At 40.4% G+C, this 121,896-nt stretch overlaps 1 protein-coding gene across 2 annotated transcripts; it reads left to right on the forward strand.

Annotated features, from left to right (window-relative positions):
* Positions 1–65,716: 65,716 nt before the first annotated feature.
* Positions 65,717–121,321, forward strand: ARHGAP28 (Rho GTPase activating protein 28). Of its 2 annotated transcripts, none has more exons than XM_081873864.1 (15): positions 65,717–66,096; positions 101,053–101,255; positions 103,106–103,323; positions 104,180–104,267; positions 105,477–105,634; positions 107,561–107,726; positions 110,409–110,500; positions 111,216–111,293; positions 112,845–113,007; positions 114,089–114,171; positions 115,866–116,063; positions 117,872–118,015; positions 118,894–119,018; positions 119,475–119,533; positions 120,531–121,321. In XM_081873864.1, exons 1-15 carry the CDS (start codon positions 65,732–65,734, stop codon positions 120,620–120,622), a joined length of 2,232 nt encoding a protein of 743 aa, XP_081729990.1. In that variant the 5' UTR covers positions 65,717–65,731; the 3' UTR covers positions 120,623–121,321. The 2 variants fall into 2 exon arrangements, with proteins under 2 accessions (XP_081729990.1, XP_081729991.1); XM_081873865.1 differs by lacking the exon at positions 65,717–66,096 and adding an exon at positions 89,964–90,163.
* Positions 121,322–121,896: the final 575 nt, after the last annotated feature.

The raw sequence follows: 121,896 nt of genomic DNA on the forward strand, positions 1-121,896 counted from the left end.
GGAAGGGGCTGGGAGGCTCTCAACAGAGATGAAAAACAGGCTTGACCACAGTAAAAAGCTGTGGATAAAGTTAAGGCATGCTTCCTTAAATCTGCATCACAATTTACATTGCTTGGAGATCCCTATTACTTCACAGAAGCTCATCTACAAAACAAGCAAAAGCATCTGTCTGCAAGCTGTTCTTCAACTCCCTGGGAAACCTTATTATCTTCAGAAAGCCAGAAAGGGTAGGCAAGCACTTATTTACTCCATCTTATAAAAAATATTTAAGGCATATGGTCCTCCACATTTTGGTAAAGGAAAATAATAAAATTAGCTGAAGCCTGATTTACAGATTCTAAAAGAGAAGTGTTTTCCCCATCTAAGAAAGAGTGCAAGGCTATATATGTTGACTCAAAGGGAAGTCCCAAGGAAAGTGTGTAGTGGATTGCAGCCTACCTTGACATACAAAATGTAAGATTACCGAAATTCATGTTCTAAATATATCGTCTGATACTTCATACTTTTCAAATGTCTGTCTCCTCGCCCACCTACATGGGGTGACCTATATAAAATCTGCAGTTGGTTTGAGGTAGGCACTCAAAACAAAGGTTATTAGTGGCATCATCTGCAGTTTCTTGATTATGAAGGAGTGAGGCTCAGGCTTTGTCACAATACAAAGGAACTCAGCCTTCTGGTGTGCTACAGTGGGAACACCAGAACATGGAAATACTGATCAGAGCACATGTCCGGTCACTTGCGTGTAGCTATTCCTCCCCTTTAACAGGACTAAGCACTAATACCACTAATATCTACTTTGATGTGTTCCACAGTATTTCAGCCATTCACAGAGTATTCTATAATAATAATAATAATAATAATAATAATAATAATAATAATAATAATAATAATAATTTATTCATACCCCACCCATCTGGCTGGGTTTCCTCAGCCACTCTGGGTGGCTCCCAACAGAACATTAAAAACACAATAAAAGATAAAACATTAAAAACATCCCTAAACAGGGCTGCTTTCAGATGTCTTCTAAAAGTCAGATAGTTGTTTATTTCCTTAACATCTGATGGGAGGGCGTTCCACAGGGCAGGCGCCACTACTGAGAAGGCCCTCTGCCTGGTTCCCTGTAACCTCACTTTTCGCAGTGAGGGAACTGTCAGAAGGCCCTCAGAGCTGGACCTCTGTCCCCCCCCACCACCACCTTAATAAAAGAGTGAAAATCTGTTCACAAGGAGCTGGGTTATCAAGGGAGAGGGGGAGTATCCTTATTGCCAAGATGACTTGACTGTGTTTTTAGTATATCCAACTAAAAATGCATTGCAAGGGAATAACTTCTGCATGCAGATATGCAGTGGGACATTCGTCTTCTGCTGCTGGTTCAGGGAACATAAGCTGCCACAGCAGAATGATGGGCTATCGAGAGCCCTCCATTAGCCATCCTCGCTTCTAGCAAAGAGAACCAGTAGACACATGGCTAACTGTAAATTCCCTGCAGTGGGGAGAGCAACCAAACCTCCTTTTTGCTGCTGCTGTTATTTGCCTAAAGTTTTCAAGGTACTGTTCAAAAATTAACAAACTATCCCTGACCCAGGGTAACAAATAGAGACAATTCTGTGGGACTTACTCAAAGTTCAGTGAGGTTAGGACTGCAGTCTAATGCATCATAGTTATAGAAACTTGACAAGGTGCATTTTGTATTGATTTCATGATTCTTTCGTAAAACTTGGATTTTGTTAGCTGTTTGGCACATACAAATAAGATTAGATGGATGGCTAGGTAGTCTCAGCAATAGGAATGACTTCCCACCCACTCTCAGAGAAAGAATGGCTGTGAACAGACAAGTAATATAATATCTATCTAATCTATCATCTATCTCATGGCGTCACCTTAATAAAGTATGCATAAAATCCATATATTAGTGAAAATGACATAAAAATACATATCATAAGGGAAAACTGCTTTGCAAAAATGGGTCTAAAGGTAAAGGACCCCTGACAGTTAAGTCCAGTCGTGAACATCTATGGGGTTACAGCGCTCATCTCGCTTTACTGGCCGAGAGAGCTGGCGTACAGCTTCCAGGTCATGTGGCCAGCATGACTAAGCCATTTCTGGCGAAACCAGAGCAGCGCACAGAAATTTGTATAATTAGGAGAGATTGATAGAAAAACAAGAACTGTTTTTAAAGATCAGATACTCATGCGGAAATGTGGAGAATGAACTTTAAGAGAGGAAAAATGAGAAACTGAGAAAAAATGAAATGGACAAATTTCCCTGAATTAAGTGTCTGAATTAGATTGCATCATTTATATGAATTATTGTTGCTGTTTTCCCAAAAACACAACTGTAAAAAAACTGCCTTTGATAAAATTCCTTCTCCACTGCAATCTGAACCCTAAGCATGCAAGAAAGCTTTAAATTGTTGTGTGCTGAAGCTCCATTTTAGCTTTACTAGAAGAAAAGCTTGTCTAAAGATTTGTAGGTCACATTTAACAAGGTAAGTTGTATTAAGGCTATTTTAGGCATTGATTGAACTACTGCTGGACTGTGGAAAAGGTGATATCCCAGTCTGCTCTCCCATTGTGCTTGCATTGCTCCCTGACCAAGGGTTTCGTAAAGCGTGATCAAATGAGCATTCAGAATTGGCCACATGCGCACCAGTCCAGCCAGCTGTGCCCTCCAAAGCTCATTTCTGTAAGCAGCTTACTTGACAATTTGGAACTTTTTGAAGCATCTGACATAATCACTATTTACACTAGCAATGAAGACCCCCCCCAAAAGGGGGGGGGAGGAAGAGGCCTCATAATACCAAAATTGCAGTTCCCTCCAACCAAACCTTATAAATGGGGCCAAGCTCTAACAGTTTCCAGGCCAAATGTTTTAAAGCTCACCTGACACCTTCGCCCTTCTACTGCAACTACAACTGGTCTTGCCTCTGATGGCTACAACAGGGAGTCCTGCTAGTCTCCTCTGGGTGACATCTCACCTCCTCACTGATGCCCAGAATGCTGTAACAGCCCCACATGCCAAGAAGCCTAAGAAATATAGTTATCCAGTTTACACCATGGATGCCAGATGCCATGTTAAAGCTGCATGTTACACTTTGCTGCTCAAAGTGGGCAAGATGCAGAAGCTGACAGAACTGGCTGTTTAATCTTACTTCAACATTGGTGACAAGAAAATGTCCTCTACTGCACCCGAACCAGCTGGCTAGTTTAGAGGGGCCATGGCAAGCTACATAATATCCAGCAGGATGGCCAGCAGGATTAGGAAGGACTGATAGGGGGCTGTTGCTGCTGCTCCCCATCATCTGTTCCCTGAGGCAGTCACCTCACTTTGCTTAATGTACGAGGAGCACCCAGACCACAATAGTGTGAGATCTCTCTTGGGAGAGTAAGAGACCAAAATGATGGTTGGCATGCATATTCCAGCCATCCATTTTCAACGGGGCCAAGAAATACATGGAAATTAAAGTGCATAGAAAGCAATATCCCTGTTGAGCATGGAGTTAATGGGATTAAATTTGGTGTGAATATTTTTCACAAAATTCTCTGTCTAAAGTTTGGCTCTGCTTGACTGCCGTTTTCAAGGAGAATAAAGAAAGATGCAAAATAGATTATATTCCAATACCTGAAGCAAACCCTCTGGAGAACCATGTGGCAAAGAGGGCTGAAAGAGTTTCAGGAAATCCCTGAAAATCAGTCAGAGGCATTCCATGACCAGAGCTCCTACTCTTGGAATGTGCTTTCCCCCAGTTTGGAGGGATCTCCCCTTCCCTCTCAGTACTTCACCCATGCTATTCAGCAAGGTCCCCTGACCCATAAGAAAGGCTGGGTGGGCTAGCAGCCCCCTCCATTTGGCCTTTGTCCAGAACCATCCCTACACATTTTGTGTATGCTATTTTAAATCGTGTTCCAATGCCCTTCTCACAAGTACAGAATTTGCCTGGCTTTTCTCAGTAAATCAATACATTTGTTCTCTCCTCAAGGCCTTCCATTATTTTAGAATCCTATTTACTTTTTTGTTTGGATAAAAAAACGTAATTTCATGTCTATTCCATGAGAAGACTAACTTAGAGATGTCCCAATACAGCAAGCCAATTCTGTCCATGGGCATAGCTAATAGAATGTAAATTTTAATGTGCAGGCACATAACATTGCACATCCAAGCTCCATTGGTGTGTCTGGATGTGTCTTTGAAGTAGGCAGAGTCTGTTTTCCCAGGTCTGAAACCATCAACCATCAACTGAAGATATTCTGCTTCCTTGCTATCTTCTACTCAAGAAACTCCCTGCCAGAATATGTATATGGTACCACCTCTCTCCCTTCCTTCAAATCCCTCCTCAAGAGCCACTTGTTCCATGTAGCTACTGAAATATGCTTTTAAATCTCACTCCCCATGATGTAATGTAGTGGCATTTGCCCATATTCTCTTTTCCCAAGCCTTGTTTGTCCCGTCCCCCTCCCTCCATTTCCCTATGATCTACCGTACTTTGGATTGTAAGTTCTTTGTGAGCAGGAACCTGTCTACATTGCCTATGAAACTTTGTAAGGTGCAACTATATATGGAATAAGGAGAAGAAAGAGGGAGGAAGGGGGATAAGGAAGATGGGAGGAGTAGTGGTAGCATGGCATTCCAAAAGAGAACAAAAGAGAGCATGTCTGCTAACAATACAGTGTGTCTTCTTCAATATCCTTTTACCACATTTGTAAAATATGATACACTATGGTTTGGGACGTGCTTAGAAGATAATGGTGAGCTTACACTTTTTAAAATTAAAACAATATACCTATGACTATTTGACGTGTTGCATACCATATGAATTGGTAGTAAAAATATATGCTCTTTTCACAGTTTGAATTTAATAATCTAATCGATCATCCATAATTCATGGGCTGCTTAATAAACAAACATACAAAACTATAACTTTTGCAAATTCAACAGAAGAAAAATAGTCAACTTTTTATTAATTTATTTACGCTAAGACTGCTATTTATGAAGCATATGCCAGTGCTTAATAAAAAATGATCTCAATAAATTCAGTAAGAAGACAAACTATTCATTCTTTTAGCATATGAAGAAAATGAATGGGAAAATAGGCTTCCTGTGCAAACGAGCTATTTGAAATCTCTGCCCATGACATGCAATTACCAACTCTGGACTATGTATCACCAACATTGTCTTGATTTCTGTCTTGCATTTAATTACTGGTAATGCTTCACAACTTGCTGTAGTAGAACATACCTTTTTCCATTCATATTTTATATCTTCCTCTCCCTCAGTTCTTAAGGACATGCTCAGAAATATCTGGAAACCCCAGGGGGTTTAATTTAAAGTAGGAAATAAATCCACACAACCCACAGTGTTGTGTTTTGGTTTTTTCAGAAAAAGTACAGTACAGCACTTTGACTGATGAAGCTAGAAAAGGACATTAATCACCACTGCAAGGTAGTTCCTTTAGGCTTTACTGTGAAGCAAGAGCTTATCTTCTAACTAGTTCAATGGTTCTCTAGTAGGAAAAGATAGCATCAGTCAATTAGAAACAAGAAAACCTATAATTATCAACTTGTAGTCTTCCACAGTCATCAGGGAGAAACATCTTCTGCCTGGCACTCCACTATCTACAACAAAAGAGTTTTGATTTATAGTATTTTCTGCTGGCTTCTATTATACCAAGGCTCAAAACTACACAGGGTGTTCAGTTATGCCATTTTCCCCCTCACAAGTCATTTGTTTAAATTTTTAAAAACCTTGAAGGTTGTGATTAAGAGTGGGGAAATGACAGGCAGGGTCTTTGGTTGATATTGCCTGCAGCAAGATAAATTTAATAAAAAATAATTATGTCTATACTAAATGGCAGCTGTTCTTCAGAGTTTCAAATGGGACATTCCCAGCCCTATGTGGAGATGCTCTACCTCTGAGGCACAACTCTTCTCTGGAGAAAGGCCCATATATTTTCTTCAATGACTGGGAAACCAGCTTGAAAGTGGGGACACTTCTAGGAAGGCAAATGTGAGGAAGGCTATGGGTTAAGGAGTCCTGTCTCTCACCACTCTTTTAGCTCTCAGTTGCAGGGTCTGAGTTAAAAAAATCAAGCTGTCAAAGAGAAAGAATCGTGCAACTGCTATTGTTTAATATATGACAGAATCAGAGGGTGGCCTTGTTAAGGGCCTTCCCTTTTCCCACAGGAGTGAAGGACCCTCCTTTAAAAATATATACTGTTATGGGTCTGTGGCCAGTGGCGGAGCTTCATGCTCCAGCACCGGGGGCGGAGAGCAGGCAGGGGCAGGGCTGGTGTGCGTCCAGGGGCAGGGCGCCCAGCGTGGGTGGGGGGCAGCCTTGATGGCACCCTGGAGATCGCGCTGCCGGGGGCGGTGCGCTCCCCCTGCACTCCTCTTCCTCCGCCAGTGTCTGTGGCCTCCCCATGTGGGATCACTGTGTCTTCACAAAACAGCAACGTGAACAGTAAACTCCTTCAAACCTACCACCCACAAACCTACCACATTTATATGTTGCTGCTCAAGACTGAAAGCAAAAAACCCCCCAAATTGCTGTGCATCCCTATTACTCCACTGAACTTTTGTGATCCGAGGCTCAAAGATGCTTGTCAAGATGCTCTTGCGGTGCATTTTAGAAGGAGTGGGATTTCAAACAAATGCATTGCAGGGAGGGACCCAACTGAGTAAATGACTTCTTGTGCTCCTTTAAGAAGCATATAGAAGAAAACCTGTATTCTAGGGGGAAATGATTTGGCTTAATCACATAACACTACCTGCTGATGCTTTCAGGAAGAAAAGATTCTGGCATACCTCTTAATTTGCTGGCATTTGATACTATGAGAACAAGTGCATCTTTTTTTGGCGTCTGTGATCTCTTCCACAAATATGTGCAAAGAGGCTGTTTGATCATGATCCAGTTTCCTTTTTCCTCCCCCCCCTTTTTTTGCTTAGTAATGAACTGTGCTTCTTTTTTGCTTCTTTTTTATTAAGTATTTTCTTGTTTTACAAAGTACACGCCTTGTCTCTTTTTAGAAGTTGTATAGCTTTTCTACAAATCAGTTACATTTGTTATGAGACATTAGTGTTGAGTACAGTATAAGGTCACGAAGAAGAAGGGGAGAGAGGAGGAGTGGTAGTGAAATATATATATTTTGCAGTGTATGTGTGGAGAGAACTAGATAGGTTCTATTTCTATTCGCTTGTTACATTTCCATGGTACTAAGAGGTTGGGGGCCCAGGGTACAGTCAGTTGTCTGTGGTTGTCTTTGTGAGGGAAGGAGGGCTTGTTGTGTCAACAACTTCTTCCAAAGGACCTAGTTGGAGAATTTTTTGAGTTCCCAAGAGCACTGATCAATTTTTGCATCTGAATAAGACATGTTCTTGTTTTCTTTTCTACCCTACTGCAAAGGCTTGAGTAAATAATTTCAGGAATTCTACATGAAACCCATATAACATCATATCTTATCTTTTAGCAACTGGTTATTTAGCATTTCCTTTGGGCACAGTGTACAGAGCTGTGGTCCACATAAGCACATTTACTGAAACTGACAAGGCATACTCCTGAGAAATGTGCTTATGACTGAAGAAGCAGACTTTATTATATCAGTTTAAACACTAATATTCTCATTCCCTCTATGGAGAGACAAACAATTCTTTTGCCAAACTCCCCTGATAGAAAACACTGAGATAGTTAATAATGGTAAATGACAGAACATGAATGTTGATAACTAACCCCAAATATTGCGTATTTCTTCTACTTCTACTTCTACTTCTTCTACTTCTTCTAACTATCATCCCTCCTACATATATTAACCTATGGTTATATTCCCAAATTTTGCTGACCCTTCATTGTTTACAAAGAAATTACTTCCATAATTTATTAGAATATTAAATAACCAAATCTTACTTCATCTTCCTGACTCATACACTAGGGGACCTAGAAGTACCTCGGCCGCCTACTGTTCTTTACAAATTACTTTTCCTTGATACTGGATAAAATGCAGCAAGGCTCTTTTATTTAGCTTTTTTCCCCCTTTCAGATTCAAAGTGAGACCTAGCAAATATGCTGCCACCTTATGGGAGAGAAAGACATGCTTCTTTTATTTTATTTTTAACTTACAATGCGTAATGGTTGATTCTGCATCTTTGAATTCAAGGGAAGCTCGTTGCTGACTTCAAGGAAGCCAAACTACAGAAGACAGCTTGCCATGTTGTGTACATCTGTTTGTTTAATGATGAGCATTTGGTAGTATAAATAGTGTCTTTGTAATACTTCTAGAAATATCAGTAGCATCTCAGCTCTCTGCATGCAAGGATGTCTCAACAATGGCTGTGGGAATAAAAGTTATTAAAGAAAAAACAATGGAATTAACACTATGTATACAGAGGAGGCAAAGGAGAGTGACATGAAGAAGGCTGTTAAAGAAAGCTTCTAAAAGTCATGCATAAGAATAATACTGGAAAACAAAAGGAAACCTTGAGAAGAGCTCAATTTGTTTCTGAAAGCTTGGCATATGGTTCTGCTAATTCATGTTGATGATGTAAAAACAACAATAAGTTTTTAAAAACCATTTTAAAAAATCACACTTAAAAAGCAAATTTATTGTCTGATACATGAGCATCAGTGTTTGCCATTTCTAAAATAACACTGAATGAAAGCTCCCGCACCACAGTGGTTCAGAATTTTGGGAAATAAGAATGGAAAAAGCAAGCATATGAGTGTGATGGAAGTACATGTAAGTATGCCAAGATAAGAATAGATATGTCTCAAATAAGGGAAAGACTTTTTAACGTGGGGGGAAGTGAGTAGGGGGAGAAGACATAAAGATGCACAGTGTGGAGAAGGTAGATAGGGATACATTTTTCTCCCTCTGCTGTAACACTAGAACCCAAGGCCACCCAATGGATTTGAATGGTGGGGGATTCAGATCAGGCAAAGGGACATAGTTAGACTCAAACCCTCCAACATTCCACTGAAGAAAATTGGAACACTCCTCTTTCAGTCAGCTGAAGTCAGCTGACTTGCATGACAGTGTGGCACCACTGCAAGCACTAGTGCTGGCTGCAACCTCCCCCCCCCCCCCAGGACTTGGTGGCAGTGGTGCTGAAGGGGAGAAATGGGACATTCCAGGATCCAATCAAAAACCAGGATGGTTTCCATAATTCTGGGATGTCCCAGGAATATCGGGACAGTAATGATGGCATTTTCCATTTCTCAAGGTCAGAATGGATGTAGCTTGAATGAGAGCTGTTGCTTCAGCCGTGAAATGGGCCAGACCAAAAGGTTATATAGGATTTGGAGGCTCCATCCTTTCCTGGCTCTCAGCCAGGCCCTTAGCCAAGCAGGTGCATCCTTCCAAGTAGCCTAACACTGCTGCTAGCTGAGTACTTTGGAGCTGGCAAGCTTGAGGTCTGAACCCTGACAGGAATTCACAATATGTCAGTGGTGCCATTGGGGCAGAAATACGCCATGGAGGGCACTCAACGAAATGAACAGGAGGGGCCCCAAGCACAGCAGGGCTGCCTTGTCATATTTTGAAGTAAATGAAATTCTACGCATCATCAGCTAAGACTAGTAAGCCCAGAGTCTAAAAATCAAAACAAAAAACCTTAACTTCTTGATATAGAGATGGCCACCAACTTTAATGGCTTTTCAGTGAGATCGGACAAATTAATAGAGGGTATCAATGATTACTGGTCCTGCGGTCTATATGACTTCTTTCACAGAGGCAACATCTTGCTGGTTTACTATTTGCCGGGGCGCATGGTCAGGAGAGTGTGCCTGTACTCAAGTCCTGCTTGTCCACGCAAATCCCCAAGTTACACGTGGGGTGGCAATCTTTATAGTGCAGGCCTTGAAACTCAGGGCTACTCTGACGGGGTAGTGTGTCCTAGACCTGGACCTGTCTTAATTCTTTTATTACCTTTTTAACCTAATGTCCCGAGCCTATTTTGGGGCCATTATATGCTTTATATACATTCGCATTCTAGATTCCCGGCGCTGGCAACTAAATCTTTACATTATTGTCTTAGGGTAATTTAAATGTCATAACCCCAGCAATATCGCTTTGAATTTTGTGTGGTTGTTTGTCTCTAGCATTTTTTGTTTTATCCTGCTATGGCTGTATGCTAATGCAATAAAGGTTTGATTGATTGAAGTCCTGCTTGTAGGTTTTCCATAGACATATGTTGTAGTCCTGTGCTGACCAGCCATGGCAGAGCTCAGCGGTGGGAGAGGCCAGCCAGCCAGCCAAGTATCAGGGGGGTACTTGCCTGGAGGCCAAGTCCCTATGAAAGGTTCAGTCTAGTCCTAAGGTCAGGAGTATCTCAGTTCATGTAGTCACACCGTCCAGGGGTCAAGAAAGCTGAGAGTCCAAGGTCATGAGTGTCGGAAATCAAGCCTTTATCAGGAGAAACTGGCAACTCTCCCAGGCACCCGGCATGATTCCCTGTTGACCTCCCTGGCTGCATTCCCCAGCAAGATCCAGGCTAGGTCTCGATAGGCGATTCTTCTCAAACGTGATAAGAACACCCCCCCCCCTTTCCTGCCCCCTGGCAGGGGAAAGAGATAGACAGAAAAGTATTTTCATGCCTTTATTTCTGTCTTTGCAGCATTACAAAAAAACATGACTGCTCTGTTCAAACTCCAGCAGTCTAGTGACCAACACTTCCTGCACTTCCTGGACAGGAACAAATGGAGGAGCTCATATTACACTCTGAGCTAATTCCGGTGCTTCACACTGTGAATTGACTGTCCCTCTGTTTCCCACAGACAGTCCCAACATTGCCCTTATGTTTTGCTTTCAAGCTAGTAGTTTGCAGCTGCATTGCTTCTATATCGTAACAATGAGAAGCAAGAAACAGCAAGGTCTGGCCAGGAACTGACTGAGGCTGGAAACCCTGCTGAAAAAAGCTAAAGCTAGCTGGTTCACATCAGGAACAAGAAGGCTGACCAGCAGCTGGTGGAGTCACTTCGCCTTCTTCTCAAACGTGATAAGAACACCCCCCCCCTTTCCTGCCCCCTGGCAGGGGAAAGAGATAGACAGAAAAGTATTTTCAGGCTGCTGCTCAGCAGGTAAAGCCAATTCCTAGCCCATGACAACAAATGCTTGGACACTCGGGGAACAGAATGCTGACCTAGATAGTCCCTTGATCTGATGCAGCAGGGTTCCTTGTATATAAATGTATTAGTCACTTAATGTTTTGTTGGGCATTGTTATTTATGTAGGTTAACTTTCATTACCATCAGAAATTTTGCAACCATATGAGTCAATTCTTTCTTCCCTACATTTTCTGTGCATCCTGTCCTGCTGCATCATAGCTTTAGTGGGAATGGTTTATCATCACATGCTTACAATTAGAAGCTATGAGATTATGTCACTTCTACTTTGTTCTGCCATCATCTCTTGCGGTTCTCGGGGAAATTTCCAGTCTACAAAATCTAAATAAAACCCAAGCGTAGCAACATTACTGCAAAGCACCAAAAAGCTCCTTGGCAGATAATATATCACTTTACTTGTTATGACTCACAGGTTGCTGCAAGATTATAAATGTAGACTGTTTTTCTGTAATTATGCAGCTAGCTATATGCAAAACAACTGCAAAGCTGTGTTGGCAAATGGAGGGGGAAATGTGTTTTGGCCAGGTTTCACAAAAGCAACAAAAAAACCCAAAACCAACGTTCAGGCGGCAGAGACTAGTTTAACTGGGAGGATGCCAGTGGCTCCTAATCAAAACAGAAATGCTTTACTTAAGGCAAACATACCAAAGTATGTGGAAGTGAAGCCATCACTTTGGCATTTGGCTAATGACAAAGATGCTGTCTCATTATTAAAATGGTAAATAATTGACTGTGTTGGGAAACATTTTGAAATAAATGTTTTCACACAGTTCTGACTATAGCTGTATACCCTGTTCAGTGCATCAAAGGCAGCTTAGAAAGTAGATCCAGCAGTTGTTTATCCTAGTATACCAGGGAATTGCTGGTGCAGGGCATCTTCATCCTGGGTAGTTTCTCAGTAAACTTCATAGGCTTGCAATATATGTCGTGCACAGAGACAGAAAATTGGCACTGCTTCTGCAAAAGATTGGTCTACTTGCCATAGCTGTGTAATATATCAGCAAGCAGTTCACACAGGGCATTTTTCTTCCACGAGCTATAAAAATCAAAAGTGTAAAGGGAATGAGCAACTATGTGTTGGTTGCTCACTTTTTACACTGCTCGCCTGGATGGACTGTTCAGGTGAAGAGCTACCTATAATGGAAACAACTGTGGTCATTTTTTTAATCACCAGAACAAAGAGATTACCAAGGATAACACATCAGGCATCTGAGGAAGTAGACTCTGCCCCCTGCCAACTCTTATGCCATCTTGGAACCAGTGTGGTGTGTTGTAGTGGTTGACCCTGGGAGAGAAGGGTTCAAATCTCCCTTCGGACTTGAAGCTCACTTGGGCAACCTTGAGCTTCACCTACATTGCAGGGTTGTTGTGGGAATTCACTAATTGTATGACACCTTGAGCTCCTTGGAGGAAATGGTAGAATAGAAATGTATGAAATGAAATAAATTAATTCCATATAAAATAAATAAATTATTAGTCTTTAAGTTACTGAAAAAAGGACTTGTGTTTTTCCCAGAGATATAATATATTACCCAGCAGTGCCTTCCTTATATAGTCATTTTCGCTCTCTGCCCCTCTCCAGGCATTTTGCCGGTTAGCGTACATGGCCGGTTCCATAGCTTCTGTTGACTGGTCGCACTACGCTTCTGGTCATTTCTACTTCTGTCATTCATGAGGTCACCAGTATCAATGATGAAGGCAAATTTGGTCACCACTTGAATGGCACCCCCTAGTTCTTCATTTTTCATTATGACTGCCATCCATTTCTTTGGGAGGAAGGAACTGAACGGTTGTTGCAAATTGCTGTAAATTCAGTTGGGTGGATCACTCCAAATGAACAGCCAGGGCCTTTGACAAATGAAAAATAGTGAATGTTCCTTTCCTGGATGTTTGTAGTTTACCCCCAAGGGCAATTCTGTTGCGGGGGGCTCAGAGTTGTGGTCTGTGTGGGCAGTGTTTGTGAGAAAGGAGTTTTGGACTTTGAACTGAAAAGGAGAGCTGAAAGTTAAACTGGAGTTAGCTAAACTGGGGTGCAACTCTGGAGCTGCCAGCTACACCTATCTGTGAGAATCTGGCCCAGGATTAGCCAGTGTGCTGTCTGCTTCTGAAAGTGTAGTTGTCCCCACTATGCTCTACTTTGAAATCTGTAAACAAAGCCCTAGAACTTCTCATGAGTCAAAAGTAGAGAGCTCTTAATGTTATACAGTGACAGTTGTTTGATGTTTTATTGGACTCTGCCATGTGCTTAAATAGCTAACATGTTTTGCTTCAAGGAAAAGAAGAAAATGTATGTGTTTCTCAGCCACCTATGCTACCAAGTCCACTGACTAATTAATGAGAATTGACAATCTGATCATGTCCCATTTGTTTTATTAACTTTTAGCATTTCTCATTTCTCCTGGAAATTGTTTCAAGGCAGAGTTTTATTTGAAAGGATTGATCTCTCTCAAGTGCATTCCATGAGATGGAGAAGTCTCCTTTCTGAGCAACTTTCTGAAGATAGAATCTATTGATGCTCACAGTGCTCCAGCGACTTCATGGAGACCACATTTCTCTCAGCTTGCCATTTAAGAATAAATTGTATCTCTGATTATGTAAATAAATCAGTAACACTGAGGAAGCCACACAACCTTAGATCAGCCGTATTTGTTGTCTTTGTTTTTATTTTTATGGGGAACACCTGAGAACAGTATATGTGTTTGAAAGTCAAAGAGCTGTTATGTCAGCTGCTGCAGTGGCAGTGAAGAGAAGACAACATTTCAAAAATATATTCATTTGTGTTGCTTTTTTCTGCAGCCCTTTACAAAACATTCATTTATTTATTTCATAAAATTTATATACCGCTTGATTGGATAAGGAAAACAACAACAACCTCAAAGTAGTTTGCAAAAGATAAAACAGTAAAATAAAGGGGGGAAATCACAATCATACTTTCAAAACATACAAAAGTTAAAATACTAGAACAGATTAAAATAACCTCAACATTATCAGCATCTGGGTAGGTTTGTCTAAACAATAATGTTTTAAGCAGATGCCGAAAAGAGCACAGTGAAGGCTCCTGGTTTATCTGAATAGGCAGGCCACATTTCAGAATTATTCTATATAAAACATAGAATCATAGAATTATAGAATGGGAAGGGACACCAAGGGTCATCTAGTCCAACCCCCTGCAATGCAGGAATCTCAACTAAAGCATCTATGACAGGTGGCCATCCAGCCTCTGCTTAAAAACCTCCAAAGAAGGCGAGTCCACGACCTCCTGAGGGAGACCATTCCACTGCTGAACAGCTTTTACTGTCAGAAAGTTCTTTCTGATGTTTAGTCAGAATCCCTTTTCCTGTAACTCGAATCCATTGGTTCGTGTCCTCTAGAGCAGGAGAAAACAAGCTTGACCATCTTCCATGTGACAACCCTTGAGATATTTGAAGATGACTATAATATCTCCTCTCAGTCTCATCTTTTCTGGGCTTAACATACCCAGCTCTCTCGACCTCATAAGCCTTGATTTCCAGACCCTTGATCATATTGGTTGCCCTCTTCTGCACACATTCCAGCTTGTCAGCATCCTTCTTAAATTGTAGTACCCAGATTGGACACGGTATTCCAAGTGTGGTCTGACTAAGGCAGAATAGAGTGGTACTACAGTGGAACCTCGTGTTACGTACCGTCCCCCTTTACGAATGCTTCAGGTAACCTGCTCCACTAACCCGGAAGTAGGTCTGCTAGTTGTGACTTTTCCCCGGGATGTGAGCAGAAGTCACGTGCTGGCCGCACGGCAGCAGTGGGAGGCTCCATTAGCGAAAGGCACCTCATGTTAAGAATGGTTTCGGCTTAAGAACGGACCTCCGGAAAAAATTAAGTTTGTAACCAGAGGTACTACTGTATTACATCCCTTGATCTGGACACCCACAAAATTGTTAAGTTTTTGGGGGGAACAAACCTAAATTGTTGAGATTTTGGGAAAACCTAACCCAGAAAGAGTGATTTTAAGCTTTTTGAGCTGTTTCTGTTGCTTTTTCTATCACGTTGCCATACATCTGGGTTTCTCCTGACATTCTGCTGATTCGGCAAAATTCCCTCCAACATCATTTTTGCACCAGGAAACCAGGACATGCCAGGAATTTTCCTGATGTATGGTAAGCCTATCGAAACAATACCATGACCTTATGTTTAGTTTTGCCTTCAACTACCAAAATTTTATTCATATAGGGACCTTATAAAAGTGGCTAATCCATATGCAAATTTCTGTATGTTATTTATCTTCCAATATCATCTAGCAAGCCATAACACTTGTGCAGATGTTTTGAAGGATGCAGCTCCTATCAAACTACTACAGTATTTCTTCTTTTTTCTTTACTGTCTGCAGGTTTTTTTTCATTCTCTCAAAAATCAAGCAGAATGTGATTGCAGATAGATTACATCTGGCAAACAGCTGCTAAGTGCTGAAAAGGAAGAGCTAAAAGAATAATATACAAATTTCCTATTGCTAAATCCCCTTGATGAAAAATTAAACTGACAATTCAACACTTCAGAGAAAACCATCCATCCAGATACTGTGCACACATCTGCTATGTTACAAACATTTCTAGTAAATGTATCTTCAGGGTGTTTATTATAAATTGGCTATAGAAAACACCGATAAAAACAGGTATTGCCTTTGAAGAAAAGTACTGAATAATCTGCAAACTGAAAAAGTAGATGATAAGGTAGTTTTCAAGGCAAATTCTTCACTCCATTACACTTTGTGCAGTAAGGAATTAGACCAGAAAACAACCTACACCTTCCCCACTTAGAAAAATATCTTGTTTCTAATCTGGATCGCACAATGTATAGAAATTACAAGCAATCAGGACAGTCAATGTTACATTTTACAAAGCAGGCTTTGGGTGCATTTGAGATATCGTACAGTGATTTCTGTAGATTATGTAACATGCTGTGCAATCCCAAGAATGTTTAGTCAGAGAAGAAAATACCACGTAGTTCAATGGGACTTGCTTTCTAGCAAGGCTAGTTACAACTGTGGAAGTAGGGTGCAGCATTGCCTGTCATCATTGCTTGGCTTGCTGGAAGATGTGAGACCTGGAAGAAAGGGAGCAGCACAAACTGAGCCTACCCTGTTGGGGACTATACTGCCTGTTTTGTATACATTGCCATTAGATGACCATGTATTCATGGGAGGCCTGTAGCTATGTAGCACAATGCATAATTTAAACACACAGGATTCTGGGTTCTGTTCATGCCATTTGCAGGAAGAGCTGGGAAAGATCCTTGCCTGAAACCCTGGAAAGCTACTGCCAGTTAGGTAGACAAAATACTGAACTAAATTCACTGCATCGAAGAGTGGATCAGCTGGTAAGTGTAAATCAGGGTGGGGCACCTGTGGCCCATTGTAGGTATAGCTCCCAGCACCCCTGACCATTGGCCATTTGGAATAGACAGAAGTGGACTAGATCAGGGGTCAGCATGGCTTACCGGCCATGGGCCAGATCACTCCCGTGGAGATCATCCGTGGGCCGGACCAGCACAGCATGATGCCGGAAATCGTGTCTGCGCATGTCTGCGGCGCCGGAAATCGCTTCTGCGCATGCCCAGATGCCGAAAATCGTGCCTGCACAGAAGCAATTTTCAGCTGCTGGGCATGCGTAGAGGCAATTTCTGGTATCTGCGCATGCGCAGACGTGATTTCTGGCGCTGCTTGGCAAGTTCCTGTGTCGCGCTGCACCAGTTTAGCGCAGCGTGCAGGGGACTCACCGAGTGGGCAGCTCAGTTTGGGGGTGGCTCAGGGGCTGGTAAAACGGTCTTCATGGGCCGCACGTTGCCGACCCCTAGACTAGATTAACCAAACTATCTAACTTAACGAAAAGAAACATCACTTGTTCTCAGATGCAATACTTTGCAATTGCGTCCGTTCACACATTCAGCTACTACAAGCAGATATGCATACATGTATGAACTGGCAGGTCAAATATTTTTCATAATTTTCTGGGAATGAAAAATAAGTCATCCGTGTTAAAGCAACCCACATTTGTTCACTCATCCTTAAAGTTTATCTAAAATGTGTTCCGTTTTCTGTGATTGGCCTCCTGTCATACAATCTGTCAATCTGTCGAGCCAGGTTGCAAGGCAATTTGAACGGGTGCCACACTCACTTTCTCCTTCTTCTTTATTTGCAAAGTTTCTGAGTATAAGAGCATAAGGAGCTCCTTCTGGATCAGACCAAAGGCCCGTTTATTCCAGCATCCTGTTCTCACAGTGGCCAATCAGATGCCCGCAAATATCTTTATACAACATAAAAAATAATATACATTGAAGAGCTGAAAATGCGAAACCTGTTCAGCTACACACAGAGCAGCTATATTAATTGACCCAAATATTTTGTCAAAATGTGGCTAAATACATACGCCTTTCATATCAAAAAATATGATTTGCTGCTTATGTGAAGGGCAAAATATAATGACTCATTCAACCTATTGGCTAATGAAGATTAAAAGATTGTTAATGAAGAGGCAAAAGCTATAAGTTGGTTTAGCTATGTATGTGAAACTCAATAAAAAATTAGATTTGTTTTGTATCATATTTGATAAAATTTCACTTATCTTCCACACAGAAGTGTGTGTAGAGGAAATGAAATACCACATGACTGCCCTAAACTACTTCACTTTGTCACCTGCTGTGAGCAAAATTGACTGGCTTTTTTTTATATATCTCATAAAGAACGCCACAGGAGAAAGAACTGCAGGGAGAAGAAGTGCACTCTGTGATGCCTTGTATTTTGACACACAATGTAACAGATGACAATTCAAAAAGGGGGAAAGACTGCAATCCTACACACACTTCCCCAGGACTAAGTCCCATTGAATTCAATAGAACTTACTTCATAGTAGATATACACAAGATTTCGCTGTTAAACACTGGAATTGCAGCATCTTGGATGTGTAAAGTAAAATACATCATTATTTGTTTATAAAAATCAAATAGTACAAATAAGATCAATATAGTGATGGGAAGAAAGTGTAACACCTGACAGTGTGTTATGAGTTGCCTTAAAGAGATCTTTTTTAAGCAGGATAAAAAGAAAAACTGGTTCCAAACGAGGGACATTCCAAGCCATTCTAAGTGCAATGTGTTATGTACTGAAGTTCTCACCCTGGGCCAGCAGGGGGATACTGTAGATATTTATGCAAATGAAGGATCGAAAGTGACATTCAGTGATTGGATAGTTTTAGAATGTTGCTACAGTTACATTGTTCTGGAGCTCTATATAAACAGGCTGACTGAGCTATTCAGTTTAGTTCTGTTCTGGCCTTTGAATAAACAAGAGCTATTTGAAGAATCGCTGTGTCGCCTGATATGTTCGCCCACAACTTAACACAATGCAATTCAGAATGCTGAACTCAGGTAACCAAATATGAAAAACAATTATGGTTATTTCATTAGAACTCATGATTAGTGAAGCCTTTGCAATGAATTTTGCTGAGCAGTTAGTTCATATCTCTGCCTGATATTTTTGAATGATATAAACTAGAATCCTAAACAAGCCAGGTTATGGATGTTATTACCCTTTTATAATGTCAACACATTTGTATAGGGAAGTTGTTTTACTGTTCAGTGTTTTATTATGTTGTTATATATGTTGGAAGCCACCCAGAGTAGCTGGGGCAACGCAAGTCAAATCAGCGGGGTACAAACAATAAAATTATTTTTATTTTATTTTATTTTGGTGAATATTGTTAACACAACTCTAAAATAAAATGAAACCAAATTCATTGGTAAAATATTGGAGAAACTGGTTTTTCTAAACACCCTCAAAACTATTAAAAAGGTGCAAAATTCAGATTTCAAACAGATTCAATGCCACTGACTAGAGGCAAGTTTGCAGTGGATTGTTTGGCACCAAGGATGAATATATTTATAGCTTCTCCTGTGTCATATTGATGTGATGTGACAAATTAAGAAAAACTTGGAAGCAATTCTCACTTCAAAACAACAGCTTGCGGGAAATCCTTAGAGAGAGAAAATACCAGTAAACCCAAAATGAGCCCTAACGAGTCACAGGTATTTTGATATAATATTACAAAAGTTCTCTCCTAATGGACCCACACAATTGCAAACAATCTAATCCATCATTTCCCAATGAATTTCTTTTTCTGTGCGTGTGCTTAATCTATTTGGCTACCCTGTTAAAGACATTACCTTAGTTTTAAAAAGGAACAGAGGTCACCAGCACGGGATACTCCTAGATCCAACACTGTCCCTTGAGGCTCAGGAGGCCTCAGTGGCAAAGAGTGACTATTTCCAACTGTGATAAAGTCACCAGATGCAGTTCTTTTTGGACAGAGAAGACTTTGCCATTGCACTTCATGCTCCGTTAACTTCCAGACTGGATGGTTGCAGAGCACTGCGTGGGGCTGCCAATGAAGACAACCCAGAAACTTCAATTGGTTCAAAATACAGATGCCCAGTTACTGGTCGGCCCTTGCCACCGATGCTACTGGAGGAATGCCACCCCCACCAGAGTGAAGCCGAGCCGCGCTGAGCCACCTGCCCACCTGGGCAGGGGGGAGCCTGGGCAACCAATGTGGCCTTTGGCAAGCGAAGAGGAGCACCTGGTGAGGCTATGCTGGGGTTGCCTGGTTCACACCCACTCAAAAATTGTGTGCCTGGGGCCACGGCACCCCCCACCCCACCCCACGCTATGCCCCTAAGTGGGTTAGATTACTTCCTCAAGTGGATTGTGATATTATATTGTGCACAGTTGCAGCATAACCTCACATATCCCCAAACGACTCCCCCACCCCCAATTTCCCACTGGTTCTATAAGTTGCGTATTTGGGCTAAAAAGAAAATGAGTCAACAGGTTTCTTTTTCATGCTGCAAATTTTGTCCAGTTGATTTCCCTGTAACAGAATAAATTACAGTAAATGAAGAAGAGAGATTCGTCAGCTCTTTTAGGCAAGCAGTTCCTCCAGTCTGATGTGCTAGAAACATGATAATTTATGTTGCATTTATGTTGAGCCGATTCAAATTAATAACCTCTCTAGCAATACTAAAGACTGCTGTAAATTATAGAATGAATATAATCTGCATCAAGGCTGTCCCTAAGAAAAAGCAGTCAAGTTGTGCATAGCAACCTTAACTAATCATTTTATTAGCTATTGTTAGATGGCCAAATAAACTCTGGGAGGAGATAATGTCCCTAGGCACAAATGAACAAACTCAACTATAATGTATCTATTGACATGTATTATGAAATTACTTGGATTAAGATAATAAGCCCATACAGCCATTGGTTCTCTTGTGCATTCTACCACAAATTAGCAGTTAAATGAGTGGCAAAAAATTGCTTACCTCTTGGTAGTTGGATATAGATGAACAAACTGTCCTGGAACAAAATAACTCATCACAGGTTAGTTTAGACATTTGTATTGCTGCATAGTTCCATCTTCCAGAGTCAAACTTTTTCAATGAAATTCTAGGACAAGCATTATGTAAACCACTTTGAGGTTTTTTATACAATCAAGTCATCATGTGGATCTAGTTAAAGGGTTAAGCAATAAAATGGTGATATGAAGTGGTATGTGGTCCTGATAATGAAGTTTATAATAGGGTTACGTGCCACCCCAATCTCTGCCGAGTGATGTGAAATTCCAAGGGTCTTAGGACTTAACCAGAGTTTATGTTTCCTTTGGGGAAAATGAGGCACAGCAGAGACTATAGTGTCTTTAAGTTCTGTGGTTTTATTTACACACACATATATACACCTTAGTCTTGATGGAAGGAGTATATTACAACCCAAGAGTGTCTCTGGTTGCTTCTCCCATACCTTTGGCAAGCTTGGGTCCAGAGCGGAAGCCAGCCATGCTTCCCAGTCTCTGGGTACAGCCTCTCCCTGCCAATCTGCACGGAGTTCTGCCCACTTCCTGCTTCTTCCTTCCATAAACTCTTGCCAAAATGTGACTTCCCCTCCCGCTTACATCATCACCAGAGGTGCCAGCTTCTCAGGAGGATAGATGGCGCCCGATGTCAAATGTGTGACATTGCAAGGAGCCTGGGGAGGAGCTGAACATCCTCAGTATATTGAGGAAGCACGGCCCGCTCAAAAAACAATTGGGTGGCCCAAAGGGCCTCAGCCCCCAGGAGCTGGCATCTATGATCCTCACCCACTGTAACCCTGGCAGCTTCCTCCTCTGTGCCTGACCGTGTCTTCTTTTGGTTAATGAATTGCATTAATGGGTTAATGACTGCCCATTTCAGCCTTTGTTTCTTAATGGCTTATACCTGGTTAACTGCGTCAAGCTGGCATGGCCTATTATCTTAAACTTACTCAAGCAGTGTTTGGCACAGTTTTACTCAAATTTTTATTAATTCTCACTTTACTAATTTTGGGAATTATGGGTGACTTGTACCCATAGCTCTGGTACCCAACTGTGGTCCTGATAATGTAGTCACATGGTTTCATCCTAAATTCCTCAGTTCCTCTGGTCAGTGTTATAAAATTGTTAAGATGAAAGGTGATACATAATATCATTACTCCAGAGGCCTTGCTCATGTTCGTGATGCTATGGTCTTAATCTACAGTGAGGTGGGTGGCATATCTTTATTTAGTTAAAGGTAAAGCAGAGCAGATTTGTATCCTAAGGAACTAGTTGCCCTAGTCTTGTAGTCAGAAACAGTTTCCATAGTTGTAGAAACTTTGAGAGAATGCTCTTGGTAGTAATAATTTTTCATCTATAATCAATGAGTTATGTCTTTCGAGATACATGCGGGTATTCCAGTTCTTTTCAGAAAATGGCCTTTCTTTAATCTACTTAATGCAAAAGGTTACAACACCCCATCTGATTGCTGCATTTGAAAATAGGCTTTCCTTTTAAAAAAGGAAAGAGTGCCACCTATCTGCAGATTTAAAAACTCAAATTTTGCTAAGGTGCACTTTAAATTATTATTATTATTATTATTATTATTATTATTATTATTATTAAAATTGTACTTGGATACTGCTGCAGGATTTTCTTTTAATATTTAATCATACTACCACTGGTCAATTTTTAGAAAACATTCTGGTTCAAGTCAAATTGAGACTCACAGTATCATTTCACTGTGCCAAATAAATAAATAGCTGGTGCAGTCCAGATATTTGTGGGACTCCAATTTCCATTAACCTCAGCCATTACAGTCAATGTTCAAGGATGATGGGAGTTGTAGTCCAGAAGTTGGGAAGGCATCAGGCTGGTGATGGATGGAGTAGGGTTATATCCCACAGTGGTCTTCCTCTGGAACTGCTGACTGAGAATAATGATTTGTGCACCTAGCCAAGTCAGTTCTAGAACAAGAAAGTTAAAGTCACAATAAAATTGTTTTTAAGGTGCCACTTGGTTATTTAGGGGCATAACAGAAGGTGAATTTGACTTGAAGGGGAAAAGGAACTGCTCTTCTTGAGGATCACAGGTGCTTTGAAGGCAGCATGACTGATGGTCATGTACCAAGGAGAACAGAGGAGCTAATGTTTGCAGGCAGAACATCTTTGTTAAGGATTTCTGTGTATTATACATTATGGCCAATGAATCCTTCTTTAATTACCTAAATACTTTTCAGAAGAACTCTCATTTAGTAGGTGGATACACTTTTAACAATAGGATCTTTTTTCCCCTTTAAAAAAGGAGCAACTGCAAATACCTTTTTATGTGACTGGAAAATTACCCTGGTCATTGAAATGGGGATGCTTAATTTAGCACAGTGGCTAAATGCCAAATCGGTTAACTAAATTCTGCCTGTGTACAGTCTTCTCATAGCTTTTGTTGTAATCTGCTGCAGTTTCAGCCTTCAATTATTTGTGGGTTCGCCGCAAAACACTGCCAAAAGGTACCATCGTTTGAATGCTGCATAAAACATGACCAAGAAGATGGTCTCATATGATGGCATTAGTTACAATATCCACGCCCCTATCTGAAGGTTGACTATGTTGAATGACTTCCTAGATGGGGAAGGATGCAATGCCGGATTTATGTACAGGCTAAGTAGGCTGAAGCCTAGGGCCTCTAAATCTAGGGGGCCTTGCCAGCCCACCCACTCCTCAGCGGGTCGTCTCTCCTCTCCCAAAATTGCAAACCCAAGAATTCATACAAGGGCAGGGCAACTCAGGCTCAGCAACTATGAAACTCAGGGCTAGCCAGTGGGGCCCATTTTGAAGCAGTGGGGCGCAACTTGATTTTTTTTTTTTTTTTTTTTGTAGGGATCCAGTTCACAGCCAAAGCCTGCAAAATCTTATAGATATAAATAAAATCCATCTAGACTGCCCTGATGCGGGGGGGCCCTTAGGAGCAGTACACGGGGTCCAATTTGGCCAAATTACTCCAATTGCCCTAATGGTCAGCCCTGATGAGACTGTGCAGGGGTTGGACTGACAAGCCCTGCACCTCCTAGGTCCCTGGTGTCACTATTCAGAGTACAGACTCAAGGACTTGTTGTGAAAATAAGGGGGGCACATATTGGAAATCAGTTTTGGCACCTCTCCCCTCCCCCAAACCCCGAGACAATGAGCCCAGCCACCTTTTATTCACAGTCCCATAAGCACTACACTACAGCATGGCCATAAACCTGTACGTTCAACCGCTGAAATATACACCCAATATGTAGCAATGGAGATTTATGTTTCTGCTTTATGAACACTGTGTTTTATGAATGGACTCAGTGTTTTGTGAATTACCTAAGAGTCACCAATAGGGAGCTCTAGAATCTGACAGCTAACCAATTGGGTACTACCAAACAGCAACCCCTATTGCTGAAAGCAGGGAATGCTTCAGCTCAGCCTTTGCGCTGTTTACTGAACACCCTCTGCTGTGCAGATAATGGAGAAAGCTCGTAAAATGTATCCTTTCTGGCATCCTGGCCAACTCTATTACACTGGTATAAACCCTAGTGCACCAGAAGCCCAGAATAGCAGCAAATAAAATCCGCTCATACGTCAGCGACTGATAAGACTTGTCAACCAGTTCTTCCAAAGTCTTCCTAAATTATAAAGCTCCAAAATACAGGCCAAAAGAGAGCAGGTCTGGGAAGATTGAGGCATACAATGGGCACCACCAGTGAAAAGGCCCTGCTCTGTGTAGCTCCTGCCCTGTCATTTGATAGTTTACTTGCTCAAATTAACAAGTAAGAAAGTTTTAAGAATCTAAATCCTAGATTAAAATTGATTACTTAATTAAGAAGGGGATTGTAACAAAAACACTGGGGCCTAATTTGAATTGTAGAGTGCCTGGTATCTGGTGGGCAGACCAAAGCACTTGTCAGGAGAGCTATGAGATTCAGGTGAGGGTCAGATGCCTTGTCAATCCCAGCAGGTATATAACAGGAAGACCAAGGTCAATTCCTTACCAAGAAGAACTTTTGTAAATCCTGACAGCAGAGGTTTCCAAAAGTTTTGGGCCAATGGGCACATTTGCAAACCAGAGAAACTGTCATTGGCACTATGCACACACCATAGCACCCTAACCCACCCACCCCACACACACTGCAATCATACACACACATCACGAACACATGCACACATGCATGCTGCCCCCATAGCATTTTTTGGCAGGGGATTTACTAGCTGGGAAGGTGAGACTTAACCCTTCCCTTCCCAACTGCAACCCTCACTGCTGAATCTGCCCCACCATAATTAGCATTGAATGAAGCTTTGTTTTGGGTACAATAGAGAGCTTCTTTGAAGCCTAACTGCAGTGGGTGAAGGAGAAATGAGGCCCTGCAGACACCAGGGAAGACCTCTGCAGAGACATGTGGGCTGTGGTCACCAGGCTGGTGACCTATGTCTATAGTGTTTGCGGTTGTAACATTTTTTTACATCAAGTATACTGTTGTGGTGGATTTACTGACACATGCTCTATTGCTAATTCATGCAACTAGCCCAGGAACTACTTGTGAAAGACCATTTAAAAACTGAATTGCTTGCATCTTCTATATGAAACCCTATTAAAATGAACAGTGACAGGGAGATTTCTTTAGAAGAAGAATTTTCCCCATAAATGAGGCTTTTCTTTTTTCCTATCGGGTTACAGCGATAACCATCATCTCCCAACAGTATATTTCTCAGGTTTATTGTAATTCAGTGACGCAGAAGCTGTTCTTTTTAGAAGTGAATTGAGAAAAAATATCAGATAAAATCTGATCTCTCAAAATGAATTTCGTTTTTATCATATTAAGAAGCTGCATTTTTTTGTTTCAGCTTGTAACGGGGTGGGAAAGCAGCTGGATTAAAAGAACCTGTTCTGATAAATGCTTAATAGCATACTTTTTCTCTTCTGTGCTCATAAATCGGTCTATAATGTTCCTTGAAATTCATTAATTATAAGAAAGGCCACGGTTTGTATGGTAATCAGTACATTACATGTGTCCCAACGGGAGAACCAAGATAAAATCTCCTCACATATTCTTTAGCCTGAAAAGCAAACCCAAATTTGGATTGATGGTATGATACTTGAGGGCCGAGTTAACCCTCGACCCCTGTACCATTTCTTTACCTGAAAAACCACCTTTCTCCTACCAGTATTCATTTCAGTGTGAGAAGTACCACATGGATAACCATCAGTTCCTCTCTTCTGTAGTTTGCAGAAGCTGCTGAGTAGGATTTGTTTTGGGGGGAAATTTCAATGGGGGAATTCCCACTTAATCACATCCTATAATGGAACTCCAGTGTAAGTGGTTCCCACAAGGGAGCTGCAGAAAGAAGGTGGTTGGTCAAGGGCACCATGGATTCAAAAAGGTTGAAAACCACTAGTGTAGGGTTTCCTCCTGAGCTTTTTCTTCTCCCAAAGATGTTCCACATGACAGTGGGTAAAGGACATTAAGCTCCATTGATTCCATCGAAGAGATACTGTATTTTTCCATGTATAAGACTATATCCCCCCCCCCCCAATTTTTTAAAGTTTAAAATTGGGGGTTGTCTTATACACGGAATGTTGCAATTATTTATTTCTTAATTTGGGGCTCAAAAAATAAGGGTCATCTTATACATGGGGGCATCTTATACACAGAAAAATACAGTATTTTAATGTGCTTAACACTGCTTCTAAAATAGATGAGACTTTAAAAGTATTCAAGTCAGATATATCATGCCCTTATGATTTATTTTTTTTTAGAAACTAGTGTATCTCTCTATAAGATGCTGTGTGGAGCTCAGTCAGCCTTAATTTTATTATCCTGTGGGGAAATAATGCAATATCATCTGAATTAAGCCAGTTTCTCACTGCACCAGAATATTTTAAGACGTTCGTAATGCAAATTTGAAAGATTGAGACCCAAAGAGGCAACTTCTACTTTTCATAAGACAGCTGATGTGAATAATAAAGATATTCATACTCAGCAGTATTTCAGAGAAATATGCTCACTGGCTTCCTTGTGTAGTCTGGTGAGAAAAGTAATTGTATCGCTGCGGCTCAAAAATGCGGAAAACACATTCATATGAGCAGTAAAAAAGATTTGAGGGCAGTAAAAAAGATTTGATTTCTCTCATCCTGTATCACGAATGGATGAAATCAATCTGGTGCTATAGAGCTGCTGCTGCTGTTCCACTCTTATTTTGAATTGCAGCATGAGAGTGGATATAATTGTGTGGTTTAAAAGACTTCAGAGCCCATTGGAGAATTTTTTACAGACCCTTTCCTCCTATGTGCCATAACCACTCGAACATGTGCTGTTTATCTCAAATAAAGGCCTTCTATGTAAGTAGAAAATAGTTGAACACAATTACTTCTGTGGTATATTTAAGTTCTTATGTTATTTATCCGCACAACAATCCTGTGAGGTAAACTAGTCTAGCTGAGGCCCACTTACACTGAAAAGTAACCCTCCTTGACTGGACCCATTCCATGATGAATTCAGCTCTGCATTTTAACCACTTACCACCCCCCAGGTACCACCTTCCTTTCTCCACAGCTTACCTGCTGGCAGAAGCAAAACAATGAGGCCTCTCTTGAGACTTCAATTCCCTTCAGGTCTGGAAGGCTGAGACAGGAGCATCCCATGTACCAGAGACCCTGGGAAATCTGGGGCACCTGCTGTGGAGCTCAGGATGGCCTTGGGAAACTGTTGCTTCAACTTTCCAGGTACAAACGAATGACAAGAAATGAACCAATCATGCCTTCCCATCATTGTCCTTACTCCTACTAGATCAGGTTTGGGCAGTAGAAAGGGATGGTGAGGTAGGACCTAGGGCAGCATTCCCCAATCTGGTCCTTTCAAATGTTTTGGACTACAACTCCCATCAGCCCTGACAACATGGCCAGTGGCGATGGATAATGGGAGCTGTAGTCCAACACATTGGAAGATTATGGTGACACCAGGTAAAGAAAGACTGACCTTGAGACTTGTAAAGCAAATGTAGCTGAGAACATTGTCAGTGTTGCCTTGCCTTCTATCTTTCATTTGTGTAGATGAAAATTTCTGTCAGAGAGAAAACGTCTGTCAGAGAAGCTCATATAACACATTTCTCTAGGCATTTTTGCTTTGCTCATCATCCAGAGATCTTTGCCCCAGGTGAGCCAGCTACTATCATGTGAGGCAACCCACCAGACAAACGGCAAGTGCTGTTGGCTTTCCCACATAATAGTTGACCTCCCACCCCAGGGCCAGTTTCAGGGCCAGGGCTCCAGAACCCACTCTAAGGCAGCTACAAGCTGTTATTTCTTATGATGTTCCAGAATTAGACAACTTCCTGTGCTCTGGGGCATTGTGGAAACTGAAAATCATGTTTTGTGACAGCCCTCTACTGTTGCCAGGGAGGCCCATGGCTGGGGATATCGTCATCACAGAAGAAAGCTTGTGGGAGACACTTTGCTGAGGGCTCCCTCCAAGCTGGAGCTGCTCATGGTTTCTACTGCTGGACTGGTGTGATTATGGTAGAAGGGCAAGCTGCTTCTTCTTTTTAAAAACTTTTTTTTAATGGAAATTTTATTTACAACATAACACAACCCCCCCACCCCAACACAGAAATCCACCCCCATCAGACACAAACATAACAAACAACAAGCATAATATACAACAATACAAACAACCAAATAAAAGACTTCCTTTATCCTGTGAAGTATTCTCTGCTTTTTGAAATTCTTGTCTAGTATGGTCTCTAATTGCCTCTGTTAATCTAGCCAGTTCAATATACTCTAACAGTTTGTCTTGCCATTCCATTTTTGTTGGCACAATTTATTTTTTCCAGTTTTTAGCAATTAGGATTCTTGCCGCTCATGTAGCATAGAGGAATACTGGTAGAAGGGCAAGCTTCATGTGGAAATAGGCTCCCATACATAGCTCCCTTTCATGCAAAAAGTTGCCGCACATGTAATATCCCAACCTCCAGCACTCAGAGTCAGTGTATGATGAAAGTCCTTGTTGGTACAAGGCTAGTCTGAAGGAACACCTGCTGAAGAGATGGTTGGGCTGTTAAACTTTGACAGCAGTGGGAGGGGTTCATTTCAGCCAGTTATGTTTCTTTCCCCTCTCTTATTTGCTTCTCCGTTATATTTACTTTGTGCAGTCTGTGGCATTTCTTGTAAAACCAAAAACAAAATGTAGACTTCATTCACTCCCCTGCTTGTTCACTAGAACAGTGATGAAGAAACGATGTCAAAAAAGGTAACTATTGCACTAAAGTTCAACATGTACTACAGCCACTAGATGGCATCAATTCAGCATCTAAATTCAAGATATGGACTCTACAGCAAGCATATATGTGGTGCATATACCTTGGTTGTAGGGAAGGAAGGAATAGTAGCTTGACCAATCAAATTGAACAGACAGCATTTGGGGATGGGTGGGGATGGTAAGATGCTGGAAACTTCCAGATGCCTCCTAAGGGCTTATGAGCCTCAGATTGCCTTCACTGAGGTCAGTGGCGTAGCGTGGGTTGTCAGCACCCGGGGCAAGGCAAGTAATTTGCGCCCCCTAACCCGTGGATTTGCGCCCCCTAACCCGTGGATTTGCGCCCCCTAACCCGTGGATTTGCCCTAACCCCAGATGTTGCGCCCGGTGCGGCCGGCCCCCCCTGCACCCCCCACGCTACGCCACTGACTGAGGTTGCCTCAGTGTGTTCCAGGAAGGATTCAAGTTCATACCAGAGATTAAGTTTTTCACAATTAATGGAGATTACAGTAAGTAGAGCCAGAGGTGATGGCAGGCAGAGTGAGCTAATCCTAGTTTTATCTTCCTCCCTTCTGAAAGCTACAAGGGAAAAGAGGACCACGGACTGATCTTAAGCAAGGGAACTGGCAGGTGGTGGCTGACAGAGGAGAGGTGGAGGTTGGTGGGGCAGTGCCCTATTTACCCTACTGTGTACAACTTCTGGAAAAGGCAACATTCCTTCTCAGAGACCCTATGCACACAATTTAACAAATTCTATGTCTGTGAAATCTGATGCAACCTGAAATGAAGTGCTTCTGATCTGCACTAAAATTGGACCCAGATTTTGCACTTCCCTAAATTTTGTGATACAGTGTTGTAGCCAATGAAGTTTTACTTAGAGTAGATCCATTGAAACAAATGAATTAAATTAGTCGTGCACATTAATTTCAATGGGACTACTCTGAGCATGACTAACACTGGATGCAATATACAGTTTTCAGGTCTAAACAACAACCCCCCCAAAAATTTTAAAATGTTAATGTTAAGACAAACATGTGTGCATTGTACAATAAACTTGTAAAATATACAATATACTGTTATCAACAGTACAAAATGTACCGCAGGTGCTGCAGTAAAGGAAATGGCAGGTTCTGTACTACCTGGTGGCCACTAGTACAATCCTATATATATCTACTCAGAATTAAATCACATTAAGTACAATGGGACACCTAGCTGAATGGGTATTGGATTGCAGTGCTTGTGTTCATATGCATCCATTTACATACATATGTACTGAAAACAAGATGCATCTATCCCTGTCCAGCTATTTTATCTATGTGACAGCCCCAACCAGTATTGCCAAAGGTCAGGGATGATGGGAGTTATAGCCCAAAATATCTGAAGGCTGAGGAAGGCTGGTCTAGGAACTCAGGAAAGCAAGCTGAACCACCAACAACAACTAGTTTAACTAGGTAAAAATAGGGACAGTGGTTTACAAGGGACAGATACCAGAAAACTGAAATTCTCCCTAGTAAATGGAGGTCCCCCAATTGTTGGAGGAAAGGGAGTGGCATTTCTGTCTTGGTTTGTGTCAGAGTCACCCGTGGTCCCAGCTCACAAGAGACCAAAGTCCACTCCAGCTTATGTACAAAAGCTTTTATTGAAGAACATTATTAGCTTCACATCCGAGCTCCGTGACTCTACGTCTGTTACCCTTAGACCGCTGAAGTCCCCTCTGAGTCGGTCCCCCCTCTACACCAGTTTAAGAGGCTTGTACTGGTCCACCTCTTTCTCTCTTTCCTTTTCCGCAGGGTCTTTCTGCCCCCCTGTGTTCTCTCCCTTCGGGACTCTCCAGAGGCTGAATCCTCTGCCGCCTCCTCCCCCCTCCTTCGGGCTTTGGGACCAGGCTCCTCCCCAGGACTCTCTTCATCTCCGCGCGCCTCCCATTTTGAACTTGGCGCGCGTACGTTGCTCCTGACCTTCCCTTTGACAGTTACACTGCCCTCAATACTACTTTCCTCCCCTTCCGGCAGGACGTTTTGCCCTGATCTCCTTCCCCTCTCTGCTTCCTGTTCTGCTCCTTCTGACACACTGGTCACTCCTCCCCCCTCACTCCGTTCCAGCGGAGCAGCCGGTCTCGCTCTCCAACTCCCACTGGGGGTTCCCCCTTCGTTTCCCTGCTCCTGACTGCTTCCCCCTCTAGCTCCCCTTGGCTTGACCAGAGGGGCTCCCTTTTGGGAGTCCTCCGATTCACTGGACGGACTCATGGACAATCTTGGGTCATTGTCATCCTCTTCCTCGTCACTCTGGAATCCTTCCCCCTCACTCTCTGTCTCCTCCCTCATCTGCGCCTCTCTCCCTGAACCCCTGACAGTTTGTTTTTTAAATAATCTGAAACACTTTTGTTTGTGGTATATTGCTCGTGATAGCATTGTGCATGTTTACTATTGCTTATTTACTATTTTTAAATTCCCAAATACTTCAAACATGACTTAAAGGCAAGGAGGAGCCAGGGTCCTGGCAGAATGATTCATTATTCCGAACAAAAGTGGTGAAGTTGACTTATGGTTAATGGAACGAAAACAACCCAGCGGGGGCCTCCGTGATTTTGTTATGCCAAAAGGAAAGGGTGAGATTGATTGCACTCCTGAGCCAGGAATAATAGAAAAGCTCCCTTCTACATCGCATCACTTCTACAAACAGCTACAGTATTTGTTTTGATTATTCACTAATTTGGCCTTTAGTAGAAAGCCATTGTGTAAGTAAAACACTGGTCATAAGGAAAGGGATCAGCTTTGTGATTACTGTAGTATGTAACCAGAAAGTACAGTAGTACATTCAAAGCAGGAATGTCACCATGGCCTATCATAAAGACCTGGTTTTGTTAATGAAGTGCTGACTTAATTTCTTCATTATGACATGGGTGAAAACTGCCACATCTGGAGTAAATAATAATTATTAAGGAGTAGAGAAGCAAAGCCCTTCCTTTCATGTAAGAAATGTCCATATGATTTTGGAGAATGAAATGCTTTGATCAAATGCATGATTCTATCCAGATTCTTTCAGTGTGCTGTGTTATCAATGCTCACATGCACTTATGTGCATTAATCAAGTGTTGGGTAGAGGGAGAGAAAATTTAATCTGATTTTGCATGCAGTTATATGAAGAATCTTTTGTATTACCACTTTCAAGTGCATCAGCCAAAAGCTGCACACACAAAAAAGAATCTGGACAGAAATATATATATTCCAAGATCTGGGGGGAGGCAGTTTTATAGATATTTGCATATATATAGGTGATGTGGGGAAGGGAGTGGATGCAAATGAAATGGAGGTAAAGGCAGCTGCAGCCAACTCTGCATGCTCCAGTTTCTATTGCTCTATTCTATTCTATTTTTATACATTCTCCTAGTTGATTAGGATGGATGGTGCAGAGAAAACAAGTTTCCTCCTTAGCTTTAAAGGAGCAGTGGGCAGTCTACAACTTTTTGCCTTTTTCTCTTCTGAAGTGGGCTGGACTTACATATTTGAAGCAGACGAAAGGCAGAGATTGCACATGTGAGAGTAGAGATTGAAAGCTCATGGAAAGGAAATTTATTTGTATATGCAGAAAGGAAAAGATTGATGCTCTGGATGTTATAGGGGAAGCAGCAATGGAATATCTGTTGGAGAAAGCAAATACATTTCCTTCTCCTGAACTTCTAGTGGATGCATGTGTTACAAGAGGGCACCATTTGTCTAGCAATCTGGGCAACACTTGCTTGTAGTCTTTGCTTCATCTAAGTTAACTCCACCCCTAAAATCTGAGCCATTTTTGTTTGTTCTCTCCAGATGAGATGTCTCCTACTTTCTCTCATCTCCACTCATCCTGTAAATAGTTCTTGCATGAATAAAGCCTTTGAACTCCATAAACTGTAAGTGATTACTATAATCTCATTCATTCAAGCTGTATGGTCTTATAACAATATCAGTTAAGGCACCCTTCCTTAGCTAGAGGCCCACCTGTTTTGGACTGCAGCTCTCACTTCACCCAGGCAGCATGGCCATGCCAGAATTTGTAAACCAAAACAGCTGGAGAACACCAGGTTAGGGGTGGTTGAGCTAAACAAAGTCTGAATCAGTCCAACTCCATTGCCATTGGCCCTCAGATTATACGAAGCCTTGAAACTGCTTGCAAGAAAAAGTCGTGTGCCTTAGTTTGCTCACCCTAACCAAGATAAATGTTCAGTATCTAGGCCCAAACTACATAGAGGGCTTTACACAATCAAGATATGTATTAGTGAATGTGTGAGATGGAGTGGGATCATGCACACCAGCCATGCCTCCCACTTGCCAAGTACTCAGTTTCATCCATGTGACAGGAAGCCCTGTGTGCACTTCTTTCCCACTGATATCAGGCACATGGCACAGGAGGGGCAGGTGATAGGTGTGCACTAGCATGCAAGTGACATGTCTGGCAGGCCTGATCATCCTCCTCCATCAGGTTACATGCAAATGTAATGTATAATAACAAGGGAAAGACCACATTCAGTTAAAGCCTTCAGTAATTGAGATGGGAAGGTTGAAGTTCATGGTTTTGTTTTGTTTTTTAAAGCCTTCTGGTGACCATTATATGCATTTGTGTGTAACTTGTAGTTTGAGGTGTAGTTTCCTGAAGAAGGAAAAGCTTTGGTTTTTCATTTTGTCTTAACAAAACACTTCAATCAAAAAACATTGCAAGTCATTTTCTAGGCTAATAAAATGTTTTTGTTTCCGCCGTCCAGCAGTTCACGAGAGTGAGCTAGCTAGCATTAAAACTCCAAAATATATATTTTTATTGCCAAACATGTAATGCAACAGAATTTGATGTAGTGTAGTAAAATAAAGGCTGCTCTCTCGTAAATCTGTGACTGTGGGTTTACCAGGCGACTTGATTTCATGGGTTCAGTGATGTCGAGACCCACTTCCGAAGTCCAGTCAGGAAGGAAGTCTGCAGGGACACCCTTTCTGAGAGCGCAAGACTTTTTCATGTTATGTCTATTCTTTGGGAACAAGGGTCAGGATGTTTAGGGAACTGCTTTGAAAAGAAATATTATTTCAGATTGAGATTATTAGGGGAAAGAGAGGAAGAACTTCAACACTGTGTGCCAAGTTCAGTGGACCCTTTTGCCATGTAAATGTGCTTACATTTGTGATGTAAGGATGAAGACAGATGTCACATTTAAGACCTGTGCGAAGTGGAAGTGTCATCATCAAACCACATTTGCTGCATTTCAGTATAGCTGTTTCCAGAATGGTGTGTTCAAACAACTTTCCCGTATTTAGAATTTTATGTCTGGCTTCACTCTAATGCAGACAAACCTAAATAGAAACCTTGAAGAAGACCACACAAGGAGTATGTATTAGAAAATTCAAATCGTAGACCTGAAACATTGAATCTGAAACATTGTTTCCTGAAAATGGTAGTCATTAACGCCCCAGCACTAGACACAATGTGCAATGCATGCTTGGAGAAACATCTGTTTGCTAGCCTCTTTTCGGGGGGGAGGGGATTCAAAACAAGGGCAGTAATATCACTGTCCATATGGCAGCTTCACCTCCCAACATATCCTTTCCATTTGTTGCTGCTACATTATTGTAACTTATTCTTCAATATTTAATGAACAGCATCTTGGCTTTTAAAAGATGAATAATTCAAAGGTATGGAGAGATGCTAAGAGCTTTGTTGGCCCTCTGAAAATCGCATATCCCTAATCACGTTATATTTGCTTTGTTTCATTGATATTTTTTAACGTGTTGATAGGTGGGGAAATGTATAGAAAAGTGGAGCATAAGAGGAAGATCACTAGTTTTCTGTTGCTTTCCTGTTGACTTTTACATAGTTCCCAGATACCTGGAGAGTGAAGACTTAGTTTAGTTTAGAAGCCTCATAACTGCCTGAAGTTTTGTATTAAGGCTGCAGCCTGATTTCCCCCTTAAGGCAGGGGTGGGGAGCTAAAGGGCCAAAGGCCCTCAGGATGTTTTTGGACTACAAATCCCATAATCCCTGACCATTGAGGGTAAAGGAGCTGTACCCAACAACATCAAAGGGGGGAAACAAGCTGGAGTCTTATCCCCGGTTTCATTGAAGTAAGCAGCATTGAACTCAATTGAACTTATTTCTTTTTATTATTATTCACATTTATTAATTTGATTTATATCCCATGCTTTCTCCTGAAGGAGTCCATGTACAGGATTGTGTTCTTAATGCGTTCATGCATTTAGCTTCACGTCTGGCCCTTAGCCATATAAATTTTTAGCTTCTGAAAAGGTAACTACCTTTATAGTTTGTCCAGGGAAAGGTTTTTGTTAACCTTTTTCTATAGTTCTTGAAAAATTCCACTTTCTGTCATTCATAGTGATATATCAACAGGCATCCCACTGAATATTAATATATCCCTTTCTCCCTCAATATTTGTGTCTCACTTTCCCCTTTGCATCCCCCCATTTCAGGCATTTCCATGCTTTCCTGAACGGATATGCCTGTGAAACATAAACTCTGCTTATGTTGATTGTGTATCTTATCTAGCACATGTTCCTCATGGCTGTAGTTGTAATGTTATAGAAACAGAATGCATTTGTTTTGAGAAAACGTATTGCCTGCAGTAAGTGAGCCTGCATTTATACTTAGTAATTTATTTAATTACTGTTACTAAAACTGGCGACATGTTTACTACTCATTTTATCATTTGCTCTTTTTATCATTACTACTTGTTACATAATGGAGAACTTATTTGCATCAGAAAAATCTGTGCAACAGCAAGGATACATTTAAGAGGTTGGGGTAGTTCTTTGTGTTTGTTTTTTTTGGAGGCACCGCTGGGATGGTTGGGGTAGTTCTAATCTTTAATAACAATTTTAAAAGTTAAGACTCCAATCCTATGCATGCTTCCCTGGGAGAAAGTAAATGGGGCTTAATTATGAGTAAAAATGTATTGCACATGATTCTAATATGTATTTATGCATGTTATTGTTGTCGTACATTTATGAAATACATTTGTTAGCATCAGGGTTCTGTTGACTCAAATCTGTTCACCAAAAATACATGTATTCTGGTCTCCCTAGGGCAACAGGACCCCCAAATTCATTTCTTAAGAAATATGGGTAATCTGGTTTCCAGATCGGTACCGTCTGGAGACTCAGAGATTTTCTTACATGGTATATCAGGAAAACAGAAGAGATAACTTTCAGAAAATTAAGAAGGTGTTCCATCATTCAGAAGCCTAGGTAAGGGGAATTCCACAACGGAAGTGCAATAGCACACACAATTGCAAGCAATTTTGCAGTTATGTATGCAAGAATATGTGAATAGAACAACTGGAACCATTTTATGATAGCCAGTGATACAATGCATATGTTAAAATATTTCCATGAATAAAAAGGGGATTGACCCACACTGTAGTTCTGTTAAAGGGGGGGGGGCGGATGCAGATAAGAGGCAGCTAGGACATTAAGCAAATGGTTTTTAAAAAATGAAACAAGTATTCAATGGCTACTACCTCAGCTCACTTTTGATTGTGGATGGTAATGCTAAACAGAATTCTTGGAGTGGGTCTCTGGAATTTCCCTTGTTAAACTTCATAATTTCTCCCATCCACTTGAAAAAACCATTAATATTTCCTAGCTGAAACAGGGAGCAAAAATGGTGCACTACCCATTAAAAGTAATCCAACCCTCAGAGAGAAGAGATCTCGGTGGCTCCATCTGTATAGCCTGAAAACAAAGCAGCACATCTAATGCATAGACCACCAAGATAATTCATTGCTCATATGGGAACCACTATACCCATGCATTAAAAGGTAATTTCCTCCAACATGATGGAAATGTTTTTATAAGAATTGAGCAGATGTACACAGATCAGGCAATTTTAATGTAAATGTAAAGCTGGGTTTGTTTGTTTGATTTGGTGGTGGTTGCTTTTTTTTTTTAAAGAATTATTTATTATTTCATTTGGGTCACTTTATTAATACAAAATACCACAGGCGCTCTGAAACAGCAAATGGAAAAAAATGATACCTTTTGCCCCCCAAGAATGAGGGGGATATGGCACTTATTGAAGTTAGAAGGAAGTGGCAATTTGATTCTCAATCTCAGAGTCAGATATATACAACAAAAAGTGTGTGTTTTACTTAGGGCCTTCCAGGACATATCCTTTATACTGTGTGCCTTACTATTTTGGGTGTGTGTGCTGCCTATCCTGTCCCTCATTGCCAGGCAAAGAGCTTAAATGCCCAGCTCTGTTTCTGCCCAAGGTGTTAATGCATAGATCTAATTGGTACATAGAGAAGGCACAAGTTACAGAATATGGAAAATGCATAATAGGTATAGACACATGGCTATGCACAAGCAAGATGTTCCCCGAACCTTCCTTTTGAAGGGCAAGTGAACTAGGCAAGCAAAAGGCTTGCTGTCTGGGACTTTTCCTCCTGTTTACTCCAAAGGCTTAAAAAAGTTGGCCAGGTCTGGTAATGTGGGCTTGAGTGAGCACATCTTTGTTTGGGACTCTGTCATGCCATGTGATACCTAAAGTCTTCCTGATGCAGCACATGTGGAAGGCGTTGAGGCATCGCTTCCATAAAGCAGATTGCTGAACAGGCAAGCCTTGGTAGACCTTCATTGTTCCATACCCTTTCAGAGAGGCAAGCTACTGCTGTAGCTGCCTTGCTAATAATGCCTGTCTAGATCAGCATCAATGGAGAGGTTGCTGGTTATGGTGGAACCTAGGCCGACAAAATAGTCTATCACCTCAAGCGTGCGGTCACCAATGCTGATGCACTGAGTGCTGGTGGCGTCCTGACCCAGGATGATGGCCTTCATCATGCTGATGGTAACTCCCTGCAGGCTTGGGCAAAACAGCTGATGAGTCTCTGTAGATTTGGACTGCACTGTCAAGGCTGTGTCATCTACAAACAACATCTGTCAGATAAGAACCCACCACAGTTTTGTCTTGGTGTGGGGACATGCCAAGTTGAACAGACGCCTGTCATTCCTCAAATGGAAGTACGGTGGTACCTCGAGTTACAAATGCCTCAGGTTACAAACGCTTCAGGTTACAAACTACGCTAACCTGGAAGAGTTACCTTGAGTTGAGAACTTTGCCCCAGGATGAGAACAGAAATCGTGTGCCGGTGGCACGGCAGCAGCAAGAGGCCCCATTAGCATTTCTCCTGCAGCTGGCACAGTGAGAAAATCATGTTGACGGTTGACTTCTAAAGCTGCATTATGGCTCTGGATAAACCCTGTCAGTGAGTACTCGGCCGGGGAATTGCATGGTAGTTGTTACAGTCATGGTGGTCACCTTTGTTCTTGCAGAGGGTCACAATGCTGGAGTCGAGCATGTCTTTTGGCATGGATCCTTTTTCCCAACACTGCAAGAGGAGGCCATGGAGGTGTCTTACAAAGATGAGACATGACGGCTGGCAACATCAACCCCGCCATATGGGAATCCCTTGCAGACAACCACAGTGCCTGGAGACAGAAGGTCAGGTCGTGCATCCATAGCAGTGACCAAAGGAGGAATGCTTCCTAGGAGGACTGCAGACAGAATAAATGCCATGGTGCTTCTGCAGCAACACAGCTGGATGCCTTCATCAGCCCCAGCTGCAAAACAGTGACAAAACATGTCTCTCCTTTTTGGACTCTACATCCACAGCAGGCACTGTAACCTTCCAACAGTTGGACTTCACCCACAAAGTATGCCACAAAGGCACACTTCTCTATTGTCTCCCAAGGTAGACAGATGCCAACAACAGCTGAGTTGGTTCATAAGAAAGATCAAATTGCTATTGAAGACACAGCATCAGGTTGGTCAGTTAACAACCCTTGCAGCTATTTTGCAGAATAGCCTATAAATAGCTTTGTAGTTGTTCTGCATGATAAAGCCTCTGATCGGTCCCAAAATATGTAATGATACCGATAGTATTATGTGTGTTGACTAACACAATACACATCTTTGGTTTTACTGAATGTATTTATTTATGCTCTATACAGGGAAGATTTCATTAAGATCAGTTTGTTCCTCAGTAGGCATTTGAGGACAGTCACTGGCACCCTGACAACAAAAGCCTGTCATATGATTCAGAATTTCTTCATTCCACAAGAGGTCAGATAAACAGAGCCTCCCCAGCTCTCCCAAGGGAACATCTAAAGCATCTCCAAGTCACAACAAACTATGGGTGTTCCTGTACACAATCAAGAGATGTGCAAATAACATTGAGGTCAGCTCATGTTTTAAAAAATCATTCTTAGAGATGCACAATGGAGAAATGCTTTATTAATCTGCGGCTGTATTATTTTCCAGCCATGGAAAATATCAAAATCTATCAAAATTGTACAAATGTTAACACAGTGACATATTCCTTAACTATAGCCTGATAAGGTCCTGAATGTGTTATAATGTTTCTGCTGAAACCTGAGTCATGATCTTTTGGGGGGTTTGGGGTTTTTTTCCTCAGCAATTTGCATGGTAGAAAATGGAAGATGGAGAATTTGTCAGGATCGAGTGCACATTAGGCATTATGGGATTCTTTCTTCAGCTGGTGCTTAAAAAAAAAAAAAAATGAAGCCGCTTGAGGGAGATGGAAAACAGGGAGAGACTGCTAAGTCCCCTCCCTTTCTATTTTGCAAGCAAAAACCCAGCCTCCTCAAGCTGATGTTTCTCCCACAATAAAAGGGAACTTACAGGAAATGTGTGCAGATAAAAGCAACACTCTGTTCTTTGGTTAGGCTTTCTTCTCTTCGCTGAATTCCAGCTCACTGTTTGCAAGTTTTGCAAGTTTGTATTCATTAGAAATTATCTGTTTAATAGGAACGTAATGGTTACTCATTCTGACTTTTGATCCACAGCAGCACATACTGCCCTCCCAAAGTTTTGGACCAAAGCTTCCATAACTCCTAAACAGGTGGCCTTGGTAGCTGGGGTTGATGGAAGTTGTGGTCCAAAACATCTGAAGGGCACCAAGTTGGGGAAGGTTGTTCTAGAGAAACTGGCTATGAATTTACTTTCTGTACACTGTAGTCCCTCTGAACTCTATAAAGTTCAGTAGTGTTAACAGATACCCTTTTAAGGTTATAACCCAACAATTTTCTGCCCCTGTAAAATTTGCTGTTAGAATTGCACGTGCTCATCCCCTGGTATGGCCTGAATATATAATGAAGACTTACTGTAGATGTCTCTTCAGACTCTGTGACTACTTGTGTTGTGGCTTCTCTGAAATAAGATTTTCTTCTTCTGTGAGATCCAGTTCAGAGCATATGGTTCCGCAATTAATGTTTAGCAACAAACACCAATCTGAACTGACCTGCTTCACAGATTTTTATCTTCAAATTTGGATCACTCAGTACCTTCAAAGCTCTTCCAACATATGGGCAGTCTTGATTTTAGCTTAGATGCTGTTTTGCTTTGGGAAGTTTTCAGTCGATTTGAAAAGCCACCAGACAATCTCATGTCTTATGTTCAGAAATAATTTAGTACCTGGAGTATTTTGCATGTCAAAAAACTTTTACTTATTCATCGAATTTTATTTCTGCATTTTCTAATTTTCTGTATTTAACTATGTGTGTTTAAGGCTATTTTGAAACTATTTTGTGTTTTTAAACTATGACAGCCTTGGAGATTTGTTCTCTACTGTACAAGCTTGTGTGGAACAAGTTCTGCCTTACTGGCACTGCTAATTTAATTCAGATAATGTAATTGCTTAATATTTAATAGCTTGCTTCCCTGAAATTCTCTGTCATGATATACATTTGCTTGTCCTTTATTAAAAGAATTCAGAGGTTTATTTATGGTTTAGAATTTTCTTTGCATATCCTCCAAAATATTTCTCAAAAGCTCCTGTAGCATTTGGTCATCTTATATGAAATGCAGTATTAAAAGGATAGTATTATATCCATGTAACAGTGTGTTTTAGATTAATTTTAAACAAATGTAATTTAGATATAAGTCCAATATTACCTGTATATGAGATCTCATAGTGATGTTCTGCAGATGTGCTGCAGACATCTGCTACATTCCATGTGCAATGGCAGTTAGACTTCAACACACAAAGCTCAGTAGCTTCAGTGTACATGCTGGAACTATTGAATGTTTTCAGTGGCTTTTGGAGTCGGGGAGAGAAGACTCCAAAGTTGTTTTAAGAAAGAAAGAAAGAAAGAAAGAAAGAAAGAAATCGTGGTGCAGCTGAGCTAACCAGCAAGGGGAATTAATTATACAGTGGTACCTCAGGTTAAGAACTTAATTCATTCTGGAGGTCTGTTCTTAACCTGAAACTGTTCTTAACCTTTAGCTAATGGGGCCTCCCACTGCCGCCGCGCAATTTCTGTTCTCATCCTGAAGCAAAGTTCTTAACCCGAGGTACTATTTCTGGGTTAGCGGAGTCTGTAACCTGAATCATCTGTAACCTGAAGCATCTGTAACCCGAGGTATCACTGTACAATGAAGCTTTCCACCCAACATGATATGATTCCAGTTTGTTATCTGGACATGGATAATAGATGGCAAGTGGGTGCGTGGGTGGGTATGTGTATTCTTGGACAGTGAGACTGCAGACTCTGTACTTCTTAATCACTTCCTTCTTTTTAAAAAGTTGTAAAATTTAAAGTTTAATGTTCCTGGAAAATTCTAATAATAGAAATTACCGTAACATGCAGTACCTTCACTTAATGTGCTGATTTTCTAAGCAATGCCATTTTTGGTCCTATTCCATTAAGTTGCTTCCTTTACTTATAACTGATTTAAGACAACAGTTCTCCGCTTTGCAAGATCACCTGCAACATGGTTGGTCACCATTCATTTCGTCTCTCATCCTTTCTCTTTCCTTGCCCCTCTCTTTCCCTTTTATTGTCTCAAAAAATGCCAAATGGTAGAAAAATGAAACCCTACCAAGGCTTGGTTTCCTTTGGAAGGATACTTGCTCACATTTTTTAATACTTATGTTTATTATAAATATACAGGTTGACTTTAGAGAGGGGTTCAGCATTAAACACCCCAGCAACTTCCCCAGTTCACTGCAGCCGCAGGGAGAACTGCTAACATCTTCAGAGCCCCAACAATCCCACCTCAGTCTGCGAGTCTATTCTTTTCATTTTCTGCTTCCACAGAGACCTGGGTTACCACATTCCTTAGCTGGGAGGGGGCAGAAGAGACATACAGTGGTACCTCAGTTTAAGAGCAGCCCTGTTTATGAACTATTCAGTTTACGAACTCCGCAAAACCGAAAGTAGTGTCCCGGTTTGCGAACTTTACCTCAGTCTAAGAACGGAAGCTGAACGGTGGAAGGGCACCGGCGATGGGAAAGTGCGCCTCAAGAACGGACTTTCAGAACTAAGTTTGTAAAGGTACCACTGTATCTCTTTCCGGAACAGTCTCTTTGCTCATTCCCTAGACATTGTGAACCAGCTATTGAAAACCATTGGCCACCAGCAAGTCCAAAGCTTTGCCCAAGTATGCCTTAGGCAACTGATAGAAAACCCATTCTCGGAAAGAGAAGAAACCCAAGGGAGCAATTCACACCATTCCACCTCAGTTTGCAGGATTATAGACAGAATGCTCAAGAGTTTCGAAGTCCTATAAATGTGGCGGACATCATTGTTGTCCAACAGAGAACCTTTAGCAGTGGAAGCTGACCCATTAGGGCAAATAAGTCCCTGTCCCACCAACATCAGTCTTCCCTCAGCCAGGCCCCACCTACCTGCCTTTTTACTTATGGCTCCAAGAGGTGACACAGCCTGTCAGCTTCCTTCCCCTTGGTCTCCTTGTTTAAAAAACTCTCCAGACTAATCATGAAAGTCTAAACAGGAGCCGACACACCTGGGATGATGGGGGTTGTGGTTCTGTGTGCACTCTGTCAACAACCTTGGTTTTAGCATTGGTATGTTAATGTTATTGCCTGAAAACACCTTAGAGCCACAGGCTAAAGGAGAGGCGCAGGTAATGCAAGCTTCTGTGTTATCATCCTCCTAGCCTTGGGCATCGAGTTCTTCAGGGCGGCTGATTTTGCCTGCTATAAAACTCCCCACCGGTAGGCAGTCATGCTGATGGGTAGCAGGCTATGGGTAGAGATGGGGGGGTTAATTCAGTAGGCAAATCTACCTACGGTAATTTGTGCTTTCCTAAACAATCTGAGAACCAAAACACAGGCATCCTTCAAAATTCACACCTCTCATTTTTTTCAGTGCACTTTTCCAGTCAGGTAATGTTTAAGGAAATGCATATGTCACGGTAAACATGCATACAAATAAATGTATTGGTGAAAATAATATACAAAAATGTGTTCTATTAGGAGAAAATACTTTGCAAAAGGTGCGTAGATTGGGCAAAATTGCATATAAACATATGTATATTAGGAGAAACCTATGTGTATTAGGACAGAAGCAACATTTGGGTTCATCGGGCATTCATTTAAAACTCTTGCCTTAATTTTTATCCTGAAAGAGAAGCCCTTCTGTATAAAATATGAAAGTATGTATAGCAATTATTATTATTTATTATTCTGTCAGTGCATCAAAACATAATCCTTTGAAAATGTAATAACTCTTTATCCAGCACTTGGCCATTACTGAGCAACTCCCAAAGAGGCCTTTCCTTCTCCAGGCTGAAGTTCCCCCAGCTTGTCCTTAATATTATCTGAGGCTTTAATGGAAGCAAAGAAATCGTAAAAAGTCATCATGTACCTTGGCAATTAATATTTAATGTGCTTAGTAAAATACATTTCCTGGCAAATGCCTCCTGCAGAGATGGTTTCCCAAACCCTGGGGAATTAGTTCTGCTTTCCTTGTAGTCCGTGGTTAAATCTCTTTTCCAGAATGAGCCACTAGCACAAAGAAAAAAAGTTTAAACATGTACTACAAAATTAAATCAAGAGAAAGAAAGAAAAATATATATCAGAAGAAACATGAATAACATTGGTTAAGAAGGAGAAACCTTACTGTGTTTCAAGCAAGAAAAGAAACGATGGATAGGAAAGGTGCCCTTACTGACAATTTTAAGAAAATTATCAATAGAGCGACCAAACTTGGAACACTGTGTACAGTAGGAGTGGACAGAAGAGAGATTGGGGTCTATTAGAGGATCTTTGGGGGATTTACAGTAGATCGGCAAGGGGGTTCTGACACCCGGTTGCTTAATAATAGTCAAGAACATGACTTTTCCCACTTAATAAATTAAGTTGGTGAAGCAAAGAAAGCTCACCAAGAATGGACTTCCATGCAATCAGATAGTGAGTTAGGTCCAACTCTTGCACTGAAAATGAATTCCTAGGCTCAGAATGTGCTCAGAGGTACCCTGATCTTTTTATTCATTTGCTACTGAGTCACCTTTATTTGATATTTATAATGTTTAACCCGGATAGACTATAATCAGTGCCTTTTTCTGGGGGTACGCAAGGGTATGCAGTATCAGGACCTTTTTTCCAAATGTTAAAAATGTGGCACTTAGTGTAACAACTTCATGTGAGTATTGGCCCCTTTTTTCTATTAAAAAAAGAGCACCGACTATAATTAATTATTGTCTGCCCCCTGTTGCTTGGTTTTTGTCAGGGAACTGCCATCGGAGCCAGAGGGAGAGAGAGGGCTCCAGAGGGATTCCGGAGAGCATCCCGGGATGGGGAGAAGCAGCCTATCCGCTGGGGAAGGAAATCAGCGTAGCACCAGTGGAGAAGGGGGGCAGATGGGGGAATCGACGAGGCGGTCCCATGACTCCTCGCCAGGGACCAGCGGGGAGAGCACGGGTCCTCCGCTGCCCACACCCTCCTTGCGCAAAAGGCTTCCGCGCAGGGAGAGTAGGCGGAGACTAGGCGTCAAAGAGCTTCTTTGCTGGAAGAAGTTCAAGAAACGCCCACTGACGGATTCTGCCAGCGATTGAGACAGCCACGGGTGAGTGGCTGTTTGGACGGAAAAGGTTCACTCAGGCAACCCAACCAGGTGTGGCGCCAGTTTACGCACAAGCAACCCCTAGAACCATTACAGTTTTGCACATTTTTTTTAGTCTTGGCTTGGAGTTTTCCTTTATTCCTTGGCTGCTGTGTAATACTGAGCAGTTTGTTCCTTGCTTACTGAGCACAGAGGCTGAAAAATAGGCATAGCAGAGCTAGTATTGCCATAAGAAGAAGTCATTGCTTGTGGAAAGAGAAAATCCTGCACATCTACCCACATGCGCTTCAAGTTTACCCCCCACCCACCCACACATCATAGAAGAGCCAGATTCTGCTCGCAGGCTGCCAGCTGCCTATCTTTGGTTGGTTTGAAACCAAGAATTATGGGTGGAAAATAGTCAAATTGCCATCAAAATGCCCTCAGGAAACCAACTGCATGGACCAAATATTCATGCTTTTCAGACCTCAACCAAACATGCATTTTGTGCCAGATAGGGAATCTAGGAAGGAAGCAAAGGCAGCCTTTTGCATCCAGCTGGCAGAAAAGGCAGTGCCAGTTGAAAGTGTATACTTGCAGGATTTAGCATTGAAATAACCACAGGCAAGCTGTTATGACAAACATTTTATATCAAAATGTGGCACCAAAAGAAAGCAAATGTATAAAAGAGCTACAGTAAAATCCTATACATGTCTAATTGGAAACCCCACTGAATTTAGTCAGACTTACTATCAAAGTGTGTCTAGAACAGTATAATTTATTCAGTAGTATGTTGGAGTAGCTGTTTGCAGCATGGATTCTGAAGGACAGTTGCAGAGCACATGCTTGGCTTCTAGAAGGTTTCAGCCATAATCTTCAATGTCTCTATTTTAAGCAGGGCTGGGGAACCTATGACTCTCCAATTATTGATGGACTACAGTTCCCATAACCCCTGGCCATTTGCAAGGTTGATTGGGCTTAATGGGAGTTGTAGTCCAACAGCATTTTGGAGGTCCACGTATAGGAACGCCTCCGCCTCCCTGAAAAGTTGCCATCAGAGCATGGTTCACAATAACGCAGCTTCATCTGTTCAATGTAAGATGCAATACAACAGTAGTAGTAGCAAAACTTCACTGCTTGAGTTACAACTTTCAGCCTCTTGAACACTGATAGCTCTGATATTTTCATATCACATTGTGAGCAAGTATGTACTCTTTGCCCATGGTAATGCTCAACAACAAAATATTTGAATTAAAGATTTGAATGCTGCTTCAGATCTAGCAGGGGATCTACTAGAAAAAAGGCAGAAAGTATTCTTGCTGCTACTTCCTTCTCTCTGTAGCCCTCTGAAAAGCTTCTTTTGAGGGTTGGAGACCTTTTAAAACAGTAAAGGATCTGATGTGAGATGCTGCAGGCAAATGGGGGAATCCTTTAAAATCACCTCCTTTCCTTTCTCCAGCAGGAACCTCCACTGGATCTCAGTTCCTTCTGCAACAGGGGGGCATAGTCTGAAACCAGCCCCTAGTGTTTGAATTTGTAGTTGCCTGGCAAGCAGTAAATATCAATGCTGTAGTCCCAAGTCTGTCACAGATATTTTCCCCATATGACATTAGTCAGCCTCGCCCAAATTACTGTGGGCTTGAAATTCCTTGAGAGTGCACAAAGGTCATGGCTACTTACTCCAGTTCCTCCGTTTCTTGTCCCAGCTTCCTTACTTTGCAGCTGTTAAGGCCTTCTCAAGTTTTCTCCCAACTTCACAGATGCCAGTTCTTGACATATATTAATAGATGCAGTGAGTGGGAGGAAAATAAGGACAACACCAACATACTTTGCATTGGTTTCTGCTTCTTTATTGCCCCACCCCATAGCTGCCTTCCATATGTTGATTTAGCTCTGGTGGTTACGTTTCCACTGTATTTTTTCACTCAGCTTACCAGTGTCTTGGCAAACTGTTCATGTTCTTAACCCATTTGCCCAGGTGAAGCTCTCCAATATGCACATGGAACCAGTGAAAACAGAGGCAAACTCAGAGTCTTTAATGTCAGAGAAAAGTTGCTCCTCGTGTTCACATTCAACAAAGCTAGCCATCATACAAAAAAATCGAGGGCTAAGAATACTTCTGTGGTTGTGTTACGACACAAAAATGAATGCAAGAATCTAGACAAAAGTACTCACAGAGAATTATTTTTGTGTAAAATGAACAACATAACCTTCAGAGCCTTCCAATAATTTTCATGCATCTAGGAGTCACTTTTAGCCACAATTTCTAGAGGGATAGCCATGCTAGTTTGTTGTGCCCAAACAACCTGTGCTTGTTTTTCATACATTTCAGCTTGACCACAATTGTCAGAGACCACTTTTTGTTTTGCATTTCCATCTGACCTCATCATTTCTTTTCTCTCTCTTTCCACCCAAATATATATGTATGTGCGCCTAAGTAAACAGTATATTTGTGTGTATGTGTGTGCACACGCTCATCTGTATCTATCAACTGAAGATAATGCATCTGATGAAGTGGACTGTAGTTCCCAAAGCTCCTTTTATGAATTGCTTAGCGATCGTTTACATGCATAAGCTGTATAAATAAATAAAAGCTTATGCCATAATAAATTTGTCAGTCCTGAAGGTACCACAGGACTCTTTGTTATTCTCAGCTGCTTATCTCATAGCCCAGTTAGCTGCATGGAGCATGCCATTCTACATCTGGAAATACATTTATCTTTTGGAGATAGTCTGTTAACACCCTTTAAAGTTCTCCTAGGATCTTCCTAGGAACTCTTCCAACTTTTGTGTCATAAACTTTCTGTCTCTATGGACTCTGACTCAGTAATCAAGTTTTGAATATATACGTTTCATGGTGGAAATTTCTATTTTGCAATGGAAAAATACTAATGATTATAATGGGGTCATTCTGAATGTTATGGGTGTTCACATAAAGAGCAGAAAGGGGTAAAGAGGAAAAGAAAGGAAAGGAGAGAGAGAGAGAGAGAGAGAGAGAGAGAGGTGTTATTTCAACACTTCCTGTATTTATTTTATTTTACAAAATTATATGTGGGTCACATATGCTAGCAAATATTATTTGACAGCTCTTGAGTCCTTTAGAAGTATCTGTGGGCTTAGCTTTTAGAATTTTTTTTAACTGAAAGAGAAAACAAAAGTGGGTATCACAAATAAAGCCTCTTTCAGCCAGAGTTGCAAATACAGTGCAATTTCACTTATCTAGATATCCTGAAGGAAATCTATAGTATCCAGTTGCCCAGATGTATGACTTAACAAAAGCTGTAAGTACAAAGTACAAAGTATTATATGGAGACGTGGGGTGTCAGGGCTTCTTCTTTGGTCCCTGCCCTGCACTCAGCTCGCACCTGTGGCTCGTAGAAGCTGTCAGCAGGCGACAGTTGCCACACTCCAGGAACGGCTTTGACTGGCCAGTTAAAGCAGGTGAAGGTAGCCAATGGGTCTCAAACCCTCAGTGAGTTAGGGACTTCCCTGCTTGTGAAGACAGGCTCCAGCAGATTGAGCAGACAAGACCAATGGTGGGTTAAGAAGGCAGTTTCTGCACGTGCTGTAGAGGGAAGTGAGGGGCAGATAGGGCTTGTCGACCTGGGAAGGTAGCCCATCTAGGAAAAGGAAAACTCTGATCCTAACCTCTGCTAACTTGCAGGATATCTTTAGGAGAAAAATGGTTAAGGAGTAAACCCTACACAAATCCAGAGTAGATTCCCTAAGACGGTTGTACTCTTACTTCTGGCAACTCCTGAAGCCAAGCTGGTGCCAATCATACTGCTCTGCTTTCCTTTGGACTACATCAGTGAGGCCCAGAGGGGGGTGTTGCCATGGACCTCCATACACACTGCTCAGGCTTGTTCCCCAAGGAGGTCACTTTGGTGCTGCTAATGTAGCAGTTTCACTTCACCCCTGGAGGTGCACTCCATTGTCTCTCGAGACAGATGGGTGCCAACAATATGGAGATGTAATTATTATGTTATGGGTATGGGGAGCCAAGTTTTAGATCAGTGGCAGCTAGTGCTCATTGGAGTTGATAAGGCAAAAAGCAGAGAAGCCAAATGAAGGTAGGGCCAGAATCAATGAGAGGCAGAACTAACTAATTTTAGTTTTGTCCCCATCCTCCTCCCTCCTGAGTTCTACAACAGCAAAACTGAGGCTAAGGAGGAGGAAGCTGGTAACCATGGACTGACTGCAAGCAAGAAGGCAGGCCAATGAGGGCAGACTAAGGTTAGTGAGGCAGTGCCCCTAATATACCAGCCTCAGCTGCTCCAACTCCCTGTTTTTTACTTCCTCAGAGCATTGATTTAATGCAGTGAGATACATCTCATATTTGGGATCACTGAAACAGAAGAATTGTCCCTCAGTTCATAAGAGATCCAGACTAGGCACTCTTGCTTTGTAAATGTAAAACACATTGGTGGGCCTCGGGGATTCTAGTTTGTTTGTTTTTAAGCAGACCATGGAAGACTATAGGCAGCCCACCCTTGAAGTATATGGTGTGGCAGACATGGCAGCAGCTGTTCCCAGGCAGATGCCTGCCACAGCAAGTATTTCAACTCTGACAGGCAAGGCTACGGGGATTCGGGTGGGGAGATGCTGCACATCTGTTTTGTTGACTCAGGCAAAAGTCTGCTGACATTAAAGCTATTAGCAATCCTTTCTAACAGGACCAGGACTTGGGTCTGGGCCACCTCTGATATGTCATCCTCCAGTTCTGAATCTGCACTACATTTTCCACACTGAGAATTAGATTACTGGAGCTGGAATTAGAATCAGGTTGTGCCATCTGCATTGAATTCCTTCATTTCACCAAAGACTACTTCCTTTAACAATTTGTTCTGTAAGGAGGAAGGGAAACTGGAGCCACGCCACTGATTATGTTCTTCCCCAAATACACAGCTTGTAATTAGATCATCTGTTGTGGAAGAGGTGCCAAAAACAAATTCCAGTCTTATCTCTCTTTCTTCCCTCCTGCTTTTAAGAACGATAAATCTGATGGTTACCTACTCAAGTGTGCCCCATTTGCCCTGATTCAGCAAGGGCTTCAACATATCTATTCTCTGCAGATTTAATATACAAAACTGTGTTGTAAATCTGGTTCCTGGGGCGGGCTTCTGGCATCTAGCACACTCAAGACCATGTGCACATTTCCTGATACTGAATTGGCAGCCATGGGTGACGCCAGGCAGATGCCAGGCATGGTCAGCTTTGATGGCACTAATCCAGGCCTCCCTCCCTCTTTCCTCCCTCTCCTCGTGAGTACTTCCTACACTTCCAAATGCAAGATTGGCCTTGTGGGGGAGCTGAATATGGAGTTATATTTTACATGCTGTGTAAGTTGTCTTACAGGAACTCTGTTTCTTAAGAATTCACTTCTTCCCACAAAGTTTTATTCTCCTCCTAGGGCCATTCGATTGACCAACCTGAGAGTGGGGAAGTTGTCCCAACTTAAATCCACTTTGCAATCCTCTGCGCTTCTAACACTGCCACCATCTCCTCAAGGGATGGGACATGCCAGAGAGTGTGTCACTCCAAATATGTAACACTTGAAGTAACACTTGAGGCCTAAGAAACTTGGTCCTATATTCATCTTTGTGACCTGAGCCAACTAAGAAATGGCAAGATAGAAAAGATTTGTTGAACTAGGACCACATTTTTATTATTACAAACTGTTGCAGGAGGGAAATGAGCAATGTGGGAAGCTATTCAAGTAAAATGACATAGTAAAACTGTCCATGGTAAGGTCATGACCTCTTTACCTGGGCAAGATTGTTTAGGTGAGTAGGAAAGCTGTCCTGACCTCACTCCAACCCACAGCACTACAACTCCAGGCAGAAAAGCAGCTTCGTCTCAAAGATGCTCCATATCCTAGCTAAGGGTCCCACAGCCCTGAACAGCTGGCCTTTAGAAACTCTCATCACTCTCAGTTATTGTTATCCCTTCCAGTTAATTTCTCCTGCTTTCCTGCCACAGGGCAGGAAAAAAGCTCTGTTTAATCGCACTAGCCTTATCTGCCAATGATAAAATCACACAGGCCCCACCTGTAAGCCCTTCAGGAAGTGTCATAACTCAGATCTGACAAATTAATGTCATCGACACAATATAATTCAGCCCTGGCCATCTTAATTTCAGAGTTTGGCACCACAGCTCTCCCTGACCTGGCCAATGTTGGCTCTAGCTCCCTATCAACTTTTTTACAAGCCCTGTTTAAGTCCCTTGTACTCTCTCCAAACTCTATAGTATAACAACCCTAGGCCATCTCTGCCTGTTCACCCTAACAGCCATGCGTTTCTGCAAAATTTGGGTCTTGTCCTTCAACAACCCAAAATTGTTCCTTCCCAAATGCAACAACAAAACTTGCAGAGCCTGTTGAACTCAGCCAGACTGGAACAAGGCAGTCTTGAGCTGATCCTATGCACTGGCAGACGAAGGTGGGGGTGGGGGGAGCGGTATGCCCCGGGTGCCATCCCGGGGGGGGGGTGCCATCGCGAGCTGCTTGCTACGTCCCCAGGAATGTGCAACGTGCAATGCGCACACCCTGCCCCCGCCTGTTCACTGCTCCAGGTGCCGGAGCATGTCACTCTGCCACTGATCCTATGTCATGCCCTTGGCCCAGCCACTGGATGGTTGCTCACTGGCTGGATCCCAGTTGTCTTTAGTCAGCTTTTATAGTGGTACCTCGGGTTACATATGCTTCAGGTTACATACGCTTCAGGTTACAGACGCTTCAGGTTGCAGACTCCGCTAACCCAGAAATAGTACCTCGGGTTAAGAACTTTGCTTCAGGATGAGAACAGAAATCGTGTTCTTGCAGCGTGGCAGCAGCGGGAGGCCCCATTAGCTAAAGTGGTGCTTCAGGTTAAGAACAGTTTCAGGTTAAGAACAGACCTCCGGAACGAATTAAGTATTTAACCTGAGGTACCACTGTATTCCCCACAAGAGAGTTATTATTATAATTATTTGTTTCCCTGTATTATCTTCTACCAACAGCATTTACCGGTATTTAAAATACAAGGAAATCAAGAATAAGTTTATACAGGGACAATTCATCACCATTCCCTCAACTATGATGAACATGAAGAAATAAAAAGACAGAACCTATGAACAGAAGCTTTAAATTAAAAACACAGTGACCTTTAAAAGCAACACTAGGCTGATGGGTGCTGTGAGGCAGAGCCTCAACACTAACTTCCTAGCCATGGGGCTACCAGCCACTGCCACATACTGGCAGGAGGTGATGAGAAATGATGGGGAGGTTGCACCAATAGAACCAATACAGTATAGCTGCATGGCATCAACCTCCCTGCCATCTTGCACTTTCCCTCTTTCTCCTGCTAAATGGCAGCAACCCCACTGCTGTGAAGCGAATGTTGCAGATCCACCCCAGAAGTTGAGCTGCTTCTGCATTCTTCTCTGTAAAAAGTAAACAAACAAGAGGTGACAATTCTGAAGACTAGAGTTATGGTGGAAGCAACCTCCTGCTTGGGTTCTGAACCACATCACTAACTGAACACATATTTATTGAGAGATCTATTTTTTTCTTCTTATTTTAGGTTAAAGCCTGCTTTGTTTTACTAGGAAATCCTTTTTGGCTGATTTACAAGTATGCGTCAGATAAATGTCTTGCTACGAAACCTGTTTGCTGTAATCACAAGACTAACAAAACAAGCGGTTATAATTTAACAATTCTTTTTGTTCTATCAGTAACCTAGTCCTGTGCTTATCACTTAAGATGCAATTCAAGCTGAAACTGTGAACTAACCTGCCAGAGCATATCTCTAATTCTACTGCTTTGAGGGGTTCGTAATTTAGCATGACAATGCATTTTTCACAGCAGATTACTTCTTTTTGGAATGAAGAAAGAATTCATGAAACTTTGCAAGCTGACTTTTCCAGGCATTTTGCATCAGATATGCAAGTACGTCTTAGTTTTGAAAAGATCCAGTATAAATTCAGATCATGGGCTTGCAAGCGTGCTGCAAATTGAATTATTATGTAATGGTCCATTTGAAAAAAAATAACATGTTAGAATGAAAGGTCATGTAAGCCCACATAACATAAAAGAAAAACAAGTTTAATATAGTGAAGATTGGAGAATGGAGGGTGACCATCTGTATAAGATGAAGGGTTGATCATTCCTGTTGCTAGTCTTACTTCAGCCATGAACTGCATATGCAATCCTAGATGAGCCACTAATTATTTCAGCACTGGTGGAGGAAGAGGAGTGCGGGGGGGGAGCGCATCGCCCCTGGCAGCACAATCCCGGCAGGGTGCTATCATGGCTGCCCCACCCCTGCAGGCGGCACGCCCCACCTCCAGGGCACATGCCACACCCCTGCAGGCGGTGTGCCACGCGCCCAGGACACACACCAGCCCCACCCCCACCTGCTCTTTGCCCCCCGGTGCTGGAGCATGAAGCTCTGCCACTGTATTTCAGCCCCATCTTCTGTTAGCAATAGATGGATTCTAATACTGGTCTGCATTACAAGGCTGTTGTGAACAAGTTTATTGAATTAGTATATTGTCATTTCAGATGCTTTCAATTCCTGGCTTGGAGACAAATTACAGTTAATGCTTTGTCACTGGTTCAGTTCAGACATCATACCAGGTCATGATTAAGGAAGCTTAACTATGGTTTGGTATTATCTGAATTGACAAACCATTATTTGTGGTAGTCCAATGAACCACAACAAGAAACCATCGTTTGAAGTGGGCTTGCAAATCATGGTTTGCACCAACTTTAGTTTGACATGAATGTCTTGAGAAATCATTACAGACCATAGTTATGAGTGGCTATTGCAGCTACAGACTGGAGTGTTGAGCAGTGGGGGGAAACATGAAAGCATACAAATATTGCTTACCTCCATGGCTGCATACACAGCATTCATCTAAAACACATTTAAAGCATGATTCACCCTCCACAAAGGGGGGGGGGAATCTTAGGAACTGTAGTTTGTTGAAGGTGCTGGGAACCACAGCTTTGTGAGGGGTAACCTATGGTTCCTAGGTTTCTTTGCAGGGGTGCTTAAAATGCCTGGTTTGCACAGAGCCTGTTTGAGAAGTCAAACTATGGTTCAAGTTCTGAATTATGACCATGGTTTGGCATGACAGCTAAACTGATGATAAACTTGGAAGTGATTATAGAAGGCATCAAAGAGCAAGTGAAGAGTCAAAATGAGCTCTGTGCGCCAGACAGAGGCAACATTGACACACAAAGGCATTTCAGCTTAGTAATATGCTGAGTAGGCTAAATGTTTGACCAGAGAATGAGAAGATGGGGGAGAAGGGAGGGTAAGTAACAGAAATGGAAACCAGCTGTGTAGGCTGGGTGGTATGTTTATGGCTTCCCTGCTATTGACTCAAAGAAAAGTTGGGAAGGAGCGATGCTGACAGTGATGTGAAGATTTTAATAAGCAACTGATACAATACTAAAAAAAAAAAATAGTGAAAGTTGAAAATGAGAAGTAAACTGCAGTGCATTTATCCAGTAAATGTAAACATTGCCTAAAATCTTCATAGTTCCATTTCCTTCAGGACAGCTATGACATATATAAGGTACCCACTTTTTATTTGATTTTGTTTCAGCACAGATCGACCAATGAGGTCTAGAACTACAACAAAGGGCCACAGAAAATGATTGGGATTTAGATTAAACCTTTAAAACTCTACTTCTAGAAACTGTTGTCCCTGTTCACTAAACTCCACCCCACCTTCCCGCTCCCCCACATGCATACACGTCCACACCACACCAGGCAGCTTTTGAGGTGCTTTCCAAAGGAAGAGCAAATCCTGCTCTGACTGCCAGTTTTTGATATTGTAGCCCATCAGCACTAAAAGATAAATGCTTCTGATTTTCCGCTTTTGAAGCAAAGCAGACTAGAATGTATTTCTGCAACACAAACATACTGGCAAGAAAAAATCATCTGGAGGTCACAGGTCAGCCTGAGCATGAAAGAGTCTTGCCATGGTGTTTAAGCTCTTGCTTACTATATAAAGTTAAACAACAGATAGAAAAGAAGAGGAAGAGGGAGGGGAAGCATCTATGGTTATGTATCTAGATTGTAAGGAAGTATCTGCACCCATGACACATAGCTCTCTGTGTGAGAAAAGGGCACAAAGTGCCTGAAGAACGGAGATTCGTGAATTATACAGAAAGTGCAAATCACAAGGCAGAAATAGCCAGTGACTAGAGTGAGGAATCATAAGGAACAAAGTAAATGAGCGAGGAACAGGAATGATCAGCCATGTCAAGTGAAGTGGCATTCTCAAGGAAGAGGAGGTTAGAACAAGTTTAAAGTGTGGCATGTTGAAGACATTAGCAGAGGCAGATTCCACAACAGACTGTCTGGTTCCAAAGAAAAAGTTGAGATAAGGTAAATAATTGGCATGTTTAACTAAATCTGGAGAAAATGAAAAATGAGATAGAATAGCAGAGGGATAGAAATGAAGTAAGTGAGAGAAAGGGGTTCTTCTAGAACTAAAATATTGGAGCACTCACCTAAATATTGGAACACTTTGTCCATTATCTAAAAAGGAAGCAAGGAAGGAAGGAGTGGACTTGAAATGGGAAATAAATTTTGGCTGTTTTTTTCTAGATTAGTTTTAACTGCTTTAAAAATGGTAATTGGCTACTGAGGATTACTTTCAGACATATGTTGAGGTAACATTTGTTGCAGCATTATGTAATTTCAGTCAGTCAGTGTGATTTCAAACAGAGGAAGCATCATGACTGTCTGATGGACTAGACTTCTCTGATGGTATTTTTTTGTCTGGAAAAAAGAGAAACTGGATTAAAATTAATGCTAACTTCAAAACAGATTTTTGCTTTGTCTTATTTAAATTCAAAAATCAACATGTGTTTGTTTTTTCTGTATTAAATTCACAGAAGCACCTGCTGGACTCTTCACCCCCAGCACTAAAGAAGTGCCACAGCAGGGCTGCAGTGCCCCCTTGTTTTAAGACCTTGGAAGAGATAAACAAGTTAGCATAAAAATGTAGATTCCAATGTGGCCCTTTTTATGTCACTTTAATTGTCTCTTCACCCACAGTATATTTCCTTAGCACACCCATTCCTCTGCACCTAAGGGGAAAATAGCCCAGATTATTTTAAGCAGTGGGTCATAGCTATTTCTAGCACACACACAAAAATCTGCCTGAGGACATTTCTATACAGATAGAAGACAATGTTCTGAGGGGGTGGGGAACCTCAAAAGCAAGTTCCTTTGGTGAATGGCTCCGCCGGGGTTCATTTTAAGAATCATAAAAAAATATAATTTTCATAGCTTGACCTCAACGCAGTTTACCGAGCTCCAAAAAATTAAATTACTGGTTCCTCTCTTCTTCTTTTTTTAATGATAGCAACAAAGTATCTTTGTCACAGCTGAGTTTTCACAACTAGGTCACATTTTTAAAAAACGTAATAACAGATGTATGGGGGGGCAGAAGTAAAGGAAGGGTTGGAAGAAGAGGTCCTAATGCATAGTCAGAGGCAGGTGCAGGCAACCTACAGTCATCTGCAAATTTTCAAAAGCCCTCTGCGAGAGATCTATTCAGACATCTGGCAAGTGTTGCCTCCCTCTTCTGATATCTTTGGTTCTGCCTATTGCTGGCATGCAGTCCTGGACAGACTGCCCCAAATGAATGTGACCAAAAAAAGGTTTTTCCCTGCCCTAAGGGGTCTATAATCTCCTTGAGATCTTTTATTTATTTTAAAGGTCATTAGGAATGCAACACACGGGAGGGGAGGCTTAAGCCTTCCCTCTCCAACCACAATCCTGGTGAAAATTGGGTGCCCTGGGGAAATTGTTAAGAGGTAGGGGCAAAGGCTCACATTGCTACCAGTGAACCATGGCTGTAAGAGAGACATCTTTCCAGGAATGTTGTGGCCCTGGTGAAGATCAGACCCTTAAATAAATTTAAAATGTAGTTCTTAATGACACATTGAGCAACACATGTAGTTTGGCCCATACGCCTGCCTTTGCCATCAGGGGAGGTGGCTAACATGCTTTTTGTTGAAAGGGTCTGCATTTATTTGGGTAGGTTCCTAGAACTATTCTTTGCTCAGTTCAAAATGCAGCCACACAGAGCTCAACATTTCCCTCCGTGTTCCTGATCCTATCAGTGTTGTGTGATGATCCATCTGTGTTTTGGCAGTCATACATATTCTGGGGTGAATAATAATTCTATAAAATTTGTTTCGCCAATGTTAGAGAGAAAACTATCAGAATCTGATTCCATGTGTTGCTCAGTAACTGTGTTGAGCTCTATCCATGAACTTTTGTCAATACTTCCATCGGTGAAATTGTTGGTTTCAGATGAAAAGTCAGTTAGCTTTCTTCCTGCAGAGCAAGCTTATAGTAGTTACTAGCATTCATGCTAGTAAACTTAAACAAGGGGAAGAAATTATTTAAAAAAATAAAACCATAACAACAACAATAATAGAAGAAGAAAGGTACAGAAGGTGAACAATGACGAAGGAAAGTAGGCTTAATATTACTAAAACCAAAAACCAAAAAGAAACACCCAATCCAGCCGGCATGTTGTCTAGAAAGGCCTTTCCTGTCTTTAGTCTTAACATTTCTGTCTGTTCTCTAATCACATATTTCAAAGGAGCATACTTAGCTCTGTTTTTATTTCCATGAGTATGATAACCAATTTCCTGAAGTGTTGATGATTTCTGAAGTAAAGAACTAGAATTCGTTTACCCTTCTGAACCTGAATGTTTCAGATATTAAATTCCTGTACATCAGGGGTAGGGAACCTGTCACCCCCGCCCACAATGTTGTTGAGCTTAGATTCTCAGCATGGCCGAAAGTCAGGCATGATGGGAATTGTAATCCAACAGCAACCAGAGGGGCACAAATCCCCATTCCTGCTCTTCACAAACCTCCTGCTCTCCGACAACCTCAGCAGCCCAAATAAGGTTTTTTTTTTAAATGAAAAATATATGCTTCATTTGCCTCTCTTACATTGAAAATATTAAATACAGTCACACAATTCTGATATGAAGGCCTTCCCATTGTAAGGTTTTCATACAACAACAAAATAGGGTTTTATTGCCTTTTATGTGAACAGGAAGACGGAAGTGTGCTTACTCTTTATATTTTCAGGGAAAAGTGAGTAGAAGAAACTGACTCCTTGCTGGCCCTAGACTTTTTCATGAGTGACTTATTAGTAACAGGAATCTTAATTGTAGTAAAATCAAGGCATTCCTTGGTAATTGTTAAATAACTTTAGAACATGTTCTGTGCTATATTAAGTTTTCCTGTAATACACAACAACTCGTGTAATACTGTATAATGAAAAAATCTCACTACCACTGCTCATAAGAAGAAAGCAATGCTATCACAAGGACAAAATTACCAACATAATGATGAACTGAGCTTTTAGCAAATAAGGTAATCACTGTTTTCAAACAGAAACTCTTGTTCAGTAAAGTACTTTGCTCAATGCTGAATTGCCTAATCAAGTTATTGTTATATATTCCTGTACCAATTCATAGATCATTTTCTATGCACTTACGACTTGGTCCATTTTAGTATATGTTTAGCAGCACAGATTGCCTCAGGACAACTAAGCATTTGTTCCATGTCTGAATAATTGTTTTTGTCATAACTGTTTTCTGGAAATTTTCTATCCAAGTAGCAAGCTGTCACATAAATCAGTACTGACCAGTACTGACCACAGCTCTTAACCCTTAGGAGCTTGTTCCAAGTGCATCAGCATCAACAAGAAATAACTTACCTATGACACTGTCCGCTTATCGTTCTACTTAGACTACATAGGTTGTGATTTACCAATCTACTGATGCTTCAAGTACCCACAAAAATAAATGGCATAAAATAGATCTTTCAATGTTGAATCAATAGATGCTTTAGTAGTTGGATTCAGGGCTCCTTAAAGAAGTTCCCCAATCTATTTGTTCCCTTCTCTATTTCAAAAAAATGGTGCCTTCTGCTATGCTTTTTCCATGCTATGCAGAACTGTCCCTGTTAGTTGATGTATCACTTCTCACCTTCTAACCCCACTTTTTCTGCAAAGCTTTTATTTGGTCATCATAGTTTGGCTTTTCTCTATACTGTCTGCTTACTTACCAGTCTAAAGACTCGCCCAGTCCTCTGCACTGCTTTGCTGAGCATTGTTCTGTTTCTTCAACATAACCTTACATATTTTACCAGGAATTAGATTCCTCTGACAAAGAACCATGTCACTCTGTGTCTTTCATCTACTATGTGGCTGGTTCTAACTAAAACATGGGAAAGGCATGTTCTTTGTTTTCCCTAAGGCATCAATTAGGAGCCACAGTATCAAATAAGTGAGTCTTATGCTAAACCTCACATTCTAGGGATATTGATATCAGTTAATGCGAATAATATAATATACAGTGGTACCTTGGGTTACAGACGCTTCAGGTTACAGATGCTTCAGGTTACAGACTCCGCTAATACAGAAATAGTACCTTGGGTTAAGAACTTTGCTTCAGGATGAGAACAGAAATTGTGCAGCGGCAGTGGGAGGCCCATTAGCTAAAGTGGTATCCCAGGTTAAGAACAGTTTCAGGTTAAGAACGGCCCTCCAGAACGAATTAAGTTCTTAACCCAAGGTACCACCTGTAATGGACACACACCCTTTCCTCCTGTGACCTTATTAAGCTCTAGGTTGTTGCATGTTTATCCCCATTTTTTAAAGCTTGTTTCATAATTTATTTATTTTTACAATATTTGTCCCCCACCCGCTATCCATGGAGGCAATTTGAATTTTGCAAACCAAACTAGCTACAAAGATAGAAAACAAAGATGCCAATCCTAAGAACACTGAGCAAATTAATGGATTTAAAAACTGAAGTACACAGACTGGAGGACAAAGTGCTAAAAACAACCTTGAGAAGGCTGGAAAACTTGGTTGTATGATTCATTACCCCAGATGCAAATGGCTTCTTATTGACTGAAATACATTGCATATGCATAGGCCTTCTTTATTATCAGTAGTGCACACACTAAATGTAGATAAACATTGAAAGAGTAACTGAAGCTGAACACTCCAAGTAGAAGGGAAATGAGTGTTTTGTTTTCTGGAAAATCTTTTTTACTCATTGGATTTGTATTCAGGGCTTTATTGAACTTCACTGGTGTACCCACAGAACAAAAAGGTCCAGATGATTTGACCATATGGACCAAACCACAGAGGAAGAAAAAAGAGTATATTAGTTATAATGCATCAAAATTATATATAAAAAACTAATACCATTTACATGCAAGTAGAAAGTCTCCTTTTGTGCTGTTGCTTCATTTATGGAGCTCTTGTTCCACTTCTTTTGCACAGGAACATGGTCCAAGCACCACTGCATCCCTGATATCTTTAGCAGATGGAAGCAGAAAGAGGCACATGAACTCGTCTGCTCACCAGTGTATGGACTGGAGATATGCATTTGAAAGAAACCCAGGGCCCTTGCAAATATTGAATGGAATCCAGTGCTAAACTGCTTTGAAAAACTAGTGGTGTGTAACTTTGTTTCTGCTTCAGTGAAGCTTTAAAAAGTTATCTTGGATCACTGAATCTGCAGACAGATGTGTAAGGGGGGGAAGCAAGGTTGACAGGAGGAAACTGCTGGCTGCCTTTGGGACAGAGTGAAAGCTGCCTTTTAAAACCTAGAGATTTGCACTTTTATGTTGGCATATTAATTCTCAATATAATTTGCAATGAAGACTCAAAGAACACCACAGACAGTTTACACTGAAATGCTCTCAAGTACTGATGCATCCATTTGTCATGTTTGAAACAAATCCTGGTACTCACTGGCACCAAAAGGATGACTTCTGGTTGACCTCTTCCATCTGACTGCAAGCCTTTTCAAAGATGTGTCCCATGGTTGAATTCCCTGGTATCTGTCTTCCTCTGTTTATCACCACTTTCCCAATGCAGTAAGACAGCTTGCACTGCAGCAAAGGCTACAGTCCTAAGCAGATCACCTTTAAATGGGGAAATTTTGGATATAAATGGTTGGTGTATGATGACTAGTCTTCCTTGTCAATATAGCTGTTCATGATCCAATACAGACCTTGCCTTTGAACTAACCTAGGAATATTGCAGGGGACTGGGGAGATTTAAGCCCATTGAGAGTAACTGAGTATTCTCCCACCCGTAACATGTATAAACTAATTACTTTGTAGTCCATCAATCATTACTCTCCACTATAAGTTATGTGGAGTCTTACAAAGCTTTCTATCCATAATGATTGCTTTGTTATGGAAATATAATCACACTGTCTCTGATCAAAAAAGAGCGAACGTGTTGCTTCCTTTTGAGAGATATCTACAAGATCAAAGCTTGTGTGTAGCCATCACATAAAGTAGTGCAACCACAACACAAATGTTCATGTTGCTGAACTAGCTTGTTAGTGTTGTCCCACAGTGATATATTGGACTTTCATGAAATTTAAAATTCTGTATTCTGCATTAGGGCAGTATCTTTATCAGGCATGCAAGCTTTCAAGTTCTCCAGAATTCTTTATCATTCTGCATGATAAACAGTGCTGGGAGTGGAGGGAGGGAGAAGAGAAAGTTGGGTTGTACTAAAAAGCCATGAGTCTACATATTGTAGGAGTCTTAAGTTGGAATGTGGGACGTATTCAAATAAGGCTTTGTAGGTGCTGTGCAGATTTCAGGTTGTACCACGACCATTTGAGAAGAATAAACAAATAATGGTTGATTCCCCATCTTAATAATTTTTGCTTGCTTGCTTTTTCTTATGGGCTAACATAGCAACATTCTTTTTTTGTATGACAATCAGAGTTTGTCATAGACCTATTATTCACTACAGATTATACTTTTATTCCACAAACTCTGCATTTTGTAGGGTATGAAAGCACATGAACAAAGCCTTTGTGCACACAGTTCAAACACGTGGGAACCACGTGTGCAATTCTACTCCTTCTTCACAAATCAATTGTACATTATTGGTAGAGTGTGGAAGAAGGTTTCCAGTGTTGTTTGTTTGTTTGTTTGTTTGTTTGTTTTAGAAAACTCTATAGTTTTTCATATTGGTAAAACTCCCACACAGATATATTTGGGTCTAGCTTATGCTTTTTGTCTAATTGTGACCATTCCTTTCTAGAAGCAATAGTCACAAGCAGTTGTGATTTTGAGACCAGTGCATCAGGTCTTTGAAGTGTGCTTTAAGAACTGATTCAAGCCTAGCCCAGCTGGGAGTTAATACATAATTGGTTTCCCTTTCACTGCCTGAATTACTATGTTGTGTTATAATGTTGAAGATGAGAGAGGTTCAGACACCACCGTGCACCATCAGCTGAAGTTTGAGCTATACAGGTACAATATATTTTATGCTGAAGACAAGAATAGAATTAATGGATCTATTCATTTGAAATAATAGGGCAGAATACTCAATGGAAAATCTTTAAGATCAACCTATATGTAGAATGGCTTCTACTATTAAAGCTCATTTTGATTGCTAGCGGAAGTTGTTCTACAGATGCATCATGGGGTCTATGCAAGGAAAATGTGAATTCAGCCAGCTACAAACACACAGTAAACTGTGATGTGGACAAGCCAACGAATTAGAAAATAGAGATGTAGCAACTGACGGTGGGGAACTAGACTCTAGCAGCAGAACACCTTTTATAGGCTCAGTTATTAGCTATATACTTACTTTTAGAGGCCACCCCAGTCTCTGCAGAGTGGTAACAAGATTCCAGGGGTCTGGGCATTTAACCAGGGTTTGCGTTCCTTTAGAAAGGTGTCTTTAAGAAATATGGTTTATTTACACATATTTACATCTGAGTTTTATGGAGAGAATGCAGAACATTACACCCCAAGAGTGTCTCTTGTTGCTCTTTAATAACTTCAGCAAGCTTGGGTCTAGAACTGAAGCCAGCCATGCTTTTACTAAATTAAGAATTGTGGGGCCTACAGCCCACAACTCATAGCGTTATGTTCATTAAAGTCATTCATTGAGGGCTCATCTTGTGTTTATTTAATCTCCTCCCATTACGCATTCAACATATTTCTTGGTCTTGGGTTGTACTTTTGTGTTTTGTCATGTTTATTGGTATCCGTCTGTCTCAGGAGACAATGAAGAAGTAACCCTCTAATTTCTCTTTCCTTTACAACTGGGAATGCCACTGTGATGGTTTTCTTTAGTTATGGTTTTGGTCCTTAGCAATACATCATTGGAGCCAAATCTCTTGTGGTGTGGAAAAGCATTGAGTTAGTTGTCCTGGAATGCTAATGCTGTGCATATGCTGCAATCTGAGGCTGCTACAGTGGAATGAATTGTGAAGGAATTAAAACAGTGGGGCAAAATCTATTTGTTGTTGTTTAGTCATTTAGTCGTGTCTGACTCTTTGTTACCTCATGGACCAGAGCACGCCAGGCACTCCTATCTTCCACTGCCTCCTGCAGTTTGGTCAAACTCATGTTGGTGGCTTCGATAACACTGTCCAACAATCTCATCCCCTGTCATCCCCTTCTCCTTGTGCCCTCCATCTTTCCCAACATTAGGGTCTTTTCCAGGGAGTCTTTTCTTCTCATGAGGTGGCCAAAGTATTGGAGCCTCAGCTTCACGATCTGTCCTTCCAGTGAGCACTGAGGGCTGATTTCCTTAAGAATGGATAGGCAAAATCTATAGTGATGTGCTATTTGCCTTTTTATGCTGTATGTAGATCCCTGCCCCAATGCTATTTTCTGTTTGCAGCCTTTGTTGCTTCTGTTGTGTGTATGCCACTGTCCTGATGTAAGTTCCCTTTCTGCCACAATGCCATACACCAAATTCCTTTTTGTGTTTTGAAGAAGTGCCAACTTTCCCCACAGCTTCTAAGCTAACTACTGCACCATTCATTGGTTAATGTTTACTTCCTGCTTCAGCAAACCAGATCACAACACAGAAATGATGTCAGTACTGTACTCTGAGCTGGAACAGATCAAAAATTGCATATAAGAAACAGAAGCCAACTAGAAGAATACAACATCCCTTTTAAATTAAGGCTATGTGAACAAGAAACAGTAGATAGATATAAGATACAGAAAAAGTAGCTTTAGAAGCCCTAGAAAATTAACATTAATTGTTACCATAACATTGTAACTTGCTCTTTGAAGATTTAATGAAATTGCCCTTGTGTTCTATATTAAGATGCAAAAGACAGCAACTTAATAAGTTATCTGGTGGATTGCTTTTTTCACCTGTTTGTGATGACTATTATTTCTGCTATGAAGAGCAGATTAATCATTTCTATATCTTCTAAGTCTGCATCTTTTGGAGACAGTGGGCGCCTCCTCACTGTCCCTATTTTGTGGAAGTGGTTCATGTGCCAACCAGAAATTTAGGTCTGTGTAATTAAAATGGATTAAAGCACTCTGTCCTGCTAGTGTAACAATCCCACCTAAAAAAAACAACAGACTTTGTGCAGATAAAAAAGTGATGGGGAAATCCTCTGAAAAGTGTGGGATGAACTATTGAGTGTTAATCTTTCTACTTGCCCAGAGGATACAAACATGCCCTTAACCTGCTTTTTAGATGTTACATTTGATAGTCCGTTTAAACAATCTGAAGAAATCTAAACTTTTTAAAAGTTATTGCAACTAACTGAATACAGTAATGCTAGCAGAGGAATAACTTTCCAGACATACACTATAATTTGTAACAATAATCCTCAAAGGCCTTAATCTCAAAAGACTTCTATTCATGAGTTTGGATTTTTACTTCATAAGAACGTCAATTTATCAATTAAGTACATCTGCTTCACAAGCAAAACAAGGTGTAATATTTCAAAGTACAAATGCCTCTTTCAACAGAATCTCTCAACGATTTATTCATCAACAATTACCTGAAATGTGGATTTCAAAGAACATATTTTCTTTATCTTATATCTGCATACTTTCATAACCGCCATGACTTTATATAAATGTATCATTGGAAACAATGAACAAAGGAGAGAAATGTAGCAAAATTTCATTCCATTTATGGAAGGCTGAAAATATAGTCCTAAAACTGATATATATTTGAAATCAGTAAGATGAAAATTATGCTTATTTGATGGAGGAACAACCGGAGGGTATTAGACTTGTTTGCCCTTTGTTACCAAAACCCACATTTCAGTATTGAAGAAACTCCTAAAAACAGCACAGTTGAAGTTCATAGGAAAGCTGAATGTGAATACTGGTGGCCACAGACTGACACCCTGTCATTTTGTATTGTGCTGACCCCCAAACATTAGAAAGACGTTTGATACATTCCTCACTTTTAATTGAGGCCAGATCACCCATCTCTTAATTTCATTGGATCGCTCACTCACTATATTTTGCTCACTATATTAAAATTCAGGGGAACACAGAAAGCTGCCTTGTACCAAGTCAGACTATTGGTCTATCTAGCTAAATATCCTCCACACTGACTGGCAGTAGCACAGCCACAGAACTGGGCTCTTTGGCATGCAAAGCACATACTCTAACACTGAACTACAGCCCTTCCCCATGCCCTTTAATTGAAAGGAATCTTGATGAAGCTTACTTGGGAGTAAATTTACACATCAAAACTCATTGATGTGCACAGAACCAAGATGATGGGTGGGTGGTAAAAAGCCTCAAAGGGAAAAAAAATTAAAGGAAACCAGAGGATCTTGGCTGATCTTATGGAAATGCAGTCTTTTAATGATCCTGTGACCAAATAAATCGAATTCGAAACCTGGCCTCAGATAGACAGTTGCTGTACATGGAGGTTCTACTTTTAACAAACAATTTGCTTTTACTGGAATGATTCCTTTGTATTCGAATGATGTATTCCCTGCTTTTTTTATGCCCTTTATTAACAAATGTGTTAAGGTGCTTTTATTTGTATATATGTACATATGTATGTGTATGTATGTACACTGACACGCATCCGTGTTAGCGTACATACGTGCCAAACTGGGTCTTTGACCCGGGTGACAGAAAGCCTAGTTTCTGCCCTGCCCTGAGGAACGATGATCTTTATTTTGCCTCCCTTGCCTTGGCACAAGGACTAGTTTTGAGTTTGTATTTGGAGAGCCAGCCTGCAACTCCCTGCGCTTCTGCGCCACGAAGGATTCCTTGGGGAGAAACGCGGGTCCTCCTGGGGCGGAGGCGTGGCGGGCGGGGGGCGGCGTTTTTGAACCTATGCTAATTCCGCTGCTAGGCCCGGAGGAAGAGCCCCGAGGTCTCGCCAGCCCGGCAGCAGCGCTCGGCGGCGAGGGTGGGGAGGGGGAGGCCGGGGCGAGTCTTAAAGGGCCCGCGCATGCCGCTGCTTTTGTGACAGGGTCCTTTGATCCCGAGGAGCCGCGCCGCCGCCGGCTGAGGCAGGCAGTTGTCGCCGGGCGAGGAGGAGGAGGAGGAGGAGGAGGAGGAGGAAGACATGCGCCCGTTGCCATAATGGAGATAAAAGACACGGGCAGCGTGGTCCTGACAGCCTACCACTCTTACACCCCATCCCGGCTGGAGCCCAGCTTCGCTCCGGAGAGCCCCCCCAGCCGGTCGCCTCTCAGGTAAAAGGAAGCGCGCGGGGAGCTGGCGAGGGGCGAGCTTTTGTCTCGAGGTCAGTCATTGTGCGCGCGCGAGAGAGAGCGAGAGAGAGAGAGAGGCAGGCAGGCAGGCAGGCAGGCAGGCGAGCGTGTGAGGGTCGCCCTCGGACACGCTCCTTCTCCCGTCCCTGCTTTTCTCCTCGTTTTCTTACGAGGCGCCGAGGAAGTCTCCCTTCCTCTTCCCGCTGCAGTTTTGGCTGCGCCCTTGACCAGACGTGCGTCGAGGGAGCGGGGAGGGAGGCAGGGAGACGGGTTGGCGAAAGGTCTTCCGTTTAAAGTCTCCGGAGAGCTGCGGATCAAGTTTGTTTGCTGGCCGAGATGAGCGTCCAGATAACCTGCCGAGAAGCAGCGAGGGAAAGAGAGCGGGGAATGGTCACTTATGGACGAGATGCACCGTTTAGGAAGGGGGAGAGTCAGCTGATAGTCAGAGCCGGCTTCATAGGCAAACTTGAGCAGTTTCCCCCTCTCCCCAGTTTATATATAAACTCACAGAATCAGAAGGGACCCTGAGGAATTTTTCGCCCAAGGTGGGGCTCGAACCCACAACCCTCAGATTAAGTCTCTTGCTGAGCTATCCCAGTGTAATCCTAGGCATGGCTACCCAGAAGTTAAGTCGCCCTGAATTCTGTGGGGCTTTTAGCTAAAGTGGACACAGGATTGCAGCCTAGGTGATTTATTTTTTTGGAGCAGGGTCATTTATTATCATTGCACACCCTTTGGTTTTTAGATATCTGCTGATAGTATATGAAATGCCTAACCCATCTCATCCCAAGGGCAGGTCACAATAATTCATGTAAGGCAGAAACAACATTGAGCAGAAACAAGGAAATCTAATGTATTTATTACATTATAAAATATGTCTCACACACGGAAGGTCAGGAGAGATGACCATTACAAGAGTTTTCATCCAAACGCCAGCAATCCCCACAAGGAGGAATTTCACAATATGAAGTGTGCATCTTGCAGACATTCCTTGCATTTGTCCCAGATAAGTTTGCTGATAAAGGAAATTGTTTGGGTAACATCTTCCCTAGTGATACCTTTGGTCTTAGTGAAGCTGACCTTTCTTCTAAAGACTAGCCTGTTTTAGCTAATGTCAGCAAATGATATATTTGTGGAAGTCTGTAGAGTTTGGGGGGGTGTCTATTCCTGGAAATGGGAAGTTCTCCTGTTTTAGAAATGGAAAAAGTTAACATGCATATAATTAAGATTTTAAAGCAATAGTCATATGCTGCATTCTTGGAACTTTAACAATGACCAGTGCAAATATTATAGTAGCCAAACTAAGGGCATGCTACATTCTACATTACAGCCATCAGCAGGTGTCAGTTTAAGCTTAGAGGCCTACCATGTGGATTGAACAATTTTCTCCACACTGCCACAAATGACCAAAGGTGTGCAGGTGTCATGGGGGCAATGAACAATATGCACAATGAATTGCTTTTCGTAAACAACTTGCCAGATAGTGTTTTAGTCCTAGGTGAAATACTGTAATTTAAAACATGGATAAGGAACGAGTGGCCAGGGCTGGATTTAGAGCTGTGTGAGCAGTGTGCATGCATTGGGTGCTGAGATGAGGCAGCTGTCTGAGGCACTGCCTTTCCAAAGGTGAGTAAGGAGGTGTATGGCTTTGGGCAGGAGGCAGGAGGGCTCTGGTAGGGTCCTAGAGCCCTCCCACCTACTTCCCAAAGCTGGGAAAGCGCTAACTATGCTTGGCTTGGCTTTGGGAAGGTAGCGCAACAGCTGGAAAGGGAGGGTGGGTGCCAAATTTTGGCCTTCCACAGGGTGCCACGCTACCCAAGTCCACAACTGTTGTGGCCCTCCAGATGTTGTTGGACCCTATTCCTATCAGCCTCAGGCAGCATGGCTGGTAGTCAGGTGTGATGGGTTTTGTAGCCTAACAGGGATGATGGGTGTTACAGCCGCACATTTTCCATATTGGACTGAAAGCAATTTCCATGCCAGTCATCATGTCATTGTCTACCAATCCAAAATTGGAAGAAATAGGCTGGAGACTATAATATATGACAGTTTGGTATGAATTATCATTCTTCTGTGGAGTTTGTGAATGGCTTGTGGCACCTTGTCTCTGGGTTGTTGCAGTTTTGTTTCATTACCCCATCTGGAACAGTAGTTGTGATATATTTATAGGATACCCAAGCCCATGAACAATCTTCTGTTTTATATTCATTTTACAGCACAATTTTACTCAGAATTAAGGCCAACTGTGGTTAGTAGCATTCATTCATGGCATATTTGCTTAGGATTGTAGCCTGGGAATTGGCATTATAGTGATTGTATTAATTTACTCAGATTTCAAAAATATATTGTGGGTGTTAGCTGTTTTGTGGATCCAAATTGTATGGAAAGGTAGGATAGAAATGAATTAAATATTTAAACATTTTGCATGAATGAGTGTCAGTGTGTGAAGGCTCTGGGATCAACGTAGGATTGCTTTTTCTTTTCTTTCTTAGTGTGATATCAAATATATTAAAATAGGAGGAAACTTGAGGCCCACATCCCTAGCCCTAAGCCCAGTGGCCCAAGAATTTAGTGTGAGTGCTAACAGGGAAATATATATAGCCTCTGGTAGATTTCAATGAATGAATCAACTTGTAATTCCTTAGAACCTTGGACCTAAAGAAACCAAGTCAAAGTCCAGTATATCCAGTCCACTTGTGATCTAGATAGTTTCACAGCAAAGATGGCATTGACATTCAGTTATCTAGCAGTGTTTGTTGGGGAGAATGTTAAGTATTTTAATGCTAATGTTAATGTGTTTGGTTTGATTTATGGGACTTGAAATCTATGGGACTTGAAACATGCTTAATTTAGTGACCTGTTGTTTTTGTTTGTTTGTTTGTTTTATTATAAGGTTAGCCCATCTGGCAGTTGTTGGGGGGTTTTTTTGGGGGGGGGGGAGATAAAATGATGTTTGATATGCATAGTTGGCATCCCTAGTAATAAAAACAACACAGTAATGACTCATTGTTAAATTATTGCTGAAACCATCATTTGATTATCAGGGAGCAGAAAGAAAATGGCTTGGATCCAGAACACTCATGAGACACTCCTACTGGAGGAAGGGAGGAGATGATTTATTTTTTTTTTTTTTGCTGAATCCTCCTTCACATTGCAGACCTTTGTGTCCACTGAAAAGTTGCTCTGGAGGAGTGTGGAAGGCAGGATAGGGAGCCACAGGTGAATCAGCAATACCCATTCCTCCAGGAGCAGCTTCCTCTGGATCCCATCTCCTTCCACAAATGGAAGGAGCCCTTCCATTCACAGAATGGACCCAATAAATTTAAAAATACAACATTTCTGTTACTTAAACAAAAGAGTTATGTTGTGTCAATTCATGTTGCTTCTAACAATAGTTTATAAACTCGCTTGAGTTCCAAACTCTGAAGCTGTGCCAGGAAAGAATACAAATAAGAACTACTATTCAGAAATATAAATGAAAACTTTAAGCTACTTTAAAGGATATACGTATGAACAGCAAGTTTCTTGAGCTCCTGTAATGTTTTTTACACACACACACACACACACACCCATCTCCCAGTGAAGTTGCCCACTTCCTGCAGCTGTCTGGTTGCAGTAAGTGGTTTTTGCCATATGGGCAGTCAGAAACTCCATCTGTGTTTCCGAAGCTTGCTGTGGAAAGAGGTTGTATTACCTCAGCATGTGGTCCAGTGGAATGCAGAATGCATGAAAGAAAATGTACTAGTTGTTTTAGCAAAGGACAGAAAAGTCTGCGTTTGAATCCATGGCCTTTTTCCTTCTTCAAATTCTTTATAATAAGTATTGTTGTCATAATTATTCTCCATTTTTTGTCTCCAGTTAGTACAGTGTGTTCAGTTTGGGTTCATTAAGACAGCAATCTGGAAATGGGTTTTCTGTAGCTAAAGATTTTTTTTTTTAAAAAAACCTAGTTTTTCTTATGTTTAGTAATTGGACCTTGGAGTCTCATTCTACTTTGACCACTTTGATTATGCAGATGAAACATGCATATAAAATTAGTTGAATAATTTGTTATTTGTACCCAAAATGACTTAAGTATATGGTATTAATTAGTACATTTCAGTGTGTAGAAATGAAGAATTTAAATTTATAAATTCAGTTTCTTGCTTTCATTAAAAAGCTAAAAAAATGAACAGCAAAGTTTAGTTTTAACATAGTATTGACAGACCTCATGGGGATACTTCACTCACCAACACACACAATCCACTAGAGCTAGCTATTTCCTCTTGTGTTGCACTAGTGTGGTGATTATGCAGGAAAATATGCTTCTAATTTGTATGAAGTCCATTAACTGTTTTGTTTTCATGTGATATGATATGATAAGTGTCACCAACCCTTTTCCTGCAGGAGCTGCATGCTAAAGTGGCTGTGGCCCAAATGGAAAAGTAGGACATGGTCATGGTGTAAAAGTGGGTGTGACTGTGGTGGAAAATTAATACCCTTTTCATTACATGGTGAATATATAGAATAAAACATGGCTGTGGTTTTTTCTCCTTTGTGATTTTCCTGGTACTGAGGAAGAGACTACTTTTAGTTGGCGTTCCAAAATCCAGTGGGTTCATCATGTATGAAGTTGGTTCTTTGCATATACAGTGGTACCTCGGGTTACAGACGCTTCAGGTTACAGATGCTTCAGGTTACAGACGCTTCAGGTTACAGACTCCGCTAACCTAGAAATAGTACCTCGGGTTAAGAACTTTGCTTCAGGGTGAGAACAGAAATGGCGTGGCGGCAGCAGCGGGAGGCCCCATTAGCTAAAGTAGTACCTCAGGTTAAGAACAGTTTCAGGTTAAGAACGGACCTCCAGAACGAATTAAGTTTTTAACCCGAGGTACCACTGTACTAGCATTGGAAAAACCTGTTCTTCCTGATAGGTGTTCCCAAATCTTAAGTGGGTGTTTCTTTGTTGTTGGAAAATTTCTCTGTGGTTATGCAGAGCTCATAGAACTCCAACACTTCCATGGTTCTTTGTGGCAAGATAAGTTCCATTTGATATTCCTCTGGTATATTTGATAATTTCACAGTAAAGTGTAACACCAAAATGCTGTTTAAGGTTCTGGAAGTGTACAGTAATGTTCTGCTGAAAATGGCCACACTCTGCTGCTGTTTTAGGATTATGTCTTCAAAGGACTGGGAAATATGTTGTACACAGTATTTCCCTTCCTAGCTGGTGTTGAAAAGCCTTAAAATAGAAAAAAGCCTTCTTGTAGAATAGTAATCAGCTGGTTTTGCAGTTCAGTGTTCAGGTATTTTGTGACATCTACCACAAATGCCAGGACAGCCACTATTTGTCACTCAGTTCTTCAGCTGGCTTCCCACTAGACCTCATGAACAGTTTCATTTCTTCACGGAGCTCATAAAACTGCTTTAGTGCAGTACCTCTGCTCAGCTGTTATACTTCACATAGTCAGATTAAGGTTCTTCAGGAACTCTTTGATCTAGCAACTGTTCAACCTCCGGCTTTTTATAAAGCAAATGCAGGAAATAAATTGATTTATTTGTTTTGGTTTATTGTATTACTATGCAGCTTTTCATTCAGGTGAATCTCAAAGTTACTTACAAACAATAAATAAATAACAATAACATAATAGAACATCACAAAAACAGCATAAATACTATAAAATAATTAACAAATCACCAACAAAACAATTATAATCTATAAATCACTATTAACAAAACAGCAACAGTCATGGCAATATTACTATCTATTTAGGCCATGCTAATTTTACACCTATAACTGGAAAGAGCCCCATAGTTTAAATTAAGTCCAAATTGAGTAGAATCAAATTTCTGAAAATTTTTAGAGCAGGGGTAACAGACTAACATCTCCCTCAGGAAGGAAGTCTTAAACTGGCACCCAAAAGTTGGAAAGTGTCAGCACCAAGAAGGCCTCACTTAGGACAGTATTCCACAGGCGGGAATTATTCAGGAATTATTTTTCAGTTCTGCCTTCTTGTTTGCACCTCCACCATGTTTCCTGGTTTATTTTCCAGTTCTGATGTGCTCTTTAGTTCTGGCTTATGCCTTGATTCTGTTTCCTGGTTTGTTCATTGGTTCTGACTTGCTTTGTCCCTTGGCTCACTCCAGACTGCTACCCATGATCATGCCCTGACTTAGGGCAGTGGCGTAGTATGGGGGGTGCAGGGGGGGCCGGCCGCATCGGGCGCAACATCTGGGGTTAGGGTTAGGGGGTGCAAATCCACGGGTTAGGGGGCGCAAATTACTTGCCTTGCCCCGGGTGCTGACAACCCACGCTACGCCACTGACTTAGGGCATGCATAGGGAGGCTGTTGCCATCATAGCTAGTCAGCATTTTTTTTGCTTGTCCATCCTATTTTGCATTTTAGTTCCACCCCTTTACTGGGGGCTGTTACCACCAGCTGTGCCAATTTGCTGATGTCATTGCCATTCAAATGCCTTTATAATGCCCCACAATTGAATTGTCAACATTCTATGTCTGATGTGTTCCATAATCAAAACAAAACAAATTCCTTCCAGTAGCACCTTAAAGACCAACTAAGTCAGTTCTTGGTATGAGCTTTCGTGTGCATGCACACTTCTTCAGATACACTGAAACAGAAGTTTCCAGACCCTTCTATATAGTGAGAAGGTGGGGAGGGGTATTACTCAGAAGGGTGGTGGGAATGGGTGATTGGCAGATAGCTGTGATGAGCCTGTTGACGACTCTTAACGACTGCAATAGGTCTTACAGGAAAAAGCAAGGGGTGAAAAGGTGAAAAATGGCTTTGTCATGTATAATGAGATAAGAATCCAAGGTCTTTGTTCAGACCAGGTTTCTCCATTGTTTTGAGTTTGGTGATAAGTTGTAATTCAGCAGCTTCTCTTTCCAGTCTATTTCTGAAATTCCTTTGTAGTAAAACAGCTACTTTGAGATCTTGTATAGAATGTCCTGGGAGATTGAAATGTTCTCCTACTGGTTTCTCTGTCTTGTGATTCCTGATGTCCGATTTATGTCCGTTTATTCTTTGGCGTAAGGTCTGGCCTGTTTGTCCAATATAGAGAGCTGAAGGACACTGTTGGCATTTTATGGCATACACAATGTTAGACGATGAGCAATTAAATAGTCCCGAGATGGTACGTGTGATGTTGTTGGGGCCAGTAATGGTGTTGTCCGGGTGTATGTGGCAGCAAAGTTGGCATCTGGGTTTATTGCAGGCTCTGGTGCCAGTGTCCGTGTTAGGTCTGGTTAGTGTTCCACAATATCAGCTTTACTCAGTATTACTGTGCTACACCTTGTTATATGACTGCCAGTAGCCCATGATGCTATAATAGTCAATGATGTGGGTTGCCTTGTAATGCCAGCAAAGTTCTAGAAATTGTTATATCACATTACATTCATTCATAAGTTAGCATGCAATGTCATAAAACATGTGCTAGTGTAGTGGCTTATAGGATCAGGCTGTAAGCATTTTTATTCCATTTTCTTTACGTTATTTAGAAGCCTTTGGCACAAATTAAAACTCAGTTCATGGGATGAGTTCAACATTTATTTATTTAATAAAATGTATATGCTGTTTGATTGTAAAAAAAACCCCACACCCTTAAAGCTGTAAACAAAGTTAAAATACTAAACCTGATTGAAATTATCTCAGCTTTCTAAGCATATGGGTAGGCTTGTCCAAACAATAATGTTTTTAGCAGATGCTGAAAAGGGAACCATGAAGGTCCCTGCTTGATCTCAATAGGCAGGGAGTTCCAAAGTGCATGTTTTGCCACTCTAAATGATTGAGTTCTTACTTATATGTGAAACAGGTATTATGTGGCACCTGTAGTAGTACCAATTTCACTGAACGAAGCACGTGAGTGGACACATGTTGGATACGGTGATATCATGGGTAAACTGGTCCTAAGTCATTAAGGGCTTTATATACTAATAGTAACACCTTGAACTTGGCCCAGTAGCAAGTTGGCAATCAGTGCAAATCTCTGAGCACAGGTGTTGTATGCTGACAAGGCCTCATTCTTGTCAGCAATTGTGCCACAGTATTCTCCAGCAACTGCAGCTTCCAGATCAAGCACGAGTGAAGCACTACATAGAGTCCTTTGCAATAATCCAGTCTTGAAGTTACCAACACATGAACTACTGTGGTAAAACTTTCCTGGTTCAGGAATGGCCATAGCTGTCAAACCAGTTGCAGTTGGTAAAAGGCACATCTAGCCATTGAGGCTACTTGAGCCTCCAGTGATAGAACTGGACCCAGAAGTGCCCCCCAACTGTGAACCTGATCCTTCAAGGGAACCTCAACCCCATCCATGGTAGAAAACTGACCAATTTCTTGGACACAGGAGCTACTCACCCATATGGAATAAACACAGAATTTAATTTTTTTTCAAGGTAGGGATTTTCCCATTCCATTATTGTTCTGTGAGTTTGTTCTACTGAACATTTTGCTCCATCTGGTTTCTGGTTTAAACTACTAGAATGTCTTAAAATTCTTAAAAGCTTTCTAGGACTGAAAAAAAAGTATCTGGATCGCTTCACAGTTAAGTTTATTTTTCAGTGTACTCTAGAGAATGTTAGCTCCATTGTTTTATTTGCTATTTCATATACCAATGATTAAATGCATAATTCATAGCTGACTTATTTACATTTTCTTACTGTTTCTCATAAAGGCAAGATACTGGCAGGGTTTCTTTTTTACTCCAATTGAGTTCATTAATCTAACTGAAAATGAAACATGTGTGTTTCAGCAGAGGTTAATACCAAATGCATTTATCTTCATACTAGGTTATTTACTTACAGAAGACTAGTCTCCAGGAACAGTTCAGTATGCCAACCAATTTTGGAAGTCACCTGTAGCACATAGGGGCATGTACAAACATGCACATTCCTTTTTACTTTGTTTTACACACTTGCTGAGTTTCCTTTTCCGAAAGGTGAAGTAAGCCTCCATGGTGGCATGGTTCAAACATGCCATTCCCAATCCAACAAACCGTGGTTTGTTGGAATGCAAATGACCATGAGCTCAAGCGTTCCCGTTCTCCTTTTGTATGCCCAGCTGCAGAGGAAACTACCACATGTGATTTAAAGTACTCTTCACAAGTTAGTAATCCAAACCAGGAAGCACTTAAATCACAGTGTCCTGTTTTGGGTATCACAGGGAAGTTGTAATTTAACAAACCAGGAAGCCTTTTCTATAGCTGAATGTCCGAGAGGAGGAAGGAAAGAGAGAAGAGGAGCTCATGTCCATCTCTAATTCTTATAGTTTGTTGGAATACTGCATCTGACCCAGGTTGATATCTCATAGGCAAAGAATCTTAGAAATAAAATACCGATTGCAATGGTTCCTGTTGAGTGTTTCAGGTATCGGACATATCAGTTTAGTGTTACTGCACTTTTCAACTATATGTCTATTCTTAGCAGAATCAACACCAGTGGCAGAGTTGAAATCGGCACCTGCAGTACCAAATGTGTGCTTCTGCTTCAGTTCTCATCAACTCTTTTTTGATAGGTAAAGCAGTAATGTATAAAGTCCCCTAACTGAGGTCATGCAATACTGTACCAATACATTTGTGGCACTGCTCCATGGACTTCTAAGCAACTGTTAAATTTTCACCATTTAAAAAAAAATGTATCCTAGGCAAATTGTTGAATTACTTCATAATGTGTTGGTTCAAAATGGTTTAGAAGCCGCTGCATCATAAGCTACCAATCTTCTATACCTGCCTACCTCACTGATCTGGAGAAAGTATAGCGGCACTCCATGGTCACTATAATCTTGGTCTGATTGTCTGGCAGATCTGATTGAGCAGGCCCTGCAGTTCGCATTTATATACAAATGATGTCAAACCCCTTCTGTTAAGGTGCAGTGTAAACAATCTTAACTATTTTTGATGTTTATCTCATGGTACAATAAACTTTCTCAGGGGACAGGAATACACACACAAAAACACCCTTCTTTCAATAACATCTTTTAAAACATCCCAAAGTTTTCATAGACATTGAGTATTTGTTGTTGAAATCTTAAATTTCAGAGTGCATCAAAATTCTAAAACAGAACTTGGTTTAATTCAGTTGCTCATGTAAAATAAGCTGTAACCTAGGAAAAATGTGAAAGCCTGTATCTTTTTTGAGGGGTAGTGGTAGAGATAAGGGAAGAACAGCATATGACTTATTTCACAGACTGGAATTTTAAACAGCTTCTTAACTGGAATTTAAAAACCCATTTAAACATCTCTCTACAAATTATTATTAAACCATTCAGGAGGTAATGCTTATAAATAGGCAGACAATAGTAGACTCACTTTTTCCTGTAGGCTTTAGAAACATCTACAACATGTCCTTTGAGACCTTCACTAAGGAATGCAGTATTTATAGTCTTTATAGAATTTCATGTTATGGTTGAAACTAGAGTTGGCTTCTCTGATTTCTTTAGTATGGTGCCCCTGCTGATTTCCCTGGTGCTTTCATATGCAGAACTTATGGAAAACATCTGGCACTGTCTTTTTGATCAGCTTGTCAGTTGAACATTTGGCCAGCTGCCATCCATTCATTTTAGCCATGTCACTTATGGCACATTGATTAAATGATGCTTAAAGCTGCCTGGAAAAGAAAAAGAAATAGTAGTGGATTCAGGGAATTAAAAAAATAAAAATAAAGAACAGGGTCCAATCTTCTGGGTCAAGGAAAGCCTAGACAAAAATGTATCTCTTTACAGGTTGTCTGAAGCAACTGTATGACAGAGGGACAAGATTTTATGGTACAGGGACAATATTAGAAAATGCTATTTTGGGGGTCATCACCCTATGATATTTCTCAGGGATCTTACAGGTCTATACTTGGGCAGGTGGTATTTCAGGTAATATGGTCCTGAGTTGCTCAGGGCTTTATATGAACAAGAACAACACATTGAACATGGCCCAAGATCAGTCCTTTAAAGCTTTTCTATTTTGCCATTGGTAACCAGCATCAGTGCAGCAGTTCATTATAGATTTACATCACAACTTTATTTAGCCAAATAACACAGCAGTAAGTCAAACTAAACAAGAATGCAGCTCGTATATTGTTGCATTGCCATAGAGATTTGTGGATTATATGGTGAATGAAGTTCAATAAACTGAAATGTTTAATAAATTAGTTTTAGATAGTAGCTTTTCTATGTTATATGCTCCTGCTCCTTTTATTCCTCTCTGTGCCATATAAAGTATAACTGGAAATTAGCAGTAACAATTCAAGGAACCAGAAAGTGAGACTAATGGGTAACAGGCAGGAAATAGTGCAATGGTGACCTCTAGATTGTAATTGACTATACTTTTCACTTTTCAGCTTTTCTTTGCTGGGGCTTTTCTTTTCAAGAATTTACTTTCTTCCCTGCCTGCATTTACTTTGTTCACCTTTCCAAATCTTCACTGAATTACTGTTTAGTGAAGAGCTCCAAAAACAAGTATGGGGGAGGAAATAATATACAATTTTAATTACTGAGATATCGATTGTTTTTTGAGAGAGAAAAGGTAGAGGAAATTAACTCTTTAAGGAAACTCATCAAATCTAGTAAATATAAAGTTACCTGAAGGAAAATTTTCTGTATATGCTTTTATTTGCTACATCCTTTAGGAAAGCCAGCTATGGCATTTAAGTGCAAATTAAGCATAATTTCTGTTTCTTAGTGAATCCACTAGGCTTATTTTTGTATAAGTATCACTGAATACTTTTCAGCATATTCTTGGACAATACCTCCTACTTTGCTTTGCTCATGTGTATTTTTTTTTAATTTCCTGGATATGTGCTTTGACGCTGTTGCCCATGTTGCTACTGCATTCTTTGTGTAATAACTGCAACCATGCTTACAGTTGAAAATGGAGTTCAGTAGTTCTAAACTATATTTTATTAGAACATTTTCATGCTGTCTGTTTGCACTGAGGTGTGTGAATGGAATTTTCTTTTCTGTAATTTGTTTTATTTCTTGAATATGTGCTTCCATTTGTTGGTTTTGTCCATGAAATAGACATAGTGTCAGGGTGAGCATCAGCACCTTGGACAGCTGCTGGGGTTCCAGTGTTCCATCAGGGCCTATCGCCAACTCCTGCCTTGGGGGTCCTTTTAGGTGTTTTCATTTTTCCTAGCCTGATATTTACATTTCATGCCCCTGAACAATGCTGTATTAGGGGCACTGTAAAAAAATAATATGGCAGCTGGACCAAAATGTCTGGCATGTAGCTACAGTTACTACCAGGCAAGCATGCCAGGAGCCAATGATGGGAAAAGATGCTTAAAGGCTCCTTCATGTTCCGTTTCACTTACAATTACTAGCTGAACAGAACACAGTCATAACATGGACCCCGAACACCCTGGAACTCGGATGTTTTGACTCCCGAACGCCACAAACTTGGAAGTGATTGTTCCGGTTTGTGAACATTCTTTTGGAACCCGAATGTCCGATGGAGCTTCCGTGGCTTCTGATTGGCTGCAGGAGCTTCCTCCAGCCAATCAGAAGCTGTGATTTGGTTTTTGAACATTTTGGAAGTTGAATGGACTTCTGGAACAGATTCCGTTTGACTTCCAAGGTACGACTGTATATCTGAAGACTTTCAAATTTAACATTAAATATTTCTATTAAGTCAGGGCATCTGCACTGTACACACATACATTCATACAGGAAACCTGTAAAACTTTTAGCTTCCATCTGTCTTCCTGCTGATTCACAGAATATATGGCATATATGTAAAACATGTTTGAATCTCCAGCATTTATAAAAGAAAAAATAATGTATTGCATGTGGAACTCTTAACATTTTCTGCTGAAAGAAACCTAACAAGTTGCTGCAACTGATACAAAATGGAGTAATGTATATGTTTCTTCTTGGTGTTAGTAACAGATCTTGTTAGAACCCATTGATTTAAATGGTGGCACAAGAAAGGATCTCTATTTTAAGTCATGAAAGAAAGAAAGAAAGAAAGAAAGAAAGAAAGAAAGAGAAAAGGCCAGGTTTATTCCGCAGCTGTGTGCCCTATCTGTGTTTCATCAAATACAGCTTTTTATTTCTAATGCAGTTTTGGCATTCATTGTTACATTACACATATAATTTTAAATACAGGACTTCGTGAAGCTAGTGATAGTTAAAATGCCTGGCAGTGATGAAGCAGTAATGTCAAACTAGCCTGAAGTATAAAATGAGCACGGCCACAAACAAATATGAAATTAATTATCAGTTATAACATTTTCTGAGTCTAGACTCTTCTAACCAGTCATTGTTTTCTGTGTGTGGTGGGGGGAGGGGGGGAATGGGGACTATAGCATGAAGCTGCCAGAACAAAGTTGTTATTGAAATGCAACATGAAGTGCCTGTTCATGCATTACTTTGCCCTCCTCATCCCATAACCCTGGTATTATCCCTAATGAGGATCTATATTGCTCCCGCCCCTACCCTTCACTCATGCCACTCACTATGGAAACAGGTGAATGCTCAATGACATGAAAGGTCTTAAAATGGGGGTTGAAGCTTTGAAACTAATCTACTGCTAAGGATGCCCCCCTCTTCCAGTTGTCTCAGAAAACTACAGGTAAAATTTTCCTCCCATTCACTCTATTGGCAGATTTCCTATTTGCCGATCTTTCATTTGCCCTCATTTACCCTTCTTTGGAACATAGGAAGCTCCCTTAGGCTGAGTCCATCTAGTTCTGTACTGTCTACACAGACTGCTAAAGACACTCCAGGATTCCAGAGTCGAGTCTCTCTCAGTCCTCCCTAGAGATTTCAGATTGGACTAGGAACTACAGTCCTTTTCCCTCTCATTCTGCCCTGACTCTCTGTCTAGATGCAGCCATCTATGTCATGCTGCCATTCCTCCATTCTCCCTCTCTCCTATTCTTCAGGAGCTTGTACTGCATGAATATATCACAATTAAGACGATATTTGTTGAATTATCTTTTAATAAACCTCTTTTCTGGAACAAGTCCTAAAGTCTCAGCTATGTTTCCTCTTCCTAGAACCTTACTTGGTATGCCCCACTGTGTAGACCGAAGTTACCCATGCTCTTCTGCCATTAATTTGGTAGACATGCTAGTTCCTGAGAAATAGAGCAAGGACTTCAGAGGGAAGTTCTCTTAGCACCAGGTTAATTTTCCAATTACCTGTTCTTCCTGAAGGGTTTTTTCCCCCAAACATAGAAGGAGTTCATCAAACACACACGTCTCAAAGAAGAGTTGAAATAGTGGTGATTGCCATTCACAAGTGCTGCTCATTAAATGAGTTGTGTAATCTGAACACATGGTGGGATAGCATTGTAGCCACTTACCCCACCTGTGACATCCACACATCCATCAGAATGTCTGAAAATAGTTTAGACAGTTCCATATCTGTGCTGTAGTCACATGTTCTGGTAACCGTGTAAGGGTCAGGGGAGAAGCTAGCAGCTGAATTTCATGCACATGTTCATATGGAGAAGGTTTTAGATGGTTTCATAAAAGGGGTTAGCCCAATTCACAGAGAAGAGACTTATGAAATATTAGCCATGATGAATGGAACTTCCTGGTCTAGAGATAGGATGCTTCTGAACACCCCAGGTAAATGGAGCAGAGGTGGGTGCTACTGTCTTCATGCTCTCACTTTTCAAGTGAGATATTAAAGTCGAAGCCTGGACATGCTTGTTCTAAAATTACATAATGAGGCATCATCAAGCCTGAGAAATATCTACATTATGCTATGCTATACCATTTATTCATACGTGTGCGGGGGGACATATATTGTATGTGGTGCTTAGAAAGCTGAGCAGAAGCTGTTCAGGGTGTAACTAAAAATGGGTTCACACAGCACGGAGTGGGATGAGTCAGAAAGGACTGATTTCTGGTGAGCCAATTATACATATGTTTTAATTGAAATCTGACACAGTAGCCCCCATTCTGCTATGTCAAAAGTTTTGTATAAATCAACTAACAAGTTTTAAATCACTTTAATAGCACATGTAAATAGAAAACTGCATGACATTCTAGTTCATTCACTTCTATTTCCCACCTAAGCACCAGGAAGCACATCTGCAGGGGCGAAAATATAACCTCCACATCATAACTGTTTTGAAATAAAAAGTCATTACTTAGCAGTTGCATGGCATGGGCAATGCCCACTGAAATTATTTCAGGAATTTTGTGTTGCTAATAACAGCTTGAATCTTAGACTAGCCCTGCCAACTGCAGCTAAGCCTGCGTAGGCTGACAAAGTACATTCCTGGCTGCATCAGTAAATGGAGAGCTAGATTACATTACAGACTCTGTGATGATCTTAAATGAGTTTTTATCATCAGGTTGGAATTTCTGTTTTATCATACCCAAAATAACATATCTGACTTTGAAAGTGCATTGGTCTTAATTACTTGCATTTGTTTCTTTTTTATCTGATTCCACAAACAAAATTCTGTTGGAACTGACATTATGGCTTCCATTGGACTCGGATTGGTGGAGATTTTTAAGTTTTAGAAACCTATCCACAAGAAGCTGAGATAAAGCAAATTAAGCCTGCATAGAGTTGCACTCAATCCAAACCCTGTCAGCAGCAGGGTTCTGCTGTTCTGCCTAAGGCTTTAAAACAGTGTTTTATGCTGGGGTGCAAGTCACGTGGCCAAACTGAACAGTTTTAGGATCCAGCCTAAGTCCTCCCTCTCTGCTTCCACCCCCAGCTCACGCCTTTTTGAGGACTTACACTGGCCACATTTCAGCCAGCTTTGGCTCAGCTGGCTGAGTGGGATAAGCAAGTTTTGCTGGCCTATCTTCTGTGGAGCTGGGGTTGGGAACTTAATAATAGCTGAGCCAGCTAAGCCAGAGTTGCTCATCCCAGTGAACCCTGCTACAGTAATGTCCCTAAATGTCTATCATTTTAAATAACTGCTATGGGAAAACTGACAGTTGCTCACATTATTATTTTTTCTTCAGACTCGTTTAGAAGGCCTCTGGCTCTGCAGTCTTGTTATTGGTGAATCCTGCTTATTCAGTCCTCAAATTAAGCATCTTCATCATTAAAAATATTTATTTATTTATTATATGCATTTTAGACTTCCACCCATCATAAATAGATCCCAGGGCAAGGTACCATAACCAATTTACAGTATGTGGATGTCATATATTCAGTAACAATAATCAGTGTTATTTTTATAGAAAATGAGGTGCTGGAACCCACAATGAACACCTGCCTCCCTTGTTCTCTTATAATGGAAATGGTGCCTACCTGAGAGGTACTGAAACTGAGTTCTGGCGAATTCTGGCTGGGAAAAAAAGCCCTGAAAATAATCAACTAAAGCAACTTGACAAGAAGAACAGCTGAAAATATAACATTAGAAATACTAAAACACTGCAGAGTGGGTTACTTGCTGTGCATTAAAAATATCATACAAATGCCTTGTGCAAACAGACGAATCTTTATTTGGCATCAGAATGCTAAAAGGGTAGGTGCCAAACATGCTCCCAAATGGAGGGCATTCCACAGGTGGTCACTGCCACAGAGAACAGCCTTTCTATCATCATTGCATAATGTCTATCTCCCAGTGGTGGAATCCTTTAAATATGACATGAGCAGGAACAGGGAAAAACACTATTTCAGTGATTAGGGTCCTAGCCAAGGTCTGATAGACCAGTGCAAACACCTTGAACTCTTCCTGGGTGTGTAAAGGCAACCAGTGTAAACAATTCTGATTTGTATCATGTGATCCCAGCCAAATGAACTGGTTAACAATATGGCAGAAGGCATACAAGTCATATGTGCAGAATCCTTATAATCTGTACTCACAAAACTGCACGACACAAATTGTGTGAGAAAACTGCTGCACATACAGTTTGCACTCAATGACTTTACAGAAGAGCCCACCAATGTGTGGAAGTTCAGGACCAGTAGACACCATCTCATGCTTCCTGTTCCAGATGATCATTCCCATATTTAATCATTGGCATAGGTCTCTTGTGTTGTTCACATTTTATTATAAACCACTCACATATACCTACTACCTAGTAACAGAAATAACCATAGTGTTGTTTACAGGAACATATTACAAACAGTTATTCATTCCAAAGGCTATTTTCCCTCACCTTTTGTTACATGTTTTATTTTTTAAAAAAATTTGGAACCAACTCAAAAACTTTTTGAGTTGAGATAAAATGAGAATTTTATCACATGTTAACCTTGGATGCAAAACTGCAAATAAAACAATGAAGCAACACAGATCTTCCTTCCTTTTTCTGATTACATCACTGGAACCGTTGACTAATATAAAGGGATTTTATTTTATTTATTTATTTTAAAAAAGAAACTTCTGAGTGTATTTCTCACAGTACTCCATATCTGAATTCCTCTGCATCTGTAATGCAGTTGAAACCAATTATAATGAAGTGAAGCATGAGGCGGCTATAAATTCAACAGAAATAAAAACAAAAATGTATTTACCAATACCAAGTATTTTAAAGATGGCAAAGGCAGATGCAGAAGCTCGTGTGGATTTTGTTTGATCCCTTCTTATCATTCTGTAGTCAGGTGTGCTGTGTAGTGACAGAAGTACTCTTCACTTTTGTTGAATCAAAGGTAAAGACAGGTAACAGAGGAGCTGTTGTGTGGAACTTAACAATGTTTCTGCATCAAATAAAAGCCTGCCTAGGTACTTGGAAGAGATGGTTACACTTTGAATATATTCTATGAGTATTTGTAACACAACTTTCGTTTCATTTTCATTTTTATCTTTACAAATGTAGTATTGTTTCTTTTGTTTCTCATTATATATGCAGTACTATTTCTTGTGGATACATTTGTGACATATTAAAGTGATAAAAGATTGGATATAAAAGCTCTATTTTTGTCCTCTATCTATTTATCTGTGTAACTTCTTTCTATTGTATGATCTTGATTTTGATTGGATGATAGCGATGGAAATAATAATTCAATTTATAAATTCAGGCTGTTTAAGATGGGAATAGTGTTGTTTTATGCTAGTTCCATGGGCAAGGATGTCTTTTATGTATTTGTATGAGCTAAAGCATAGATCCTATGGTAACAGGGTACAAACTTATTTGAAAGCCAAGGTGTTTTTTAAAAAAAACACCCTTTCTTTTAATTAAAATTTTAAATAACTAATTAAATAACTAAAAGTTTTTCATCTAGGTAGATTTAAGCAGTTTTTGTTTAGGTAAAGCCAGGATAGTTCCATTCAGAGTTATGGCTGTGTTTCAGCAAGAAATGCCTGAAGGAAACATGTCCCAATACAGAAAGCAATTGAATAAATATAAAGGAAGCAACAGCATCACAGTCCTTGGAAGATTTGACAAAGTGAATCCCATTATAAATGTGATTTGATAAATAGCCAATGATAGAGATGCCTAGACACAGAACCTGTGCCTGGGCACAGTAATAGGCTGCATGTGGGCCAATAAACTCAAATGGAATCTCAGAAAGATATAAGCCCGGTGAGTAAATGGTTCGCAGGTCCAGGAAACTGGTCAACTGCCTGATCTGGAGGGGATCGCACTCCCTCTGGAGGATCAGGTCCTTAGTCTGGGGGTGCTCCTAGATCCTTCTCTGTCACCTGAGGCCCAGGTGACCTTGGTTCTAAGGAGTGCCTTTAACTAGTGTTGCTTCGTCTCCCAGCATTGACCCTTCCCATATATAGCTATAACTTGCCCACTGTGGTTTATATGCTGGTAGCCTTCAGGCTTTACAACTGCAATGCACAAAATTTAAACTCCAGATTTAAAATTTAAGCCCTGAGGCATCACTTTAACTAATCCACAAGTTTGGTCTGGCAAACAAGATAGTGCCATAGCTCTGCGTAGACACTGACTTGAACAGGAGGGTGCAGGAACTTCTTGGCTCCATGTAAAAGGAAACAGACCTTGGTCTAGTTCTGATGTCCAAGCACTAATAGATGGAAAATAATCAGTGTGGACATATGCTGGTGAGGAAATCCAGACTTGTTGGCTTCCACCGCTCCCTGTGATGCAGAACACAGAATTTCCACAGGCATTACCTTATCAATTTTCATTTGTATGAAAGTTCTCTTTAACGAAGAATAAAATACAGTCATACCTCGGGTTAAATATGCTTTGAGTTGAGCGCGTTCGAGTTGCGCTCCTCGGCAAAACCCGGAAATAATGGAGCATGTTACTTCCAGGTTTTGCCGCTTGCGCATGCACAGACGCTCAAAATGACATCACACGCATGTGCAGAAGCGGCAAAAAGCGACGCATGCATGCACAGATGCACCATCGCTAGTTACGTTTACCTCTAGATGCGAACAGGGCTCCGGAACGGATCCCGTTCGTATCTAGAGGTACCACTGTAGTACAATTTCTTAGGCACTGGGGGATCTCTAATCTAGCCACTAGAGATTGTTACAGATAGTTTGAGCAAGAGTGCCAGCTATGGATACAATTTTTCCTTCTCTTGCTGTTTGAAACATATACCTTGGGCTTTAACATGTTTCATGTACATCCTGAATGCAGTCTTTGAGGTACACCTTATCAACTACTGGGCCTTGGAGTCACTGTGGTTGGAATGCTTAGATCAGGGTGAGGGAGAATTGGGTTCCAGTCCCTTTTCACTATAAAGTTCCCTGGGTGACACTGAGTAAGTTACATTCTTTCACAGGAAACTGTGTGGGGAAAACATGGCTCCCCCCAAATAAAAACCAGAGCCAGACATTACCCCCCCTGTACAATTTCCTCTGAGAGTGATGGAATGTCATTGTGTGTGTCAAATTTTGGGCCCGCTCCCCCCCTCCCCCGCCACATGTGACAAGGCAGTGTTCGGTTCTGTGTCCAAGTACTCTTGCAGCCCACTTGGTATGAAAGGTTGGACCATGCTGGTGAAAATTCTAAGTTTATGCCATACTGTGACCCTAACTTTGCATGACAGCAGCAAATTCCTCTGTAAAAATCAGGCTTTGCCCCATGGATGCATAAAACTGCAGTTTGGGGCCCATTTTAAGAGCAAAAGGACTGCATAGTGCTTTCAGTGCCCCTTCTCCCCACAGCTGATCTCCTAACAGTCTATTACCACAAATACTTTTCTGCCTTCTACATACACACTTGGGTTCCAGCTGTACCAGGGAACCATTACCCCTGCACCTCCACAATAGAATCATATTTGTTTTCTGACTAGTACAACTGGCTCAGTAATAAGAGAAAATTAGATAACTTGCAAGAATCCTGAAATGGCATTCGTATACAACATTGTAAAATGACTGTCACTTCACTGCGACCAAGGGCTTTGGAAGATAAGAAGCAGCACCTGCTGGGGCACAATGCATTCTAAGCTCTGTTTCCACTTTTCAGGTCCTTGGAAAAAAGCTGTGTGGACCTTATAGAAGTCAATAATATGAACCCCAAATTCCAGTCTCATCATGCCCACACTAGCCTTCAGATACTTCAGGCCACACCACTTACACCTCCATGGTGCAAGAGTGACATGGGGGAGAAACTGCTGTTATAGCCCAAAAGCAACTCCACAAGGCCTGATGTGGTAATCAGCAATTTTCCTTCTTTGTTACTTCGCCACACCTTTATGGAAAGAAAGGGAATGGCCAGTCTATGAATATGACTATTGCCCCATGGAATTTGGCTCTGACACTTCAATCTCACCCCATCCCACTAAACTGAATGAAAGGAATGTTTGACTTCAGTAGCCTACCTTACAAATGTGCTTTGGAAATAATTTCCCTCTCTGCCCATGCCTCCTTAAGGCAGCCTGTTCCATTGTTGTAATAATCAGGGCTATGCAGTGTTTGGAAAACTTTGTCTACCATTATGATGACTGATTTAATACTGTCAGTGAAGTTGGGCAAGTGTGTTTGCCAGCAATCCCATCTGAAACACGATTAGCTTATCACTTCTGTAAAATTTCCCCACTTTGATCCACCTCTTTTGTGCAATTCCTCAAAGCTCTTCTCAGCAACATTTTCTTGCAAAAGCTGAGGAAGCATTAGGTTATCATTTTCCAACTTTCCTACAAACAGATAAAATGCTTCTTTGGATGATAATTGTGTGGACCAACATGCAGTAGTTTTGTGATGTTAAGCAGAATATTCCAAGTGGTTGAAGAGAAAATGCACTTTCACATAATTGCACCACTCTGTGGAGGAGGTATAATGTTAACATTTCCCAGTAATCACAGGTTGAGTTAAAGAGCTTGTTGGAAGCCTGTGGTGGAATGCTCCAGACTGGACCTGAAATGGTGGGTTTTATTTATTGTATGCATTTCATGCAGGTACTTTTAAAAAAGAAATTGACTGTAGTTTGAGTTCATCACCATCATTGTCATTTTTTATTTGTATGCCACCTTTCCACAGTTACAAAAACAATGCTCAAGGCGGCTTACAGCATGACAAGATTTACATAATTACAAAAGTCATAAACATTAAATAAACCACATCAAAAAAATACACAGCCAAATGGGAAACAATTTCCACATAAATCAAAATCTAAAACTAAGAATATGGCATTAATATCACAGTTTAAAATGACATAGGTAAAAAAATAACAGGAATTTAAACAAAAACAAAACAAAACGGAGCCCTCTCTGCCCAGCAGCCGCAGTGGCAGCAGTCCTTTAAGGAGCCCATCAGGCCCTGCCCTGGGCAAGGTGGTGAGTGGCAGGACTGGGACCCTCAGGCAGGGGAGTTAATAAGTTTATTGTTGTAGCCAAAGACCAGGACAAACCTTTATTAGGCAATAGTATTAATAAAATAATACAGAACACACATCCATAATATAAAAATCAATGATGACTTTGCCAAGGTCCTGAGTATTAAAATACAGTTTCCCTTCTGCATCTCTGACAGTTCCAATTCAATATTTATTAGCCTTTTAAAAATCAAATCTGCCAGCATCCATGATGTACGAAAGAAAAGTTACTAGAGACACCAGCAGACTCAAATCTGGCTTGATTTTGGATTAAAACTCCAAATCATCTCAACAATTTATTACAATTTTATTTAACTCCCCTTATTGTTATTTTTGCAGCCAGTGCATAGAGGGCTACTATTATTATTGTCACTCAAAAGAACCTGAACCATTTTTGCCAGGGTGTGCCTACTTCTTTGTGTGAACAAAGATTTCAGAAAGTGATCTCTGGGTCTCTAACAGAAAATGAGTGATGTCTTCCATCTGAGGTTGATGACAAATACAAAGTCTGTCTGCATATGGGACTTTGTTGTAGAGCCATCCAAGACTGAAGTGAGCATCACTTGGAAGCACAGCTCAATAACTGCATTTCTAAAGGAAATTTGTGAGAGGTTGGCCAGATAACTAGCTCTGCAATGCTCTCTTCTTAAGAGTGAGTACCAAGGAGGAAAATTGGCGTCCCTTTTCTGAATTCTATCCAGAAGAGCCAATCCCTTACTTGACACTTATTCAAGATCAAAGCAGAGCTCAGTTCTGGAAATTAATAATAGTCTTACAGTTCTTAACAAACTGCTTTCCAGAGCTGCTTATCTTTCAATTCTATATAACACAGCACTCAATGGTATAGTACCAAAGTAGCAATTTTCGAAATATTTTAACTGAGCGCAGTTTACTCTTGCCTTAATTGTTGGCCACCCAGATTCTGTACAAAGAAGAGCTGTTGATATTCCTGATGGTAGAGAGCATAGCTAATAATAATAATCATCATCATCATCATCATCATCATCTACACAGTTTCCAAAACATCAGTAGAGTTCACATCAGAGCACCTGATTTCAACACCATAGAGCATTTCAGAAAGCACCAAATATCTTTGCAGTACCCCTTCTATTACAATAAGATGTGTTGATTGTGTGTAGTTATTAATTGTAGAAGTTATCAAATAGGCCTGAGTTCTGTGACAATTTGCTGGTAGACATCAACAAGATTTGGATAATTGGAGTGTCATGTGCCTTCAGACCATTCTCTTGGCATTCTTCTATTTCTCTATGTTCTCTGGATACATAATTTAGTTACATACAATGGTCAACACTAGGGTTGCCATTTCAAAAAGTAAATTTCGAAGGAGACCATCAAAATGGTTGGGCTTTTTCTTTAACTTTACAAAATTCCCTTTGAGATGTCTTATTTAGACATTTGTTGTTGTTCATACATCTATGTCATGTTTTAGTGTTAAAAATACGGCTAATGTAACATGATTTCTCAAGATGTGCTAGAGTCACACTACTTGATGATCTTTTCAGAAAGTTCATGCATTTTTTGAGGGTGTTTCCAAAAATCAAAATGCTGGAAGATGCATATAACACATAGAGTTCTGTACTCTCCCAAAACCCTGTATTAATTTACACATATTATAACTGCCAATGATGGAATATGGATCCCTGATCCCTTTAGCTACAGTGGTGTTCTAATGCTCTATGGTTATTGTGTGAAACAAATCTTGTTCCAACACTTTTGCAAATGTTAAAAGATCCACCTTGTTACATAGCAGACTTTCCCAAACCATAATGATAAATATTTGTTTTTCTTAAAAGATCTTTCTAAATGTTTTGTGCATTTTCATTTTTTTATATATTGCATTGTGTACTAGCAGTCTGGACAGGGCAGTGTCAATACAAAGAACCTTTTTCATTCCTCTCTTCTCTTTTTTCCTTTCCTTTTTTTAAGTTAATGGCAAATGACTTATAGCCTTCTAGTGGAAAAGAAACAAATCATTTTTTGTCTCTTAGTTTCACTCTCACAACAGGGGCTCTTATGAATCTCCAGGGCTACTAGCGGCTGATTGAGCTTTCATTTCTTTTCTTGGGAAGTGCATGAAAGGTTTTAAGTCTTGACACAAACAGGAAAACAGAGTCCAAGCATTTGTCCTAAAGGCATGAAACCCTAAATAGTCACTGTGCAGTGATAGTCTATTTCCCTCAAGGACCAACAATTCTCTTGTTCCTTATTCTTTCAAGACTAGAAGCACAAAGCTTTATTTTATCTCATTTTCAACACGCTTTGAAAATTCAGAATGCAAATGCTTGTTTAAGGAAGGCTCTATTGGAACTTGGTTATGGCAAAACTTGTTCTCTCTCACTCCCATCTTTAGTATATCTTCACTGAAACTTGGATCGGCTAAAGGTAAGATTTGCATATTTGTGAAGAGCCATTCTTTTCTTGTTTTATTTATGGGTTGAAAATCCTTGTTATATATTGAGAAGATATCTGCATGTATGTAATCATCTTGATGGGCAAAATGGTAAAAAAAAATTAGTACCACAATACAATGTTTCCTGAAACTAAGTTAGTTGCATTTAATTCCCATTGAAATCGAAGGAACTTAAGCTATGGCTAAAATTTCACACTGATTTCAGTGTGACTTAAGTACAGTCTAATTAGTTTGGCTCAAACACACTTGTTATTCAAAACCCCTGACAGAAATTATGGTTAATTCAATAAATTTAATATATATCACAGTTATTGTAATTAAAGAAAGTTTTGAAGCTTAAACCTTAAAGTTATACATGAATGTTCTAAGAAACTAAGAAACCCTCCCCAGGATGTAAAATCCAAGAGATTAAAACTGCCTTGACTGTTCCTGCTCTTCTTATGTTAGATACAGAACAATATTATGTCAAATATAGTATATTAAAAGCACGCAACACATAAGATTTTAGCAGATGTAGCCTGTACTTGCACAGGAAGATGCTAAAAAATTCTGTTTAAATCTAGAATGAACGGATTGACCATAAATGACAGCCTTGCCTAACATGCATTTCAGTAGGAAGTGGGCTTTAAAAGCTACATTACAGTAAAAGCCAGGATAAACAATTTGGTAGGCTCATGGGAAGATAGCATTACAACCACTTATTGTGCTTATGTTCCTAGAGTGCTTGCAGAGAGAGACAGAGAGAAGCGAGAAAACCTTCGAAATATGGGAAATCATCCATAAAATATTTGCTCATAGAAGGGATTTATCAGTGCATAAGGGGAAACCTTGCAAAGTTAAAAGGATCCTAATTTTTAACAGCCTTTTATAGCAGAACATCTACATGCAGCTGATCAAATAATGCATCACAGGTGCTTGGTGCACCCATACTGTATGGCAACCAATTCTGAACAGGAGGCATATTTTGAATTGATCAGTGGAGCATCAGCTATGTTGGATTTTCCCTTTGCCACAAACAAAGGGCTCTTGTTAACCCTTTCTTTGCAAGTATAGAGAGCAGCAGAGGTTCTGGAAGAGCTACCCCTTTGGGCAGCCTGGCAGTCTGTGCTTGCTTGCTTGCATTTTGGAAAATGAAGTAGCAACTGAAGTGCACAAGGGAAGAATTCTGAGAGTTGCTGCTTATATGAGAGGAGAAGGCTAAAGAATGCTTACAAACAGGGCTAATGTGGTTAAAGTGAGACTGAAAGTATACAGAACCTATACAAAAAAGGAAGGAGGACTCACTAGTAGAATCTGGTAGTTACCAAACGCTTCAAATTCTGATGCTCTTTGTCATCACTTAAACCAGGGGTGAGCTATATCAGCCCCTGGGAACAATGCAGCTCTCTGAATCTCAGTGTTGGGGTCTCACAATAAGCCACACAATATCCCCAGGCCACAACCTCTTTCCCCAGGCTATATCCCCTGGAATGTGCCCTTGGACTGTGACAACTCCTCTTGCTTGGTGGGTGAAAAGGTTTGTATTGAAACCTTACTTTACATGGCTGGAATGTAGCTTACAGTACAAAGGCAAGAATGACATTCATTGGCCTGCCTTCCTTTTCCTTTAGTGCCACCCATTTTTGTCTCTGTCTCTACCCCGCTATCCTCCAGTGCATGTGACATGCACACATCAAAGGTTGCCCAGGAGCAACACCTGAACAGATATATATACAGCCAATTAAATGCCACATAAGGTTGTCATATACATCTATTGTTGTTGTTGTTGTTGTTAATGTAACATTTTAAACATACACATTTTAAATCATTTTTAAACAATCCCTTTTAAAATTTGAATCATCGGTAACCAAGTCTTTCCATAGTAGGCAAGGAGTACACTGACGATTTGTTGTGTATGTTTTGATAAATTCCGTTGGGAAGCACTTGGTTTGCAAAGCAATCTATATGTCTCAAAAATAAATTGAATAAATAAATTGAAGCTCAAGTTGTAGTTCTAACAAAAAACCCAGGAAGGTACATAATAACAACCAAATGGTTCTAGCTCTCTCCAGACAATTTTACAAGTTAATATGGCAACCCAATCAGTGAACAATAACAATTTACTATGCTGTTTTATAAGCAATGTCTTGTATTTATTGCAGTTAATATCTGGATGCTCAGCGTAAGTAAATGTGAAACTAGCATTCCACTGGGCATCACATTTGGAATGATTTTTAGGATGTTGTATTGAATCACTTTTATCAGCCGTGACTTATTTGACAATGATTTTTCCTGGAAGAATTTGCTCCATGTGGTGCATATTTTGATATACTCCTGACTAGGCCACTGTAACACAATCCATGTGCAAATTTAAAAAAGAAAGAAAAAAAGTTGTTTGGAAGTTGCAACAGGGGCTGAATGGGGCAGCCATGTTAATGTATTGTGGTGTTAGTCACATAGAGCATAAAACATGGATCCTCTGTGAGCTCCAGCGACTACTAGCTTGCACCAAGCAACCGGTAAATTCAAAGTGCTAGTGCTTCCCTTTATGAACCAGGTCCACTTGAGGGAATGATTTCCTGTAAGTTTTTTGACTGGTTGATTTTCTGTCACATTAGTGTGATGAGGGTTTTTTTGTGGGTGTTGAACAAATTATGGAAGCAATTGCACATTAAGGTTTGTCATATTGCTAGGCTTTGAAGACAAGCTTTTCATGGTTGATGTCTAATTGCTCTCCTCTATATATTTTCTGATGCTTTTAAGCTTTCTTCTTGTTCTCTGCCTTGAGAACTGTTATACCAAAATGTGGGCTATACATTTTCTAAGTAAATAATTGGATTATACCTCCCTTGCCTTTAGATCTGAAGTGCTTTTTTTCTGGGGGGGGGGGCAGGGGTACGCATACCCCTAAACATTTTGTGAATCTAAGTTTGGCCTCATTGAGGGGCACTATTTCAATATGAGTAGGAAAATGAGAGCACCCCTAAACATTTTTTAGAAAAAAAGCACTGCTTATAACTGATATGCAAGGTTTGCCAGACACACATTTTGAATAACGCATTGTCAATTGCTCTTACAATGTTGTTTACTCTTTCATGGAACTGAAACAAGGAGAAAAATACATTGAGTAGCAATAAGGCTTTACTCTACTGCCCATGGTTTCCTAAAACATATTGTCAGCATTAGATTGGAGATAAGCATGTTTCACTCATGTCTCCTGCACCTGTTCAAGGGATTAATCACAAAGTTAGTACATTGCCTTGTGCAACACAAGAAGCCATGTGGCTATTCAAAACATTCATGTTGGCTTTGATTCAGAAGTAGTCATTTAAGAACGAAGAAGGAAGAAGAAGAAAAAGAAGAAGAAGAAGAAGAAGAGGAAGAAGAGGAAATAAACCAGTATAAATGACATCTGGCTTTTTCTTCCCTTCCTTCTTTGCTTGTTGAATTATTTAGACTTCTCCCAATTTCCAAGTTTCTTAAGTTTGCAGTAGCAACTGTATCTTGTACTTGTTATAAATAATTTGTATAGCAGCATGTGAGTTGCTGGCAAAGCCCTGCTCAAAGCCACCCTGCCGATTCAGCTGTTGTTTTTTGTGTTTTTTTTACTCTTGTTTGATTTTAGTGATGCTACAGGCTGTACAGTGCAGATTGCAGCCTTGGCAAAAATGGGAAATAGTACATAGTGTTTGCTAGAGATATTAGTACCTCCCTCAGACACCACTAGAAGTCCTTGAATACAAAGAATTAGATGTATCTCCATTTTACGGCAAGTGTGATATGATCCATCTTCTCATGTGGCAACTTCAATGTATGCATCCACACCCTTATCCTATTCCAGTTCTTAATCACAGAGCTGCATGGTCTAGTTGTATTTCAATACTGTTCAGGGTTTAAGTACACCAATTTATCCATCTGTAAGCTTTTAGTACTAATTTTAATTTACTCTTGGTTCAGACAGTAGTGTTTACTCTTCTTCCCTGCTCTCTCTTTGGGTATATATTATACACTTGTGTATTTTAGTATACCCTGAGACGTAGAATATTCCAGTAATATAAGTACTAGGGGTGCAAGTTGGATTAATTTAAAAGCCTTTAATTGACAGAAAGTTGGTGTCTGATTAATTGGACAGCAGAATTAACTTTTTAAAAAAAGTTTACATGTATAAGAACTTAAAAAAAAGATAGCAGCAAGCAGCATATTTGAAAAAATATTCCGTCACGCATAAGGGAATGACTCTGTTAAGTTGGTGGCTGAAGTACACACATGCATGATTATCCAAATTATTTTCTTTAACAAAATGCATATACCGTTTGATTGTATTTTTTAAAAACCCTGTAAGCGTTCCACAGTTTTTTAAAAAACAAAACATTAAAATTATTGATTAAAATAGGTATTTATAATATTCAAATGATTAAAATCCAGAGTAGCTAAAAAGAAATAAAACACATGTGACTTTTGTATGGACAGGCTTGCCTAAACAAAAATGTTTAAATCAGGTAGCAAAAAGAGTACAGCAAAGGTGTCTGCCTTTGCTGAGTTCCATAGTATGGGTGCTGCCAGACTCAGACTGATTTCTTACAAGTGTTGGAATTAGTATTATGTGCAACCTGTAACAGTGCCAGTTCTGCAGGTCAAAACAGTCAAATGGGGATATAAGGAACGTGAGGAATAAGGGGAAGTATGCATCCCCCCCAAAAAAAACAGTTGGCCATATGCAAATTAATGCAGATTTTATTGACCACGCAATTAAGACACAAACAGTGGGTGACCTATGAGTATCCCTTATCACACGCCACCAGGTCAGTTGTCTACCTATCACTATGTAGCAATCTGGGGCTGCTGAAAATACCATGAAAAGTGCCAAGAAGGCAGGTGATGATGTACAATATCTGCATTTTCTCCCACACTACTCCCTACCTGCTGTAAAGCAAAACATTCTGTATCACACAGCAACAAAGATTGGATGAAGAGACCACAGAGAAACAGAGCGAGAGAAGCTGAGGCTGCACTCGGCTTCCCTGCTCTGGGAGACATAAAATATATGTTTTGGTTGCTAGCTGGCAACTACCAGTTGCATTCACACACCAAATTGCCCATTCCTTGGTATGTTTTGGTAGTGCATCATCTGTGACCACTGATCACTGAATTGTGGCGTGGTGGTTGTTTCATATTCTATGTCCAAGACTTCTTTGGATTTCATACAAGAGTGATTAGTGAAACATTAACATGTCAGAAGCAGCAACAGTTTTCAAGCAATGCTGAAGCACAAATGAGATTTTCCACCTGAAACTAATGTAACATCATATTCTAAGTTTCTCAATCTCTTAAAAATGCAACATGTGAATGATTTCTAAGTCGATGAAAGGAAGAACTGAGGCAGGTGAGCTCTGATGTAGAACAACAGTGGGTTTTTTTGTTGTACTGTGTTTATCTTCTAATGTAATTGCTTTGAAACAATGCACTCCTAATTTGCCATTTCCTCATTTTTGTGTACATGAGCACATGTGCACACTGCTCAGGCTTGCGTCCCAGAGAGGCAGACTGAACATAATGGGTGTAAAGCAAGATTCATCACTTGTGGATGAAACGGCGCTCCTCGCTTATCCTGGCTGCTCATCAAGATAGCATTTCTCAGAGACATTAGGCTTTACTTTCTGCAGCAATAAAGCTGCCAATAAAATAAAATTAAGGCAACAACTATGACAAACTCCAAGGAAATTACCAGGTAGCCATACAAATACAGAGTTTTACTAGATGTCCATATTTACTATAATTATTCAGTTTAATTTGTAGAAAGAGCCATAGTTCAGTGATAGAGAACGTGCTATGCATGTAGAAGGACCCAGATCCACTCCCTGGTGTCTTCAGGATCTTTGGTATAATTTTCTGCTTGAAATGTGAGTTGTTACAAGCTGCATGATACAGTTATGGGCATTTATAATTCAGATGGACTATAACACAATAGTTGTGCATATACTTTGTATGCAGAAATTCCCCATTTCAATTCCTGGCTTCTCTGGGTAGAAGGTGTAACGATAGGACTGCTAGAGAGTCTCTGTGAATCAGCAGTAGCCAATGTTGGCTTAGATGACATGACTCAGTATGTGGCAGATCTATTGGTTAATATGCTGACTGAATAGATAATGTTGTAGGGCTTTTGTGAGTCAACTAAGCAGGCCTGGTTACAGATTAAAGGCCCTACTGCTTTGGGGCAAACATTCATGATTACTGGAGCTTCCTATCCATGTAATGATACACGATTGATTCTAAAGTTACAGTAAATGTAAAAAAGTATTGCATGTCATCTTTAAATTACGCCTTTCAGTATTTACCCAGACTAATTATTCTGCTTCATACTCAGTGCCTGAACATAATGATCCACTGCTATCCAAATAAGAACCCTCTCTATAGACGAGGATTAAATATGTCTGTTAACTACAATGTGGTTCTGTTGCTGCTCTTCTGTTCTATGGATTCTTCGCTATGCATCGCTTAATTGAATGGAAAGCACAGTCATTCTGCTATCATTACTCAGCCTCTGATTAGGTGTCACTAAACTAGCTCTTTGTGTAGTATGATTTATTTAGCCTTGGAGTACATCATGAATGTAACTGCTAATTAGATTGATAAAGCCTATACAACAATCAATGTGTCTGATCGACTTTTAAATGTTGAACCAGTATTATGCAGAGACACAGTAAAAATCTATGTGTATCAGCAAGGGAAATAACTAATCCCTGTTTTATTCCATTAGTAATGGAAACATAATGGCCCATGAAGCTCATGATCTTTCTTTGCCAACAAAATGATTTCGCAGGGAGCTTTTCTTTTGCAATTTTTTTCTGGGATGAAGTTAATCTAAGACTAGGATGCAGTGGAACCATTTCAGTGCTTTGCATATGCAATAAACACTTGGCAAATGGCAACTGCATGGTGGTGTTTGTTTTACACTGGGGGGAGTTCTCAACCCACCAATCATCCAACCCAGACAGCATCATTCTATATATTTTCCACATATTTTATTGAATGCATCTGGCTTAAATTTGAACCCCACGGATCTCATGTTGAGCTGTTCAAACTGATGTTGGCTGTGTGATCAACTTCACAGCAGTTGAAAGGTAGGTCAGGTCAATGGAATAAGCCAAACATTTTGAATTAATAGACTAATGATAAATAAAAACCTGGGATTTTAAAATCCCAGGTTTTTATTTATTTCAGACGAAACAGTTCAATAAAAGGGGTGACAGTAGGTCAGAATGAATATAAAGTTAAAGCCTTTTCCGATGATCTGGTAATTACAATTGAAGAACCAATGGAAAGTATAAAAGTAGTACTGGAGGAGATTGAACAATTTGGAAAAGTGACTGGGTTTAGATTGAATAAGAAAAAAACAAAAATAATGGCTTAAAATATGGAGCAAAATACGATAGAAACAATGCAACAATTGACAGAGACAGAGGTGGTGAAAAAGGTAAAATACTTGGGAATTTGGTTAACTCCTAAAAATATTGACCTGTTCCAGAACAATTATGTACAGGTTTGGAAAGGAATAAGGAACGATCTGGAGGTGTGGGGTAGAATGAAACTGTCCTTTTGGGGCAGAATTTCTACGATAATGATGAGCGTGCTTACAAAGATGTTATTTCTATTTCAGACTATCCCCATTGTAAAGGGGGTAGGGATCTTCAAAGAATGGCAAAGAGTGATATCAAGGTATATCTGGCAGGGGGAAAAGCCAAGAATAAAATATAAGTTACTAATGGATGCAAAAGAAAGAGGAGGCTTTGCCCTGCCAGATGTGAAATTATATTATGAAGCAGCATGCCTATGTTGGTTAAAGTTACAGATAGGTAGCCGTGTTGGTCTGCCATAGTCAAAACAAAACAAATTCCTTCCAGTAGCACCTTAAAGACCAACTAAGTCAGTTCTTGGTATGAGCTTTCGTGTGCATGCACACTTCTTCAGATACACAGAATGTGTATCTGAAGAAGTGTGCATGCACACGAAAGCTCATACCAAGAACTGACTTAGTTGGTCTTTAAGGTGCTACTGGAAGGAATTTGTTTTGTTTTGACTATGTTGGTTAAAGGAATGGATAAAATTAGAAAATAAGGAATTACTAGACTTGGAAGGTTTTGATAACAGATTTAGATGGCACGCATATTTATGGTGTGACAAAAAGAAAGTTTACAAAGGTTTTGGGAACCACATCTTCAGGAATTCGTTAATAGAAGTATGGGACAGGTATAAAAATTTATTGGAACCAAGAGTACCACACTGGTTATCTCCGTTGGAGGTTATGAGTGTAAAGAAAATTAATATGAGAAGTAAATGGATTACATATGGTGAAATGGTAACCAAAGAAGGAGGGAAATGGAAATTGAAACCATACAAACAAGTTAAAGAGTATGTATATGATTGGTTGCATTATTTCCAAGTAAATGAAATGTTTAAAAAAGATATAAAAGAAAGTGGTTATGGAGAAAAAGATTCAAAGTTTCAAACAGATATAATAAATAATGAATGTAAAATTTTGTCAAAAATGTATAAGATATTATTGGAATGGTATACGAAAGATGAAGAGGTTAAATCGGTAATGATACAATGGGCCAAAGACTTTGGGTATAATATTCAATTTGATGATTGGGAAAAATTGTGGAAAGAAAATCTAAAATTCACTGCATGCATGGTATTGAAGGAAAATGTGATGAAAATGTTTTGTAGATGGTACATCACACCGGTAAAATTAGCAAAAATGTATGAGACATGTAATAAGTGTTGGAAATGTAAAGAAAAAGAAGGAACGTTTTATCATATGTGGTGGGAATGTAAGAAAGTGAAGAGTTTCTGGGAAGCGATATATAATGAATTGAAGAAGATTTAAAATATACCTTTGTAAAGAAACCAGAAGCTTTTTTTTTAGGGATTACAGGAAAAGAAATAAGAAGAAAGGATTGTAAACTTTTTCAGTATGCAGTTACAGAAGCAAGAATTTTATTGGCTCAGAAATGGAAACAAGAGGAAATACCGACGATACAAGAATGGAGAATGAAACTGACAGACTATGCGGAATTGGACAAACTAACTGGGAAAATTAGATATGTGAGAAACCAAAAATTTACCGAAGACTGGGGAAAGTTTGTAGAGTATCTGAAAACTGTGTGTGATGTGCAAACAACGCTAGTGGGGTTTCAAGAAGCACTGTAAAAGTTAAGATGTATTGTCAAAAAGAAATAGAAGAGGGAGGGAAGACAAATGGCAATATAATGAAGGGAATGCATACTGAAGAATAACTATGGATGATTACCAGAGCAGCTGTAGGAAGTCCATAAAGATTTAATTTGTTAAAAATTTGGATAAAATTGCATAATTCTGTTGGAAAATCAATAAAAAATTGTTTTAAAAAATTAAATAATAAAATAAAATCCCAGGTTAGCTGAATTGCAACAGTTTCACTTTCTTATACTGCAAGCCCAAAACTTATACAGAGGTTATGTTCTGGGGGTGGTGCCTAAAGTCAAAATCGCATACTGTATGGGGTTCAGTGGTCGGTGAGATTGCCAAAGTCATTTTTCTTCTCTGTCCCCTTTTAAAAAAATTCTCTTCCTTGCTTTGCACGTAAATCTGAAAACACACACGTTAAATCTGAATCTCAGTGACACAGGTTGCTTACTTTCACAGTTCCATTTATAGTGCTGTCACAATGCTGTCACATGTTAATGTGTTTCACATGCTTAACTTTCTTCATGCAAAAATAAAAATCAGTGTAAAAGTGAAGCTGCCCTAGGCTGTTATCTGAAAAAAAAAAAACTAGAAATAATCTTTATTTCAGTCAATAGGACACCTCCTTATAAAATGGTTTTAGAATTATGCCACTATTAGTAATGAGTATGTGTATGGCTTTCACCTATTATTTTGAGCAAATTGCAAATACTTCTGCAGTTTAGAGATTACTGATGTGTTTATATTTTAAATGTGTATTGAGTAGCTGCGATTTTGCCTGTGAGTATGTTACATAGATTTGTTTAATATTGTTGGTTATTTTAGATTTTACAAGCATTACACAATCTGTTCTGTGATTGTTATATGGTTGGTAGAACACCCTGTTGCTGGGACTATAAACTCTTTCTGCCTAATATGGGAGTGTGCATCACCAATTGGGGCTAACTGAAGTGATGAAGGTGTGAGGCGTGGGGATGGCAAGGTTCATGGTCAGTATTCTCCCTCTGGGAAGCTGGAAACATTTTAATTCATTCACAGTGACTGACAGAAAATGTAATCCAAGCAAGCCATATTATGGTCCTTATTCTCTTTAGCCATCAGCTAAAGTCATGCTGGCCACATGACCCAGAAAAACTGTCTGTGGACAAACGCCTGTTCCCTCGGCCAGTAAAGCGAGATGAGCGCCACAACCCCAGAGTCGTTCGCGACTGGACTTAACTGTCAGGGGTCCTTTACCTTCACCTTTTCAAAGGTTGAAAAAAACTTCTTTCAACCTATGGGCAGAAATTAAGCAGATATTGATTTCATGCTCTGTGTAGCCAAACAACAAACAAGCAGGAAGACAGCTTTCTGCATAATGCTGAAGCTTCCGGGTTGATGGTTTGACAAATGATAAGTGGCTATGAGAGGCTTCAGATTCAGCCAGTGTAAGTGCTCAGCTAATTTTAGGAAGTTACATTCTTCCTGCTGAACTGGAGTTGAGAATGTACGAATGGCGTAGCCATAGCTAAGCCGGGGGAGCCCCAGATCCCCCTACTCCACCCACTCATTCCAGCAGATCTTGGATTTGGATTGTACTGTTAAGTCTTTGCAAATACACTCAAAACTTGACTAGTAAGATTCTTTTTAAAATCCTTTAATCTGTGTCTTTCTACAGGAAATCTCTTCCTCGATGCCAAAGAATTAACAGAATGCTGTCCAATGAATCCTTGCGGCCTCCAGTGTACAGCCGCTCCAATTCTCAAGCCTCTGTTGACAGCACTTCCATGGAAGATTTCTGGTGTGAGGTAGAAAATATCAAAGAGAACACAGAAGATAGGCAAGATGAGCAAACCCTATTAGATGTCAAGGCTCCAGACGGTGTGTATACACACTTCAAATACATACTTATGTGCACTTGCCTTACATTGTGCTTGCAAAATGGGACTTCGCCCTCTCTCCACCTGCGCCCTCCCCAAATCTGCTTCAGAGAGGCAGGAAAATGCCCAAAACGGCATGCAGGAGGAGGCGAGGGGTGATGCACAAGAACTGCTTGTGCTGATGGAATGATGTCCTTAGCACAACATTAAATACAACCCATTACATCTGCTTTAAAATTGCAAATTCTTTGAAAAACTCCCTGTTTTATATAAATAACTGGGTACAATCTATAAGTAGTAAATTTCACAGCTTTCTGGACTGCACGTTATATGTGTATAAAATATAGGTGTAGTAATTTAAGAAAAATGCAGGTGTTCAATGAGTGGTGCATGTATTGGGCACAATCCACCTGTGACAGTATAGGCCACAGTCTGTGCCACAAGAGAGGAGGGAAGGAGGCAAACACCAGGTAGCTCAGTCCCACCATTGCAACCACATGGATATATCCTCCCCCCCCCCTCAAAAAAAAAAAATCTTGATCTGCTAAACAGTCCTTTGACATCTGGAACATTTTAAACTAACCTCACATTCTCTTTCTATAGTAGGTAGACTGGTTAGGTAATAAATTAATTAAACATGGTGTGAATAAGACCTCATACAAACTCAGGTTTTTGTAGGGTAACGAGTTAACAGTTTTTTGAAAATATGTTCTTTTTTAAAAAGAAAACTTAAAAGTTTTAAATATCTTCTCTATAGTCATACAAGTTGTGTAATTTTTAAAAGTTGCCCTATAATTCATCAAAGGCTGCACCTTAATTGGCTCACTCGTGTTTTTAAACAGTTACATCTTTAAAATCTTGGTGACTGTCTAGCCAGCATTAAGGTCATCTTTTCAGTCCCTCTGATTTCAAGTGGAGTAAATTCCCTGGAGCTAAGCAACTTTTTAACTCTCCCACTGAAATCAGCGAAGCAGGCAGAATGACCCAAAATGTGTTCATTTCTGAGTACTCCCACATAGGTCAGTAGGACTTACTTCCTAGCAAGTCTGCTTGGCGTTGCAGGTTTTAAAGTGCTTAACGTTGCCTAGATTATGCCCAGGCTCTCTAAATGTATCCCAAACAGAGATCCTTTATATATTGTATTTTTTTAAAAAAAAAGTATGTGAAAGTGCCATTGAGGCGACCTGGAGGTTAAATATCAGCTTGGAGAAAGGAGAATGAGTTATTAGTCCTGTTTGTGGTCTTCCAAACAGTTTCAGAAGACGCATACAGTTTCATTGGCCTCAGGGGCCGAATCAATGAGTTGGTCATGCTGCTATACTGAGATTGTGTTGATAAAGATTACGAGGAAGCATTTTCTCAGGCTGGGAGAGGGAAAACTTCACTTTCTTGGAGCAGATGGCAATTTAATTTTCTATGTCTGTGTCTGCAAGACTAGTCCAACATTTTCTGAGAGGCTTAAGAACTGGCTGGGATATGATTTTCTAATTTCCTTTTTTAATGTCTGTCGCTTCTTTACTTTCCCCCCATAAAACTGTGGGTTCTGCTCAGCTAAATCATTGTGTATGTGGAAAGAGTTTCATGTGCACAATGGAATGTCCATCACCCTCTTTCCCCATATATCCTCCACCCCACTGAAAATGATCTTAACGCTCTCTGTTTACCTACTCTCTCAAGGCTTCCATTGCCCGTTGGGGCCCAGCTCTCCATTTGAGGATCAACTGCCTCATGCAGATTTGAGGCCAGATGTTCCAAAGAACAGAACTTATTAAGGAATTTTGTGCTGCTGCTGCTGCTGCTTCCCTTTCCCACTCCTTATTGCCATATTAACACATGCCTACTCTTCCACAGAAGGGGAGCTGGAAGCTGAATGGTTGCAAGATGTTGGTCTGTCTACATTAATATCAGGCTCTGAAGAGGAAGATGGAGAAGCACTGCTGTCCACGCTGACCCGCACTCAAGCAGCAGCAGTGCAAAGGAGATATAACACTTATACTCAAACCATGAGAAAGAAGAATAAACATGCAGTCAGAGATGTGCGTGATATTTTTGGTATTCATGACACTCCTGTAAGTAGTATGTTTATTACTTTGGAAATTGTTGGAACTTTCCTTTATTAAGGATAAGGGTTCGGTTTAAAGGGCCTTTGGGCATACTAATGTGCACCTAAATGTTGAGGAAATGCACTGAAAACACACCTTGAATTTTCCAACCTGCAAGTTAAGCAAATGTGCATTTTTCCAGGAAAAAGTGCTGCATCAGTTTGCTTAGCTTTGTATAAACTGTCTCTGTTTAAGAGTCCATACATTAGAAGACTATATAAAGATGGTAATTAGTAGCAGAAACAAAAATATTCTGATAATCCTGAATGTACAGCAGAGGCCAACTTCTTTCCACCTGCCCTTGTGATATGGATTCATCTGAGGAACTGATGCATTGTATCTGTAATTCTGCCAATTCCCCCCCCCCTTTTTGGTGCTTAGTGCACCCCAGACCCCAGACACGCATGCATCTCTCTCACATGCACACCACAGACATCTGTTCCTTTCATAACAGACCACATATACCTCCTTCCCACTGCCTTCTCTCTCCTTTCTTTCACACTCACACACATATATATCTTCCTTCCTCTGCCCACATGCATCTCTGCTTCACACAGGCCCCATTCTCTCTGCCCAAGTGCATTCATTTCAGTCACACACAGAGAGTGTACTTGAGCACTCCCTACACACTTTCACGGGTGAAGGAAGTGCGTCTCATAAAAAATAATAATAATCAGCTGCCGCCACCACCCAGGTGCCCATTAGGTGCGGATATCTATAATAATGCATCCCATAAAAAGTAAATCATAGAACAAAAATAAAACTTGCACAAACTTCATATTGCATCTTTGTATTAATAATTATTGTGCTTTCTTGTCCTCAGCCCACATTTGAGGCCATACCAGTGTCACCTGTTGCAACCAATGGCATCCAACTTCCTGCACAGAAACCAGGTTGGGAAAAGGTTAACTGTAAGTACACACTAAGCAAACACGGGGATTCTTGGTCCATGGTAACATTGCCTTATTTTATAGGCTATTATCTATTCATAATTATCTCTGAGCAAGCCCTACCGAACTCACTGGGACGTCTGGTTTGAAACCCACTGCCAGTGTACTAAATGAGCAAAATATTTGTGCTTTTATTAGGTACTGCCATTGGCAAAGTGATTATGGCCTAATCCCAGTTAATATAGGTTGTGTTCGTAAATGACAAAGGGTACAATCTGGCTAAAATCAAGCACTTTTAAGTCCCATTATTTCAGTGTTGGGGAGAAAAGCACACACAGCTTTCTGATAACAGCACAGCTTCCGTCTTTTCTCCACTCCTTTTCCTCATCTCTTCCTCTCTAGGTCAGGGGTAGCCAGTGTGATGCCCTTCATATGTTCTGCCCTATAATTTCCATTGCATATGGCTGTGGCTGGTTGAAATTGTAGTTCAACAACATCCGGAGAAATCTACTTTGGCTACCGCTGCTCTAGCAAAGCCATTTCATGTGCCTGGACTGCTAATGCTGCACTGCTAATGCTGTTAACACTAAGCCAAGAAATGGCGTTATCTTGCTCCATCACTCTGTGGTAGCAATAGCAGGAGCAGCATTCTTCTGGGTACTCTTTCGGTAATGCACGAAGAATTATCTAGGTTATACCTAATGGTGCTGGTGTGCAGAATGTTCACAAGGGGGATGCACAGCATTGCATTCCTTGGAATACCCTTACCCAGGTGTTGCTTTCATCGTTAATGCCATAGCAATAAGCCATTAAGTGCCTCACCATTTCTTCACTGTCAGATGCTGTGTCTGTATCAGAAACTCAGTAAAGAACGGAAAGGAGATTTCAGTTACAAATATATGCAAGGCTTATGTGAATCTGCAAATGGCCGCCATCTATAGTTAGCCTTCACTGTAGGCAAACACTGATGGTTTAAAACAAGAGTGAGGAAGCTGTGGCTCTCCCGGATGTTGCTGGACTACAACATCCTCTTCTCTAACCAATGGCTATGCTGGCTGGGACTGATTGGAGTCGGAGTCCAGCAACAATGGAGAGCTAATTGTTTCCCACCCCAGTTTAAAGATCTTCTGACTGGAATGATTGCTGCTTTCTCAGTGGTTAGCAGTGTTCTTTCTCTGTTATTCCTCCACAGAGAACACAGTATTCACTAAAAATATCTCTTACTTTTAGCTGGTAGCTGCCTAGAATGTGAATTCGAGAAAGACAGTCAGTTGGTGAAAGAAGAACTATCTTTTGAGGTCTCCTTCTCCGAATCAATTGTGGTTATTCCAAAGCACAGAGAATGGCACAAAAACCAAAGATTAAGAAAGGATGAATCTTCCTTGCCTGTAAGTTGAAGCTCTTCCTATTTTGACATTATTTAATCCTTTAGTTGGTTTCTGCTTTCTACTACAATGGCTATCTTAAAAAAAGATTACAGTACCTTGTGTGTCTTTTTGTTGGGGTTGTGGGAAGGAGCAGACCTTGTTTTAAATGTTATGGTTGTGACAGTTTTATCTGTGGTATTTATCTTGTTAAGTTGCTTTGAGACTTCTTATTTTGTATAAAGTGACTTACAACTATCAACAACAACAACAACAACAACAATAATATTAATAATAATGTTTGTTGGGTAGCTGCTGGAATACTGGGGATGGTTACTAGGTGAGTAACAAGTTGCATAGATGAAGCTACCAAAATTGCCCACCCTGGGACTTGCCTTGTTTTGGACAACTCACAATATTTTCATGTTGGAGCAAAAGAAGCATTGCCCCTGACAGAAGTATGCCTCAGAAGCAAATTACAAAAGACAAGAGATAATCTGTTCATTTTACTTCTTCCTGAGTCCACTTCATCACCTCCTTTTCTTTTTGTTAAAAAGAAATGCCTAATAAAGTCAAAGCATTGTTCGTGGATCAATTTTAACATCAGTAAAGCTGGATCAAAATCAAAGTATGCCCTGAAGAATGGATGCTGCCTCAAGAATTCATCCATTCATTCCATTCCATTTCTCTACCACTTTATATTATGAGGGGGGGGGGGGACTCAGTGTGGTTTACAACCTACATGAAAACATCAAATAAAACATTACAGAAGAAAATCAAATATTGAAAAAAATACATTCAAAGAAACATAATTGACAGGAAACTATTATCTTAAAATATTTCAAAATGAGACATTACAAAGGAAGGTCAAGTATATAATACACATTTAATGACAAAATAATAAGTGGCAAAATTGTGAGGGAAATCCCATAATATAAAAAACATGAACAAATAGCTTTTTTCCCCTTACTGTTAAACAAAATTTTAAAAGGATGAATGCCATAATTCATTGCCCTGCCAAGCTGTGTTGCTGGACCACTATAGCTGTCTCCTAATAGTTTCTAAACAGAGTTTCATTTATGTAAATAATGCATGAATTCAGTTCTCAGTGGGTTTCTTTGCCCTTTAACATTAAAGTAATTTATTGTAATTGAATAATGCAGGCAAGATGGCCTGTGTTCAGACATTCTTGTATCTTAGTCCTGTACCAAAGCCATTAGACTTCCACCCCTCAGCTTTCCCTGGGGATGCGTAAACTTGTATTTGTATTCATACCAAATTACTTCAGAGGTTCTCATAAGATGGGGAAAGGCAGAAACTGCCCTTCCACACAGGTAGCCAATTATCTGTAGACTTTTGTAACTGGTTGGATGTCCGCTTATCAATCTGTGGAAGTAAAATATCAGATGATTTCTAAAACCACAAACTATGCATATGAATGTAGGGTCCAAAGAAGTATGGAGCTTTCCGTAAGTTCTCTGCTTGAACACTATGCAATACTATGGGATGTGTTTCTGCCCTTGCTTATAAAGTTAATGTAGAATCCATTCTGTCACCCTCTGCCAACCTGGTACCCTCCAGAAGTTTTTTTACTACAATTCCTGGCACTCTATTCATGCCAAAACACCTGGAAGCCCCAAGCTACCATGGTAAAACTGTAACAGTATTTCCCCCTGATGCTGTATGTGAATGCATGTTTTCTTTATAAAGTGGGAGATATTTAGCTCAATATTTGGAAGGAAAACCCATTATGTTTAATGGGGTTAACACCAAAACATGTTTCATAGGATTACAGCTTTAATGGCATAATTGCATTCTTAAGTCATAACTTAAGATTTCAATAGTAGCGCAAACATATTTTAAGATGAAATTTTGCTCTCTCACAGAAAAAAAGATTAATATTTTTTTCCAAAACTTTTAATTAAAGCAATTTTTTAACATATATTATAGAACTTTATGATTAGGAAAAGCCGTTTTGGACTGACGGAAGTTGGAGATTTGTCTCTTGATGACATGAAGAAAATTCGCTACCTCTCTCTGATTGAGCTAACAGCCTTCTATGATGCTTTAGGAATAGAGCTGAAGAGGAACCGAACAGAAAGAGTCAAAGGACGAGGTAACTGCACGTGTTGACAAAACCGTGGCTAATAAATAAAAAATAAAAGCAAAGGCTTCTGAGAATTTTATTACTCAGTAAGCCTTTTTTAAAAAAATATATATGTCTTTTTATTTTACATTTTTAATTTTTTTATTAAATTACACAATACAAATATGCAGTAAGAAAAATTGCAAGCTATTATCTCTATATAAACTAAAATACAATATCAGAGGCGAGTCTACATTTTTATTGCTTTTTTAAATTGCAAATTCATTAAAGAAAAAGGAAGGAAAACCTGAAAGGAAAAAGGGGGGGAAATAACCATAAGGACACACACACCCCATCTCACATTAACAATGCATTTAAAAACCAATACATCCATCTTAGGTTACACATTTTGATCAATAAATATGTATCCAAGTGAAGTTGGGTTTATACTCAGAAGTGTGTTAAGGGCATCAAACCATTGCATAATAGATGGCAAGTATTCTTCCAGGTTCTAAGTACAAGTCTCTTAGCGACTATTAGACCATAGCAGCCATAAGATCTATTCTTGTCCTGCTGTTAATCCCTATACAATAGGAATGTAATTTAAAAGTACGTTACCATCCACAGATTTCAAGGATTTTGCCAATGCAAAACTGATAATTAGAGGAAAGATATATCTCATGGTTCCATTCTTTTCTTCTTGGTGCCTATATATACATTTATATTTACTATCCCTTGTTTTGGCACTTTTAAGTGTATATTTTTAGAACCTACTTGATTTTAAATATTGTGTTGTACAGGTGTTTTTTTAACATAACCTGCCCAAGGACCTTAAGGTGAAGGAGGGATAATTAATAGTAGTAGTAGCAACAAGGTATTATATAAATCTGTTACCTAAATGTTTCTGATGGTCACTAACATTATATAAATGCTAATTGATGTGTTTATTGACTCAGGGTTTATAAAACAAAAGACCAAACAGGAAAGGAGGAGGTGGAGTATTATATGTAAATGATACATACATATGTGAAGAGATCCATGACCTGGAGCATGAGATTTAGAGTATATAAATCACAATTATAGGAGAGGGAAACAACAGTGGTCTTACTGTCAGTGTCTGCTATAGACCGCTAAGACTAGAGACTGAAGACTTGGATTATGCCTTCCTACAGCAGATTACCAAACATTCAAAAAGGAGAAATATAGTAGTCATGAGAGACTTCAACTACCCCGATATCTGTTGGAACTCAAAGTCTGCCAAGAATGTAAGGTCCAACAAATTCCTCCATTGCCCTGCTGACCATTTTATTTCCCAGAAGGTGGAAGAAGCAACAAGGGAATCATCTATCTTGGACCTGGTCCTCACCAACAGGGAGGAACTGATCGAGGAAGTGGGAGTATTGGGAACCTTGGGTGGAAGTGACAATGTCCTCTTGGGTTTTATTATGCATAGGCAAGGGAAAGCTGAGTGTAGTTGGACATACTCTCTGGACTTTAAGAAGGCTGATTTCTGAAAGCTGAAGGAACTACTGGGTGAGATCCCATGGTCAGAAATACTCAATGAAAATGGAGTCCAAGGTGGATGGGAGTTTCTTAAATGTGAAATATTAGAGGTACAATTGCAGACAATTCCAACAAGAAAGAAAAGTCAGGGCATGTCAAGCAGATGCAGCTTACAGATGGGGTGAGAAGGGTATGTATAAGAAACTGAAGAAAGGGGAAATCCTGAAGAAATAGTGTACACAAGTAGCCAACAGCTGCAGGGAGAAAGTCAGGGAGGCCCAAGCTCAGAATCAGCTCAGGCTTTTAAGAGAGGTTAGAAAAAATAATAATAAAGGTTTCTTTGGCTATGTTTGAAGCAAGAGGAAGAATAAAATAGTAGTAGGTCCTCTGCGTGGAGAAGAAGGAGAAATGCTATTGGCTGACAGAAAGAAGGTGGAACTGCTCAACATCTACTTTGCCTCTGTCTTCACCTAAAACAAAAGCAGTGCGCAACCTGGTGATAACAGAATAAATGACGCAAGGAGGGAGCTACAGCTGAAGATACAAAAAGAGGTGGAAAGGGAACACCTAGCTACATTAAATGAATTCAGATCTCCAGGACCTGGTGAGGTGCACCCAAGGGTGCTAAAGAAACTTATGGGTGTAATCTCAGAGCCTCTGTCCATAATCTTTGTGAACTCTTGGAGAACAGGTCCCTGCAGTCTAGAGGTGGGCAAAAGATGTCCCCATCTTCAAAAAAGGGAAATAACAGGATCCAGGTAACTCCAGACTGGTGAGCTTGGCGTTGATACCAGGAAAGATCATCACAAAGTCAGTCTGTGAGCAGTTAGAAAAAGATGCTGTGATTTCTAAGACCCAGCATGGGCAAACGAATCTTTCTTTTTTGATACAAATTACAAGCTTGATGGAGCTAGGGAATGCTGTGGATGTAGTGTAGCTTGAATTCAGTAAGGCTTTTGACAAAGTCCCCAATGATATTAGAGCAGAGAAGCTGGTAGAATGTGGGCTGGATGAAGTAACTCTTAGGTTTGTTGACTTATAGAACGTAAATTGATAGCGCTTCACAGGACTTTACTGTATAATTTCCCCCTATTTATTGTGGAGATTTTTTTCTTTTCTTTGGTTGTTCCTTTAACTGATATGCAAGTAGTTTATGCCATTTATCAGCAACATGTTATTAATCACTCATTTTAAATTCTCTTTCTAAAGAAAATGGCCTTTTTGGTGTTCCACTAGCAGTCCTGCTGGAAAATGATCAGAAGAAGATTCCTGGAATAAAAGTTCCTCTCATCTTTCAGAAAGTGAGTGGAGCAAACTGACTTCAGTTCCTCCCTCTTTGTGTAAATGTATCTTTCACTTTAGATGCATTTGAGCTTGAATCTTTATTGTGAGGTTTGGGGAAAATAACTGGGGTGACTTATCATATAATTAATCCAATTCAATGTGCTGGTGATGACCTTTAGAGCCCTAAAAAAAATGGGACCAGGTGAAGTGAAGATTACTTTTACTTGTACCAAACTGCTCATATCTCAAGATCTACCTCTCATGCCCTTTGGATTTCCAGCACCGCGGAAGCGAGTCCCTGCGCCACACTGCGCCACTCTAGTGCAGCATGCGAGCGGGCACCTCAGATCGGGGGCAGCTCATGGGCCGGTCAAACGATCTCCGTGGGCCTCTTCCAGCCCATGGGCCTTAGGTTGGTGACCCCTGGTTTAGGGTTTTATGGCATTTGTTGACATTTATTACATTTTTGGTCCTTAAGATGCCATGAGATACTTTGTTCTTTAATTTCACTTAAAAACTAGGATCTTCTTGTATAAAAAGCTGTACAGTGACTGGAGTATCTAACTACTAAAAATAGTGGAAACTATCTAGCCAATGACAGAAGAATTACTAACTCTTATGCTAGCTTTGCAGCCTTACCATTTCATGTTTTCAGAGACTTGAGTGTTCAACAAATTGTGAATGTTTCATTTCTGCACCAACAAACAGTATCTTTTGTCTGTGGTGCTTTAGCTGTTGCTCAAGCTTGAAGAGACGGGTCTGGAAACAGAAGGAATTCTTCGAGTGCCGGGATCTGCTTCAAGAGTTAAAGTACGTAGGTTTTTCTCACCTTTTTAAAAAGACGAATGAAGCTTTCGAAGACAGAAAGTGGGCAAGCTGTATAAAAGCATTTGCTCGTGTAAAGCTGCATAAATTTATTTTGTATTACTAGTGCTTGCTTAAACTCAAGCCCACTGAAATTGATAGGTCAAGATTCAGCAAAACTGGACAGTGTGTGACCAAGATGGGGAAAAGAATGAAGACAAAATACTTAGGAGACAAGGTTTCATTGTTGAAGAGCAATTATTGACACTGAAAATGCAAGCTGGCAACCGAGTGAGGTGGATGCCCCTCACCAAGGCCTCAGCTCCTGAGCAGCTGGTCATGGGATTTCAGATTTTTGAAGAAGGACCAGATGCATACTGCCCTGGCTGTTACATGGAGGAGAACTTGGACCCGTTTCCACACATAACTTCTCATTCACTTCCTCGGCACCTTTGGCCTCTAACTGCTTGAGGCACAAATCTTGAAATATTTTACTAATTTTTATAATCATGCCTGACCTTTAATTTCCCTACATCAGTATGAGATGTGCAGTAACTACCCTTTTGTAACTTCTTCTTTAAGCAATTTTAATATTCCACAATGAACTTAAGACCAGCATGTAAAATCTAATCCTGCTCATAACAACCCTCCCAAAACTCTTTATTTTCTTTTTTTCCTCAAGCTCCCTCCCAACCACCACACAAAGTCAGACTGTTGCTACACATTGTGTCTTTTGAGAACGATTAGCGAATAGTTTTTAAGTTGTCCTTTGGTCGTGGTGTTTTTTAAAAAAATAACTTACAATTACTTGCAGGGTAACATGACTAGTTTTTTAAATTTATACATACATGGTTTTGAAGTGGTTACATGAGAGTCGTCAGAATTCCATTCTAGGCCACATAACTTTCCAGATGCATTTCAGCCCATGCCAGCGACATAAATTTTTATGTTTTGGTTTGTTTGTAATCAGTTTCCTCCCTGCATTTTTTCTCCTTAAAAGGCACAATTAAAGCCCTTGTCTTTCTTTTGTTTTTAGCAATGTTGACTGGTTTGTTTTGGAAGGACCCAGCCAGCTTATGTCACTGTGACTGCACACATTTTCTGTCTTGGTGGTGTGGGAAATAAAAATATTTGGGATTTGTTGCCCGAGTCCCAAGTTGGAGTTCCCTTGTGCCTAATATTTATTGTTTTGGCACATAAAGGTTGTGTCCTGAGGGCTGTGTCTAATTTCCTCCATGTACCGACCACCCCTGAATTGGAACATCTGCCACCTACCAACAAAAGCATGTTAGTCTGCATTTTGACAGTTAACAGCTGAGAATTACGGCTTTGTTTTTTAAAAAGCTACCTAAATAGGTACTAGATCATATTCAAGCCATATAAGATGATTTTCAGAAGCTTAAATTTAATAAGAGAAAGATTTGTTTATTTTTATTCTAGTGTTTGCTTTGATTCAGGATGTTACATTCTTGCCAAACAGGATATGGCAAAATTAAAAAGGCAGAATTCTCTTTATTAGCAGTAATTTATAAATGCCATTTTTGTCTTGTCCTGTAGAGCCTTCGCCAAGAAATTGAAGCAAAATTTGAAGAAGATACATTTGACTGGGATCAGGTACGCAACAATGATGCTGCAGGTCTGCTGAAGATGTTTATACGAGACCTTCCAAGCCCACTCTTCACTGTGGAATATCTGCCTGCTTTCATCACATTAGTGGAAAGTAAGTAGAGAGGAATTAATGTTGCTGAATTGTTGTTTTTAAAAGCAAGTCAGAGGGAGCAGGGAAAACTTCATACATTGTCTCTGCATCCTCCAGTCACTATAAGACCCTTAAAACAGACCATTTGAAGACTTAAATCTGCCAGAACATGGTAATCCCAATATATATTTACAGAGAAGAGTTTATATGGTGAATTGAGACTAACAGAACAATAAATCTATGACCTAATGATAACTGGGGCCTGAACACCATTAAACAATGTGACACACACAAAAATATTTGAAAGTGAATTATATTGTTTTACCTTGAGACTGATATGTACTATGTTCTACAGAAGACTGCTTTGAACTCCAGGGCAGGCTTTCTGAGATATCAAAGAAGAGTTGATGGGAAGCCTGTAGTGAAAGATGTCCTGCTCGTGACCCAAAGGATAAAGTGTGAAGGGAATTTGTCCCTGAATACAAGGCTTCCTTCTAAGAGACTTGCTCCTTTGAAAACCAGAACAGACATTCTCTGATTTAATTTATGTAGGATTATCAGCCTGATAGCGTGTGTAAAGAGGAGAGAGAATGTTTACTCTTGAGTAAATCCCACTGTTTTTTGGGGGACTGGGTTGCAATCAACTAACTTTTACTCAGAGCACACATGCACAAATTAATGGACTTGAGTTAATCGTGGCTGTTAATTTTGATGGGTAAAAGTTTAATACAACCTGCTGTGTGTAGGATTAAAGGGAGAGATTAAATGCAGAGCTAAGGAGATCACTCTGTCAGCTCAAGCATTTCTGTTTGCCTGGGGGAATGATTTCCCCTGACTTCCCCCCTTGTGCGCTTCTGGGAGTTCCCTTTCCCACCCTCCTCCGCCAGTTTGGGGTGTGTGGATGCAGAGGGAAGAAGGGGTAAAGTTCAGTTGTACTAGAAGATGACATTGCATGGGCTTTTGCATCCAGCCCAAAGCCAGTATCTTAGGTATTGCAGTAATTTTTTTTTTTAAAAAAAACCCAAATATAAATATAAAGTGTTGGCTTTCCCCCAGATGGTTCTTTAACAGACTCCCCCCCCCCCCATCATTTTATTCTTAGAAATCTCCAAAGTCAAATTACAGCTGCAAGCTTTGCATTTGCTGATCATGTTGCTTCCTGATGCCAGCAGGGACACAGCCAAGGTAGGCACGTTGCTCAATGAGGTTTGCCATCTGTATTTGTTTATTTTTAAATGAGCCAATTCTATATGTAGAACCTAGAAGCAAAAACTCCCCAAACTTTTCATTTTCCTTTCCTCAGCTCGGGAAAAGGCTTTCCTGTGGGGAAAGCGTAGAGAAGGCTAGTTGAATTATTTCTGTAATTAATGGAACTCCTTCTTTTGCAAGCTTACAAAAATGCTCCGCGGCAAGGACTCTCAGTTTCTACACACACACACACACACACACACCCAGCACTCACGTGAAATGGCAGAAGCCCACCAGTCACAAAATGGTGATGCAAGGGCAGAGTCAGTCACAGATTAGTGGCAAATGAAGACAGTTTGCATAATCAGCTGACAGTTACTGACATTATTGTCTACTCATATCTAATTTACCATTGGAATTTGTTAAATTATTTGCCACAGCATTTTCCTTTGGCAAGGAGTTCCATAGGTCCAGTTTTTCTCACGCTAAGCACAAATATTTGCTCTGAAGGTATTGTGACTCTGCTTCCCAATTCACAAAGAATGTGTTCGTGCAGAGATTCTTAAGTGAAGGCCTTTTACAGTGGTACCTCAGGTTAAGTACTTAATTCGTTCCAGAGGTCCGTTCTTAACCTGAAACTGTTCTTAACATGAAGCACCACTTTAGCTAATGGGGCCTCCCACTGCTGCCGCGCTGCCGGAGCACGATTTCTGTTCTTATCCTGAAGCAAAGTTCTTAACCTGAAGCACTATTTCTGGGTTAGCGGAGTCTTTAACCTGAAGCGTATGTAACCTGAAGGGTATGTAACCCGAGGTACCACTGTATATATTTTTGCCCTTTCCACTGTCACATATCTTTTGATGTGTTTTTAACTATTTTGTAATTTCTCCTCCCTTTTTTCACACCCAGTTTTAAACTTTGCCTCACAACCCAAAATACTGTTTGTTATTATTAATAATAATAAATATCAACCTTTGATTTCACTTTCTAAATTCCTTCAACCCCTCTAGTCCTTTCCCCTCAAGGGAGAGAGACCTCCCTTCCCTCCTCTCCCCTGGAACCTCTTTGTCTCCTGGCCACCCTTTAGTCAACATACAAGGAGGTGCTGTGCTTGGTCCAATCAAAAGGCTATAGCATGGCTGTGGTGGCAAGAGAGGAGGCACTGGGAGGCTGTGGCAGCACTCAGGCCCACCTGAAAGTGGCCCAAATCCCACCAGTATGTCCACTGTTTTGGAAACATATGTTTATACAATATGTTTAGTGGAAGTACATGCAGGTCAAATTGAATAACTTGTTAAATAACATCAATGGCAGCTTGATTTGCTATTCATGAATTATTGTGCATGCTGATTAATTTCAGGCATCCTTTGATGTTTATTTTGCAAGTGCCACAATTCAGTACTGAACTACGCATAATTAAATCCATAGAAAAGGCACCCTTAGTTTATGTGTAACTCAGTAGAACATGAGACTCTTAATCTCAGTGTTGTGGGTTCAAGCCCCATGTTGGGCAAAAGATTCCTGCATTGCAAGGGGTGGGACTAGATGACCCTCACAGTCCCTTCCAACTTCCAATTCTATGATTTACTTTGGCTAAACTGAATAAAATTAATAGCTATGCAGGTCAGGAAACACCCTAAAGGGTCTCTGTGATCCAGTAAATTGAGTCTGAGTAGCCTTCTCTCTACTAGGCCCTTTTACAGTTCTTGAAGAAGGTGGTTGCAAATGAAAGGAAAAACAAAATGACTTTATGGAATGTATCCATGATTGTTGCCCCAAACCTCTTCATCTACAAAGGCAAACGTGCAAACCAAGAAGAGATGCTAGCAGCAGCCACTACAGCACATGTCGTGAGACTTTTGATTAAATATCAGGATATCCTGTGGATGGTAAGCAAAAGTTTTATTCTGTCTTATTATTAAGGTTAAATAGACTTATCACATCTTCTTCGTAGAGCTCCTGTGATTTTAACTGATGGGTGCCGGGCAGAATCCAAGAGAAACATATTTTCAAAACATGGAAATGCATTGATGGAGAATGCTTGTAGAGTTTATTCCTTGTTTTTCTGAAGGCACCCCTGTATCGAGTAGTTTTTCATATATTACATTTTATTATGTTTTTATATGTACTGGAAACTGCCCAGAGTGACTGGGCTGTAAATAATAATATTAATTAATCAATTATGGAAGCAAACTCTGAAGGTCTGCCAAAAAGGTGATAAAACGGATGCTAGAGAATATGCTACCTTGATAATTCCAAGCAGTTAAGAATGTTTATACTGATTTTTTTTTAATGGATAAAATTCTGTTACTTGAAAAATATGGCAGCTAGGGCTTAATTTAAAATAGTTCTTTTTGTGAATTAAGATATGAATGAATTTCCATACAGGTATAGCTTTCCCACTTGCAGGCTTTCCAGATTACTCCTGTTGTTGTTGCACAGCAATATACTGGCTTTTCTGCATTCTGGTCTCTGCATACCAGATGAACATTACTTCTCCAGGTTTGATTTAAATGACCTTCTTTCTTGACCAAGAAGATCCACTTTTGAGGATCATCAGCGATACCTTTCACACTTGTTTCTGAAGAGTCTAGCTGGCAAGAGAAGGCACCTCTGAGCATATACTGAGTACCATTTTCCAGTAGAAAAAAACAACAGGCTTCATGCCAGCCTAATCTCTGTCTTGCAGTCTTGGGAGACCCTTGCAAATGCATCATCTCTATTTTTACAAATGCTAATTTCACAGTCTCATGCTGAGGCGGCTAATTTTCATACAAGCTGAACAAGTCCTGGCTGAGAACTAATGCAGATATGTTTAGTAATTTCACAGAAATAGAGACCGAAGTGCAAAATATAAAGCACACAGAGCATTTATAGGCAAACTGTTTCTTTTAAAGTAATAAATCAGGGGAACAGCTGTAGTAGAGGCACACATGAAAGATATACCGTATTTTTCGCTCTATAACACGCACCCAACCATAACACGCACGTAGTTTTTAGAGGAGGAAAATCTGTAGGCATGCCACCCGTAGGCATTCCCTCCATAACACGCACAGACATTTCCCCTTACTTTTTAGGAGGAAAAAAGTGAGTGTTATGGTGCAAAAAATACGGTATTTGTTAAAGCTTCTTTCTCTTAGTATTTAGGAAGGATTTGGGAAACCTAAGGTAGGAAGTCTGAGAAGCTGAAAGAATGATAACCCAGTAGTGACAAGCATTTTTCATCTATAATCTCTTTGATTTGTGTTTATGCAAGACCATGAAGGCTGGGCTTGATCCACCTTGTTACAAATGGGACTTTTGAAGCTTTGTAATAAGTGCACTGTTAGCATGTCAAACTATTGGTACGTTCAAAAACTTTGCAGTAGGAAAAAGGCTTAAAAGGGTATATTGCAGGAACTCACCACCTTTCGCTGTAGATAATTAAGAAGCTGAATAAGTAGACTTACAGCCAGAACTGTTACTTCAATTTCAGGGATGAAAGCTATGATTGATGAGATAGTGCAGAAAATGCCACTTAAGATTCTGCATGCTTCTTTTCAGGAAGTTGAAATGAGACCTCTGTTTTCAAGATTGTACATTGGGATTTTCTACAGTAGGATTATGTTCCAGGAGTGTGTGTGCGCACTGGGGTGGAAAGGCTTTTAGGAAGTAATTTGTAATGCAGACTCAGTTTTATTTTCTCCCTTCTTTTTAGGTTCCAACATTTCTGATATCTCAGGTGAGAAAGATGAATGAAGCTGCCATAAACAATACAAAGAGACAGCTGATGTTTGACAAGGGTGTGCGAAGGCTATTGAGAAGAAAAACTATGGAACGGGAGAGGCCTGAAAGAACAGAGGTGGTATTAATATTTTTACTGTTTGTGGTGGTTAGTTAGTTGCATTTATTTATTTTAAATAAAAATTATGCCAGAGGCAGTTCGCAACAATGGCATTAAAAGAATACCATACAGGGAAGGTTGTTCTAGGGCTTTATAGTATGAAGCCAACACACTGAATTGCGCCAGTGGCAAGGCTTTTCAACTACTGAAGGACAGATGTATTATAATTCGGGCATGAACCCCAATCCTTCCATACAAGGGGCTCCAAGTGGAGTCTGAGACATCAGCTGGAGCCTAGGACATGCCTCGGTGTCTTCCTTCAGCGCTTTCCTTGCACAAGCCCTGCTCAGTGTTTTTGTTCTGTGTAGTTTTGCCCTTCTTAAGCATTGTTTTATTTTGCTTCTGTTTTGTTTTATTGCTTTTAAAGTTTCTTTGAATTTTGTTTTTAACTTACATTAGCTGAATTGTTTTCTGTTGCTATCTACTTTTTTGGGGGGGTTCTCTAAAATGCAGGGTATAAAGTGTTAAAATATGAATGAGTTAAGTAATTAAGAGCCACCAACAGTCTACTCAAAAAGCCCAGACATGCCTTAATTTATTTCCAGGCAGTACAATTCTACTGGGCGGGTAGTGGCTGACACTCCAAATCAAAGTTCTGCTTGGGCTTGGGCTCCGTAGGGCAAAAGGTGGGAGGGGGAGAACAACCTATCTCCGGCCCCCCACCCCCAGCTTCCTTTTAGAGTCTTTTTCATTGGTCCCAGGGCTTTTCAGAAAATGAAGACTAGCAGCTATCCCATATTATATTAGATGAATGGATGGTACTGCCTTTGAAAAGGATTCTTTGCCCAATCAATTTGTTGACTTTAGCAAGTTGTTTTTCTCCTCTGTTTCTACAGTCTGATATACCAGAAGGGGTGATAAGAGTTCATGCTCCATTGCATTCAAAAGTCTCTATGGCAATCCAGCTGAACAATCAAACAAAAGCCAAAGATATTCTGGCACGATTTTACTGTGAAAACAGGTGAGTAAAAGCAAGAAGATGAGCAACAGCTCATGGGAAGATTTTGGAGGAGAACCATACTATTCTTTTCATTATTCCAACTTCAGTTTTATCTAACTGTGTGAGGCTCGAGAGAAGCTTCCATTCATTCTTTACATTCTTCTGAATGGTTATACATGCAAGTTTCACACAAGCAAGAGCTGACAAGAGTCAGGCTAATGTAAAACGACCAGGTGATTGCTTTGCAGGCACACAGTTTACAGCCCAATTTGTTTTCACCAGTCATCAAACAACTTCCAATAATTTGTTGGCTTTGAGCAACAAACAACAACAACTGAGACCATTATGGGAGACAGAAAGGTGATGCAAGCCCATCAGGGCACTCCGTAGGTGGTTAAAATCCCGTCAGATTAAACTTTACCACTACCAGCAGTCTTAGGATATGATTGTTAATGTTTTGTTTGTTTTCTTTTGTAGCCACGGATCATCAGAGAAGATGCAGATTCAAAGTTTACATGAAATCGGAGGAAATATAGGTTAGTCCTTAAATCGAAACAATAACAACCTTGTCTTCTAGGCTGGCTTTTAGATATGTGCCTAAAGTCAACTGTGATGAGCAGCAAGCAAGGCAGAGTCATCTAGCTTTGCCAGGCAAAGCTGACCCATGAGCCACATACTACTGAAATAATGGAACCATGGGGTAGCATTAAAAGTCTCATTCTGCTGCCTCATGTATAGCTCACCATGAAAGTACTCCTGCCAGTACTCTAGCTAGTGGGTAATAAAAGCACCTGCCCAAGGCCCCAACCTGAGTAGGGACCAAAATGGGCATTAAAAAATCTAATTATTTCAATAATTATTAAAGTAAAGTCAAATTTACATAATGTTGTAATGATATGTTTTGAATGTGAAAGATGAAAACAAATAGAACTTCTTGCTCACAGGCTTTGTTGAGGGACAGGTAGGAAGAGTGCAATTTTTCATTTGTGTCTGCAGGAACACCCTTAAGACCTTTACGTATGTTCCATTTATTGCACAGAAAATGAATTTCTTCTCCCTTATGCCCCAATGCCCCTGTCTTCCCTAAAACCTAAAATGTGATTGGAACACATTTAAACTGTTTAGAGAGTCCCCAGTTCAAACAGAAACTACAAGGCCAGCAGATAAATATTTGTGGTGTTTACTGCAGTTATGGAGTTCCTGTACCCTGATGGTTTTACTGCATTTCGAGCATCATTCAAAGGCAAAAGGAGATATTTCAGGAAATGTAGAATTCACACATTACAGCTATGGAGGATTTATATTGGAACAGGGAGAAGGAAATCTGTGGCCTTCCAGTTGTTGTTGGACTGCAGCTCTTGTCATCCTTGACTTTTAGCCTTCTGGTGGAGGCTGACGGCAGTTGTACTCCGAGCAGTATACAGCATGCTACAGGTTCCCCATCCCTGAATGAAAAAATTGACTTTATAAAAATCTACCACAGCTTATAGACAAAGCTAAAAACTTTTTTTAAAAATCCTATGTTTCTTTCAGGACAGCACTGTTTGGATCCAGATGCTTACATGCTAGATGTTTACCATGCAAATCCTCAAGCGGAATGGGTGATAAAACCAAAAATAAGTTGAAACTTGTAAAAAGACACCTTGGCAAATCACTTCTGAAAATGCCAAAAGGATGGTTGAAACGCTTCCACATGAAGAAGAGCCATCTTGCTAAGGATGAAACCAAAGTAGTTGCTACTCTGCATGATCTTCTGAACATATTTTATAATATTGTCCCTTCCAATGCATCATACAACCCAACCTTAGGGTTTGTTATAATAATTTATTTTGAAATGAGTACATTTTAATACTGGTTTTACTGGTGCCTGTTTCAACTGACATGAAGGAATATAGATAGAACTTTTTGTTTAACAGAATATAAAAACTGGATTTTTTCCCTATCTTGCCACCTGCCTTTTATATGGAAGAAATTCTGAGGCCTCCCAGGAGACAAAGGATGAACCACTAATAACAAGATAGTCAAAGGAAAAGAGGAAGTATCATTCAATATGGAAAAAGGCAGTGCCAAAATTCTGTGACAACTTATTCATGTTGAAAGGAAAGCTTTTATTGTCAAATGTTAATACCTGTGCCTCAGTTCTTATTATTACTGCCAATGAGAAGGGGGAAACTACTGTGTAAAGGCATTTTTTTTTTACTGTTAATTTACTGTGCATGTATATAAACATATAGCTATTCAGCATTTTAATGGCATTTCTCTGACTTTACCAATGTTCAAATTAATGTGTAACAAATAATACAAGTTGATTTGTAACACATTCATTTCACATACTGTGCTATTGATTGAGCTACACGTGAACCACTTGGAAAGAACTAAATGATAGATGGAGGCCTTGATTGTTCATGAAATTTTCAAGTCTGCTTTAAAAAACCAGCCATACTGTTAAGCATTCTCAGCCTATGAGATGTGATGTCTTATTTGACAGGTGCCCATTCCTCCTTTTATTTCTTTTGCCTTTTAATTTTGAACCAACGGTGTTTAAAACAATGGCTTCTCTTTCATGTTTATAGAAATATGGGAGAAGTGATCTTAGATTCTTTTAATCAGAGTCTTAATGAAGTGTGGTTTTAGTAAGAGGTATTTTAGACCATTGGTTTTCATCTGTTGGGTCAGGGCCCATTAGTGCAGAAGTAGATGTTTCAGATTGCAGCACTCACCAGCCACTGCCAGCATGATCAATAGCTTAAGGATAATAGAAGGTGTAAGTTCCACATTGGCTACCCCTTCGCTATCAGGTCCCAGCCTGATCTAAGATGGGTCACAACTGCAGCACTATCACCATACAAATATATGGATAAAAAAGAGAAATGAGTCCCCAGACACGTTTATATTAAAG

Source organism: Podarcis erhardii, assembly GCF_964252035.2.
Source record: "Podarcis erhardii genome assembly, chromosome: 8".
NCBI classification, from domain to species: Eukaryota; Metazoa; Chordata; class Lepidosauria; order Squamata; family Lacertidae; genus Podarcis; species Podarcis erhardii.

What these genes read in the sequence shown, in the direction of transcription:
- ARHGAP28 (XM_081873864.1), top strand. Translation starts at nt 65,732, where the DNA reads ATGCTAATTCCGCTGCTAGGCCCGGAGGAAGAGCCCCGAGGTCTCGCC. An exon ending in CCAGCAGGGACACAGCCAAG is followed by an intron (nt 114,172 to 115,865) that starts GTAGGCACGTTG and finishes TCTCTCTACTAG; the next exon opens with GCCCTTTTACAGTTCTTGAA. An exon ending in TGAAATCGGAGGAAATATAG is followed by an intron (nt 119,534 to 120,530) that starts GTTAGTCCTTAA and finishes TGTTTCTTTCAG; the next exon opens with GACAGCACTGTTTGGATCCA.